At 35.6% G+C, this 133,460-nt stretch overlaps 1 protein-coding gene across 4 annotated transcripts; it reads left to right on the top strand.

The window, feature by feature from the left end:
• Nucleotides 1-16,236: 16,236 nt before the first annotated feature.
• FUT8 (fucosyltransferase 8) lies at nt 16,237-131,010 on the top strand. 4 transcript variants are annotated; one of them, XM_027704639.1, is made up of 13 exons: nt 16,237-16,373; nt 39,994-40,074; nt 62,346-62,440; nt 70,060-70,182; nt 72,554-72,979; nt 83,734-83,849; nt 84,012-84,177; nt 90,396-90,510; nt 99,002-99,239; nt 114,785-115,031; nt 116,259-116,435; nt 122,816-122,966; nt 127,385-131,010. In XM_027704639.1, exons 5-13 carry the CDS (start codon nt 72,777-72,779, stop codon nt 127,700-127,702), a joined length of 1,731 nt encoding a protein of 576 aa, XP_027560440.1. In that variant the 5' UTR covers nt 16,237-16,373; nt 39,994-40,074; nt 62,346-62,440; nt 70,060-70,182; nt 72,554-72,776; the 3' UTR covers nt 127,703-131,010. The 4 variants fall into 4 exon arrangements, with proteins under 4 accessions (XP_027560440.1, XP_027560433.1, XP_027560425.1 ...); XM_027704632.1 differs by lacking the exon at nt 70,060-70,182 and adding an exon at nt 36,101-36,214; XM_027704624.1 differs by lacking the exon at nt 70,060-70,182.
• The last annotated feature ends 2,450 nt before the right edge of the window (nt 131,011-133,460 follow it).

Below are 133,460 nucleotides of genomic sequence, written 5' to 3'. Positions count from 1 at the left end.
TAATGTATTAATGTATTAATGTATTAATGTATTAATGTATTAATGTAATATGATACATTAAGACACTATAGGAAACATAAACTCTGTCTAATAACTATTGCTACAAACTGCAGTGTAACTCGTTTTGAAAGATGTTGCCAAATGAGGTGAATTCAATGGCACCTAACAATATTTAAGGCAGTATTCTGCCCTCGCTCCTTGGCATGCCATATACTACTTTCAAGACAAAGGTTCTCTGCACCATAATCCTACAAAGAGCCATAATAAGATGAAGTGTCTATACATAATTTAGCACTAAAACTTTCTAAAAGGATATATAAACCCCTCAAATTTACAGCACTGCATCCCCGTCAGCTCCTGTTTTACCTTACAGTCCAGGCAAGAGCAAGGTTACCCAAGCCCATTTAAACAGAAAAGATATAGTGCTGGTTTTCACAGAGGCTTTTAACAAAATCTGCTCTGTAAAACTGATTTTACTTTATACCTAAACTGCAAATGGACACTGAATGGAAGGTGAAATTTCTGAAATGGCTTTAATTATTTTATAACTATAAATAAAATTATGGTCTATATCAGCTTGTACCAGAAGAAAGGCAAAAATTTTAATCCACAGTTCATTTTATTCTTGTTTGAGTCTGGATTGTTCAGGAACACATGACTGTGTGTGGTCCAGGCAGACCACTGAACCTACTTCAGTGTTATCACAACATCTCTTTAAGTAATCTCCATTTTGAGCTGATCAGTTGATTTTGATGATACCTGCAAGAGATATTGTAGAGACTGTGGGAGGTCTGTTTATTCAGAGTGCATATGTGTCCGAGCACACATGCTGAATGGAAATTGTTCACCTCATAAAGCTGTCAAAAGTCAGAGTCTGCAGCTCCCCTGAAAACTCACCCAGAGTTACAGGGGTAAGTTCACCTACAAAGACTGACTTCATGGATCTGGTCTTTCTACCTACTCCTAGTGATGTAAATTCAGTGTGGTGCTGTTGCTAGATGTTCTTGTTATTCTTCCCTCCCAGTTTACTAACCAAGGAACCACTGCATTAGTGCATGGATATGCTACTTGTGGATTAGTGCATGAATATGCTACTTGTGGATGAGCGGTCTATGGAAGACAAGCTCAATGGCTTTTGAAGACCTGTGCATTCTTCCTCTTGAACTCAGCACAGTCTTCTCAACTTTACGACTAATAATTGCATATATATTTCAAAGAAAAATTTTTCTTCTTTAAATGCAAAATTTTCTCTTAACCTCTGCCCAGTGCCTCATATAGCCAGTGACGATCTCTTCTGTGCATGAAAATAGAAAGACTTCAGGTTTTTAGGCAAAAGCAGTAAGAAAGGAGAGACCATGAGATACCATGTTTCTCATAGAGTCTGTAATTTACTTACAACTTTGGAAAAGTGTAAGTTGTCAGGTGTAAGATGAGACACTAGTTTGTTCCTGCATGTGGAAATAGACTAAAATATTATTGCAAGCTGTCTAGGATGCTTTGAATTTATCTCCTGCTTTATTGTGCACTGATTATCCCTTGTGGACAAGCTCATTAGTCTCTGTTAATGTTTTTATGGTTTCCCTAGAACACTCTGCAGCAAGACTTGTGATGATGGAGTCATCACTTTACAAGTAAAGCAATTTGAACAAAAATCAAATTTGAATGGAATTTGAATCAAATTTGAAAAATCAGTTCCAGTGCATTTACAAAAAATAAACCAAAGCTTTCCTAGAATAACTATTTGTCTCTCTTCACTCTTTCTCCTGTCAGTGAATGGACACAATTTTATACTGTATCACCATGTAAGTTCTTTGTCAGTGTTTGTGTAATTGCTTAACTCCATCATGAAAAATGTAACCGTGATAAACTCAAGTTGATGACACCTTTTAATACTGACAGTTATGTATTCTGTATATCATATAAAGTATGATTAACCTTTGGGGTTGATTACATAGAAATCAGTTTAACCAGACTGTAAAGGTGTCAGACTACCAGGCTAGGTATTTGCTGGTGTTTCAAATTGGCAACTGAAGGTAATTTATTTGATTAAAAATTAGCATATCCAAGTTTTGCCATTCTGCAATTGTGAGGGCTGATTTAGCAACAAACTGAAAACCAGGTTTATTTGGTACTGTGCTGCTCTGGAATAGGCAGGGAGAGATGGTTAAGCTTAATATTACACCGAGTGGAGAAGGTGTAAAGAAGGTGTAAATAGAAGACTCTATTTACTCTGAAATGCATCACTGATGTTTTCACCTAAGAGCCTGTATCATCTCAGAACTTGTGCTATGTGTACTGGATCAGATGAAAGGCTCAGCTAGCCCAGTGTCCCATGTACAGCACTGGCCACACAGAGATGCCCAGGAAAGAAGAGCAAGGCAGGCAGGAATGACACTTTCTCCAAATACATTCCTGCACTCCATCTGTTTTCGGCTCTGTCACTTTTGGGGCTGAATGTGGTTTTGCAGTGTTTAATAAACCTTAGAAGGCCTCTCCTTGAGCTCACATGAACTTTATTATCTACAATTGTGGTGAGAAGTTGCACAGGTTCACTATCTGTCACATGAAAAATCACCTTTCTTGTTTGCTTTGGACCTGGCTGCTGCCAGCCTCTGTTCTAGATGATCTTCAGGTCACCTCCAACCCAGGCCATTCTATTCCAGATCTAAGAGACCTAATTAAATCATTCTCCAAATGGAAATATTTCCTTTCAGCTTTCAGTATTACTGCTAAATTAGACCCTTTTGCCCTTTGATAATAGAAATTGTCTAGTATCTTTTAGAACAGTTAATTACACATATTCAATTGCATGGAAATAATTAATTTATGTATATTTCTGTATATATGTGTGTCAGATTCTGAAATGGTGCAAATCTGTAAATTTACTGATTGATCTCTTTAGACCAAATGAAGCTGTCATCCGAGATTTGCCTTTGTGTTTATTGCTTATGATGTAAGTTTAATAGGCACTTGAAGGTATTTACAACCTTTGTAGCCTACCTAAAAATAATCAATGGCCTAAATGTTCATAAAACAAAGTAGAACTGTGTATTCTCCTTTTTGGACTTAGGTGTACTTCCCAAATGAATTGCTCTGATATTACTGCTTTGGTGAGAATTTGGATTATATAGCTTATTTGCCTTATATATTTTATTCCACATGTAGTATGAGAACACAGAATATTTCGATAGTGAATACTTCAATGTGAGTATGACAGCAGTGACTGGGGTAGGGAAGTAACCTCTATAAATGAAAAGTCCTTTAAATTGTTCACATTTAGGAGGAATATTCAGTAACATTCAAAGTCAGTGTTAACTTTAATGAACTGAAAAAAAGAAAGACTGTAAAATAAGTGACGTGAAGCTGACTAACTGCTTTATACAAGGAGTCTGTGGAAGAAACAGGAAAAGGTGTAGTCACAGTCTGCCTTTTTAACTACCATGTAAAAAATCAACATGCAAATTGTTTATGCAGAAGCCAAAGCCAAACCAAAAAAACTACCTCAGAGCTGGGCAGCATTCCACCCACTAAAGATTTGTTACATCATGCCTTAAAACTGCCAGTGCAAGCTTCAGGGAATATTAGGATTGCAATGTTGAAATAGTCCAAGCACCACCCGATGAACCGACACACAGAGCACAGAGCTGGGCTATGCCTTGTAGATCTGGTCACAATTTTATTGAACACATTTGGTATATATATATTAACTTTGATCTGCGCATGTTCACTTTTTCAATAGTTTAATGAGTCATCTGAGGATCATGCAATCATGCAATAAAGAACTCGTTTACAATTTCTGATCAAGATAGCATTTAACAGGAAGCAAGTCAGATAACTAACTTTATGCTCAAACCTGCCAGCTGACGAACTATATTTACACTGAAGATAGTAAGCAACTCTGTCATTCCCAGTTGCCTCTTGACACAAATTTTATGCCTTATGAGGGTAGATTTTTGCTGCTTTTTGGCCTAGTAAACTTCGGATAGGAGGTAACAGCCTGAAGAATTTGCTGTCATACTGTAGTTTCAACTTCTTTGGAGATACAGACGTCCAGATTCAAACAGGTGATTTTGTTAAAACAATGAAATTAAGGGTTTATCAGGGATATAGACTCTCACACTTAACTAATCAAATGCCTTCAATTACTGAATAATGAATGGAGATACTTGCTGTGGCAGGTTATTTGCCAACTGCTAGTTGCAGATCCTTCTTACGCTTTTCTATAAAATATCTAGTGTAAAATTCCTGTGGTCCTTAGAAATATGAAATATATTTCTGTGTTCCAGAAGTGGAATAAGTATGTTTCTTTGCTATAGCTCTATTAGACTCAGCTTACAGGGAACTTTCAGCACTGTTTTCAGCAGACACAAGGAATGCCTAGAGCTATGGCAAGTCACTGTACAGGCAGAGCCCTGGATGCTGGATGCCATGCTTCCAGAATAGTTGCATTATTCTGTGCTATTTCATAGTGCCAGCTTTGGATGTCAGTATCTATGCTACTGTCCAGTAGTTAGTTATACAATCAGATGATTTATGAAAAAATAATAATATTTTCTACCAGTTTCCCTAAATTCTGCATGGCACAGTGTATAAACCTTTTTGAACTACTTGTCACTAACACCCTTTAGTGTGAACTCTGGGCTATATGTCCCTCTTACATCAAGAAAAAGGACCAATTCTTTACTGCTAAAACCATACCATTAGCTGGAATTAAGCTAGTTAGCCTCCTGCAATGAACTGCCGTCTGTGCTAAATGATCTTTAAATTTGTGAAACCTTATTTTAAAATGCACATGGTGTGCCAGGTGAAAAAAAGGTGCTTGGAGTTCAGTGTCTTTCACACTTATATGAACACTGGGGTTATACTTACATTGTTGTTTGTCAACATTTCCTACATTTTCCTTAAGAAAGCTGGTAGCCATGGAGTGTTCCTTTGGTGTGCACACAGCAGCATTTTGGGAAGTGTAGCCTTATATTCTCTTTCAACTTCTAAACTGGCTCTGTAGTACCTGAGGTCTCTTATGCAATGCCATCTGTGTAACAGCTATTATTTTCATCTGTTCACCCTGCAGGATCTCAGAGCATTCTCCAAAATATTATACAAGTATCATTTACTGAACACTGTATGAGGCTTATTACAGCTAAGTAAATATTTCACCCATTCAATAAATTCTAAATTCACAGCCTGCATAGGGTGGGTCTCTGTAAGAGTTGAAGAGAGTTGGCAATACCAGAGAATATAAAATCTACTGAAATAAAATTTGAACCAAAAGGACTGTTAACAGCCAGAAAAAGCCCCGAGGAATAGGGCGTATGATGAAATCTTATGATAAGAAAGCAGCTCACCTGCATTCACTGAAGGTTTGAACTTTAAAAAATCCACTTCAATGCAATTAACCTCTCCAAGATACCAATGAAAGAACATCTTTGTCATACCAACAGAGAAATAAAACTTTGCAATAGCTTCTGACAAAAATCCAGTGTCCAATATTATTTAAAAAGGAACTATAGCATCAGATACATCTCATTGCTGTCCTCTGAGAGCCACTGTCTGTCTATCTGTTGATCTGAGAGCTCTTCTGCACATGTTGGCTCACTGCCTTTGAGATAGTTGTTATCTCACTGTTCTGCAGATGAGAGCAGGAAAGGTAATGATGAATAGACTAATAAAGTGATCAAACTTCACACAACAAATCAACAGCAGAGCTGATAGGAGAAACATTTTAATTCTAGTTCATCTACTGTAGCAATATTCATCTATACTTGTAAGGTGTATCTAACACTGAGTTTATCCTGCCACGTTAATATATACAAAATGTGTCATGTTTTGTGCAGCTGCCCTGCCAGAGGTAAGGGTTAATCTAGCACTGATACACTAAAGCTATACACTATAGCGTACCATTCTGCACTTGTTCATCAGAGTAATGAAGTTGAATTTTACCAATTACTTGCACAAAATTTCAACAGTAGACATAAAAAGAATTTAAAATCTGGGCAGAAAAAGTTGGAGAAGAGTGAATTGAAAAAAAAGATTCAAGTCAGGAAATCTAGATCAGTTTTACAATGCTGGTGAAGCTGATAGGCACTTGAGCCCAAGGGAGCAGTTGGTCTCACTGAAAGACAGATTGCATGAATTGCGTGATTATCCAACAAAACTAGCAAAAGCCACTTCACATGTTTATCTTTCAGACACTTCACATATTTCTTGTTCTTGTCAGAAGGAGACTACAGACACTTATAGTAACAGAATAGCATGAAAGTTTCTCTCCACTGGTGACCAATAATCATTTCTGGCAATAGTAGCTATTTTGTCCATGTCAGTGGTTGTTTTGAAACATTTCAAACTATTATGGTAGAGATTTAAAATGTTCTTTTATGTGTGCAAATTCTGATTCAAAATAGTTAGAAACTTATTAATGAGAACAGTTCTACCATGTCAAGAGGTGAAATGGTCAAAGGTTTTGTATATATTTTTATAGTTGTATTGATGATGCAAGTGAGGTATGGCTGATTGCCACACAAAACTCAGAGAAGTCACTGGCAGATGAGACATGACCTGCATTATTTGTTTAGGTAGGGACAGAAGTTGCTTTGCTTTCCCTGGATGTGCAGAATATAATGTCTATCCAATACACACATGCATTTCTTTCCAAGAGTTGCTGCACCTTCTAGGACTCTGCCTTTAGAAAATACTCCTTGGTTGCTTATGCATCCAAATCCTTTTTGGGTTTTGACTCGTTGATTTGTTTGCAGTACATGTACATATACATGCATATGAACTTCATAACAATGCAATTTATTATTTAATTCTCTAATTACATTATTTTATCTATGTAAAGTTTTGCGTTACACAAGTGTGAAAACAAAAAGGCTTATAATATTATTACACGTTTGAAGGCATTCTGGATTTAGACTATATGCCCATAGAGGAACCCTGGAATGATTAAAACCTGCTATATAAATCTTGCTGCTCCAAGATCTGTGCTGTCATTAACATGCTTTTGACTTCTTAGTGGTTAAGCTGCATCTACGTATGTCAGTTTTTACCAGTTCTCTCTCATGGCACTCCTATTTCTCTCATCAAATATGAACTTGGCTGTAGGATCAAGAGGAAATAGAAACATCAAAAGGAAATAATAATTTGTGTTAAAATATATTTGTAAAAGATTATGTGAACTTTTCATCCTTGATGTCTCCAATGACAGAGGAGCTAAGCTGTCTTCAACCCTTCCCTGGAGGTAACTCTTAGAGTTCAAACAGATAGCAAGTCTTATTTGAACATGATGTAAATATAGACCATGTAGGCTTTATAGGATTGCTGTGCTGCACTAACCATGATAGAGGGTAGTGTAAAATATGTTGCCACTTATCAGCTGTTCTGTGGCCACCCTGCAAAAGTAAATTCAATTAGCTGGAATCAGAAAAGAATTTTGATTTACCTTTGCTAAGATAAGACTAGATAGATTATACACGTGTTCCTAGTTCAGCCTATCTACAATCTGCAGCATACAAGGGAAGAGAAGAGCACAAAAAGAGGCTCACCCATTTTGAGCCCTCTTGAGGAAGAAAACCTTATTTACCCCCTGCATGCTTTTGGGTATAACTCTCAAATTAGTAAAGAACTTCTCTCTCAATTCCCTGTGCAAATTCAAGTTTTGTGCTACCAATTTAGATAAAATGAATTTTAATCTCACACGTGCCATCTTCATATCCAAATTTTACTTCAGAACTGGAAAATACTTGCATACAGTAGTTAATAGTAGTGCAAATAAACACAACTTCACTAGCCAAACCAGGTCCTAACCTCTGCTGCTTTTCATGTTGCTGAAAGGCATTGCAGCAAGTCAGCTTAAACTGGCAGGAGAGAAGGCCACCTTAAACAATGGTTAAATACTTAATCTAAGAATTATCAGACTTTTCAGAAAGACTAACTGTATATTACCCGTGTCTAACACCCCCAGCTGATTGTTAGAGATGCTCTGATGTCATCACTTGAATTCAAGAAAGGTAAAGGTTAGCAATGAAAATCAATTCCTCATATTACACAACATAACAGTTTTCAAAATTGCTAGAGAAGTCTTAACAATTTTATTTTTCTAAATATATTTTTCTTTGTCAAAGTTAGAAGTAATTGATTATCAAAAGAATCCAGAGAAAACTAAGAAAGGAGATAGCCAGTTCTGAAACCTGCTAGCAGTGCAGTGGCTCTGAGCATTACTGACACAAGCTTTGTTTCTCTCCATTAGCTGGCAGCTTTCTGGTTACAGTGGGACACTAAGGGAACTGCCACCATGTGGGAATGCTGGATGTTAGAAGCAAAACCTTAAACAACCTTGGCATTTGGTGGAGAAACAACACAGATGGGCATACTAGAGTAGCTTGCTCACAACAGCCCTTCATTCCCTACAGCCTTTCATTCCCAGCAAAGAGCCTGGTATATTTTTAACCATCTGGAGGATTTTTTTCCCAGGGATAATGCACTTTAATAAGTTAGAAATAAAGCCTTGAGTACATCTATCACTGTAGCAAGACCCTTTTCCAGAGTTGCAAGTAGATGTTTTGCCTCAATTGCAGGAGAAGGGCTGGTAGAAGTGAAGGCTGTATTTCTTTCCTGGTAGATACTTATGACTGTGGGATGTTTATTTTATTTTATGAGATAAAAAGTCATGCTTTATACTTAGTTATTAGCCACAGTCTTTGCTTTGTGCTGATGCTGCTAGAAACAGGAATGAAATTCAACTGAAGGCCCTATATATAACTTCTAAATTTCCAGGTAGGGTACAGTATCTGGTTTATCTGGTACTTGCTGAGAGGTAGATCCTTTTTCTTAATGTACTTGCTAATGGAAGGAAAAACTGGTCGTTCAAGTTACATGTGGGACATGTGACTTGAGAATGGGCTGATAAGTAAATTGCACCGATAAATTGATCTTGCTTGCTTATTAGCTGTTTTTCCATTTGCGCCAAATACCAATAGACACAACAATGAAATGCCCTTGGGACATTTAAGAACTATTTCAATTGCAGCTACTGATGTAATAATTAATTCACATAAATCAGTCAAAAGAAAAATAAAATAATTGAATGTAATAGTTTAATGAAAGCCTAATAGAATAAAATGTGTTTGTCTTTCCTGGTTTCAGTTTACAGAAGTATTTATGTCCAGAACTCAGCAGAGTTTCATGCTGGGCCAGTGCTACAGACTGTCTTTCTCCAGCAGATCTTTTATTGGCTGCTTGTTCTTTGAAAGTGTATGCGTAAACCTCTTGCAAAGGCAACGCTGAGAAAGAGGACAGCTGGGGTTATTATTTGAAAAGGCGATAGTATTTTCTCTATAAACCACAGATAAAATGCTCCACATTTCTATTTCAGACTGTAAAGCAGATCGGGCTGGTTTTGAGTGTGAGTTTACCTTTACAGGAAATCCATTGTTTAGAAAGCTAATGGAGCCACCACACCCCTGTGAGCACACAGATGGGGCTCTCAGATAAGTTCTTGTTCTCAGTGAATACCTAGAAATTATCTGATAATGCTATTGTTAAATTGCAATATTGAAAATCCTACTAGAAATGATAAATTTATTTACACAAATTTGTGGGGTAGGCAACTTCATGTGAGAGGAAGCAAATTAACAAGTAAGAGTTTTAATGCCCAGTCCAATGGAAAGATAAATGATCAATCTGGAATGAATTACTGCAAGTTAGCAAGAATGCCTAATTCAAGGGCCAGGATCTTAAAGCAAGAGAGTGATCTGGTGTACAAAAACACTGGTAACTTAGTAGCTTTATTTATTTCCCACTGGATATATACAAACCAAACACTACTCTGATGAAACATTGTTGCACAGTCAAGTGTTCAGTAAAAATTACCACTTTCCCCTTCCCTCCTGTAGTAGAAACAGGAGCTGAATAAAGCTAGGAAATTCTCGTGTCAAAATGTATTGATGATGAACAAGTGCATCTCCTTCATAGAGGGAAATAGTGTCTAGAAGAAAGAATTAATACAGCTGTAACACGCTATGCAAATAATGTGGATGCCAGCACCCTTCTGGGTGTCATGCATTCAGTTATGATAAAATAAATCTGGGTGAGGAAACCTTGAATATTGGAGCAATTAACATCTTAGCAATAGCACATTAACATATTTAGAGGTTTGTATTCATTAGTCAGCTCTAGAAATGCTGTCTCTTCTAGTATTTTACAGTGGAAAAAGTGATGAGTTTGTCTGTCTGTAAAGATGTCTTAGCTTCTGCAGGAGTAAGAGGACTTCCTTCTGTCTTTTTGTCTCCAATATACAGCTAGACCAGAAATTCAGTTTCTGATTAGGTCCTACTGAAAGAGTAGACCACATCTGATACATCTTTGGGAAATTTGATTAGAAAACATAGTTGCAAAACCCAATTTGTTTATATGGCAGTTCTGAGGGTGTGAAAAATCTGATTTTTAAAGTCATATCCTCCCCTTGCTCCTTATAGAAATATTCTGGCTAAATACAAGTAGATTTTTAGAAGAAAAGCACACTCTCTTCACCAGCATAATCCTGACAAATTTGAAACTCTTACTCTAAAATTTAAAGCACTTGAAGGAAAAGGGATGGAGCTTTGGAAATGCTGGTCCAAATGGCTGACAGTTTGTGAAATCGAGTACTTCTGCTGTCACCAACTGAAATGGGATCTTCATGTGGGAAGTGCTGAGCCAACTTCAGGTGACAGTGTCCACATTGCAGCTCATCCAGCTTGTAATGCAAGTTGCATTGTTGGAGCAACGTTTACTGTGCATAGTTTTGGATAATCCAAATCACAATTTTTGGATAATTTGTTTTTTACTTACTTATCTGCAGGGACAAATGATTATGTTTACACAGCTGTATTACTTGTGGCTCAATTTAAAAAAAAAATATACTTGGAGAATATCCTTTTGTCTTTGCATTTACTTTACTGTCTTTCCAATATTATGAAGGCATCATCTCTCTTCTGTTGAGACGCATAGACTGCTGCTGTGGTAGTAAAGCTGTTCCTGCTTCATTCCCCCAGAAGAGATACCACTGTGCAGCTATATTTTTCACATATCTGCATGCACCTTTGATGTTTAATGAATATCCACAATGTGATTTTTTGATTACATGACCCACCCAGCACATTTTAATAGTGTTTGCACTTCGTTCCTTCTGACCTTTAAGCCTTTGCTTACAACAAAACCAGTGTGGACAGAAAAAAACTGGTATGCCACATAAAATCCTGCCAGAATTCAAAGTGAAACATTGTAAAAGTAGAAGTGTCAAGAGAAAATAAGTTTGCACTGATTTATATAAACACTTTATTCAAATGCTTTGGCTACAGATAAACAGTCCTTGTGCAATATTTGTTATGGTTTCACCTGCTTTAAGGTGGAAACTGAAAGTGTTTTGATAAATGGGACAGAAAAGTGTGTTAAGTTGCTCTGCAGCTGCAACTACTTCTGTACGTTATGCTGAAGCGCTATCTTACATCTTATAACAGCAATACATCCCAGTTACTCAGAAAATTTGTTTTGTTTTGTTTTCCATGGAGGAGAAACCACTACTTTGTACTGCACTTACAATGACTGGCTGTACCTGCTAGCATTTCCTGGAAAATGAGAAATAAATACAGGTTTTCTTGATATCCTTTAATGGACATTATATACATAAGTCTTAGTTAAAATGTTTAAAAAAGTTTCTTATAACATTATTAGCTTGTGTATTTTTCAATTATTTGCAGTTCTATTCTACTTGAAACTGAGACTTAACAAGTACAAGATCAGATTTCAAGTCATTGGAAAAAGCAGGAAAAACACTGAGGGCTAGAAAAGAAACGTTTGATGGACTCTTTAAAACATTCCTTAGAATTTAAGAAATTTGGTTTTGTATTAAATGATTGGTAATATTCTTAGACATTTTAAAAACAAAGTTTATTTAACATTGGTAGTTTCTGTAATCTCCCTGCTGACTGTGTCTTGAATTTTCTTTAACCCTTATGATATGTTTTCTGTAATTCTTATGTTATGGTTGCATTTCTGCAGTTTCCTGAGTGGTACAGTGTCTGAGTACTCATAACATGTTGACTTATATATGGAGGTTAAATTAACTGATTTAGAAGTTTGTATTCTTTCCCAACTCTTCCTCTTCCCCAGTATATACAGTCTATATTTAAGAGGGACAAAGATGTAACACCCTCCCACTCCAATTCCATTTTTTCAAATGTAATTTCTTCATTTGTTTCTTAAATATATGGATCTTGAGCTGTTTCTACCCATGTCTTATTCCTACTTTATATGATAAAATAAAGCTTGGATAAATTATGCTAGAAACTGTATTGTTCTTTGCGGTCAGCACAGAGAAAAATGCCTGTAACCCCCTCCTGTTCTCATTTTAGTTTTAGTGGTACTTGAGTTCTACCATTTTACAGTGGTCTGCAACATATAATATAGAATAGCTGGTGTGAAGTAAAGCCAGCTTGCAGCACCAAGCTGCATATGGAGGGATTCAGATAAGTGTGTGCTTTAACTCTGGCATCACCTGGAGAATTGGGTATCTTTATAAGTGCAGTATTTCCAAGGTACAGTTATACTGCAATAAATAAAAAGTGTTCAGGAAACCTAAGGTAACCATACCCCAAAACTGATGCTTTTTTTAAAGAAGCATTTTTTAACATGCTTTCCAGCTCTGGGGATTCTTCCTTTCAAGCTTACTTTTACTACTATGATAGCTAAATCTGAATTTGCTTTTAAAGTTTTTGAGACCACTATACAACTGGGATAAGGATACATTTCATATAAAGGGATAAGGATTTAAGAAGTCAGGTATTTTTTGGGGGAGTTGTTGGTATCCATTAAGACTGCTTTGTGGCTGTGCATTCAGAGATAGTGAAGAACAGGAGACAGCTAGCACTGCATAGAGAAAGAAAAAATTCACAAAAGTAGAATTTTATTTACAGTGATATTTAAGTGTGGACTCCAGTATGTGTTCATGTATTTGAGGGAAAACTTAAACTACGTTTACATTTCATTTTAACTCAAGTTGCTACTCAGAGAAACTTCTGAGACAGGTGGCAGGATATCTCATCAAATAGAAACTAGAGTTACCCTGTTGAGATTCCACCTGCTTTGTAAAAGTGCTACCACTTTCTTGCCAAATCAGAAAAATTAGCTGACTCCAGCAGATTTGGAGTCTGCATCAGGTAAAGTGATTCATTAGGTTGTGAGATTAAGCATTAGAAAACATACACTGGGCAACCGAAACTAGACTCTTCCACTGTAAAATTCTTTAAGATAATTGATTTCCTAACCATAGTAGTGAAAAAGTGTCCCATATTCTACTGAAAATTTCCCTTCTCAAGGGTTTCAGAGCATCAACAAGACTCTGACCCTTGGTACCGTGATGAAGGAGTTGTTGGAGTCACAAGTGGGGTTCTATACCTAACAATGAGCTTTTTGTGGTGAAAATAAAATTAGCTACTGGTCTTTCAGTCTGATTTGGGAAATGTACTTTTAAATGTATATACCTGCTGCATTTAGCATTTGTAACAACTTAGTGCTCTATAACAGCACTTCCCTCAGTAGCTTTTCATCTTTCTCTCTAGTAATTTAATTTTCTTTCTCCCATTAAGTCATGGCTTAGCACAGCTCAGGTCAACAATTCCCTCAAAATAAAAATGAGGCTGATAGCAGAAGCTGCTATAGCATGCTAAGAACTACAATACAAATAAAAACAACACATAACCGTACAAGTTATGTGCAGATTGATCACATTTCATCCATTGGTATCTCCAGTGCATACTAGGTCTAGTACTGTGTCATTTTCTTTGATTTAAGATAATATGCCCACAGCACAGAATATCACGGGCTTGAAAGCAAGTAAACCAGTGGTAGTTTCCTCATTGCATTAAGCAATCCCTTGAAATGCATTTAATTTCACACCATAGTAATTACAACTGAAACCACCACAATTGTACTAATGAAATAGCCTATTTTTTCCGGCTGATTTTTTTCAGTTTGCAAACATTGTATCTCAGAATTGTTTGCATTGAATGTACCTTAATATTTTGTTAGTAGTCAGACATGTCTATAAAACAGTATTTTCCTACTAAACAGGAAAGACCCATCTGAAGATCTCCAGTGTTCAGATGTCTCTCTAAATGATTTTTTTTTCTTTTAGCATCTTTCTTCAGGTGAGATCCTCCAAGAAAAGGCAACATGCAGTTAAAAGTATAATTTGGAAAGCTGTGCCTTAGCTTCTAGATCATCTTGATGCAGCTTACAATCATAGAAGGATTTGTGTTGGAAGGGGCCTTTAAAGGTCATGTAATCCAATCCCCCTGGACATCTTCAACCACATCTGTTCAATCTAATGTGGAATGTTTCCAGGATGGGGGCTTCCTTCTCTTACCTGCACACAGTTTTGGCTCTTTTGTATATGCCTAGACTTTTAAAATGCTTTTGACTTTTGGAACTGGGTTTATGAAATCCAAATCCTTGGCTAAATTTGTAGGCAATATAATTGCTAGTAGATACAACAACTGTCACAGTAATAGGAGCTAGCAACTGCAACTCAATTCTTGACAATTACTGGCAATCTGCTTATGATCTCAATTTCTAAACTAATCTGCAGTATTGTCAGTTAGGAATTGAAACCTTAGGGAAAAAAGATGTATTAAGTATTTTTGAATTTCCAGATCTCTCTGGAAGGTTGCTATTGGCATAGAATATTATAATTCTTCTTTCTGTCCCCCAGACAATGCTGGCAGCAGTTGTGCCCCAAGCTCCATGTTAGCACACAGCTGACTCCCAACATATGAAGTCAAAAAAGAAAAACCAAGACACACTTGCAGAGACCTTACAAGCATGTTTGTGAATGTTTACTAGTTCTGGGGAAAACAAAACAAAACAAAAAAACAAGAAGAGGGCTTGTGGAACAAACCAGAGACGACAAGCGTGAACAAATACATGACAGAGCACCAAGATGCAGGACAGCTCTTCTGAGCCTAGGAGGGGGTGCAAGAAGGATGTGCTAGTTACAAAACATCCATCCTTACCATCTCTGGCTTTCACAGATACCATAGTATCCTGAAACATATTTCTACTGCAATTCCCACTGCACAGGCTGCCTTCCCATCTCTGCCATTTTATCTCCCAAGCACGCTGAAACATTCCCATTACAAACTTTGGAAATGTATATAGCTTTCCCATGTGAATGTTTAGGAAATGATAGTCACATTAAATGGCCTGAAATTCTGCATCTACCCGAATTTACCTCTTTATGTGCTCTTTCAGGAAGGGTTTTGGTAAGCCACAGAAGCAGAACAAGTATGTGCTCAAGTAGCAGTCAGTCCGGGGCGCTTAGAGCGGGCCTCTCCAAAGTCCCGCTGTCACCCAGCAGACAGAGAGCGTTCCTTTTACTCTCACAATACAATTTTTTGTGAAATTTCTGTCCTTTGTAGGGATCTTCACATTAAGAACACCGAGCCATACTGAGCCCGTTCCCCGGGTACGAGGCACCGGCGCTGCGGGCGGGGACCAGCCTGTTGCGGCAGCAGCGCTGGCGGGGGCTCCGGGCGGCGTCGCCGAGCTCAGGGGGCTGCGGCCGGCCCTGCCCGCCGGCACGGCACCGCCGCCGGGAATAACGCGGCCCCGGGGGGGGACGTCTCCCCGGAGGGCCCAAACGGCAGATCAGGGGAGCCCCGCAACGCCCCTCCCAGCGCCCCATCCCCTCCGCGCTTCCCCGCAGGAGGAAGGACCGCAGCGGCGGTTCAGCCAGGCGCTGCTCCCCACTCACTCGCACCCATCGCCGGGCTGAACGCGGCCGCTCCCGCTCCCCCCTCCCGCCGCCGCCCTGCGGCCCCGCGCCCGACAGGGAAAGCCCGGTGCAAGGATGCAGGGACGCCGCCGCCGTCCCGCCCGGCCGCTCCCGGGGTGGGAGGTTCGCGGGAGGAGGCGGGGGGGGGGGTTGGAGGAGCGGCCGTGGCAGCTCCAGGGCGCGCATGCGCGCTCCTGCGCTCCGTGATGGGGGGCGCTCCCGCAGCAGCGGGGCCCGGCTCGCGCTCCCATAGGCTGCTTCCCGTGGCAGGCGCGCGCGCGCGGCGCTGCTCTCCCCGGCGCGCTCGCGGGGGCGCGCGCTGCCCCAGCCGTGCGCCGCTGTCACCGCGGTGCCCGCGCGCCGCTCCCCGCCCTCGGCGCGCGCCCTGTCCGCGCCTCGTCCCCGCCGCCCGCTCCGCTCCGCGCCGGCGGGTTCCTGCTTCCGTCTCCTCCCCGCCGAGCGCCCCCGCCCTCCACGCCGCTCCCCCCGCCCGCCCCGCCGACTCCCCACGCCCGGCACCCTCGGCAGCGGCAAAGCGGGCTTCGCCAGCGGCGCCGGCACTCGGGTAAGGGGATGCGGGGGCTGAGCGTGAGCCGCGGCGGCGGGGAAGCAGGTACCGAGGCGAGATGGGGCTGCTCCGGGCAGCGCTCCCCATCCCTCCCCCGGGCCTGGCGCCGCCGCTTTTGCGACTCCGGCGCTGCTCAGCAACGGGCGCCGCCGCCGGGGTGATGATGGCGGGGAGGGGGCCGGTCCCTGCCCTGTACCGGGGACCCCGTGGGCTCCCTCACCTGAGGGTCTCTGGTGGGGCCTGGGGCCACCGGAGAGCGCGGCGGAGGAAGGAGAGGCCAGGGCTCGGCGGGCGGCCGTGGCATCACCGTGGGCAGCGGGGCCGGGTTGGGCCCAGGAGGGAGATGCGTGCGAGCCCCGGGCGGCGGCGTTGCCCCGGGGCGGGCGTGGGCAGCGCGGGTCGGGCAGCGCGGCCGCCGCCGTCCCGTGCGCCACGGCCGCAGGGCGCGGGAGGCGGCCTCCAACTTTCCTTGTCCCGGGAACTGCGGCCGCCCGGGGGGACGCCTGGTTTTGGCAGAGAGAAATAAACGGGAAACGTGGGCTTTGTAGACGGACCTCACGCTCTAGGGCCGCCTGGCAGCTCGAGGAAGTGCTTGTGTGACAAGGATGCAGAGCCATCGGTTGTTGCTTTGGGCTTTTCCCTCGGCGACCTTTACCGTATTTCGGCACAATTAACTGCTTTGGTCATGGATTTTGTTACGGATAAGGCTCTGGCGATTTTACCTCTAGGCAGGTTTGTGCTTGATGTATGCTCAGGTCTTTCACTCGCGTGTGCGAGTGTGCACACACTGTGTTCTTCTTGATGCTCTCCAAAGACCAGGCTGTGATCCTCTGCTTTCAGAAGCTTATGGTTGAGGGTACAGGAATGGACAGGAACTATAATGCTGTGGTGCAGGTTGTACCAAGAAGCCTATGGGCAAAGACATCAGCTGCAAAATTGCTTTTTGAAAGATTAACTTCCTCGGGGCAGTACCTGCTGTCCTTGTGTCCTCAATGCACACATGGTACACCGTGATCCACATGCTGTGTGTACGTGGAAAGCAAGCATGTGTTCAGAGCATTCTTCACCTGTGATCTTGCATTAGCGCTTAGTGCTTTTTTATTTTTTTGCCTGTGTTTGCATACTGAAACACACACAGCAGCTGAAAAGTGTATGTTTCCGTGTACATGTTACATATACACACACATACTCTTTCTACCCTGAAATGCAGTATCTTAATGTCTAGGCCTGAAAGCTAATGGAGTAAACACTTCTGGAAGAGTGTTTAAGCATGAAAAGGTTTGATTTTATAGCATTAATCTTGTTTCATTTTCCAAGTAATTCTCCACTGTAAATTGTCAAAAACTTTAGGAAAGTCTGAACTGCAAAAGCAAATAAATGGCCAACATTGCCGTGCTGCTGGTGCTTGGGGTGGTTTTAAAGGTGACTCTGTTATAATTCCTTCCATTATTTAAGAAAACTAGTTATTAGGAGTTGGTGGCTATGCTTTGATGTATTTCCAGTAGTGTCTGTTTCTCCGGTTCTTGCAGGTATGCTTACTGCCAAGTTTTTATTGATACTTGTTAGGGTTTCATATGTATATGTACCTTATACTGGCAGACTAGCATATTGCAAAGTTTGCATACTTGCCCAACAACATGTAATAAGACAACTTTTTTCAGAGTAGAAAGTATAATTAATTATTCATATTTTCTGAGCGAGCAGTTCAACAATGAGGGGAAGACAGCAATCAACTTGGAGTGTTGAATCAGTCAAATTCACTACTTATGTAGCTACCAGGACATTTGACAACTGGGAAATACAGAAGATCAGTTGGAAGTTGTAGCTTTCTTTACCGTTTAGTCTTGTGTTTTCATTCGTTTAAAATTTTGGCAGTCTTATTGGCTGAACAACTGAAAAAGATTGATTCTAGGTAACATGAGAACAAGAAAAATGTTAGCTATACTTGCTGAAGTAGAAATGGAACTGATTCACCTTAAGTGGATTAGTAAAGGTAGTACTAAACCATGTAGGGGCTTCCTTTTGGTTTGGCATTTGTGGTTTGTGATCACTTTATTGGGACTGCAAATAGACACTCAATTGTGTAATTGAATGTTTACGTATTACAAATACTGCACACAATTCATAGTGTAAAAATTGTATTTTTGGTCCATTCCTGTCTTTCTGTGGCTGTATGGAATTGGTGCTTTACCTGTCAGATCTTTTCTAAACCAAATGATTTTCCCAGGCTTGGAATCTGTGTACAGCAAAAAAAATAATAAATGATAATTTTAGATAGAGTTTCTCTGATCAGTCTGTTAATTGACATTTAAGTGGATAAAAATGAAGAAGGTTTGGATTTGAGTATTTATATCTTGTTGCAGAGCCAGAATGAAAATAAGAAGTCATTACTATAATCTTAGGCTGGTCTGGAGGGGGAGCTAGTGTCAAAGCAAAATATGACAGTTTTTTTCTGGACTCATTCAAAAGCTTGTTGTTTGGTCATAGAATATGCTACTAATACCATAAGGAAAACAAATGCATTCATGCTATGTACGATTGCATTAATATAATCTGCAAGTGAAGTGATGTATGTGTTTTTTAGGGAAATAGTGTGTGTTTTGCTATTGTGCAGCATAAACTGTATTCAAAGAACTTTGAAGTTGCAAGGTCGAGCTCTAATAAATCATGAATTGCCAGAATTAGAGATTCTTGTAAGAGCTGTAATTTGGCCTGTAAATGTAGGGTTAAATGTTACTTTTCCCTACAATGTTTCTTATGGTATATAGCTTAGAATGGTATAGATTGTGTTCAGTATTCAATATTGAATCCTTTTTCTTGGTATCAAATAAAGTGTGGCCTTACTATTTGGTTATGTGCCGTTCATGCTATACCTTCTTAATTTCGTCTTCTGCTGTTTCATTACCTTTAGTCTGTAGTGTCTGCATGTTTCACTAGTAATATTTTCACAGAAGTCCCTGGAGATATAGAATATATCCCTTCATGCCGAATGTCCAATTTAGGGCCTTTATGATATGAATTTTCAAAATAATCTATCAGTGTTTTAGTGATTTGTGTGTTCTAATATGTTTTCCCTTACAGGTTTAATTTACTAACAGTAACCTGGCTTTTCTTTGTTGTTTTTAATGGACCCTTCAACAGGGATCCGTGAGTCCATATCTAGAGAAGACCTTGCTGCTTCATTTGTAGTATGGTGTATGTTGATTTAGACTACAAGTATAAATACTTAGATCTGTTGCAACGTTAACCACAAGCTACTAAGGCCATAATTTTGATGAAGAATAGATTGGTCATTAAAAGTTTGTTGATTTTTTTAATAAATTTTTTATCTTTTTCTTTTAAAGATGATTTGTGTGCAAGAAACAAGAAGAAAATACAATTCTCCAGGACAATAGTCATTTCCTCTGTTTTCCTGCAGTACCCGTCTTATTAACAGTGCACATGCCAACATTTGCAGTGCATATGGCACTTCTATCATATAGTGTTGTTATTTCAATTTTTTTTAACATTTTGTTCAGGGTCATAGCAAGAGTATCTTGGGCACAAGGGCACAGAGAACAAGATCAAATAATCTTTAATTTTTTTGGTGTGACTGTATTTTTTTAAAATGAAGGGTTGCGTTTTTGATACTTGTTTTAAAAAAAACTCTTTGCACATAAACAAAATGTTCAGCACACTAGATGAAAAAAAAAAAAAAAGACAGCAACCCTGATGGACAGGGGGAAACCTTCTGTCATGTGGGATTGCATATATAAGACTAATATGCATATAGCGTGTAAGTCTTTAGAGATGCTGAAGTTTGTATATTTTGCCGTGAGACTTTTACCACTTGAACTAGCAGAGAATGTGGTACTAGTAATTTGTAATTCATCTGTGGTCCAAATGATGTCATCTGCGAATGGTTTTCTGAGATTTTTAAGTGTTTCAAAGTAGTGATAAAACTCTGGAATGTTCAGTTCTATTCCAGTGAGCATATTCCGTTGGATGCTGATTTTTCTGCTTATTCCTTGTGTGATATCTTCCTATCCCAATCTTTTTTGTCCTTTTCTGAAATTTTTGTTACAATCCTATTTTCCCAATGTAAACAGTTTGTTTCTTCCTAAAGGGCTTCTTGTTTGAGATCCACAACTGTTGTGTGGGGAGATTTTGCCTAATAAATTGTTTATCCCAGTGTTCTTTGCTTTCCAGCTATTCACACTCCTGTCTGCTGGTCTCAGGTTTCTGTCCACTATACTCAGTTTCACATTCAGTTCTCCATCATAACTAGGATATATACTCTCTTTGTTCTGCATTTCCACTGGCTCCATTTTAATTTGTTTTTTCCTTTCCTACCTGTTTCCTTACCCGTCTCAGACTTGGTCTGTATCCTAAATTCAAGATTGTGTTCACCGTGTCAACTGTACCAGCCTTTTCCCACATTGCAGTTCTTTATTCAGTCAGATTCTATTGGTTCCTCTCTTTTCCACCCTTTTGTTCACATGGATGGCTTACCTTTTCATAGTTGCTGGATCCAGGAGGGATTCACTGAGAATAAATTTAGATGCCATTGATTCATCCTGATAGTCAGGAAAAGAAGCAGGCCTATCAAGAGACGAGCTTGGCTTAACAGGGAATCCATGTCTGAGCTGCAGTGCAAAAGTGGGATATACGAGCAGTGGCAGTGGGGACAGACTACAAAGGAGGAATTTAGAAAAATTGTCCTGCTATGTAGGGATGACATCAAGGGAGCCAATGCTCACCTAGAGATGACACTTGCAAGGGAGGTCAAGGGCAGCAAGAAGAGTTTCTTCTAGTACTTCAGTAGTAAAAAGCAGGACAAGTGAAATATGAGCTTCTTTTGGAGATGTGTCATTTAGTGACAGTGGACACAGAGAAGGCTGAGGTACTCAGTGCCCTCTGTTCCTTAGTGAGTCTTCACCAGCAAGGTCTCCCAGGCCTCTGTGCTTAGTAGCAGGGTTTGAGGAGACCAGCTACCAGCAGCTGAAAGTTCGGTCGGGAATTACTGAGAGAACTCAAATCATAGAAACGCATGTGGCCAGATGGACTGTGACTGAGGATGTTGATAGAGCTGGCCAGAGTCACAGTGAGGTCCTTCCCTGTCATCTTTGAAACGTCTTGGATACCAGAAGAACCTCCTAATGGCTGAACAGAGGCATATGTTGCACCCTTCAAAAAAGGCCAAAATACAGTCCAAAGAGCTACAAAGCTAGCTAGCTTCCTTTTTGTCCCTGGGAAAATAAGGGCATGGGTGTTTTTGGAACACCCTTCTTCTGGGCACAAGAAGGAAGTGAATAGGAACAATAGGCCTGGGCTTATCAAATGTAAATCATGAATGACTAGGCTGATTGCCTTCTACGGTAAAATGTTTGAATGTTTGTATGAGGGAAAAACGGTGGATTTCATTTACCTTGACTTTAGCAAGACTTTCAGCTGTGTCTCCAACAATATTCTTTAACTCAGATTTGGACATTACAGGTTGAGTGGATGGAGAACTAGATGAGTAAAAGACTGGTTGGATGGATGGACTCATAAATAGATACCCTTTAGGCATTTGTTTGGTAACAAGGAGGTTGGTAACAAGTGGGGTCCTGAGAAGGTGATACAGTGTACTCTTGTGCTTGCAGATGACATCAAATTGGGGGGAATGGTTGATATGCATGAGGATGCACTGAGGGACTTTGTCACTGTGAACACAAGGCCCATCTGGAGCTTTATTCAAGAACAAATGCAGAGTCCTACACCTGGGAAAGAAGAGCACCTTGCAGCGATACAGGCTGGCAAGCAGCTCTGCTCGAGAAACTTGGAGTCCTGGTAGACAGCACTCTGAGCATGGGTCAGCAGCAGCGTGCTGCTGCAGAATTATGGAGTGGTTTGAGTTGGAAGGGGTGTTAAAGATCATTTAGTTCCAACCCCCCTGCCATGGGCAGGGACACCTTTCACTAGACCAGGTTGCTCAAAGCCCCATCCAACCTGGCCTTGAAGACTTCCAGGGATGGGGCATCTACAACCTCTTTGGGCAACCTGCTGCAGTGTCTCACCACTCTCACAGTAAAAAGTGTTTTCGTAATATCTTTTCTAAACCTTCCCTCTTTCAGCTGAAGGTCATTCCTCCTTGTCCTATCACTACATGCATTTGTCATAAGTCCCTCTCTAGTTCTCCTTTAGATCCTGGAGGGTGCTGTAAGATTTCACAGGAGTCTTCTCTTCTCTTGTCTTCCTCAAGCTGAACAACCCTGACTCACAGCCTAAAGAAAAGAAGGGCAACAACATCCTGGACTCTGGGAAGGACTGTAGCCAGTAGATGGAGGGAAGTGGTTATCCCTCTCTATTTGGTGCTCATTAGACTGCATCTAGAGTACTGTGCCCAGTTTTGTGACTCTCAATACAGGAAAGACATTGATAGAAAGAAGTGAAGGTGGTGGAGGGCTACCAAGATAATTAGAGAGCTGGAACACTTGCCCTGTGAGGAGAGGCTGAGAGAGAGAGCTGAAGAAGAGGTGGCTTCAGTGAGATCTAACAGCAACCTGCTGGTGTTTTTGACGACATCACTGAGAAGATGGAGTCAGGCTCTTTACTGAGATGTGTGGTGTGAGGACACGAAGCAGTGTTCATAAATTGAAATAAAGAAGGTTCAGACTGGATATAAGGAAAAACTTTCTCTTCGTGAGTGTAGTCAAGCTGTGTAAGAGGTTGCCCTGAGGAGCTGTGAGATTTTCAAGACCCAAATGGGTAAAGCTCAGCAACCTGTTCAGATCTCATAGCTGACTTTGAGCAGGAGGTTAGACTAGGGAACATGTGGAGGTGCCTTCCAACCTGTATTATCCAGTGATAATACAGCTATAGATGTTTAGCTTCTAGAAGCTTACATTGGAATGGAATCAGTACAGACAGAATATGTAGGTGGTTCAGCTGCAACATATCAAAACAAAATCAGTGACACTGACATTACAGTGAGCTTGACAAAAGCGTCATTTGTATGTCAGGATAAGCATTTTGCTGTCTCTTAGAAAGATGCATGTGGAACTTAAAGCATGCAAGTGATTAATGTTTTTAAAGAAAAAATAGCCTTTTGTAATGAGGCAAAAGTGTAGTTTTATGTAGCTTTCCTTAGAAAGGGGAAAAATATGTTTTGCGTACAATGGAAACTTTGAAGTAGCTCAGCTTTGACATGGACATCTGGCACAGAAGGGGTCATCTTGAAAAGCCTTTGGCAAGTTAAAAGAAACAGAAATGAAGCTTCTACAAGGAAGTATCTGTCAGCCTTAAAAATAGGTGGTCTCTCTTGGTCATTTGTCATGATAAGTATGTAAATTCATATTATGTAGCTTATAATGCATCATTTTAATGTGGTGATTTTCTGACAGTATGTTAAATCAGTTGCAATAAATTCTGATTATTCCCCCACCCCCAAACATTATACACTAGTTCCCTCACATGATTATTGTTTCTTCCTGTTCTTTTCTCTTCTCGCTCCCTCTGTCCCCTACCACATTTTCAGGGTGAGGTTGGGGAATAAATAAAGGAAGAGAAGCAGTCCTAAGATGCAAGGAGCTCAGTAACTGTTTTGGAAAGCTTTTGGCTAAAAGTCTTCAAATCAGAAGAGTTGTGTGTAGCAAACAACTACTGTTAAATAACAGGCTGGGTGCATATATATATGCACACACACGTAGATATGTATATACATACTCACGTATATATTTTTAAAATTTTTTTTTTCATGGTGATTTCTGTAGCAAAGCATAGTTTCCAGTGAATCAACCATTTAACTTAGCTCCTTCAAATATTAGATATTAATAAAACATAATTTACATAACTTATTTTCAGAATATATAATACATAAAAAATAAAATGAAACACTTTAGCTGTTGGTAATTCTAGAATTTGATGAAGTTTGTGCTGCTACAATTGCTTTGTGGTAGCAATATTAATTCTGAATGTAAATGCTTTTTAGGAGTCTGCTTTCATTATATGTTTGCTTCATAACTTTGTAGTAGTAAGATGAAATAATTTTCTGTAATGTTAGGGAATTTTTTTTGTGAGACAGTTAATAGCAATGAGTATCACCATGACATTATTAATTCTGCAAGCTAAAGACTCTTTTTAGAAGCTTGTGGAACATTGCTGTGAATATCTTCTGGACATTAATTTTGGGTTGCTGTGAGTTAAGCTCTTTCTTCAAAGCATTGCTATTACAAAAGATTTTCTAAAAGAACAGTAGGAATTCTGTTCCAATAACCTCCCAATGTTCATCTCTAGTTTATTATATTATTTATGTTAAACTTCACTGTAATTTGTTTAGAACCTGCACAGTGACATAGTAACTTTTTAAGTTAAGTCTGTATGGGTACCAATAAACTTGTTAAGCCTTTTGGAGTTTATTTTTTTTTTGGAGGTATCTATGTGCATGTATGTAATAAATATTTAAGTATTTGTCCAATATGCTGTTTATTGAACAGTTCATAAAACTTTTTATTTTTAATTTCTTTAAATTATTAGTTTATTCAATTACAAACATTTCTTCCTTAAACACTTTGCCTCTAGGGAGATTTCTGTTGACCAAGTGTCAAAATATGAGCTTTCAGATTGCCTGTGATTTTTGTTTTTAGCTCTGTGCCTCTATTTATGATAAAATATATAATATACCTGAAATATGTATACAGGTTTCTGATATGCTGTACTTAGCTGACATCTGGTCTCTTTTTGGGTGTTTGCTAAATAACTTCCTGTGTTTGACAATCAGTATGGATATTCATACTGCAACAGCAAAAACTATTCCATCTCAAGTGTACAGTCATCTAATATATGTGATGTGTTGATGGACTCTTTTTATCTCTCTCTCTCTTCTGTTTTTCTCCCACCCCAGTGGTATAAGACCATTCATGGCAGGGCATGTTATGTCTTTCGTTTCTCTCGTCTGCCTAGGCAAGCATTTATTCCTTATTTTAGGGCAATGTTTGAGTTCACAGGAGAAAAACTAAAAGAAACAAACAAAAAAAATTAATTGTTTCCCCTACTTTTGGGGTTTCACTGAGACACCTTCATGGTGTTGTGCCATGCTTTGGTATGCTTAGATAGTCTCTGCCCTTCCTTTTTCTGTAATCTGGGGTTTACAATGAGTTAGGGTTTACAATCTTCTGGATGCGTGTCTTCACATTTCTGTTCAATAACTAAATCTGTTTCACAGTTCTGTTGGGATTTTTCTTTAAACAGTACAGCATCTGACTTTTTGATCTGTCTACTACTTGGGGCGTTTTTAATTTATAGTAGTTAGGACAGTATGAATTACACCTTTTTCCTTTACTCACTGGAGGCATCCATTGTCATTGAAGGATGTTCTCCTTGAGTTATTCTTCATTGCAGATGCCTATTCAGCAGTCTGGATTTTGGATTGAACTGCTAGACATTCTCTCTGCAACCAGTTTTGTCTTTTAATTTCAATGAGGTAGCGCTGGACTAGGTATCAGTACTCAGAACTTTGCCATGTCAGGCTGTAAAGATGGGTGGCAATTTGGCTAATGTGGCAGCTTCCACCCTATAACAGCATCTTCAAAGTCTACAGATGTGTGCTTTGTGTACTTTCTAGGGAGCAAGGGGTGTTCCTTAGCAGGTTGTTGATGATTTCTTCTGATGTAATTTTTTTCCTTCAGTGGCAGCAGGATCCTTGTAATGCATATGAGAAAGCCCTTTTATCCTTCTTCACTTGATTACAATGGATAGTGCTCTTACAGGATGAGGGATTCAGTGTAACTAAAGCACAGAAATATTGGTCTCTCAAGGAGTTGGGCATACATATGAGATACAGAGAAATCAGCATAATTTAAAATGCTTATTTAATTTTCCTGTACAACATATTGCAGTGTCATGCATAGGTAATGTTAAGAATTCTGCGTCTACAGAAGAGCTGAGAGAACACGATCTCTATTCAGTTGCTAGCTCTTAAGACCTCTCTGTAAGTGTGTAAAAAATCACTTGCAGTTTATCCTCAGACACATTGAACATGTCTAGTTGCTTCAAGCTATTGGGCCAAGAATAGGAAATACCCCAAGTACTGAAATCTGACAGAAAGGTCATAAAACTATGTGTTGAGATATAGCAGGATATACTGGTATCTCTTCGCCAGAGATGTTTTGATCCTAGAGTCTCCACAGAATGAGTTCGAAATACTGTTCTACAGAACATTGATTTTTTGTTTACTTCCAAATCCACTGTTTTCTAAAGTCCTAAGGAGATAAGATCCTACTGTCCCTGCTTTGCAGAGACAGTTACAGTTTTGTGAGCAACTATATTTTCAGTTAGGCCTTCTAGGACTGTGCTTTTTGTGCCACATTTTCTTAAGAAGATTGTGAATATATCTACTAGTCCAAGTTTATTAATCTCAGGTTCGCTATTTGAATGCAGTGACTGCTTGGGCTGGGCTTTTTCTTTCTTCACAAGTATTGAAGGGAACCGTCACATTTGTATGCCAACTAAGTGGATTAGTTAGCTGCATGCCGGTCTCCAGTGTTGGTTTGATCACAGTTACAGGTTTCACCTGTGGTTAAGCTATCTTTTTATTCAACTTTTTATATCAGCATCAGTTGTCCTTGGGAAAAGATTAAATATGAGTCTTTTTTATCTGCAGTTTTTGTTAACATGACATGTATTCACTTCCCTGCCCCTCCTCCAACCCCCCTACTCCCCACCAACTGGTCTTTGATTGGAACTTTAATACAATGTAAATTTTACCAGTTTGTTAATTTTGGGGATCCCTTGTGCAGTACTTTGGCCTGTCTGATTCTGGGTTTGCTCTTGATTAAATAATATCCTGCTTTCTCAGGCGGAGAGCCCTCTCCTTAAAGTGGAGATTTATGAAAAAAATTATGTATTTTGGAAGACAAACATAAAAGTCACTGTGGTACAATATAGTAAAAATTTTCATATATATTCAAGTTTATGTCATGTTGGTTAAGGCATCTATATGATATTCTGAATGTCATGAAATTATGGAATGGTTCGGGTTGGAAGGGACTTTAAAGATCATGTAGTTTCAACCTCCCTGCCATGGACAGGGACACCTTTCACTAGACCAGGTTGTTCAGAGCTCCATCCAACCTGGCCTTGAACACTTCCAGGGTTGGGGCACGCACACCTTCTCTGGGCAACCTGTTCCAGTGTCTCACCACCCTCATGGTAAAAAATTTCTTCCTAATATCTAATCTAAACCTACTCACTTTCAGTTTGAAGGCATTCCCCCTTGTCCTATCACTAAATGCTCTTGTAAAAAGTCCCTCTCCATCTTTCTTGTAGGCTTCCTTCAGGTATGGGAAAACCACCGTTAGATCACCCCAAAGCCTTCTCTTTTCCAGGCTGAACAATCCCAAATCTCTCTGCCTTTCTCATAAGAGAGGTGCTCCATCTCTCTAATCATTTTATGGCCTCATCTGGACTGACTCCAACAGGTCGATGTCCTTCCTGTGCTGGGGACCCAAGAGTTGGACACAGTATTCCAAGTGAGATCTCACTACAGCAGAGCAGAGGGGCAGAATCCCCTCCCTTATCCTGCTGGCCACACTGCTTTTGATGCAGCCCAGGATACGTTTGGCTTTCTGGGCTTCGAGTGCACATTGCCAGCTCACGTCCAGTTTCTCATCCACCAGCATCTCCAAGTCCTTCTCAGCAGGGCTGCTCTTGATCTGTTCATCCCCAGCCTCTACTGATACCAGGGTGTTTTGGTTTAGGAAGGGTACTCCTTGATTCGGTGCCCCCACCAAGACTCTCCAAACCACATGGAGCTCCCCCTCCTCCCTCCAATTGGAGGCTCAAAAGGCAAAGATCATGGGTTGGGATAAGAACAATTTACTGGAAACAGCATGGAGATAAGAAAAGGAACAGTAACAGCAACAATATTAATAACAAAAGGTATGAGAAAAGAAATGATTCACATGGACAAACAGTCCCAATAATAGACAATACTGAACCACTTCATCAACCACGTTTTCTTGACTGGAAGGAATCCCTTCTCCTTAGAAGTGACAGTCCCCTTTTCCTGGCCTGGGCAAGACAGGAGGTGATACAGAATAACCTTGGTGTCCTAGCAGTGCTCCCTTTGGGTTACTGCAAAACATTAACCCTGTCCTGGCCAGAACCAGGAAAGGGGGTTGCCCTGATTCAGGTGCAACACCTTGCACTTGGCCTTATTAAATCTCATCAGATTGCCACAGGCCCACTTCTCAAGCTTGTCCAGGTCCCTCTCCACACAAAATGTGTTTTGCTACAGATTGTTTAGGAAAATAAATGATTAATCTTGATGTCCTTTTGTTTTTATAGATTTAAATGACTAATTTTTTATATTTTCAAAAATCTGAGCTAGTAAATGGAAATATGGTTTAGTGTCCCATCAGAAATGTTTACCAAGGTATCAATTACATGATTATGTTTTAAAATAAGTGTGAAAAATAGTAAGCAGAATTGTATCTTGTTTATTTCAGAGTGCTACCTCAAAGGTGTGTACAGATACTGAACAGCTTTCATTGCAGTCAGGCCTTTTGACTTTCTTCATGTTTATATGGCTAATATAAACATGTAAGCGCTTTTCCACAGTCATTAAATTTTCATTTAAATATATTTCCTTATGACACTGATGTGAAATGTTGCAATATGCTTACACTGTGTTAGACAGCAAAGGTGCATCCTGGATGATCATGAAGATTATTGGTTCCTGCTGAGAAATTTGTAAATAGTGGATATAACTCAGTGACACCTGCAAGTCAGACATTTAGCCAGTACAGTTTTTTGTTTCTTACAGGAGTGTCCACTGATCTGACTTCTAGGACAGTAAAGAACTGCTTGTATAGTTAATGTTTCTTTGCCATACTAGGCTCCTTGAAGTCATAAAAAACAGGGAATCTTTAGATTGATAACCTTTTGGTAGTGGCTTTTCTCCTGAAGTCTCCTACAATTGTGCAGTATTTAATTTAAACTTCTTACCTTCCCTGGCAGAAGCAACCACAATGAGATTGATTATTTCTTTATCTGGCTTAGCCATATCTTATCAAAAAGGGTGTTAGCTTTAACTGTTCTTTTTGAAATCATAAGTGCTGTGAAATGGAAGCATATGGAATGCTCCTTTGGACAGTTCTTTTCCTGGTTGTTGCTTGAAAATGTTTTTAATATGGTGTTTGACTGTCATCATCTGGTGTTGAAGTGTATCTAGAGCTCAGGGCCCTTAGGTTGTGGCATTTTAAAAATTTTTATGTTAGGTCAGATGTGATTATAGATGAAAAAACTGTGTATTCCCATCTGAGAATCCTTCATCTGTGTTTGGATGTGTTGTGTGAAGACTTATTTTGAAGGTGGATAGTCCAGTTGTGCAGTTAGTATGTACTGACATAAAAACCCCCAAATACCATATGATGGTCTTTAAGAATAATCAGTGTAAATACTTTTTGTGGTGTATTAGTAGCACATATATCAGTGTGAAAAGTTTCTACTGGAGTGTGATAAACCAAAACAAAATATTTTGTTTTGAACTGTGATTTCTAATGATATTTATACTATTACAGGGGTCTGTCTTCCCTAACCTGCACTTATTATGTATATGTAATTGGTGGTAGCATGTACAGTGTGTAGAGAAAAGATCTTTGGAAGGCAGAGTCATCAGTTCTTGAGGGTGCAGTTTGAACCTCAACATCTTCTCTCTCATCTGTCTTTTATCTTTTATCTTGTGCTTTATCATCTTTAGACTTTCTATTTCTTGTCAGAAATGTATGAAGTGTAGTGACAAGTTTCTCCTTCTTTGTCCAGTAAACAGTCTAATGAGTTCAGTGATGGACAACACTGATGTCAAACTGTATCTCATTAAAACTATGTGTATAGTGAAAACTGCTATAAAATTTGCTTTTATATCATTACATATCAATTTTGGTTTTTTTTTAGCATTGTCTCGGTGTCTTTTCTTTCATGCTTCCCAGAGTTCTTCCATATATTACTTTTTGCTTTCCTACTGTCCTCTTACTGAAATAAAGATTTAGCAGAAAACCCGTTTTCATGATTCTGTATCTCTGAGTGTTTGAGTTCTGCTTTGTTTTCTTTGCTTGGTATCTGGCAGCAACTTGACTGCAGTGCGAAAGGGTGATCTGTGGTTAATTGAAGCTGCTGTTATAAAAGAAAACAGAAGTGATGCTTGGTGCAATTTATAAAGTTCTTTCCTGCTAGAAAACTAGATTATACATGTAGACTATCCATATCCCTATAATACATGTATAGACATAAGTATATACAAAACTATGTAATTATAATGGTTTATACCTTATACTGGTCATGTAGGTGTATTGGATCTGGCTGAGATGGAGTTCATTTTTCCCATAGCAGCCCTCACAGTGCTGTGCTTTGCATTGGTAGCTGGAAAGGTGGTGATAACACACTGGTGTTTACCTCCTGTTAAGTGGTGCTGGCCCAGCATCAGCTCTGTTTCTCCAACATTCTGCCCCCTAACAATAGGCTGGCGGTGGGAAAGATCCTGAGTGGGGACACAACTAGGACAGCTGAGCCAATTAACCAAAGGGATGTTCCATACCATGTGATGTCAGCTTAAATGAAAAAGCTAAGAAAAGGAGGAGGAAGGTGGGCCATTTGTTATTTACAGTGTTTGCCCTCTGGAGCAACCATGACATATGCTGAAAGCCTGCTTCCTGGGAAGTGGCTGGACAGCACTTGCTGATGGGAAGGAGAGAATAAAAGTTATTTTTTTTCCTCTTTGCTCATGCATGCACAAACTTTCAATTTGGCTTTGGTAAACTGCCTTCTTTCAACCTAGGAGTTGTTTTCCATCTTATTTTCTCTCCTCTGTCCAGCTGAGAAGGGGGAGTAATAGATCGTCTTGGTGGGCACTGGTTATCTAGCCAAGGTCAACTCAACACAATAGGGTAGCTTGTATTGTGGTCATTGTACAGTGTAGGGAAAGATGGCTTACTATCAATATTTACTTGTTTTGGGAACGAATGGAGCACTCATTTGTGGACCCTTTAACACACAGTAAAGTCATTGAAGTGTCTGTTTGCTTTCTTTCATAAAATATAGACTGAAAGAGATAAAAAAATGAAATTTAGCTTGATTAAACTCAACATGTAACTTTAAAAATTTTATTTGCTCTTTATCACCAATTAGGAAAGACACATGTCTAATTTTCAAAAAATTTCCTTCATAGATTAGGAGTCAGAGGAGTAAGAGGGAAATACAAGATTGCCTAACGGATAGTGAAAGTGGGAGATAGAAAAATAGCAATCACTTCAGGAGGAAGCTTGAAGCATACATTTAGCAACAGTCTCTTAATATCACACTATTTTAGTCTGTTTGTGGTGAAGCGTGCTCAAGGAAAAGATGTGTCAGAATTTATGCAAATATGAGAAACTTAAAACACCTGAAACCTTTCTGAAATGAAATGTACTCTAGTATTAGTGCATGTTTTTTTCCCTAACATTTAGGCTCTATTAAACTTGATGTGTAGTATCAAGGAATAGATTCAAAGGCATTTTCTGGTGTATTGAATGATATAAATTTCATGGGGTTTTGTATAATATTCATGCTGATGGAATTAATTCAATACAAATTTTCAGCTTCCTTCATTATCAGGCACCATCAGCTGCCTAACAGGCAAATTTCAGAAAGGTCTTTTAGATTTTACCTATTGAAAATCCCTGACCAATTCTTTGATCTTAATTGCCAGGATCTCAGATTTGATAGTCTTTGTGACATTTGTTTGAAGATCTGCCTTTATTAGTCTGTCTGATAAATACGAACATTTATCATGTCTGATATGAACATGAAGCTGCACTGCTGTCTCAAGGGAAGCAGCGTTGTCTAACCTTTTTTTCAGCTTCCTGGATGCTGAACGCTGCTTGCATCCGTTCATAGCCTTCCCACAGAGGAGCAGTGGCAGCAGTACGAAACTGATACTGTCTTTTAAATCTGCACAGCTGCTGGTATGGCTCTGAGTCACAGCCATGAGGTTGACCACAATCTTGTTAATGCACTGTTATTTGACCAGTCAGTTAGTAAAAGCAGAGTCACTCAGCTGATCAATGATAGACTTTGGAATAAAGTGCTATGGTTTTTATTTGGTTCTTGCTTGAAAAACTTAAAAGGAAAGATGAAATAATATATGAATTCCTACTATAATTTCCATAGCAAAATCAAACCGTGTGCTCACTGTGGGCAGGTTTGAAGAACTTACCTTTTTAAGAAGGAAGGAAAAAAGAGGAAGAAAAAGGGTGGGGGCATCTAAGGCACAGTACAAAATGAGGTTTCTTTCTTTTAATCTACTAAATGAGTTGTTTCAATTCATACATAAAGGGTTTTTAGTAGTTCTGTTGGTGTTGGTATTTCTCTTGTGTGTTCCCATCTTTTTCAATATAAATTTCTCTGACTGTAAAAGATTTGGGTAATGTTATTTGTAGGCATAGATGGTATTTGTAGTGGATAGTAAAGTGTATCTTTTTTAATTTTTAAAAAACTTTACCTCCATTATGTCAGAAGTTTGATAAGCTGAATTAAACCCCAGAGTTTAAAATGATCCTTCCTAATTAATAGCAAGGCCCCCTTGCTTTTTTATATAAATGAACTAGATGCAAGTTAGATTTTTTATTAGCTTACAGCCATGTTCCTTTGTGTTGTGTTTTCAACATCACAATTGTCTTTCAGTGACATGTACGGTACCGTCTTCCTTCTTCTGTGAAGCTTGCTGATCTTTTTTTTTTTTTCTGTGACTGTCCTACATTGCTCATGGCCTTGTCTTTTGGTAGGATAGACTTTCTCTTTTGGACTAATTACTGCAATTTGTAACAAATAATCATGAGCTGTACTGCACAAACTATTTCCTTCCTCAAATTCAAACCCAGGTTTGTTTTTCTTATTTTATTTCTTAACCTTATTTCAAGAGAGAGGTTTTGCCAGCATTTCAGCTTTTATTTCGTTTTTATGTTGACCGTATTTTCACTTAACAATATTCTTAATTGGGCTTTCCTGACAGCTTTTTTTCAGTCATTTCATTCATTAGCCTGTGTCTACAGAGAGTGTTCTTTCTGTGTGGTTTTCTTGCCTCTAAATTTTCTCATTCTTTTAGTTAAATTCTAAAGATGGTTACTACTTTTCCCCCTTCTTTTATGTACTTTTCCGGACTTTATCTGCACTTAATTTTAGTTCCCTTAAGCTGGTTTGATTTCAAATCCCTTTTGACTGCATCAGCACTAATAAAGTGGACCATTGTCTGGTTATTGAGGACAGCTGGCACAGATTGAGATTTGTCCTTTCTGTTAATCTTTCAGCCTTCAAAACAGGTAGCTATGTGCAGTACCATTTGGAAGTTTTCCCAGCCATGTGATAACCCTCAGATTGTTCCCAGAGGTTGGAAGAGTGCAGTTGGCCTTTATCAAAAGTATTTCAGGACTTGTTCTGACATGATTTGCATTTTAGTGTCTGGGAAAGTTTTAGTCATTAATATATTGATGTAACCTTTAAGGTTAACTTTTGTAAAGGCAATAGTCAAGCCAGTTACCAACTAGGTTAACTCAGTTTTATCTGTGATCTGCTTCCTAAAAGGCCTACTCTGTGAATCATTATTATTCAATTTTGTGCTTTGAATGATTCTGCTAGCTGTCTAGAATAAAAAAAAAAAAAAGAAACCCAAAAAAAAAAAAAGAAAGAAACAATCTCTCTCAACAGTCCCTCCAAATCCTCATCCACTTAAATTTTCTGATTTGGTAATTTATAGGAGGTCTGCACTTTCCTTCTCACTGTACCTTTCTCATTCTAATGTTATGTGGAGTGTTTGGCTTCTGTTGCATTCTGGATCTCAGAACAAGTATACAAATCTTAAGATATTCAAGACAAGATTTCCTGCTCTACCATATATATCCGTCCTTTCTAAGCCAAGTATGCTCTCTAACGCTATGGAGTATCCCACTAAATGTGTTGTATCAGTTGAGTTATATTTTTGTTTACTTTCTGAGATTTCCAGCAACCCTTATTTTTATTCCCCATAGTTCTTGTGTTAGTTTACTGAGAATCAGAAGTTCACAGGGAAGCTCTGAAGATAGTCTGCTGTTTACCACCTTCTCTTCCCTGTGACCCTTTAACTGCCCACGCTTGCCACTCATTACTTTGGAGCTGTGATCTAGGTTGCCATTTGTAAATCTTGTTATTTTATCAAAGAGGACACTCTTTGCCTTTAATTTGCTCACTGGTGATTTGAATGACAGCAAATTTTTAGCCTGCCAGGCTGGGAAGCACAGATGGCACTTCATATGGCTGGGAAAAAGTGGAACTCTGGGGAAAAGAAACATATGTTTTCCTGGATTTTAGAGAACTAAGAGAGGTCCAGTGCTTGAAGTGTTTTTCCAAATTTTCCCCAAATTTGTGCTACACATGCAATAGTGTAATGTGTGAGCAATGTCACTCTAGCATACATGAACCTTTATAAAGTGAAAAATATAGGGCTGCAGACACTGAACAACAGTGACCTGTCTTCCAGGAATAATAAGATGTATCAGCTAGGGACATGTAAATAAAAGGGAAAAATAAGTGAAGTGGTTGGGCCAGTCAGTGTGTCTTGAAGGAGGGGAATAGGAAAGAACTTGAGAACTGCATTGTGTCACGTTGATTAAAAATACGCTTATATTTGGGATGTTATTTAATAACTTAATTGTTTGTGCCTTTAATACGTCCATAAAAGAAATCAGTGGATTTTGTACTGTTCTGTGTACTGTATCAGTTTTGTAGACAGTGCTGAGTTTATGCCTTGAGAAATGATTATGTGTGAAAATTTCAATATCATGAAGGGACTTTATACCTTATAGCAACTATTTTATATTTTCTTCTGTAAAGGATAAGCACTAAATGATACTGAATTTTGCTCCTGACTGTTATTTGTGCTATTAAAAATGGTGTACTCTTAGAACAAGGTCAAAGTGTCAAAGTCATATCTGATAAAGAAAAACAAGTGTGAGGTGATCTTTGTCTTTTAGGCTTGTTTTGAGGAATAGTGAGGAATAATGCTCCCAGATCTTGTTTAATTGAAGTGGAATTTTATTGAACAACTGTATGTCCTTCTCAAACCAGTGGTAATCAAAGCTTGTTTGAAGGGGAACCTCCTTTACAGAGTTGAACTGCAGAAAGAATCCTTTGCACTTCTCTGCAAAACAACTAATACCTGAGAGCTTTCTTCTGCGTGCAGTAGAAGTTAGATGATTTGGCTTTGATCCTTGCATATTATGGATTGAATATATTCCACCTTTTTTAGCTCTAGCAGTAAGGAATCATAAGGAAAAAAACACCCAACCAAGCCCCAAGCCATTATATAATATATATTGATAACCTTATATTTTTTTTTATATAATCATTAAAAAGATGATCTGTCCCTTTGTTTCCCTGGGATATTAGTTCTTTCCATATTTATTTAAATAAATTTGCTTAGTATCAGCAACTAATAATGCTACCAGACAGATGGATTGAGTATAAGAGATGGATTCTCTTATTGGTATAAGAGAAACAAAGTTCAGTTTTTCAGTTAAATAACTACTTTTCTATTAGAATACAGCAGTATATCTTAAAACTGGAAGAATCATGTTCTGAGCCTCACTTGGCTTACAGATGGAATAATTTTTTTTCTTCACTAATTTACTGATTTTGTTGTTTAAATGGTTTTATTGTTTAAAATTGATTCTTTTCATATAATGTTTTCCCTAATACAGGTTCAGTGAGTTCTCTGCCAGCTACTTGAAACTGTAGAGCCAGCACTAAAATATGCAAGTGACTTCACTAAAAAGCTGGTCTGTGTGCTTCAGAAATTGCTTGTACTGGAGAAGGTAGGATTTTCACACTTAGTAGTAGATTTGCGTGTTTGGAGTAATAGAAAATGATTTAAGTTTAATAAAAAAAAATAGATTGCAAATTCACATACTTGAGCACTGATGAGAACTGGTACCAGAAAGGTGGATTGTTTTTGTATGACCCAGATCCTGATCTGTTTCTTTCTCAGATCATGTGACTTTGTGAGTGTAACTTGATTCTAAACCACACCTCCTGGTTTCTAGCTTTTAAAAAAGATTGCTAGGACCAGCTAGTAAAGGTTGATTTACATTTAGAATGGCTATAGCTCTGATCACAGTCACACCCAGAAAAGACTGAGTCCTTGGGATAAGAAAGAACTGTTAGTGTGATTAAGCTGAGGTTGCCTTCTTAAAGGAGAATGAAAGAATTTGGCAAGTAAGACCTAGGAAGAATAACAAAAGTTTCTTTTGGGTTTGAGGGCATATATGGGAGAGAAACATCTGAAAATAAATATATCTGAGGGATAAACTTAATAAAAAATCTTGTTTGAAAATGAGAGGATGAGGTCTAGTCTCAGTAATGGGGACAAAGAAACTCAGTGGTTCAAGATGATGTTTTATATATTTATATAAGAAGACTGTGTAAGATTATGAGGTTGGTCCTCGAGTCAGAAATTAAGAATAAACATATGAGATTTTGTAGTCATAGAATAACAGAAATCTCTGAGAAAGAGGATAGAGCAGACAAGAAAATATTTGATTGTTATTTGTCATAAAACTTCCAAGTTTACAAATTCTGTTCCTTAGGGCTACCACTGATATCCTGTTCAGATCAGAAGGGAATATTTTTTATTTTTATTTTTTCTCTTCTTGGTGCATAGTTTATCTTTTTTGAAGCAGAGACAATTTGCCATTCACTAAAGGTGGGATTTCGAGTGATGTCTCATTCTTTCTGTGGTATTAGGCAAGTAGTCCTGGCCTGGCATAAGGATCTAGTGTCTGTGTTTAAAGTTAAATCAGTTTACCCCAGACAAATGGGAAGGGAAGGGAGAAGTGTTTCCCTTTTCTTCCCACTGCTGCACCCTTCTGTATTCCTGAGGTAATGTAGGTCTTTTCATCTAACATGTAGTTGCAGGCACTTAAAATGTGGCATCCTGGAACTCTCTTATCTTGCTGTTGTACATTCAAGTTTTGTGTCTTTTTCAAATTTAATTTCAAATTACATGAAAAATACTGATGAAATGTTTTGGACTTGGTTTTGAATGGGTTCTTGCAATACAGGAGACTAGATTAAACACTGCAGATGGTATTGAACCCTTTATAAGGATTTTTTTTTAAATAAATAGATTAATTTTTCTAAAAAATAATTGTATTGACTAGTCCATGTTCACCCAACAATTCAGTCAGAACTGGGCATATAACCAAAATTTCTCATCTGCAAGGTCACTTCATGACCTTTATTTCCATAAAGATCTCTGCAAGAGGAGCAGATTTATCTGGAAGAAACCACTGTCTAATTAGTGATATTTGTAAATATTGTTGAGGTGATTGAACAACAAATGCAAAGATTTTTTTAAAATAGTTTTATCTTTTACATTATAAATAAAATTCCATTTTCAGGGATTTATTAGCAATACTAAGCTGGAAACTTGCAAACTCTTTGATAGTTTTGAAGTTTTGAATGTCTCAGAGTAGGCTGTTTTAAGATAATCACAACTTATGCAAAATTACTGTCTATTCTTTTTGTGGAACTGTGGAAAAAAGCCCCAAAGAGCTATATTTCTTTTCTCTTAGTTATAGATTTGTGGATTGACAGGAAAATTTGCTGTTTTCATGCATCCTGATTACAGTACAGTATTTGTTACTTCTTTGTGAGTTAGTCTGAGCAGACTACGGGCTACAAGAAAATACTCTAAAATAAGTGCATCGTTGGTTGCAAAACAAAGCTTGTAACTCACATTAAAATTTAACTGTCATACAGGGAGCATGAAGTAGAGCTACCAATGTCTTGTCCAGCCTAGGCTGGGTTGTTTTGTGTCAAATCAACTCCACATATTTCACTGTTTTGTAATTTTTTTTTTTTTAATTTATCATTGACAGTATGTGGACAAATTTTCCTGCAGCAGAGGTATAAACTACATTGGAACTTTTTGGGTTTTTTTCTCCTCTGCTTTGTCAACAGCTATTGAATAGTTACTTCACGCCAATGGTAGATTAGTGTGGAAAAAACCGACCCAGATATTCTTGCTTTCTTTTTATTGTTCTATGTGTTTTTATGTATTTTAGGTTATCACAGTTTAAAATTTTGGGAAGTTTTTGTAGAGCATGGTGATTTTCTGAGCCTGGTAGGACTGGAAGGTCTTTTGGTACTGCTTGCAATTTTATTACTTACAAATAAATCAGCTTGTAAATTTAATAATAGTTCTTTTCATTATATGAAATGTAAATGTTTCCACTTCATGTTTACCATGAGCCAATCTGTCTAAATCTATTTTTCCATACTCACATAATGTACTACCTTTTACTTGTTAATGAGGTTGCAAATATGAACTTGTAAGAAGATACATCATAATGCTTCATACAAAAGTAAAAGTAACTATCGTTCTAGACCATACTCTAATGGGTTCACTGTAGGGGTAACTCTTGGAACAGATGGGCTCTGTATTTCATTCTGCCTGGCTTCTTGACTTACTTTCAGCTGAAAGTTTCACCTTTCCATTTTTGTGAAGCAGGCAGTGTAACTGATTTGATGAGAGGTACAATAAAAGAAATAGTTTATTTTTTCTGGAAAGGTAAAACCCTGATTTTACTTTTTATACATGGAATAACAATGTTGTAATTTTTTTTATTTGAATGCCTGAGATACTTCATCACAAGAAAAGTTATAATTTTCATTGAGTGCTGCCTTAGCTAAAGTATACGAAAACTGTCAATCTCAAATGGAAATGAAAATAGGCTATCTCCCTCTTTTCCACAGGCGTTCCATTTTTGGAAGTTCATGGGCTCTGACTTTGTAGGTGCTGATTATTTTAAATAATTTATTACACGAAGAAGAAAACACAAAATTCAGGGTTTTGGGGTTTTTTTGTTTTGTTTTTTTTAATCACTGTTGCTGCTTTTGAGAGATTTAGAGTTGCCTGTTCACCTTCTTCATTTAACGCTACAGCTGTTGAAGCTTATTTTTGAAATATTAAATCACTTAATTATCATTCAAAAATAAGACTTATTTGGCAGAATTCTCATTGCAGTAAAAGTCAGTTATCTAAAGCATTTATGATTTTCTCTTCTTCTCTCCTGTTCCTGGTACTATTGTTGCTTGAATTGGTTTCCTATTTATTTTTCTTTCCTGCTTTTATTCCTTCCCTTGAAATCAGGTTCACAAATAAGCTTTTTCAACAGCCAATTTATTGCTGTTTCACAGTCTGATATGTGCAGCTTTTGATTGCTTTTCTCTTAAATGGCTGGGAATCAACATTTGGTTCAGTAGTGTGCTGCCATTCTGAATTAGACAACTGTCATGAAATTATGTAGTAACTCTCTGCCTTGATAACCCAAAAGTAAGGTTTTGTTTAAAACAATTGTTTCTTCACTAAAAGGGTTGTCAAGCACTGTAACAGACTGCACAGGGAAGTTGTTGAGCCTCCATCCCTGGGAATATTTAAAAGTTGTATAGATGTAGCTCTTAAGGACATGGTTTAGTGGTGGACTTGGCAGTGGTAGGTTTATGGCTGGACTGGCTGATCTTAAAGGTCTTTTCAAAACTAAATGATTCTGTGATAAAAACTAATGATCTTCTTTTCCTTTTCTACTTTCAGAGAACTACCTATGCTTCAAAATGGAAGTGAGGAAGAAGAGTCCCCAAAAGTATTAATTTGAATAAAAATTATTGTTCTTAAGTAAGTACTTCTTGTTCTTTGTGATGTTGCGTCCACAACTGAAAACTGCTCTTCTGTTGATAAATCCTTGTCAGCTGAAAAAAGCAAACTTTGCAAAAGAGAGGTCAGCTCCTTCACTTTTGTGTCAGATTACTGACTAAATTGGGTCAGTCACCTGTTTCACCTTTTGTTTTTCCTTACACCTATTTTTCTCCCTTCTCCTCCTTGCATCTCATCTCTAAAAAAAAATGAATCTATCAAAATATTTTTAATGTATTCTTCATCTTAGGTACAAAGCCCTTATTTCTTTGACAGTATTTTTGGGCCCTTTCACCTGTATTGCAGGTATTACATGTATTATTCAAAGGTATGCCATACTTCTGTAGAAACTGGGCACAGGCCCTGTTCCATGAAGTTTCTATGAGAGTTATAAGTAACTAACCAACAATACTTGGCTGGAAAGTGTTGTGTGCTCTTGGATATCCTAGATCCAGTGCTAGATTTTTCTCATATAGTGACAAGTATTAAAAAGTTAATACTTGATATTCTTACAGTTTTGAAGGTCTGTGCAAGTATGATAATACTCATCTTTTAGGATACAATTTTTTATTTAAATAAAACTCTCTTCATTTTGAGAAGTTGCTTGATGAAATGAACTTCACTGAAAGATGGATTCAGGTGTGAACTTGGAAACCAAGAGCGTTATGACATTATTCTTTTTTTGATGCAATTGTAGAAAAGACTGTTATGATCATTATTCTTAATTATGATAAGGATAAAAAAGTTGTGAAAATGTCTTGAACTTTCACAACTGAACAAGAAGTTCAAGCAAATTTGTTGCAGATGAGATGCTTTTACAGTTCACCCAACTTCAGTACTGATTGTCAGGTTGATGACATCTAAAGTACTCTCAATTATTATGATTTATTTATACAGTTATAACTCTAGAAGTACTATGTTAGTGTAAGAGTGTAATGAATAGTTTAAAAAAAAAAGAAAATATGGGATTTCAAATGATGTTCTAAGGACCTTGGGGTCAGGACAGAACAAAGAATATGGTGGTAGTTTTCCAAGCATCTAGTGTCTGGTTAGGTGCCTTGAAACTGTGTTAGCTGTTGTAACTGTTTCCTGTTGCTGAAAGGAGTTGTTTCCATTTCTGAACCCAGCTTTCTTCCCTATTCTGATGAAACTGGTTAACTGAATTATTTTACAAACGCAGAAAAGAGGTGGCTAATTTTGTTTCTGGGTTTGTGGATTGGATCAGCTCAGAAAAGTGTTCCAGAAGTGTTCCAGTGGTGCAGAGGAAGAAACAAGACTCTGCAGGCAGGAGTAAATAGTATGGGAGCATAACCTGTCCCTCCAGGCAGCAGCCAGTAGTCAGTGGATCTGTCCAGCAGGTTCCAGTAATGGTGTCTTAAAGTTGTTAGACTGGGAATTGATAATTTGATCTTGGAGAGGAACAGGCATGGCTTCTATGAAAACTTTAGACTAGAATTGGCTAATTTTGGTAGATCCCTTCCAGGCATTGCTGTTGGTGGGAATGACCTGTTGATACAGAATAGAAACAATGATTCAGAGGGAAAAAATCATAACAGATAACTAGAAAATCTGTAATAATCTTCCCCCCTCCACCTGCTGCCCTCCAACTCTCCAGCCCCATGTGTAGTATCTGTGTAGTATCACATGTATTATCTCCAAGTCCTGAAAATGAATGAAAGGTACACGTGAAGAATTGCATGACTTGTCAAAACTCACTTCTAATCAGAATTGGCTGGTCCCTTGTATATGATGTTACATAATACAGTAATCTGTCTGTGTCTTGGTTTACAATTTTGAAAACTAAAATTTGTTTGTTTGTTGGAGCCTGCATGAATGCGTATGTACTTAACTTATAGTTTTATACTTCATGTTGTGTTCACACTACCTTGATTTGTCTGTAAGCTGTGATGATGGTTGTACCTTCTGTAGAGATGCATTCCTTCCTTTGGCAAGAACAAGGCACAGTGGTTGAAAACTGCATGAAACCTCTTCTTGCCTTTTCTGTTCCATCTGTATGGGAGGTTAATTAAAAGGATTTGTTCAGGTCTATAAATTGTAGTGCCCCGAGCACTAGTTAAGCCAGTGGTTTTGTACGCCTTGCTCAACTACTAAAGGGAGATTGAGCAGTGGAGCAAAGCTGAATTAAGCTTAGTGTCTAGGTAAGATATAGGTAGTGCTGGTAGGTTGAGACAAGTAACTGAGTACTAGAGTGAAGGTGATACCTTCCCCATATTACTTGATTATGCAATCTATGGATTGTGTTGGATTCCTGCTTCCTGTCAGATTGCATAACAAGCTGCATTTGGAATTACTTTTTGCTATCACAGTCTGACTTGGAAAAACTGTATTTAATCCATCTACTAATTTAATATTTTTTTTGTGATTCTTTGCACATGTACAAACATTTCCATGGTAGCCTTTCCCTTTTTTTTCCAAATCATATTTCACACTTGGTCTAATCCATTTCAGTTGTGAACTGCAATTTTGTAGTTTATTAAAAAAGAAAGATCAACTGGACATTTTTTATTACATTCTAAAATACTTTCTTATCCTTTCTTGGGCATTATGTAAGTTAGATTAATCTGTGATAGGCTTTTGAAGATAAAACTAATCTCCACGAAAGGCCCATATATCTTGAGTTTTATTTATTGTAAGGGCACCTAAAATCTTGGATAGATATTCACTGTTTCTACATATCTAAATAGATCAGTGTATGACTCCTGATGGAAAAGGAAAATATGTTTTCAGAAGGGTATGTTGCTGAATTAGCCCTGCCCTTTTATCAAGACCATTTATCTGTGGTTCTGGAGTATCTACTACCTTTCTTGCTTGCTACAGATTTCCCCCTTGCCTGAGGATCAGCAAAGTCTGCTTCTTGTTCTGAAACATTTTGTCTCAGTTCACTCTTCTATTCTGGTAGTAATTTAGCTTGGATTCCTGCTTGAAAGATGGCTTATTGCTTCTCTGACTCTCTGAAATATATTCTCTATTAAAAGTGCTTTCTGTATAAGTCAGTTCTAATGCAACAGCACAAACAACAGTCTTTCACGTTTTTCTTTTCAAGAAAAGAGGTTGCTAATGTATCCATTGACTTGCACATTTACTGCAGTGAAAAATGATACCAGACTGAGACACTGCGGAGAGGTTGGAAAACTAGAGTAGAATTTTACATGAAGCAACACATTAGAATGGTCAGGGGAAAATGGGATACAAGCCATTAAGGGCAAACTTAAAATACTGCTTTTAAATTAAGGAAAAAGAAAATAGGCAAGTACAGGATAAGAAATGGCTGAGAGTTCTGAAAAAAAAGATTGAGGGTTAAGCACTGACCTTAAATCAACAGTATTGTGCACAAAAAATAGTTCTGAAAATGTAACATCACATCAGGATGAATAAATGGAAGTGCTGTCATAAAACACCGTGTAAATCTCTCTGCATAGCTTAGGAATGGAATCACCAAGGTCATTGTGTCCAGTTTGGAACCAGGCACTTGGTACATGCAAACAAATCAAAATTATCTTGCCAAATTGGAGAGTCCAGAAGAAAATATTATCCAAGATCATAACGCTGGATCCAAGACCAAGAGAGGCTGAAATAATATGAGGCTGATTTAATGCAGAGAGTAAGTGTTGCTATTCTAGGTCTTTTGGAAGACCATAAAACCTAATAAGCTTACATTTTTACCAGTGGAGATTAATGCATTGTGGCTTATGAAGCACTGCAATAGGCTGGGAAGAGCACATGTCTGTCTTTGGAAGTTCATAAAAGGTATTCAGACGCAAGAGCTTGTGTGATATCCTGTTAGAGGAGAGGAGTGATCTAGTAACCTTCTGATAATCTTACTACATTTTATGATTTAATGTCTAATTTGTAGATGTTTTGTTTTTGGGGGTGTTCTGGTGTTGTTTTTTTTTCCCCTCTTAATTGTCTATCTCTTTTGTGAGTGGAGCATAGGGAGAGCAGCTTTTTGCAAAAGATGCCGAGAAGCAGCATAGAATTCTTTATACAGATAGCAATCTTTTTATTTTAAAATTTTTTTAGCCTAAATATTTTCTTCCAATGGACCAGGTAGCAGGTAACTTTTTATCTTGAATGGATATAATTTTAAACTTAAATAGTCCAAATCTAAAACACTGACTGAAAATTTGAAAAAACTAGACATGGTAACCCGGTGGATATTATTTGGCTCTAAGTTAGTATTATTTTTATAGTGCCTGAGACATCAAATTTCAAACAACTGTTGAAATAAACCAAATCTAAAGGGAATGAGAAAAATTAGATGCTTGCTAGTATGTATAAAAACCCAATCAAGACAGAGGTTAATTATAGGATGATTCACTTGAAATTGATCCTAATGATACAGTCTTTTAATAAGATTGATTTTTCCTAAGCATATTTGTTGTAACTCATGTTAACTGTATTAAAATTCATTAATGAATGCAAAACCTGTCAGTAAGCAGGGAACTTTCAAACCCTAAGGAAGGTTCCTGTATAGCTAAATGGCAGGAGGTTCTTGGTCATTGCCTCTTAGGAAGAATACATGGCTCCTAATAAATCTCTGAATTTGATAGAAAGAGATCACTAACTGTTAAATTGCCTTGCAATTAAATGAGCCAAATGTGTGATCCCAGGTCTGGAGACTAATATTGTAGATTCCACTTATAAGTTGCAGACAGTATTTTTGAATAACACAACCAGTAGAAGGGATGTAGGGGAGGTATAACTGCTGTATACAGTATTATTGGACTGTGGTGTGTACATTATGGCTAGGTTGAAGTTCCTAAGACTATTCAGAATTAGTCTTAAGAAGAAGTTTAGAAAAGCTATAAGAATTCAGGGTCTGTGAGGGTGTATCTCATTTTAGAGATTTAAGAAGCTTGTTCTATTGAGGTGTTACTTGAGAAGTTATGAAGATTTGTGCTTTAATCCATATGAAAGGGAATTGGTGAGAGCTGAAAACAGACATGTTTTCAGACTTGTTTGGTAACCAACGAGTTGAGCAATTTATTTGGGATTTATTCATTCTTGCTAATTCTCTCATTTAATGTGGTTGAATCTCATGGATGGTTTTAGTAGAAGATGTGCATTACCTGGAGGAACATGTGTGATTCTGATGCAAAAAAAGTAGGAAAAAGTTTCAGTGATCTTTAGATTTCAGTGATCAATTCAATAAAAATTTCAGAAAGCATTGTAACTACTGCAGTTAGCCTTCATTCATACTGCATAAATGTAGACTTGTAAGTGGCAGAACTTATATGGTCTTTTTATTAAAAAACTTCTTGTGATTTGGCTATAATTCAAATCTATTTTTTTGAAATAGGAAGAATGTAGATTTGTGGTGAAGCTCACAATTCAACATTTTGCTAGTAGGAATAACATTTATGTTAGCTTTGCATGTCTTAGTTTCAAAATGCACTTTTGCTGATAAAGCTAAATCTAATATTTAAACAAAATTATTTCGTAAATGAATAAAAGTCTCTTTCTAATGTTGGTTCACACTGTAGATGTCATATTCCTTGTCTTGTGAAATAATCTTTCACTGATGTTCCTCACAATTTCAATTGCCTAATGGTTGCTATGGTAGGAATCAAGCTGCTGTCTTAAAAATTAACCAGTGTGTTTTGGAAAACTTTTTTCATGCTGCAGTCTGTGTAACGTAAACGACACAGATTTATTTTCAGCAAGTGTGAATTGTAGGATCTTACTGGAGAGGATTTCCATTTAGTTCAGCCCCTTAGTAGCAGCTCGAGTCAGAGCACCTTGCTCAACTCTCCTTTTATGTATCTTCCAGGAATGGAGATTCCATATCATCTGAGACCTACTCCAGTGTTTGACAATTATTATAATTAAATTTTATTTTTTTTTGTTATTGAGCTGGAATTTGCTGTGTTCCACATTGTATCTATTGCCTCTTGTTCTTCCATTGGGCAGAAGAAAGTGCACCCCCACCTGCCAGAAATACCTCTGTGTATATAATAGTTATACAAGAAGAGAACCAAGAAAAGAATGAAAAGTTGGGTGATAGGTGACTTTTACCAGAAGAGGAAAATATATTAATTGAAACGTGGATGCTGCTGTCCATGGTTTTGACTTTCTGATGCAGTTTCATTCCATCCCTGTGTGGAATACATTAGGATCATTATTACGTGAAAGTGGATTTCTTTCAAGACTCAAAAGAGGGTACGATAGTAACATCCATAAAAATTATTTCATGAAAAGGTGGTGTACAAGCAGATACAGACTCTTAGAGAAAGCAAGAATCCTTTGGATACCTGTATGAGGATTGACGAATGGGTTAAGTAAGTTCAGGGGTGTAGCTTGTATTTATTGTTTTTATGTCACGCTGCCACAAGAATATTCTCCTTCCCTCCCTGGCAACATTTTCTCATTGTAGCTCTGAGTATGTGGTAAGAAAAAGAAAGAAAAGAACTAGCTCTCAAAGCATCTTAAATACCTAGTAGGCGATAAAAATTCCATGAAGTTGGATAAGCTATTGTGTTCTGGCAACCAGGTAGAAATTCTGGTTATGTACTATAAAAGCGATTAATTGCAATCAAAAACATGTCACAACCAAAGCCATAAAAATAAAATATGTTGGAGATCTGAAATACTCTTTGAAAGTAAGGTACTAATTAGCTGACCAAACTATCTGATTTTTAAGCCAGATTTAGGTGGTAAACTGGAAATATGAATGGTACAATAAGGCATTTCTTGATTTCCTTTTTTTTTCCTTTACGTGTTGTTTTGGTAAAGTTTTGAGCAGATGCCTTTTCCATGCTGTCGAATCATAGAATTATTTAGGTTGGAAAAGACCCTTAAGGTTGTAGAGCCCAACCGTTTACCTAACACTGCCAGGTCTGCCACTAAACCTGTCCCTAACATGTCTTTCAAATACCTTTGGGGATAGAGACTCAGCCACTTACTTGAACATGTTCCAATGCATGACAACCCTTTCATTGAAGAAATTTTTCCTAATATCCAATTTAAGCCTCCCCACACACAACTTGAAGCTGTTTCCTCTTGTTCTACCAACTGTTACTTAGGAGAAGAGGCTGACCTCCACCTTGCTCCTTTCAGGTAGTGGTAGAGCCTGATAAGGTCTCCTCTGAACCTCCTTTTCTCCAGGCTAAACAGCCCCAACTCCTTCAGCCTTTCCTCATAGGGTTTGTTCCCTGGACAGTTCACCAGCTTTGTTGCCCTTCTGTGGACACACTCCAGCACTTCAATGTCTGTCTTGTAGCGGGCCCAAAACTGAACACAGTATTCCAGGTGTGATCATACTGGTGCCGAGTTATAATTCTTGCCACAATTGACTTCAGTATCATACAGCAGCCATAATTGCCACTGCCTCCAAAATTTTGGCTATTTTAATGCACTGTGTCTACATTTGTATCTCCAGCTACTCAACAGTTCAGCCAGCAGCCTTTTAGTATCTGTAAGCAAGCTATGATGAATGGTGTACAGTTCTCTGGAGGGTGGTGACAAACCACTCCTGAAACGAACTGATCTAATTTGGCTTCTCCTGGGAAAAATGTATTTGTGTTCTCCCCCACACTCCTCCTTGTTTAATGTGAACAAAATAAATCCATGCTTTCCATCAGTAGCCTTTGGTTGAGGTATCAGACACCTGAAAATCTCATTTTGATTAGAAGAAGGGAAGACATAGCTTAGATAATAATTTTCTGAGCTTCTCTGTTGATAAAAAGGCTACTTGTCAAGCAAAGATGGTAGTCATGACATATTAGAGTCAGGGCAACAAGACAATATAGTAGAACTTTCAAATGAGATGGAAAGAAAGGAAGGATTGCCATTGGTCTTGCAGATGGAACTGAGACCTCGTTTTCTGGCTCAGGGAACAAGCATGTTACAGACTATTATAGAGGAATCCCAGTTCAGTTCTCGGTACCATACTCCCCTCTGCCAACAGGCTATTAATATACCCTTACCAAAGTCAGTGTATTACTGGTAACATTTTTGTCACAAATACCATGTAAAATACAATATGCACAGTAACATTGAATCTGTGAAATCCATTCTTGTCTCAAGGCATTACTATCTGCTTTTCAGCCAGCCGAATGCATATTCAAGCATCATGTTGCATCTTCTTATGCAGTAGTTGTATTACTCCTTTCTACTCTCTAGACAGTATGTAGAATTTCACCTGTAGGGCTAATGGTAGAATGCTTCTGAATGAATGCTGGCATTGCAATTCTGCCACTGAATATGTGCCTGTCCAGGAAATATGTTAATGTTTTCACAAAGTTCTGTTTTTAAAAGACCGCTTTTTGCACCTTCCTTCCTAGCCATATTAGTATTCATGGTATTCTTTTTTTAACTGTTGAAAAGTACTTCTTACACCTCTATGCTTAAGATTGGCTTAGGAAGGCAGAACTGCCATAGGTCTCTCTTGTCTTGATTCATCACAGTTTAGAAATTCCATTGTCTTAAAATATTTTTCCTGCATGTTACAGTTGCAGTGCTGGGCAGGTGGTCATGTTTTCAGTGGCTCTTAATATGTGATAATAGCTATTTACTTTATGTTTTCCTTGAAGCAGATGATCTGGTGACTGATAGTAGTCTGAGATTGCAAATTTCTGGAGGGCAATCCTTCCATTTTGAGCCATTGTCAAATTACTTTGATTTTGTTTTCAGTGTAATGTGCAGTCGTGTTTGGCATGAACATAATCTGAAAGATTACTGATTGTCCTATAACTGGAAGAGTGAATGAACTTATAACTTGTTGCTTTTTTTCACAGACCCAAAAGCACCACTCAGCACTGTGCAGGTGGTCAGTGAATACTTGCAGCAGTTTGTGGTTTTTGTGCATCATCTGTGCCATGCATCCTTTCTTTTTGATTATCTTGTCTTCATTTCAATGTGGTTTGGTAGTTGCTGAAGTCAAACAAATATGGAAAAATTATGTATGCTATTGTTATATGTACATAACACTCATCTGAGAAGAATTAATGTTTCTTCTGGAGAGTGGCAGAATGAAAACTGGTGTGATAAGCCACAGGTATTTTATAAAAGGGACAGTAAAAAGCCACTAATGAAGTTGTGGGAAGTGGACTCTTGAGTTTTCATAATTTCCAGAATGCTGTGATTGGCATCTCACAGAGCATTGTAAAACAGTTCGTATAAATCGTATCTTAGTGATAAAAAAGGCTCTGGAAAGTCAACTGTATTGTACACCTTTCTGTGGTTACAGGATTTTGTGAACAGGAGCCAGAATGTTTACAAAAACAAGTGATGTGCCACTGTTAGCAGTAGTATGATAATTAATGCTTTCCGGGAATAAAACTTTTCCGGTGTAGCAGTACTATTAGAATAGGTTCTTAAGTTATTTTGCTAAACATATTTTATGATCTTTGTATTTCTCTGTTACTAAACCGCTTCTATGTTAAATTAATATTCAGATTAAAGATGCTTATGCTAATTTTGTCCCACTAGTTCCATTAAAACAATTCATCTAATTGTTTTCAGTCTGCTGATCTCCATGTTTTCTTACTGTTTTATAATGTTGTATCCTGTTTTTCCTGGGATATTCCAGAAAACTAGTTTGCATGTAGCTGGAATCTCTGTTTTTCAGTTAATAATTGTTGCTGTTAACTAATATATTCTTGAAATGTATTCTGATATAAAATGATTTGTATGATGAATCTGAATAACTAAGCTCTGTTGGATGGGAAAAGTTAATGCTGATACTTTGGAAATTACTTTGCAAAAGCTGAAAATTGAACATTCATTCTACATCAGTGCTTCATAATATATTTGAAATGGCATATTTCTGAAAATGTTTTGACTTTAGGTCAAAAGTAATAGCATGTACGTGTACTCTGAACATGCTACAAAATCACTAAGAACTATTCCACCAATCCTAGATTTTTCAGCTACCATCTTATATTTAGTTTTGGCCGTTGAGTACAACAGCACTATTCCAGAGAGTGTTGTTAGGATGTGGCCATTGTAAAATAATCTCTGAGTTTGGGAGCATTTTATAGCAACATATATTTAAGTGGATTAATATTTTGATGCCTCACCAGAGCAGGGATCATAGCATGAAGCAAGGTCAAGAAAAAGGAAAACTCCGTCTCTGCTCAGAAAATTAGTGGAATATAGTTCCTGAATTCTAATGGCTTCAGAGAGTATCTTGATAGAATAAGCTCTCCACCTGTCATTCTGTGTTTTTTTCTTCCACATACCTTTTTGGAACACTGATCTTTCAGTCTTGAACTCTGCAAATCCCTCAAATTTGGCAGTACTTGGGGGTTTTCCTGTTTTGCCTTATATCAAAGGATTGCTTATTGCCTGCTTTTCATTTATTTCTTTGCATCAACTTTTTCATAACTTAGTAACTGTAACTGTTGTAAACATATCATCTAGAGATGGAGTTTGTGGCAGAGGGGATGAGATCTTTTCCAAGTGCACATCAAATGTAATGAGTAGGTTTTGTGTAATTTCCTAAAATCTATGCTCCAGGTCTGTATATAACGAGACTCAAAACAGGCTGTAAAGAAGCATCAGAAGAAATAACTTGTAGCTTGATGCAGAAAATAATCAGGACTTTGATGCAATTTAGTACGTCCATACATGTATGTGCAATTTCCACACAGACACTAAGTTGTTGCCAGATACTTGTTAGTATCTTGTATTCCAAGTATCTTAACCTGTGCCATTTCTTTAGAGACGTTAGGAGCATGTTATACGCACGCAGGAAAGGATTCTTTTTTTATTTTTGGTTTATTTTCTTTTTAGCAGTCATGGTATGAACAAATGTGTTTTTCCGGTTTTCTCTTTTGTTCACAGCTACATTATTTTTCCTGAAATGTGATTTATTCTGGTACGCAGCTTAATGCTGCAAGTATTTTTATGTTTCGAATTCCTGGCCTGTTATGATGACTAATCAAGTGTTTCTTTCATCTAGTAAGATTGTTGTGTTTATGAATTGATTATCTTTGTTCAGCTGCTGGATTTCTCAGTGTGACTGTTCAGTGTTCTTCAAGGCAAGAACAATTTTACCATTTGTTTCCCTCTATTCCTCTGGACCAGTTCATGCAGTCAAATTGTGGAGAGGGTTCTAGGTTTTTCTGCTGTGTGGGAGTATTTTTATCTTTCTCCACATCATTTAGTTAGACAAGATTAAGGCATGAAAGATAAAAATATCTTTTCCTAAGCAAACAGGGAAGACAAGTTATTTTATAACAATTTAAGAACCATATAATCAGTAAAATTTTATTTTTTAATATCAAATGGAACAATTATTTTGGGATCATTTTGTTAGAGGTGATTAAAAAATGTTTGGAGGAACCTAATGTTTTTCTTTATTCATTGTCAGAATAAGTTGATTTCCCTTCCCCCATTGTCTTCTTGATAAGTCTCTTCAGTGTTTTAAATTAATGATCCTCATTTCTAAAATCATCAGAACTATATGTAAAGAATGTTTTGATGGTGTATGATTGTAATGATTTATTTTGTTTCATGCCTTTTTATTTATATCCTAACATTAAGTTTGGTCTATAATACACTTTTTTTTTTCATCAAGCAAAGAAAATCTGAGAGAATTGGGCAGGAGAGAAGAGTAAGCTTAACACTTAAAACATTAAAATGTCCCAAACCATCTAACAATCAAGCTAACAGAAAAACCCCAAACTCAAACCAAACCAAATGCCCAACAACAAAAAAGCCCTTATGCCAAACTGTTCCAAAAGTTTGTATTCTATGTGGGAAACCTTTCTCAACAGCACTGTGAAATGTTGGCCCTCACTCCTCCCTGAAAACAGAATTCTTTCATAGGTTATACCTTCATCTTAATTGACTATACTTTGGTACTAGGACCAAATCCTATTCATTTGTATACATAGAACTGACTTCCTTGTGTAACTATTGCTTATATAAGGGTCTGTACCAGAAAACCAGAAGGTGTCATATTTAATAGAACCTTATTTTAAAAGAATTTTGAAGATGGTCTTTGAAGTAAAAGATATGTAAGTTTAACTCCTGAGCCAAGTAAATCTGGAGCAACTGTAAAAAAAGTTATTTGATATGTATTTAAGTATGGTACATTGAAGAAGAGCCAATGTAGAGGTGAGCTGATCAATAAACTTTAAATAAGTTGCCTGGTTTTGGCAAGGCTTTTCAACAATCACTTTTAGAAAACCGAAATTATTCTGGGAAAAGAGAAACAGTCTTTTTGTGAATTTTTAACCTCATAAGGGAATAGAAAAAACAGAATATATGGTTAATTTTCATAATAAAAACAGTGTAATGCAAGGTTTCATCTTATCCTGCTATGCTGGGTCATGTGTATTTCATCATAAGAATAAATTATCTGGAAAAAAGGGTCTCTTGAGTTTTTCTGAGTAGAATCTGTATAGGAAACTTTAACATTATATTTGGTTCTAAATAATCTTGGCATAATGTTTACGTTTTAATTGCGCATTTTTTGTGCATTTCTCTGACATAGATAGGGAGTGAAGTAAGTTAGAAATGAGTACATATTGCGATTTGGGAAAAGGTCTTCCTGTGGTTGGGTAGTGGATAATAAAAAAATCTGAATGGTACTAAATGAACCTGTGCATGTAGCATTGTGTTACTCAGTACAGTGTGTGGCAGCATTTTGGAATACTATGTGCAAAGATTAAAAAAATTATTTTACGTTCCATGAACATAAAGCTGAAATTGGTAATAATGAAGTTTTTGCACAACACCTGCCATCTTCACACCAGTCCCACCCTCTGTCTTGTTCTGTATTTGACAGGTACTGTTGTCTGTACACTTAAAGAGCAACCAGCACTTTTTTCAGTTTGGTTCAATTTGTTATGGTTTAGGTTTAACAAGTGTCAAAGTACAGCTTTAGGTTCATTTCTAGTTCAAGGAAAACTAAGACTTTGGGTGAGTTTGTAGATGGTGTTTAATAAACTCACTGTGTTAAAGTCATTCAAAACAGTGGCCTTGAATGTTGCCATTTTCTTGGTTATGATCTTAATATGCATTGCCAAAAAAAAGAATAGAAAAGCACAGTATTGTCTGACAGTTGTTGCTGTTTATCGCAAATAATTTCTTTTTGTGTGTTGCAATACAAATATTCTAATAATATTTTTAAAACTGTCCAGCTTTTGACAACACAGAAGTGTTTTTATACTTATGCATAACCAAGTTTCTTTAAAAAGTTATTATTATTTAGTAATGTGAGACAAATGAAAACATTCTGTTTTCTTGTAGATATGGCTATCAATACACCATTATTTTTGCTAGCATCAGGAATCCCTTTTACAGTTTGGAAAACGTTAATAGATCCATTTTTTAAAAAAAACCACCAGTGTTGAATTTTTGATCACCCAATGCTGTCTTAGACTTCCATCTACCATGATTGCTATAAAATGCAAGGGTATACTGATATACTTAAAATATGTATTCCACTGCATGCATGTTTTTAAAAAGTTCAACTACTTGCGTGTTACTGAAATGTATAAAGATTCCCAGGCTCAAATTTGAATCAGAAATAATTTATTTTTCTCTAGAACCACTTATGTAAATCACAGTGAGATAAACTCAGTGTATGTAATTTCTCTTCCATCAATTATTTCATAGAGAGTTATTCCTAGAGGAATCTTATGAAATATATTAATAAATACTTAGAGTGATACTGTATAAAAGTAGGAAGTACTGGTTCTTGTTATATGTAATTAAGGAATGTTTTTTGTAATGTTATATATATTTCTGTGAAATAACAAGTAACAGTTTGTAATCATAAATTACATGCCCATCTCTCCATTTTTTTCTGAAAGAAAACAAAAATATTTTGCTAAATATCTGTATTTGAAAATAAGTTTCTGAAAATCATTAGGTAATTAAAACACCCTAATTTATTACAGTAGTAGGATGTTGTGATATTGCATGTTTACATTTCTCTTTACTTTCTTTCCCTTAATATTTCTATCTTTAATATCGATTTGAAATGTATTTAGTAAATAGATAGCAAAATTCATCTGGCTGTCATATTCTGGTACCTTCTTTTTTTTTTTAGTTTCTTTTATTTAAGAAGGCTTACGTGAGTTTTGATCTCCTGATGTGTGAAAACTGATCACTATGCACTGACCACAGCAAAAGCCTTAACATTCACTTGTATTGAATAAACACTGTGGTAGTGACAGGTAAGATAGCAATTACAGAAGTAATTAGTAGTGGTGCTCTAGGTAAAAGTAAAAAAGTACAGCATTCTCATTTAACCTTTGTGTTATAATTTAATGAAGGAATTTAACACTTCTGTATTTTATTCTGAATTTAAAAAGAAAAAATGTTATGGCAAAATTTTTACACATTTTCTGAAAGAAATTCAGTGTGAACATTCCTTCTGTCATACAAGCTGTTTAAGTGCATAAAGAAGGCTAAGACTTTACACCAAATAAATGTAGTGGCAGCTACTAACAGTCTTGAAGTCATTTATGTGGAATTAATCAACACCTGAAAAGGTGGCTTAACAGACCATAAAACTGTTTTTAGAGGAACCAATTGTCATAGGATTTTCAATCAGATGATATTATTATTATTGCTGGATCCAGTCTGCAGTGTGTTCATATTAGTATTACATTTTGTTTCAAGTTGGTGCCTTTATGAAAAATCTGAAAACAGCAGATGTATGTGGTCCAAGATTATTTAGATTTATATCAAGTTTGAATTAACTATGAGCAGAAGAGAGTTAGAATTGCATCTGAGACACTGTAGTGATATGATGAGATATTTTGATGTCTTTACAAGACAATGTTTGCAAGTTATGCAGGTTGAGAAAAAGAAGATTATAAAATACAAGTTGTATGTCACAGATTTACAATTTACAATTGTGTACAGATTGTAAAATGCAGTCGGAGTTTTGGTGGCTGTTTGATTCAGTCTCTATAAAAGCATATGTATATGCAGCAGGCAAAAGCTGTTGAAGAACTGGTATATCTGAAAAGTTGAGCATAAGAAATCTTTTCTAAAGAAAGAATTCCAGTGCTTGTTATGTTGGTAGTATTGTGTGGTGATGGATAGAGCATGGGGAGAAAATCAGTTACCACTTTATCAGTGTTATTTGTCTCATTTTCAGATTATGTTTTTCCATGCACTACACTTTTGGGATATTTGAATAGCAGACATTAAGAATTTTTAAAATTTAAGGCAGGTAGTGTTCCCTGACCTTTGAAAACAAGGTTTAGTACATTAATGTGCTTTTTTTTAGTCTCTGACAGACTTGAAATGTAATTCTTTATGATTATTTATATTTTAAATGAAGCCTCTGGTGTTTTGGCAGTCTCAATCTTCTACTCTACATAATGTGATTAGAAAATAGGTTGGGCACTATTGCACTGAGAATGCAGTGTTGGTACTCTGTGGGTTTTTTCACTCGAATAATTGTATTTAGTAAATAATTTTTTATTTGACATCACTTACACAAATGCATGTAAATAAAAAAAAGGAAACATGAATAGTTCTTCAAATTGATGACTGAATATAATTTTGAAAAGATTAAAAATAATTCAGACCAGTTTTTTAAAAATTAAAATGTGTGAAATCTGCTAGGTAGTGTGGGGTTCTGTTTTGTTTCTGAGAATTCTCCTGTATTGGTTGCAGCTGAGATTTTGGATATGTATGGGTGCTAGTGGGAATGCCAGTTGCAGGATCAGGATCTAAGTTAGGGGTGTAAAGCAGGAACAGTAAGTCCTTTGAATACAGAAGGACTGAATTATACTAGCAGCAGCATGTGACACCCTGTGAGCCCTTTTATTTATTACACTGTTTTGAAAAGTGCAGTCTGCTTGTGCTTTAAATAGTACATGTACACATGAAATGTTGTATATTTGTAAATTAAAACATGAACATCGAGTGTTGATATGCTCAGATTTCATTAGGTTATAAAAATCACAGACAATTACAAAATTTCTTTGATCTTGTTTTCTGAATAGACTGCTTTTTGGAGCCCTTAAGTATGTTTGTGCTAGGAATGCCTTATTATTTCATAGAAGAGCATAGTAATTACTGCGTTTACTAAAACTATTATTGGGATTTTTTAGTCAATTTGTTATGAGAAATGGCTAGCTCTCTGATTAGAGCAGTTACAGACAAAATATGTCCTGTAACAGGTTTGTTTCCTCTAAGCTCTGATACTGATCATTTTATAAACTACAGGTAAGAAGTTATGTTTCATGTTTTAGTTTACCATCCAAATATCTTTTATAGCATTTCTTCTGTAGAAATGTCTGTGTTGTGTGATAGCCTCTCATCTTTCTCTGATTTCACATGATTGGGCACACGTTGCGACTTCTGTCTTTCTATGGTTTGCTGCTGCTCTTCAGAAAGAGTGTCTTAAGTAAAATTTATTTGCTTTAGTATATATTTAATCTGTATTAACGTTGATATCGTAAGACTTAGTTTTGCAAAGGTTGTCCCTAAATTCTCCAGCAGAGAATTTAGATGTTGTGCATCTGCAGAATTCAACTCTTGCTACTTACTTCCAAATGCAAGAGTGTAAACTTAATACTTGACATAAAAGGAGTTAAACAAGAAACTAATACCTTCAGAGGTGTTTTAAACTCAGTAAGTTTTAAACTCATCTGTCATTTCTCCTTAATGATATGTCACACCAATTTTGAGAGGAAAAGGCTTTGGCAGCATTATGTGAAGTTTTGACTTGCAACTTTCACAGTCCTGTTTTATTCATAGCCTTATTATTGTACAAAATACTTTGAGTTTTTCAGTTCCTTCACTTTTAAATAAATGAATAGATCTCAGGTCAGTGGTACTCATGGGCTATGGTCACAGTGAGAATCACATGCAGAAAGCAATCAAGTTTTGGTGGCAAGGAGCTCTATGAAAGCTGTAAACCATTGTAAATTAGACAGCACGAACCTGTATGCTAATGCAAATAAACTGCTTCCCATACTTGAATTAGCTTATTAGATGCGTTTGGATTTTTTTGTGCTTTGTAGCATGTAAAGTTCCGTGTCCCAAACTAAAACTTTTCTATCTATGAAGAAGAAAACTGGATTCCCAAGGGGAATTTTTACAGTTTAAGATCCATATATAGTGGCACAGTGGAATTAAAGTTAAGGCAAATACTTCTTTATCATATTGGCAATATTAGTATTTGTAATCCTTGGTAAAATTTGTCTTGTTCTAATAGAAGCACTGCATAAAACACAGTCAATTTAAACTAGAAAATGGTGATACAAAGCAAGTGATTATTTAGATAATGATCACATTTGACATTCTTTCCGTGATGTGGCCCACTCAGAACTGTATTCTGACATTTTTGTTACTGGGTTGTCAAATCACCCAGTCTCCAAGCCTACCATGTGTAAGAAGAAAGGCTTTTAGCTCAGTTCTATGACTCTTTTTTTCAGCATCTGAATACCGTATAGTCTTGACTATGCTTTGATTTTGCAAAACCTCCTAGTTGCAAATAGCACTTCAGTTTTCTTATGGCTGCCAAGTGTCATACATTTTTGCATAACTCTTACAAACTCAGCAGCTCTCTCATCTGCCTGTTTTTCATCTTGATTTATAAACATGCAGCTGAGTTGTGAACAGACTGATGTTAAGTTTCTTGGTTATTAGATTTTTGCATGTTGCTTTGATGCCAGCCAAAAGAGGAAAGATCTTACCTCTGATCTTGCTTCTGATGTTTGCAGCCATTAAGGAATGACATGGGGAAGCTAGTGGAAAAGATATAGTGGAAAGCTTCAATGCCAATGAGAATGGAAACATCAAATATTAGCTTAAGGTTGTCCATTACTTTTTGTCCCACTCTGTTCCTTTCCCAAGGCATCTAGATTATTCTGCTGACGATAAGCTGCATTTTCCCCAAGCAGAAGAGGCAGCTGTACTTCGGTCTGAGAAGAGCACTGAAACAGAAAGCAGACACTGTATGTCTGATATTGATAAATTTGGGTTCTAATGCAAAATTGTGAAAGAAAGTAACATCTTGAGTGTAAGGGAATATCTGATTACTTTGTGAATTTCTTAATTATGGAACCACATCACATGCAGGATGAAAGACCTTACCTTACTGCTCTATTCTAAAAGCAGACACTGTATGTCTGATATTGATAAATTTGGGTTCTAATGCAAAATTGTGGAAGAAAGTAACATCTTGAGTGTAAGGGAGTATCTGATTACTTTGTGAATTTCTTAATTATGGAACCACATCACATGTAGGATGAAAGACCTTACCTTACTGCTCTATATTCTAAATGGTAGAAAAGCAGCAATGTTCTTCTTTTAGCTTCTAATGAGAAGTTCAGCTTAATTCAAGAGGAATTTGGAAAGCAATAGTTTTTTTTTTTTTTTAATTGGGCTTTTTGTGGCTTTTGGAGAAAAAAATCAAAAGTCTGTCTGTTGTGGCAGAAAAGTAGTCTGAAAGATTAATGAGTGTGTTTGCATACATTTTGACAAGGTCATGCTAGGATGCCTTGGGGTTCATTTTTCTAGAGAAGTGTTGGCAAATCTGTAGCTTACATGTGGTGTAAATGCAGCTCACAATTTAGAATTACATCATGTGACCCGTAGTGGGGACATGCCGACACAGGAGCTCTTGGTTAATGGAAATCCCCAGCTACTGAAGCAGCAGTGATATTCAGCAGGATGTTCCATCAAGTCTTGTTCGGGGAAGCTTCTGAACACTTTATCTTTTCAGGATGTGTGCTGTGTACTATGTGGTTATTGTCAAAATTTTGTCATGCAGCTGGATTGAATCCAGGTTGAACTTCTAATCCCCAGATTTTGCTATGACTTGGTTTGCAAGTGTAAGAAGCAGTTTGATGTCACAAATTCTTTCTTCTTTAACACAAATTATGTCCTTGTAACTTCCATTGCCTTTTATTTCATTACTTCCAAAGATTCTCACTCTTTGTATTTTCTTTTGGAATGAGGTTTCTGCAAGGCCTATCGGTAGTTTATTAACTTATTACTGTGGAGGAAGATCATGCTTGATGTTTGAATTTTTATTATTCATCATTGACTGTGGCTGTATTAGATTAGAGTTGTATGATGTCAATATAATAAGTAAATAAGAAAAAAAAAACTTTTACTGTAATGTAATTGTTCTATTCTTTTTCCAAGACAATTTTTATCTTACAAAGACATTTCATTAGTTTGGATAAGACAGAAGATAACTTCTCACTTTACTGTGTTTCTGGTTAATGTATTATCTTTGTAGTTAAAACGGGCTGTAAAACTGAAGACTGCTTTATCCAGTGCTTATTAAAATGAGTCCACATACATAGATATATATAATTTCCTTGGAAGAGTGTATTGTTTCTGCAGTTGACTCTTTTATCTTTCTAAAAGAAAAATCACCAATTACTTTTTATCTGTTTGACAGACAATCTTGCATATATTTGACAAATAAGCTGCTCTTTTTCTTTCAAGGTACAATTCCCTCTTTTGTTCAAAATTGCATCAATTGTAAAAAAAATTAGAAATTACTGTATCTTTTTTCAAGCTTTCAAATGTAATATGTTACAAAAATTGTGAGCACTTGTATTTATTACTGTATCTAAAACAAAGGAGTGCTTAGTATTTTCAAACTGTATTTGTTGTAATTGTCGATGTAATTATTTTATCTAATTTAGAAAAGTTATTACTTCAAATTAGTTCTTAACTCCTGTTAAAATCTTTTGAGGTCAGTGTTCTGTGTATATCTTTAGCTTAAAAAAACCCAAGTGCTGTGGGTACAGACTTCTCTGAACCACTGCTGTTGTGATAACTGAACCTCTAGGTGTTCATATAGCAGAATTTTGAGAATGTTTGGTCTGGGATACTAAAATTACCTAAATTGGTGGGTTTGATTGTTTTTTACCTCTGAGCAGGAGCTATATAGTTGAAGTAGGATTAGTAATAATACTTAACTCCATTGTGTTTTTGTTGGTTTTGTTTGTTTGTTTGTTTTGTTGTTGTTGGTTTGGGTTTTTTTTGGTAGAAATAAATTTAGTAACTGCATGGGCATGGGACCTTTCTCCTTATAATTATCTCCTCAAAGGAAACCAAATGTTTTTTTATTTGAAAAAATGCCAAGTTTTATTAGAATAACAGTTAGGATAATTAACATTTTAAGTATTGCAAACTCAGTGAATAAGGAAGAAAGAAGAAAAGGAAATTTTTTTGTTTTACCAAATTCTTCCCTGCCTGCATTGTCACTGTGAGTCTGCTGTTGCTTCTACTTAGTTGCAGTTAATTCAGTGACTTTAAGCTGTGAACTGCCCTCTGATCTACTGGAAGATTTTCCTATCATGTCAAAGGTCAAACAACCTGTTCCCTGCTCCTTGGTGCAATTTCTTTATTGGGTTGCAAGCTCCTGTAATGGAATTTTCTCGACTGTCATACTGCACAGTTTCTTGAGTCCTGGATCTGAGCATAGTTGTGGTATCTCCAAGGAGTGCGAGTTGTCTCTCTTTCTCTAGGAGGTTGTACCTGATGTGGTCATCTTAGAGAAGCATTAAATTGATTGGGAACAAGCAAGCAGAATGCCTTCTGCCCCCCTAATGCTGTCTGTCAAAAAGAATGTAGGGCACATTTGATGAAAAACTCAACATGAGGTGGCAGTGTGTACTCACAGCCCAGACAGCCAACCGAATCCTGGGACACATCAAAAGGAGCGTGACCAGCAGGTCGAGGGAACTGATTGTCCCCCTCTACTCTGCCCTTGTGATACTCCACTTGGAGTACTGTGTACAGTTGTGGTGTCCCCAACATGAGAAGGACATGAACTGTTGGAGCAAGTCCAGAGGAGGACCACAAAGTTGATAAGAGGATTGGAGCACCTCCGCTATGAGGACAGGCTGAGAAAGTTGGGGCTGTCCAGCCTGGAGAAGAGAAGGTTGCGTGGAAACCGTATCACAGTCTTCCAGTACCTGAAGGGGCCTACCAGGAAGCCAGAGAGGGACTCTTCACCAGGAACTGTAGTGATAGGGCAAGGAGTAATAGATACAAATTGAAAGAGGGGAAACTTAGATATTAGGAAGAAATTTTTTGCTGTGAGTGAGGTTAGCCACTGGAACAGCTTGCTCAGGGGGTGTTTCGGATGCCCCAACACTGGCAGTCTTCAAAGACAGGGTGGATAAGGCCTTGAGCAACCTGGTGCAGCTGGAGGTGTTCCTGCACTTGGCAGGGGGAGTTGGGACTAGTTGATCTGTAAGGTCCATTCCAACCACTTAACATTCTGTGATTCTGAAGGTCTTACTACAGTTCACAAAAGGCAGAGCTTGGAGCAATATGTGTGTTGTCTCTAATAAATGCTAAAATGAGCAAAGAAGAATTTTGTTTTGAGAGATAATTTGTGGTTTTGGGTTAAGAAGTTATGACGAGAGCTTATGTTTTTTTTGCAAGATAGCAGGAACTTTCTTGAAACTTTGGGAGTTGTAATCTTCTCCTATGGAATACTTTTAAAGAACTATTCAATTTATCTGTATTTTGTTTTCTCCAAGTCTCCGAATTTGTAATTTCTCCAGTCACATTAGGTGATTATTCTAGTGACTTTTAATATTTTGATTGCAAGAAAATTAATTTTCTTTACAAGGTTTCCTTAACATATTTATATTTTTTAACAAATGATAACATATATGAAAGAATATACATTAATACACTTATATTCATTTTATAAAAATTAAGGTTAAAAATAAACATTCTGTCCTGGATTTTTGGTTTTTATTTTTTTTCAATCTGAAAGTTAGATTGGTATTTTGAACAGGGAGTAATGCTTAGAGATGGGGAAACAATTATTTGACAAAACTGCTAAATGGCTGAATTGCTTTAATCGATTATGCAGATTTATATCTTGTGTTCAAAATGTATAACAGCTTTCAACTGCAAATCTGTAAATATTAATGAATCAACTTCAAACGTAGGTTTGAAGTTGGCAAATATTAACAAGGGAAATTGGGGCCTGGTGAGACTCACTTGTACAAGTTACTCATTAATTCAGTACAGACCCTAAAATATTCTTTGATTTAATTCTTTGATTGCTAGATAACATTGTATCTAAGCTAGATACAATGCAAGATGGTAGTTAAAAATATTCTGATTGAATGATTTATCTTTGTGGATAATCCATGATTAATTAAATAACAAGCAGAAAATATGATACTTTAAAATTAAACATTAGATTCTTTCTCGCTGTTATGATACAAGAGTAAATCAAAAGGAAGATTTTTTTTTTAAATGTGAAATACTTTTGTTTGAATGTGAAATTAAAAGGACTTTCTTTTTTTTCCTTCAAACAGTTACTAATTTCACTGACTGCTGGAATAGTGGAATTGCATGTTAACCTCCAACCTCCATGATGCAGTTGTGTTTATTTCCTGCTGTCGTGGAGAGGGTAAGCTGTTCTTCATATGTTACGAGGTTATGATTTAAAAAAAATTACTGCTATTTATGTGAAAGATAAAGTATGTTGTACCATTTGCATGCTGTGCATTTTAAAATATTTTTTTTCACATCAAAATCTATAAAAGTGCCTTTATTTCATGGAATCACTTTATAGCTGACTTTGGAAAGTATCTCTGGAGATCTTCTAGTCCAACGCCACTGATCAAGTAGGATCAATTTGAGTGGGTTGCTCAGGTCTTTGCCCAGCCTCCAGGGATGGAGACTTCACTAACTCTGTTTACTGGACTTGCACCAGTATGACCATGTGATGTACTAAATACAAAGAATTTAGTACTTGTGGTCAGTGCAGGACAGGAGAAATATTTTGGAGTATGTCCTTGTCAATGTTATTAAATTCTTAAAGAAGCCAGATAATAAGTAATTTAGTGAAGAACCTTAAATATCCCAAAATTATTTTATCTGTGGCATTGTCAGCTAGGGAGTCTACAAAAGTGTGCAAAGAGCTGAGGTTATAAAGATATGATATAAAGCCAGGAGTATATATTTATTGGTGTCTGTTGAGTGTAAATGAGAGAAGCGTGAGGAGATATCAGTACCAAAGTGAAAAATACATGTAACTAGATGCAGTTGGATGAAGACCTGGGTAATATTTACCAATTTGAACATCAACAAGATAATGTGAAGGAATATAATAAAATACAAAGTAATATTAGAAATTCTTTTGAGATGAAAGAGTTAAGACCTTGTTCATTAATGGTACCAATAGTATTATTCTGGATAAAAACTCAGCTATTTGTGGTAGTTAGGGATCACTGATGGAGGAGGAGACCTATAGAAAATAAGTGCGTACATTCCTTAATTACTTTCCTACATGGTTCTGATTGAACTTAGACTTGTAAGGAAAATTACATTTACTATTCTCTCTTCAATTTGTCTGCTACACACCTTCTTAAAAACTTGAAAAAAGCAGTAGCAACCTTGGTTTGCTGTCATGTCTTCTCTGGTCGTCAGTCATTTTAGGGAATTTATTGCTGCTACTCGGGTTACAAATACAGCAACTCTGAAACTGTTAATAAGCTCTCTGTTTATATTCTGCATGTGTTCATCCTGTTGACTTTATTTTGGTTGCATCAGTAAATATTAACTTCCTAAACGAAGAAGAAATTTGCCACAATATTACTAATTGATCATTCTGAATATTTGTCTATTTATTCCCTTGTGTTCTGAAGGTGTTTTCATTGCAAAATTCCGCAAAGGTGTTTTCAGCTATAAATTTTTTTGCAGTTAAACTGAAAATAGTCTCTGTGTTGCTGAGCATTTTAGAATACGCTTTGGAGAATAGCTCCAAAGTAATACCAGAATCTTCCCCTACATTCTTCTACTTTGAATGTTTTTTCTGTACTATAATATATATTCTGCTAATGCTTCTAAATGAATCTTAAGATGACTCTTCTCAAGCTGATAATCTTGCTTTTAGACTCTAGCTTTTTAATTGCTCAACGTATAGTAATTTACTTTCTTCATAATCTCTGTAAGTCTGAAAAGTCATCAAGCTTCCACACTCAGTGACAGAACCTCTCCAGCCAAATTTCAGGAAGGATAAATCACACTGCATCTTTCTCCAAAGGTTGTTCTTGTTGGTTATGATTTGTTTTCTAACCAAATTAAATGACTGGGCCTGTAGCTTTCACATAGTTAAGGAAGTCCCTCAGTACCATCTCTTCCTACCAGGGAGTTTTCTGTGATGAAGATCCAAAATTGTAGTATTTGAAGACTTCAGTATTGAATAAATCTCCACTTGCAATGAAATTGAAAAGGGTGGTGAATTCCATTAACAGAATTTTAATTTGATAATAATCTGCAGATTGTGTCAGATGAGCAGGCCATATTTATTTATGTAAAATTATAAGGGAGCATATGAAGAGAAAATCACTCAAATTGCTCAGAGTAATCCATACAGATATCAAATTAGGCTTTACAGAAAGAAACAGTAGTAAAGAGGAAGTTGTGGATGTAGGAGTAAATACTAAGCAAGGCTCATGATTTTATTTACTTATGTCCTGTACATGTGAATAGAAGTTAAGAAGAAAAAAAGAAGTAATTTTATACACCAATTATACATATGTAATACTACAAATTTTATGTCCTCCAGAAAAAAAGAGGAAATGGATAGTTTTTACGGGTAGAAAAAATATACCTGCAACAGTGAGTTTGAACAGGAAACTAAAGGAACTTCATTTTGGGTATTTTTAGAACACAAAACATTAATACATGCTCTGTGAATGGGTTTCTGTTCTCCAGTTGAAGAAAATAATAGATACAATTTGTATGTTAATAAAGGTAATTAAAAAGTTATAGATGAATGAAATACTTTCCAAATTGTTTCCAGTCAATAGTCTAAAAATGTTTGGAACTAAGTAGGATAAAGTCTCTTGGGATTGATGTATATGAATGCTAGAATTAGAAATAATTCTAGCTACTGGCTTGATCACAGTAGTCTGCAAAGCATGAAGACAAATTTTGAAGAAATGAGAATTAACAAAGTAGAGGTAGATAAAAACGGAAAATTAGATAAATGCAACACAGATCTGTTGTCAAAGATTTTTTTATCTGTATTATTCTGGATTTGCTTACTGTTTCAATGAGGTAAATTTCCTAATGTAACGGAGTTTGGGAGAAACCGTGTATGTAAACTCCCTTTCAGCATTTCTTGGCACATAGAAAGTTTTGAGTATTGAGGGAGAGAAAAGGTAGATAAAAAGTGAAATCATTCATTGGCAAAGGAAGTAGCTGAAGGGATGAAGTGACAGGGACTTGTGCTAAAAGGAAGAGTATTAGCCTGGAGGAGACACCCTATTAGTGCGGTGGATTACTTGTGTTATTCATTTTGACTGTTTTCAGTAGTGACAATGTCACAAAAATATAATAGATTATAATGAAATTTAGGTCACAAAGGAGAAGAGTGGGGGTCAGAAAAATGTACAATAATTTTTTATTTGGGATACTGGAGTGGTAGAATGGGATAAAATGTGATAACAAAGTTAAAAGGATGAAGAATAAGAATTTCTGTTTATAAGATAGGACCTTATAAATTTGAAGAGAGACAGATGCAAAAAGATTTGGTGGTATTATGTCCTTGTAAAATGGTTGCTGACTGCCAGAGTAAGGCCAGGAAAGACAAATCCTGTTCTAGGATATATTACAGGAGGCATGTTCGAGAGAGAAAAGCAAGTATTTGTTTCATATGAGACACCAGCAACACCTTGTGTAAACGTATAGAATTCTGCTTCAAATACTCTCTTAAGTCTTCATGAAGGATGCATTGCATACACCGTGAATAATATTTGTAATGTTTGCTTATTTTTATCAAACACTACAGAGGCTTGTTACCTGTTACTTTTGTCCTTTGATCCTTAGTTTTATTTTAATATCGTAAAAAGATTATTTCCTTAGGTTCTAAACCTTTGTCAGAGACTGTACCATCACATCATCATTACATGGAATTGGAAAGTTGTTTTAATTTTCGTTTTTATTAGAGCACAACAGTACGGTAGCATGCTTTCCTAAGAAGGCAATTTTTATGAGTGGAGTCTTATAAATACTAACTTTACTTATTTAAATTTCCTTTTAAGTGAAACTAACAAGGTTGGGAAGATTCAATCTAAGTTGTATGTACAGTGTAACATGCTTTTTGAGTGTTTCAGATTTAGTGATAAGTCATTGTGATAGCTCTTCAGTGGAGTGAATTTCATGTTTCATATATCATACAATTGTAGGTGATGAACTTGCCTTTAAATATAGAGCTGTATATGTTAGCTATAGTGATGTGTGAGTATTACTTAATGAGTAATTTTTTTTCTTTTCAACTTACATAAGATATGCTTTTTTGATTGAATTTAAGTCAGTAGGTATTTGAACCAGAAGGAGACTTGCTTAGTTTGTTTTCAATTTAATCTAAAGTAACTTGAAACTGTACATTATTGAGAAAAATCGTACTGCTATTCTGGGGCCATAATTCTGAAGAGCAAGCAAACAGAAAGAGCATACAAAAGGAGAAGATCTCCACCACATCACTGAATTTGTTACTGAAAGCATGTTTGGAATAGTAAGTTAATAAGGACCTTATTTAAGTCATGAAATATGTCCTCTTGTTTGAAATTATGTATTGGGCTATTCAAGTTTCTAATTCGTAAGTACCTTTTAAAGCTTTAAAATAACTAGAAGGCTTTATGGAAGAAAGATGTGGAAAGGTAGTATGTATTTTTTATTGATGAATCATTTATTTTATGGCAAAATAGCTTTGACATTTCTCGTTAAGATATTGGTGCTACACTTCAGTCTCTTTTTAGTTATAATTTTAATGAAGTTAATGTTCTCTTTACGGTTTCCTTTAATCATTTTGTAAACACTTGCATTGAAGGAATGTTTTTAACCAAATTTTCCCTGATAATTTGGTAACAAAACATTTTCATGTTCTTGCAATCAATTCTGGCTTATGTGTATAGTATGCACAATTTGATTTACCAATTAAGACTTGAAGCAGATCCTTATTTTTATGTAAATATTCTGTCTTCTCTTAATGGAGTCTAAATAAATTTGTGACACTAACCACATTTTCTGGGCTATGTATTTGGCAATAAATAAATTTTGAGTTCTTTTCTCACAATATTTTTTTCCATTCAACTGATGCATAGAATATTATGTATTCCTAATGATTTATAATAGCCAATACTTATCAAAACTATTTTGTTTCATTAGATAATACTACATATTGTGCATTGACTTTTTATAATAGAGCTACAAGATTAAATTAAATCTGAAAAATAGATTACTGTATGTGATACTTTACTTTCAATTTAGCATTTGCTTTAATGTTACTTTGTTTTCATTCTACAGTTGATGTCTTTAGTAGATGAAACAGGATTTTGAATGACGAAATAATTTTAAAAGGAGTGATATAAAACTCCCACATTTAAAAACAAAAATTCTTCATTTTATTTGCCATCAATATATTATGTGTTTCTCATCATGTTGAGGAAAATTTTATAGATGTCTGTAGTCTCTTCATCTTGTCTCTATGGAACCAGGAGACCCTCAACATTTACATGTGGCAGATTTTTCACTGTTTCTGTAAGATGAAACTGCTTTATTTCATGACAGCTAAAAGCTGTGCCTTTACAAGCATGCATTCAAGAATCTCTGAAGGTTACCAATTTCACTGTGACATCTCCAGGCTCACACAGATACTGGCATTAAGGCTGCTTTTGCCACTATGCTGATGTAAGCTGCTTCTCCTACTGAGCTTTGTCTTTCCATCCATACCTATCACCTGCATCAGTTCTGATTGGGATTTTTGTGGGTGGTAGCTGGGCTCTTATAAATGGGAGATGATTTCCCTGAGAGATCAGATTGAAACCCTCTTAACTGGGCATAGTGATGAATTTTAAAAGAAAATTAACATAAAAGATTGCTCTAGAGCAGTTGGGGAGAATAGAGGAATACATTCTTTTTCACTCTGTATATCCAGCGTAAGCCCTTTGAAAGAGATAAAGGAGATACTTTATTACATTATTTTAGAAAGTGACATTATACAAATGTAGTCAGCTATTCTCAAGATCCCCTAGAAGCGAAAATAATCTAAAATTGCAGGGAAGAAAATGTAAATTAGCTAATTGTCAATATACTATGTTTTGACATGCTTATGCACTGGAAAATGCAAGGGTATGGGTAAATCCAATCAAATGTAAGACAAGAAATCATGGTAAATCTCAGGGGATAACTAGTAAATTAAAATACATGGCTTCCTCTGGTAAAATAAAAGTAACATAGTATTCTTAGAATAAGGATTCGTCACTATATAATAACATAAATTTATAATCATTGCTATTTAAATATTATTCTGTCTTTCACTTAATAAAATATACTGATTGGTACTACTCTCCTACATCTTTTAGGTTTGGTGGGTTGTTATTTATATGCTCAGTGTCAGATGATGTTCATGTTTGGTATGATTCATGTCAGGTTTGAATCACTGCATTTGTTGGCTGCTGCTACGATTTTTTCTAACTTGAGGCTCATGTGTTCGGTCTTGGCAGTCCTCAGCTTAGTTTACAGTATGAAAACTCATAAGCAGCTGTAGAAAATTAGGGAAGTGTAAATATTGACATAACATCTTGACTTTCTGTCAGGAAGATGTCTGTGGTATACATTTACATGTGGAGATCTTTCAGAAATCTGACACAAGCTATAAATTGAAGAGTTTTAAAAATGTGATAATTTTTCCTTTTTGTTTCCCTATTTCAGCTCTTATTTCTGCTAGTCTTTCGTGTAGTATAATTTGATTTATGGACTGAAATAATGAGTGGCAGAATCATAGAATGGTTTGGGCTGGAAGGGACCTTAAAGATCATCTTGTTCCAACCCTCTTACCACAGGCAGGGTTGCCACTCACTAGATCAGGCTGTTCAAAGTCCCATCCAACCTGGCTTTCAACTCTTCTAGGGATGGGGCATCCAGAGTTACTGGATGCCCCATCCCTGGAATGTCAAATACTTTGACATTTTGCATTCCCAGAACAGTATGAAATAGAAGAAATAATGTGAAAGCCACATTACAGTACAAAGTCAGTTGTTGAGATTTGTTAGAACTCATGTATAATTAGATACACTACATTTGATGTACAGGCTGACTGTTTAATGTTAGTTCAGAATGTTCTTCCTATTTATTCAGCTAGTTTGGGATCTTTATTTTATATTTAACCATGACCTAACTTATAAAAAGATCAATGACATCAGCAGAGATTGATAGAAATCAGATAAAACCTGTGAGGACTTGGTTGCATTTAGCCCAATGATGAATTGATGTTTTATAGAACTACCAATCACAACTAAGTCCATTGCCGATAGCCTTCAAAGTTCATCTATGCACAACTCTACATGCTGATTAATTGATTTTTTCTAATTTTAATTTTTTCTTCATCAAACAACATCTTGATGACCTTATGCTCATTGCTATCAGACTTTTTTACCTCTTGTTTCACCTTGCTTTCCAGATATATATGAATATATCAAACTGTATGAACTCTACCATGGGTCCAGAGAGGTCCCTGATCATTCTTTCAACTTAAACACAGTCTTACTGTACATTTCTTCTCTTTTAACGGGGTGGTGACTCGTGATGAACTTTCTTCTTCCATGCAGCTTAGGTTTTTTGAAACATTTTGGGGACTTTGTTGAATGTCATTTGAAAATCCATGTTGACTAGATCAACAATTAGGACTGGTTCTCTCTTGCCGATGTGTTTGTTTATGCCTTCAAAAGAACTTCAATAAAGTTATGAGGCACAATTTCTTTTTAAAAGCCATTTAGTACTTTTTTATTTTGATTACATTCATCCTAATGTCTGCAGATTTATTTCACCTTATAATAATTTCTGCCAGTTTGCCTGACGTGAATATAATTTTTTTCTGCCCTGTAGCTGCAGGGATTCCTCCTGTAGCCCTAACAAATAATTCAGTAATTTTCCATTGCTTTGCTGCATGGTGATTGTAAGTAAGACGTTGCACACTATTGTTAATAATTAAACTACTGCATTCTTTAACTTCTTTAGAACTGTTGGAAGAGTACCATCTCTTCCTGATGACTTGTTATGTTAATTTTATGGATTTATTTGATAGTCTGATCTACTAGCAGTGTTGTTTGAGACAGACCAACACTTCCTCTGGTAAAGAAGGTACCTGATTTGTGAGCCTACTTAAGCTCATGTTTCATAAAAAACAGATAAAAAAAAGAAAGTCAATATTTTCCTTGCAAAGTATTCTATAAACAGTTCTTATATACTCTTGTCATTTGTGGACCCTCAAGTCTCTAGTAAGCTATCTACTTTGGATGAAAGGTTTAGTATTAATTTTTATGTGGTTTATATACCAGAATTTAGTCTTATCTACCTAATCACTTGACCATGCTTATAACTTTTTATTAGGACGCTTTCTTTACTAACTATAACAATCACCTTTACTTCTTGTTTTAATTAAAAACATGATATCTTTCTCCATGGTGTGATGTCCATATCTCTTTTAAAACAGTTCCCTTTCTTGAATTTAATCACAGCTGTAGTGCAGTTTTTTTACTTTGTTTCTCCTAGGAGGCAGTCGTATCTGAGTATATTATGCAGACTGTTATAAAGTGGTTCTCCAGCAGAAACTTTCTGATCGAAGTTCTGCAAACTGCTTATGATTAAGTAAAGAATTTTTAACAGTAGTTTTTCTCCTAAGCAGTAACTTTATGGTGTAGCATCTGTTTAGTCTCTATCACAATTCCCAGTATAATATTTACCCAATCAGTAGAGGAATATTTAAAATCTCCTATTATTTTTTTCTTTCCACTGCTGTCACAGACTTTGTGATTTCATTTACCATGTTGCAACCACAGTCAAACATTTTCTGGGTGATTGTTAGTATAGATATAAGAATGCACTTTCCCACTTAAACCTGAAATGTCAATCCATCAGGTTTTTATATTTATCATTCTGGCAAGTAACTAGGCTTGCCTTGCTTATAGCCACAATCCTCTGTGGCTTGGGAATGGCTTATTCTGTTACATCCAATGTGGGTTCTATTTACTTATGCAATGATCCGTGAAGATTATTGGAAAAACCACTGTTTTCCTGAAGGCAGTCCCATGCTTTTGCCAAGCTAAAACAAAAGCTATATACAGCTTTCTTAGACATCTTTAGAAAATGATGTGCCCTTAAAGTGGGCTTCTGACATTACTTTCAAAGAAAACTGATCTGCTTATAACTCCCCTTGTCACAGATACATTAGGTGGAAAAACCTGAGAGGTACTGCAAATATTTTCCATTTCATTATTAACTTTCAATTTTCAAATAATTGGTCTTGTGTACCATCTTGTAAGTCATAAGTGAATTTTTTTGCCTCTTTCAAACATATACAAACAACCCCCCTTCTAAAGGATAACTAGAGAAATTTTTGAGCATTTTCAATACTACGTGCATGCTCCAGGCATATCTCTATAAGTGGGTCAGTTTGGAAGTTACTGCAGTTTGGGAAGACTTTTCTCTAAACTTGAAATGAATTGGAACAGGATAACTAAATGAAATTAAAAAGAAGCTAAGGTTAAAGCTTAAACAGAAAAGAGTAATTTGAGAGAAGGTAGGTATGGATAGCATCTCAAAGGAAATACTGTGGATTTACAGATCTGAGACTTCAAAATATGGGTTATTTTGGAAATTGAATATGAATGACATATATATATATATGCCTTTTAAAAAAGGTAGGAATTTTACATTGCTGAGAAAGGAAGTGAGGGGAGAAGTACTTAAGAAGATTTTAGATGTGCTGTCAGTTAAAATCTGTTCTAGATAGAATGAGGAGATTCTTACACTCGTTAAATGATGTTTTGCCAAGTAGAAAACGAGTTGAGGTGATTTTTCATTTTTTAAAATGCTGCAGTGTTTTTATATGAGAGATGATATTACCTTTTGATAATTTTTTTGCATTTTTATAGTTTAATAATAACTTATCAAAATGGGTTTGATAGTTTTAAAACAGTAGAGAAGTGTTTCTAAAACCTGGGTTTCTAAAGCCATGCCTGGTTTTCAAATACTTGCAAATAGCAGAATATGTTGTTACAATGGCTATAACTCCTTTGTTACAAAGTGGAAGTCATGGTAAAAATGGAGAAGAAAGTAAATAAAAGTGAAAAAAGTGAATATGTATTTGTAATTAAATAAAAACTATTTGTTGATAGTAAAGGCAACTGTTGAATTTACCACAGAATGATTTTTGAACTATTTTAATGTATAAAATGACACATAAATTAGTAAATATTTCTCTTATAAAAAGCAGCATTTCTTCTGGCCATGTCAAACCCGGGATTAATTGCATATTCTTTGTCATTCATTCGTGAACTCAGCTTTCTATGGAAAGTTAAAAGCTTATTTCTTTGTCTCTGTGACAGAAAGTAGTAACATTGTCTATTATCATTCCTGAATGTTAATGACAGTACATTTAGCTTAATTGCAATCCAATATATTTTTACATATCAGAATTATAATTTCAGATTTTTTTATTTTTTTCCCACAGAATATAAATGAAGAATGATGCAATATTAATGATTTCTGTGTACAGCCTTATGAGAATCTTCTTTAAGGAGTTGCAGTAAGATAAACACTGAAAATAATTTTTCTCCGGTACAATGTGGTGAAGCAGAGGAAGTGAAATTGTCCACCTTTGTACAAGCTAAGGACTTAAAATGTTTGTTATTTTGTGAGCAGAAGCAGTTCTGGAGTGAATTGAACTTCTGAAAATGCGGCCATGGACTGGTTCCTGGCGTTGGATTATGCTTATCCTCTTTGCTTGGGGAACTTTACTTTTTTATATTGGTGGACACCTGGTACGAGACAGTGAGCACCCAGATCACTCTAGTCGTGAGTTATCCAAGATCCTCGCTAAACTTGAACGGTTAAAGCAGCAAAATGAAGACTTAAGGCGGATGGCAGAATCTCTCAGGTAGGATCTAAAAGTAATTAAAACTCTTCAGAAAATGGTTAAAAATGAAATATCAGAAATTAAATTGTAAGGGTTGTATGTGGGATTTTTTGTAAAATCATTTTTAACATTTAAAAGTATAGATGAGTGTTTTAATCTGTGCTATAGTAGCTGAAAATATATCGCAAAGCCTTTAAACAAATAATGTACATTTAGTTCTGGTCTAGTGTAGTTATTATTTAACAGTCATTATTTAATGGTGTGCAAGTGTTACTGTCACAATAACAGGTTCTATAGGTGATTCACCCCTCAATGCCAAGTTCAAACAAATGCAATTATTATGATATTTCTACAACTTAGAACAACTAGTTCTTTACACTCTGCATGCAGTATCTGGAAGAGCTAATTTTAAAAATGCTGAAAACATTTGTACAGCTTGAAGATAAATGGTGACTTGCTGAAGATGAGCTGCAATAGATTGCTGTATTATATGAATTTTTTTATCTAAGTTTTCTTCCTTGCCTTACTGCTAAACTTGTAGAAATACTTGTAAAGTAGTAGGATCATCTCGCTTTTTATGATTATTTATTAGATTGTAGATGGGTACATTTACAATTTACAGTGTTTTCTTTCACCTTTTCAGACAGACAGCTTTTAACATAGACTTATGATATCTCCTTTCTTAAGAACTTGAAAGGGAAAGCTGCTTAGGCAGATTGGACCTAAGTATGTGGACATCACCATGTGCAACGTAAAAATCCTGGTGGATCATGGGGACAAGAGCAGGTAGAGAAGGTAGGAAGGTAGAGAAGAGTAAAGCTCAGTACAAAATTTTTCAGAATGGGAGGGTAATATTTATTTTTAAAATCTATAAATGAGCTGAATTCACTTACTGTCTCTTTTACAACTGTGTACTCACAAGCACCAGGAGATGTGTGTAGCACTGGTGTGGCCAGGATCACCTGCGTAGTACATGGAGAGCAAGGGGCACTGAAAGTTGAGTCTTCATCATGTCCCTTGGTTGCTCCTTGCTTGGCAGGGAGAGACTGATTTTGGACTTGCCTTTTAACGCTCTCTAGCAGCAGATGACATTTTGGATCTTCTGCCTTGATATTTTGCTTCATATTTCACAGGGAAAATTACAGAATTGCACAAATATGTTTTCTTTACTAGGGTGTTGTAGGGTTCTAATCCCGTTTTTGTTACCTTAAGTCAGTTTGTTTCAACTGTTCGTTTAATGAAATCACACATATGGACTTCAGCAGTGAATTGAATACCTTTCCTCTTAACCCTGTCCTGATGTTTCTTCTGGTGCATTCTCTTTTTCATGAATAGCCAGGGCTATTTGATCTGGTAGGCTGGATAGGCTTCCCTGCCTTGCTGAAGTGTTTTCTCATTGCACTCTGTTCCTGGTTTCTGGAGTGCGCTGTAGATGTGGCTGTGTGCTGATGAGGCTTCTTAGCGTAGGAAAATGTCTTAGTTTTGAACATGTCATCATCACTGAAAAAATACCTCAGCATTCATGTGGTGCTCCACAGAGGTGGAGAAATGCTGCTGACCCAAGTGCTCTCTACAGTAAGAACAGATAATCTTCACCTGGAGTATTGTGACCATAAATGGCTGAGTGGGCTGTAGTTTTCTATGATCAATTTATTAATAAATGATAACAACAGCATTGGCAAAACCTGTAATATATTTTTTGACAAAATGGTGTAATGTAGAGTATGCTGATATGATGAAACTTAAGCAAGATCCTGTATTTGAATAAATGCAGTATCTTTAGTTTTCTTAACTATTAGACAGTAATAGTGAACCTTAGGGTTTCTTGCCTCAGAGGGGGTAATATTTGGCTTTGAATGTAAAGATTACTACCCTCCAGGCTTTCAGCCCCCCATGTTTGTCTGACTTGAATAAATGATAATGTGTTGTATTGCACAGTCATTGAAATATAACCCGTTCAAATTACACAGTGACTAGAAGAGAGTACATGATTTTACGGATGAGCACAGGGTGCTCTTTTCCTCTCAAGAAGAACGCAGTAGAGACAGGAGATGCTAAGTAGAGGCTAAACTATACTTTAGGCAGTGATGGTTTTTCTAGATACCTTTCTGTAGTTCCCTAACTTTATCTATATTCAAATAAATGTTACGTTTTTGGTGGGCAAGTTTTATATAATAGGTTATCCTGTTGATAATGATTTCTAAAAATAGAAACATTAGTTTATTTCTAATCTAACCATGTTAGAATAGAACATTTCAACATTCCTTCTCTATGCTTCAGTTAGTTGCTTCAAGTTTCTAGAATTAGATTAGGTGATCCAAAACTGTGTTAACAGGACTTTGTTCAGCTTCTTTTTGTGAATATGTTGTTTAAAAATATTTGAGACCTTTGCTCAAAGTGATTGTATGTAACCCCAGATGAATCTGAAATTCTTGCATGAGAAATCCTAAATGACTTTGAATACCAGTTTGAACAGCCACACATTTCCAGCTTCAGTAGATAGGGCTCTCCAGGAATAGCCAGTTTAAGACTGGAAGATTATCAGGCATATTTTTATACTGGAAGTAATCAGAGATTGATGAAGTAGTAGACTTTGAGGGAAGTGATCTATGACAATATAGAGCCAAATTTATTATTTTTATTGTGCCAAATTCATGATATTGTTTTCATAGAAATGTCACAAATAGGTTTGAGAAATATTCTGGTCAACCTCCATTATGAAAGTATTGAATCATAAATGTGATACAGAATTTCATTGTCTCATTTCTTCATTTGCCAGATAGAACAAGTTGTGTTGAAAATAGCTATTAGCTTTAAAATTGTCTGACTTACCGTTTTATAGCAGTATGTCTGTTTAAAATGGGGCATTAACCAACAGTCCATGGATTCAGTATCTGTGTCCTGGAAAAGGTCACTGCTCCTATGAGCATACCTTATAGAAACAAAACACCTATTAACTTCAGAAATTGAATTAGACAGAAAAGATTACTTTTGCTCTGGTTTACATCTTAAAGTGAAGACAAATTTGGTTTAGGCTTTACTGATCAGAAACAGAAAGGCTGGAACTATTACTTGAATATGATTTAATTGCCAGAATTTTTGGTTTTGTACTGAAAACTCTATTTACTGATATTGGCTGTGAACTCTGAGTAGTTAAAGAGAGTCTCTACACCAGGGTAGCTCATAAAGGTAAACCCTCTTGCAAAGTTGGATTTTGTTATACTGAGGTAAAATCTTGGTTTTGCTGCCCTGCTCCACAAAGATTTTACATTTAGAGAACAAAACAGCGCACCCTTTGTGGTTAAAATATACAATATATTATGGTATCCAACATGCTGATGCATGAAATTAAGCGTATTTCAATTAAGAATCTAACTTAATGTTATTTGTGGAGGAGTTTATACAAGATGAGAGTGCCTACCTGTAAAATTGTAACAATAAACAAACATCTGAATAACTACACTAGTTTTGACACTATTAGATAAAACTTTTGAATGATAAAAAGCTCCAAGTTAACAGATTTTATCTTAGTGGGAAAAGAAGTTTTGTGAATGGTAGAAAATTATTATAATATCTAGCTGTGCCAATAATAATAGCTAGTTAGGATAGGGAGGAAGGGATAGAAGGCAGGTATGGTTACAAGAATTAGTAGTTTAATGAAAGTATAAGTTGTTTTTTCATTTCCATTTTGAAGTTAGAGGAAATTGCTATTTCATCTTTAATTACATTGGAATGTTATTTATATGGTAAAGTGCATGTAAATACAATACCTTTCAATTGCTTGGAATTTCCCATTATTTTGGGTTCCTGTGACTTCTCTGACATCCTTCTGATAAAAGTGTCAGTCCTCTGGGATGGTTGAAAACAGGAGCTGGGCTGTGCTTGTTTTCATTCAGCCATCTATGAATGCCAACATACAACAACAAGAAGTGATCTATCCACCTCGAGATTTGAATCCTCTTTTACTGCCAATTTATGTAGCAGCTCCCCAAAGACAACAACAGCAAAAAAAGAAAACCAAAAATGTGCCTTATGAAACACACCTTATGTGCATGCAAACCTAACATTCAAAAGTTTAGAAATTTCATATATGCAAGAAAATTTTAAAAAATATTACTTAGTCCTTTTTTACTCTATGATACTACTTAAATCATGTCTGATTTTTTAATTTTTCCCCTGGTTTCTTCTTTGAACACAGGATGCATGAGGAGTAGAATTTTAGGACAGGGAGAGGTATTTTTTTGGGTTATTTTGGTTTGTATTTCCCTCCCACCCCAAGCATTTTTATGCTTGATTTCACAAAATACGTCATGTTCTTTTGATTTTATGATTTTTTAAAAATTATTTCTAGTTTATTACCAGTATTGGTTAAAAATAGTTCATATTTTTGTACAGATTTTTGGGGAGCATATTTTGAGATACTTATTTTCTAATATGTACCTTTGCAATAGCGCAAGTTGGAACAATCAATCACATCTTTTTGAAAAGTGCCTGAAATATAAAAAAAAATCCTTTAGGAACTGAGTACACTTTTGTGGTGCACTCCTGATTACTCGTAATGACTTCAGGCACCACTTAGTTTTTATGGTGTATTTAAAAAGCCTTACATGAGAAGATACTGTAGTTTTTCTTTTGCTGATATGATGCTTTGTAAAACCTTTACCTTTGGGCTGTAAAGAGGCACAGATGTATATTAGTGATGCAGAAGATAAATGGAATTAAAAGTGTTTTGTATTGTCTGAGTTTTTTAAATTATGTGCATGAATATTGTGGTATAATGAGATTTGGAGGTTACCATAGTCCTTGTATGATCATAAACAATATTGTGTGAGCAAAGCTGGGTTGATTTTAGAAGCAGTCTAGATTTCATTAGTACAAATAGTAATAAAACTGAGGCTTTTAGAGATTGTTGTTTTATTATTCTATGTCCAGTAGAACTGAATGAGCCCCTTCAAGAATGCTTAATACAGACATAGTAGATCTCGCAGCAAAAAGGGAAATCTTTAGTACAATTTTTGTAGTTATTTAAGAGAAACTCCATAAGAGAGTAAGAATCAAATCGAAGTATTACATTAAGTTTTTTCAAGCTGTAACACAGCTTGTAATGTAGTTTTACCTAAAATTTTTATTTACTATTAGGATTATGTTATGAAAGCTGAAGACTGCCTCTGTTGCACATTGGTGATATAAGGCTTTTAGAAGGAGGAGGGCTTAAAATGTCAGCTTTTGTAATGTCCTGTTTTCTTAGATGGAAACTGTGAAACTGTGTGTGCCTTCATCCCTGTCCTAAGCTTCATCCCTGTCCTGGGCTTCCTTTGTATATTACTGGATGGTAGTCAAATTTTTATATTTTATGGTACATTTGTGGAAGATAAGCCTGGCAGTATAGGAACCAGTAATTTCAAAGTTCTCTTCAGGGAAATAGTGAATCTTGTTAAATGTATTCATATTGTGTACATATTACCAATACATCTCATTCAGACTATATTTGCTTCCTAGAGCCTATTAAATATTGCCTGCAACAGAACCTGCAATTCTTTTAATAAATCTGATAACCTGTTTCTTAATCTGAATAGGACTATGTGTTATAAAGCAGAACAGGAGTGGAAAAGGGCAAAATGTAATCAAACAAATAAAACCAAACAGAGTTATCTCTAGACATTGTTCTCATAGTTCTGAGTGTAACTTGAGAGATCAGAGTTTAATTTTGAAGGAGCACTATAGTTGCTTTAAAGTAGCAAGTGCTGGGACTGGTATAGGGTCCAAACTCCAGATCAATTGATCTTTACCAATTCTATTAAAATATATAATTCAGGGCAGTTATTTGGCCTGGTAAGCCTGTGGAAAACACTGAAAGGGTTTTGGATAGATGAATAGCTTTAGGTTGATAAAAACTTAAATATTCTTTTAAAATGCGGTTTCTTATTACATGTATTTAAAGTATCTCAGGTTTGAAGCTGAGGCTATTGCAATGGATGAAGATAGCTGAACTATATGGTGTACACCTCTGCTCTTTTTACTGTTTTTTGTACGATTCTGAATTAAGGGAAGGGACACATCTTCAATGGATATAAATCAGCACTAATTAGGACTGTGCTCATTTAATTTGATAATGGATGCTGCTTGCTTTTTATTTGCAGATAACATTGAGTGTTTTCTTTAAGTTATAGTTACTGAGGAGGTTTTATCTTAGGAGGGTGAAGTGACAACCTGTATTCTTTTTGCTTGTGTCAGTGGTCATTAATAATTGAACGTAATTTTCATCTTGGGAAAGAAAAAAAAGTGAAAGAAGAAAAGGCAATTATAACATGGCTTTACTTAGTTATAAACCTTCTAGCTTCATACAGAGATCTTGGGTATAAACAAAAGGAGAAAATAGTTGAGTGTGAACTTGTGAAATCTTACATTTTTCCTTTTACTGATAAATTAGGGTAAATATCTTGGAAACAGAAAAAGGTTAAAATGGTTTTTATAATTTGTGTTTTGTTTTAAATTATTTTTACAATTCTTTTACACAGTATGGCAGTTCTTCTAGCTAAATTGAATGTCACTATGATTAATTTTTAAGAGGTTCTTTTTGCCTTCAGAGATCCAGACTAGAGATCGCAACTTTGTCATTGTCCCTCTATGTTACCTGAAGGTGAAGAGAAAGTGACCTCAGTGATATGGATGATGTACACAGAATTATTTTTCATGTCTTAAAATGTAGCTGGATTACTAAAGAAGGGACAAAGCAGAAACAGGGTTCTCTACAATATAATTTTTTTAATGTTTAAAGTTATACAGTAATATCTTCATTTGATGAATTGATTATGGAAAAGATAATTTGTATTTACTATAAAATGGTAGGAAACAACGTGCATTGTCACACCTTGTAAGTATTGAGAATTCAAATAAACCCACTACTTGGTGTATTAACTTGATTGCCCATTTAAGTGAATTATAATTGTGTTTATTTTCTGTTTATAACTGAATTTACAGTGTTGTCATAGCAATAAGTGAAGGCTATTCTGTGCTAGATGCTTACTGACATGTTTTTTATTGCTGATTAGGATCATCATAGTTTAGATGAACTTACTTTAAACTGACTTCTTATATTCTAAGGAGCAAATCAGTCGTCAGAAATTATTCCAGTAAGAATTGTTTTGGTAAGAATTCCTGTTTTTCAACAGGAATTTTTATTAATAAGTACACATAATTGCTAGGATATTGTGCTCTAAAAGTTATCGGCATTGATGATGCCAGGAGAATAGATAAGGATTTTAATTCAAATGCTTTTCCTTCAAATGTTGTCTTATCTCCAACTCAGTTGAAGTACTTGTAGAGGGCAATAACAGGCAAGCTGTGCTGGTTGCAGAGAAGAATCTTTTCCTTAATTTTGAGACTGGATGAAAGTGAGGAAGACAGTAATTCTGAGTCTGATGAGGTAACAGATGTAGAGACAAAACTGCAAAAAGCATAAGATATCTTAGTTTTATCCTAAAACGATGTAATTATTGAAAGTCCAAACAACTAGCTTGAAGAATGTCCCCCTCATCCTAGCTCCTTTTATCTAACAGCCTAAGTATAATAAACATTTTTATTGAAGTATGCCAAAGCAAGTTGATTGTTAAATGGAATGTACTTTTCTAAGATCTTAATTATATCAAATGAGCAGAATTATTGTGCTTCTTTCATATCATCTGCAACCATCCTTCTGTAGGATTCTCTTATTACTACTTTAACAGACTTTCCTTATGTTAAGAGGATATGTGTGCTGTCTTAAGAATTCTTATGGTAATGATTTTGTATCCTCTTACCCTATTGTTCTTCACAGATTCTACCTTTAGGGTATGTGACTTGTACAAGATAAGCCATTTTTTTCTGGTAATTTTGTAGTTATTTGTTCTCTCACAATACAAATTGTGGAACCAAGTCAGCAGATACATTTTAATCTGGTGTTTTTAAACTATTGTAAGAGCTTAAATGTCTTTCAATATACTTTTTAAAAGTTTGTATACCGTAAATTTGTTGTAGAAAGAAATTCACAAATGGATTGTTGATACAGTATATTTAGGCAGTGCCCATGTTTAAGATTAGAATATTTTACTCAGTTTTTACATGCTTGTTCTCTCAGTGCATAAAAAAGCAGACATATGAGCAGTTAATGATAATTGCATTTTATTTATCATGGTGCCTTTTAGTGGGTTGATCCTGGCTGGATGCCAGGTATTCACTAAAGCCACTTTCTCACTCCCCTCTGCAACTGGACAGAGGAGAGAAAATATAATGAGGGATTCATGGGTAGATAAGGGCTGTGAGAGATCACTCACTGATCACCATCATGGGCAAAACAGACTCAGAGTCGGAATATTAATTAGATTTATTACTAACAGAATCAGAGCAGGAGAGTGAGAAGTAAAATAAATCTTAAAAACACCTTCCCTCCACCCCTCCCTCCTTCCAAGCTCTATTTCCTCCCGCCCAGCAGTGCAGGGGGACAGGGAATGGGAGTTGTGGTCAGTTGTTGTTTCTGCTGCTTCTCAGGGAGAGGAGTCCTTTCCCTGCTCCCCTGGGGTCCCTCCCATGTGAGACAGTCCTTCACGAACCTCTCTGGTGTGAGTCCATCCCACAGGCAACAGTTCTTCACAAACTGCTGCAATGTGGGTCACTTTTCCACAGGGTGCAGTCCTTCAGGCATAGGCTGCTCCAACATGAGTCCCCCAGAGGGCCACAAGTCCTACCAGGAAAACCTGCTCCAGTGTGGGCTTCTTTCTCCATGGCTCAGCAGGTCCCTGCCAGGACCTTGCTCCATCTGGGGCCTCCCATGGCATCACAGCCTCCTTTGGGCACCCACCTGCACCAGTGTGGGTCTCCTCCGTGGGCTGGAGGTGGATCTCTGCATCCCCGTGGCCCTCCATGGGCTGCAGGGGCACAGCTGCTCCACCATGGTCTGCACCACGGGCTGTGGGGGAACCTCAGCTTTGGTCCTGGAGCACCTCCTCCTTCTCCACTTATCTTGGTGTCTGCATTGTTGTTCATATGTTCTCATTCTGCTCTTCTCTGGCTGGAATTTTCATCTACCCAATAACTTTTTTCTCCTTCTTTTTTCTCTTGTTGTCACAGAGGCATTACTATCTTTCCTGGTTGGCTTGGCCTTGGCCAGTATTGGGTCCATCCTGGAGCCGACTGGCATTGACTCTACCGGACATGGGGGAAGCTTCTGGCATCTTCTCACAGAAACCACCCCTGTAGCCCCCCCACTACCAAAACCTGGCCACAGAAACACAATATGTAGCTTTAAAACACAAATCTGCTTTCACCAGGAAGCTTTAACAGCTTTAATAAAATTTTTACTAAATTTCTGTCAAGCTACGTAGCTTCCTCTTCCACCTCTCTCACCCCCTTCTGATAAAAGAGCTTAAATGCTATGCTTTATGTGATACAACTTTCTGATGCCCACATCAGTTCTTTATTCCCTTCAGCTGTTCCAGTGGAAAGGAACTTTTCATCAGTTCCTGAAATCTTATTGATGTTTAGTTATCTAGATCTGGGAGACCTTAATGACATCTCAACTGGATATTTAAAATGCTGTCATTTCTTTTTTACAGTGAAGATGTTCCCTCAAACCACTGTTTTCTCTGTGCTAAAGGGATCTTTTGCCTGTCAAGGGGTCTTCCTGTATCGTGCCTTGAAACTGTGTGTTTGTGGGTAGAGAGAATATCTGTTTCTTTTTATGCTCATATTCCCTTACGAATGAAGAATCGTCTTCATGTTCTGCAAGAATTCTGTATTCTTTGCAGTTCTCAAGACTTTTCATTGCACATCTGCTTCCTCTAATCCTTTTCAGGGTCAGCTCTTACAAAAGCTAATAAAAGGTGGAATAATTTTTAACCAGAAGTGTCATTTCTCTTGAAATGGAAAGGATTTTTACTTTCCCTACATTAAATTTGTGAGGCAAATAGAAGTTTGCATCTGATTAATAAACTTTAATAATTTCAGTTTATTAATATAAGGATTCAAGTTTGGAAGATGAACAAACCTTAGTAATACCCTCAGGGCTGATTTATGGCTCATAGGTTTCAGGATATGTATTTCCATACTTTTCCTATGCTCACATACCAGAGATTTCATAACTGGATGTTACAATTGCTGTTGTTTGGTGTTGTTTTTGGTGACCAACAATTTAAAATACTAGAGTTGTCATAAAAAAAATCATCATGATGGTAAATTTAAGAAGGTTGGATCTTGTTCTGAGTACAGAAAATACATTGAAATAATCTTGTGCAAATATGTAGGAAGACTTAAAAGTGCAGTTGAAGTGCTGGAGCTCTGGTCCTCTAAGAATATATGGCCAGCATTCAAGAGCAGAAAGTACTTTATGTGTGAATATAAAAAGTAGTCAGAACTTGAGTCTTGTGAAGGTACATCTGTCGATTAGGCTTTGTTTGCATGCCAGTCAGTTCAACAAATGGTTGTTAAGCTGCCACAAATACTATTTTCACAAGCAGAACCTAGAATTGTTTTTGTCAGTGAGTGGAAATCTTGTAAACAACATAGTTTAGCATCAGGTTGAATCTGTATGCTGCAGCTGTGTTATGCACTGTTTTTCTTCTATGGGATCGAGGTTTTAAAAGCTTTAATATGTTTAATTTCTTCTTGGTTTTAAGAAAATATGACCAAGGTTTATCAGTAAATCAGTATGGCATAAAAATGAGAGGAGAGTTGAATTGTTAATGCAAATAATTTATCAAATAATTATAAGTGATATGACTTTTTTATTTTCTATATCCTAGGATACCAGATGGTCCCATTGATCAGGGACCAGCTGCGGGAAAGGTACATGCTTTAGAGGAGCAACTTCTAAAGGCCAAAGAACAGATAGAAAACTATAAGAAGCGGACAGGAGATGGTGTGTAGATAAGTTTTCTTTTACTTCTGAAACAAGTTTTGGTGTTTTGGTATTTCATATCACAAAGGTATTGGCTTCTTAACAAGTAAACCCTTAACCCTAATTCAGCTACAATTACTGATGCTTTTATGCCTTTTTGATTTTTATTTTTATTTTAAATAGAAGGCCTTGGAAAAGACCATGAAATACTGAGGAGGAGGATTGAAAATGGGGCTAAGGAACTTTGGTTTTTCCTCCAGAGTGAACTGAAGAAATTGAAAAATCTAGAAGGAAGTGAACTGCAAACACGCATTGATGAATTTCTGTCTGATTTGGGTCATCAGGAAAGGTACTTCTGTTAGTTGATTTTGACCTTTAATTAAACTGTTGTTATGTTGTTCAAAGGTGCATTGGAACCTATATTTTTAGTTGTTGTCAATCTTTTGGCCTCCGCATTGTTGGAGTACCTTTTGTATTATATTAAAATATTCTGTACGGGTTTTGTTCATGCTGAATAAAATTAATCCAGAAACTGTTAAAAATTCAATGAAATCTGTCTTTAAGCATATTATGTTTATAACTCTGTTCCCAACAGGATTGCTGTGACAGTTTGTGTCTTATCAGTAAATAGTTATAAGAAAATAGTTGAATTAACTAGATATATCACCTTAAACAAGTATCAATTTCCAAAATAAAGCTGCAATCTGCATGTGTAAACATCAGTAATAAAGCATGAGCCTTTGAAAATAATACTGTATTAAAGGGAAAAAATGATAAGAATTTTCAATTCTTTAGAAATAATTTAAATGCTATTTAAAACATAGTTTAAAGATAATATGAATTTATTTCTATTTATGATTATTAATGGGGGCAAACAATATAGTCCATTAAGTTTTGTAATTTAATATTCCACAGTCCCAAAATCCAGTTTGTCACAGTTTGATTAAGTTGAAAGTGAGAAGGGACTATTCAATTGTTGAGAGTTATTATTTATATAAAAGATGTGATTAAATTTCATCCAATTATTTCTCAGTCAAGTGCAGTTATGTACGTTTGACGGAAATAAAAGTAGTGCTTGGCTGAAGCAGAATTTTCCTAAAGACTTGAGATCTTCAGTTGAACCCTGAACTGACAGAGAATCTGCCGCTTCTGTGGACAGTTTTTTTCAACAGTTATCTCCCCTCAGAAATATTTGTTCTTCATAGAAGTTGTTTCTGTTTGTGTTTCTTGGACTACAGGTCATTGATTCTTATGAAGCTTTTAAACTATCTCTGCCAAAAACTAGAGCAAGTAGTCTAATGCCAGACTTTCTGATGTTCATCATGGTAATAAAATCACTTGCGTACACATTTTTGCTCTGTTTATAAAGCCAGGATGAGGCAGTCATCACAGTGAAACCTCGAATAATGTGTGTTTGATGCCAGAAGGTTTTTATGTCCCTGCCTCCCAGGATGAGTCCTTTTCCTTATTCCTTTCCTTTCTACACCAATGACTATTAATTCAAATAAGCCCAATTTACAAGTATCTGCATTTCTGACAGCCTTATGTTCACATCTCTCTGTACTTAGGGATGAGGTGAAACCCATTCTAGAAATGCATAGCTCCCTTGCATTGAATTTTAAAAGTTATGAGATGTATCCCAGTGTGGAAGTCTGAAACCACTGTGGTACTGGAAGAAGTCTGTATATGATACAAGCAATCGCATCTGCTCTTTTTTTTTTAATTTGTATTCAACACAAAAATTGTCAAATTTTCTTTTGACTGTCACAGTGGTTATCAAAAGCAGAATATCCTGGAGTCTGTTGAGTCTTAGTAGTAGATCTATGTAGACCTTACTGTATGGTGAGGTCCTCAAAGAAAACTAAAGTTATTTAAGCTAAAGCCAAACAACCAGAAACTAGGTTTCATTAAACTAAAATGTAGACCATCTATTTACAATATGGAAATTCAAAGGAATTGGATACAAGAAAACAGATACAAAAGTGTTCCTACAATATTCAGCCTGTGTTCTTGGTGTACTTACAGTAATGCCTTCAAGCAATAATACTACCTTGTCTCCTTGATTGCCTCTAGTCCCAAGGAATTTTTTTCTTTCACCTTTAAGGTCAAGCTGTTTGCTTCTTTTCCTTTAATCTTTCAGTCTTGCCCTGTGAGTTGCAGAAAACTCCCAGTTCCTTGTGGGCACATCCTTTGGCATGTGATGCACTGCTGTTTCTGGAATGTTCTTTGCCCCTACAGTGCACAGGAGCTCCCCAGGGAAGGAGCGGTCTCATCTTCCCTCCACACAGTCCATCTGGTCTCTCTCCTGAAAGGAACATAGCATAAGTTTGGAATGAGCAAATCAGATGCTCTCATTCACTCCGAGAATAACAGGTTTTTAATGTTTGGGGTTTTTTGTTATTACTGGGGGTTTTTTGTTCTTTTGGTTAATTTTTTTAAGTATATGTGCACTTGAATTTTTTTAAAGGCATTAAACAAGTTGCCAAATGCCCCTTTGTTGACAGTGCTGTCTTAAAAAGTGCTGTCTTACTTGAATGGAACACTGCAAGTGAAGCTGGTATTACTTATTTATATATTTATATATTTATACATGAATATACATAAATAGATATCTTAGAAATTTTAATACATATTTTAATATTTGGATTAGAAAGATTAGTGTTATATATAAGTCCTTAAAGCAGTCTGTCATGCTGTCCTTATGTGGGAAAGCAAATAAAAGAGGTGGGTAGTGATCAAATGATGAGATAGTTTTGTAAGGAAAGAGATAAGTAAGGTAGTGCTTCTTATTGGATGCCTTAAACACTGTTTGTTGGCTATGTCCTAGGGGCTGTGTAGATTTTTCCCTCAGAGAGTGCCAATCTTGCATATGTTTTTGTGAAGTATTTCACTACCGATTCTGTTTGAAAAACAGCGTTGCCCAACACAGAGAATTGCATTGGGAATTACATAATTGTGTTCTTGTCGTTGCTATAGGGAAGAGAGCTGTTGAGAGTAACTTCATCTTACCATTGGAAAGACTACTTGATACAGAGTTAATAAAAAAGAGCAAATTAATGCTCTAGTTGTCATGGTTGTTTCCTTTGTTGACAAGGTGGCTGTTACTGAGTTAGTTTCATTCCTTCTCCTCCTGGGGAACAGCTGTCAGCAGGGTATCTGGCCAACATTTGATGCATAACGTTTGGACAAATTTTCACATTATTTCCACTGAATCACAGATTTTTCTTTTAGTTTTTATTTGTTGGTGTAAAATTCCTAGGAGATTTAAGTGTAATTTTGCCTTATGACTGGAATAATTGTCTAGTCTGATTATTAAAAATGCCCGCTCTCCCTCCCTTTATTTTGGCAATCAAATGCATATGAAATATATAGACAGATTTTTTCCTTCATTATACTTGGCAGGAGAAAAATGCTTTTAAGAGCAGCTCCAAGATTTATTTTGTGATATGAAACAACAATAACAGTGAATTGATATTGTTGGTTAGTAGCATGAAAGACCAAGTGTGATACTAAATATCTGCAATGCCACTGTCTGAAGTTTTCTGCATTTTACCACCTGCAGTAGCCTCTAATAATGCTTTGCAGGCTAATCTTTTGTCTGCACTTGCCTATCCTGGGCTCATGAATCACTGGTCCATCTACTTTTAACTCTCTACGTGACCCCTGACCCTGGTCTTTGCTATTTGTGTCTTTTCTAAATCTGCATTAATAAGCCTTCATGGTGGTCACTCTCAAAAAACCCTAGCACATGTAAACTTAAAAATACACATTTCTCAGCAGTAACAATCAAAGAAAGAAGGTCTCTGTGACTGTCCTAAAATAGAACTACCTTATAATCATTTCTGTGTGACAACACCTATTAATTTTTCAGTTCCTGGTTTACTTCAGAGTTTTATAATTTTTTTAAAGACTGTGGGTACTATCTGAAAACTCTTTCATGAATTCATAAAAATTTCCTGCAAATTATTTGATACTTTTTATGGTTTGTAGTGAGCAAAGCTACCTTTACCTGAAGTGTCAAGCCACTGAGGCTGTGTAACGGCTCTCTCATCATTTATCTTACCTGAGCAGTGATGGAAAATAATTATATTTCATCTGTAAGGCTGATTATTAAAACTTACCTACTGCCTTTCCTTTGCTATGGACACCATGGCCAATAATATAAAATTTGGACAACACTTTTTTTCTGTAGAAATAGTAAAAATTACTTAAGATCTGAGAGAGAATGTTTTTTAATTGGTAAGCTTTATATTTTCAGTTATTTTATGTCAATATTTAATAGAAGTATATTTCTATAAAGTAAAAGGAGGCTATACTTGTTACTTACATCAGAAGTAAACAAAAGACTCTTTTTAAGATTTGTGGAAGAGCATTTGAAAATTGTTTAAAATATGGCTGTGTGCTTACACAGCTGCTTTTAATGATAGAAGATTTTTTTTTTTAGTGTTTAGACCTTAACTTTATATTTTGTCTTTAAACATCCAACATGGTTGCATCCCATTCGGGAAGAAAAATATATTTAAACTCCCAAGAAAGTACATGGATTTCCCTTTCTAATATGTCTACTAGCCTAAATGCTTTCTCTAAGTTGGAAAACACTGTCTTAAGAGCAGCAGACTCTTTATCTGTTATTTGTGTATAATCTATTATATGAGGTTTACTCCATCATTAATTCTGTTCTAATTTTCCCTAAACTGTGTTTGCACATTACTTTGAGTATTATGTGGTTTAATACTAGTTACCTGATGATACTTTAAATTGTTTATTTGTTTGCAAAGCTGCAAATTACCATGTTTCAAGCTCAATTACCATGCAAAAGAAAATCCAGTTTATATTGTTTGAGATTAGAATGTAGATAAAGTTCTTCCAATTGATTGACAGAAGGTGAAGATTACTGCTGCTGAACAATTTGGGTATAATATGTAATACAACAACATTAGATGCTATATAGGTCAGTGTCACTGCTACCCTGTGTAGAAGCGTGGGTGTAAAGGCCAGAATGAGTGTATGAGAGAGAAAAGCTACAGATCCATGAATACGGTTATTAGCAGGAGAAGTCTGTGTGATAACTCTGCTGATAAAGATAGGCCTGTTCCAATTTGATTTATCTCAGTGTTTACTGCTCATATACTGTGTCACTGGAAATAGTTACCTTAATAGGGATACACAGTCTGCTCCTCTCTCACTTGCTAAGCTTGTTTGCCTTAGCTAACTTACCTCCATGCTTCCAGTACTAACAGGTGCTGCCAACAACGGGACCTTCACACATTGTTATGAAATATACTTCTCTTATCCTCATACTCCTTTTTTGTTACTTCCCAAATTTCTCTGCCTTTGTTCTGTTGCATCTCTTCCTCACAAGTGATTAAACTTGTGGTTTATCAAGAATTTCAGGCAGTAAATTGCAACATCTAAAGTTCAGATGAAAATATTAAGAAATGTGGTGCAAAGTTAAAACTTTAGCATTGTTATGGAGAAGTGTTTAGCAATTTTAAATATTCTCAGTATGTGAAACCAACTCCGAAATTATTAGTTCTGAATTGGGTTACCTTTTACTTTTAGAATAACCATTAACGTTTTAACAAACACTATAAATAATTTGCCTCTAGTTTAGTATTTCCTCCCAAAAGCCACAGAGATAAAAAAAAAATCTTTTCCTAGATGGTACTGTTTGAACTCTTTTTCACAAAATCAGTAATTTTAAATAATCTGCCTAATTTTAACAAATAAATGCCAGATATTATTTGTCTTCTCATGACAAGATATTCTTTGTCCTCTTATTTGGCAAATGAAATGTTATAACCCTGAGAAGAGAATCTCTAGTGTATTACATAACCTCAATTTAGTATTTGATAGTTCATCAAAATTCAATTTTTGTAGTATGGACTTGTGTGGCCATGAGTCTGTTTAGAATTTTTAATTTTTTTATTTATTTTCTATTTGAATATTAGCAACATGAAGTCATTGTAAGCAGGCGGAACACTGCTGTCTTCTTCCAGAATCAGAAGGAGCTCCATATTATAGAACATACTGCTTACTAAACCTTGTAATAATATCCTATGGTTACTTTTCATTAACAGAAATAGAAGAAATGTTGTACCTGTGCTAAAGACACTTGTAATAATATATTCTATACAAGCATGGTAAGCTGATTGCAAGAGGAAAAGTAACAATGCATTATAATAGAAGGTATTGTAGCAATCACTACTGCGTTTCCATGTGGTGCCACTGGATAATGTATCTAGCATGGAACTGTGCTTTCCTTTTAGTTTGCTTTGGCACATACCAAACCCAAATGCTTTGTATCAAGCAAGTCTTATGCCTAAGATTTTTTTCTAACCCATCTCCTGTTTAATACATGGGTATGGAACATATGTTAGATGAAGGACACAGTCAATCTTTCTTGGCTGCTGTTTGAATTGTGGAGTAGGAGGTGGCATGAAGAAACTGTTTTTGAGGCTACAATTGAAATATCACTTTAGTTTATCTTTAGTTTAATCCTCCAATTTAGTAATGCCAAGATTGTTTCCCATTTTTTTAAAGATTGTTTTCCATTGTTGTTTATAGGTCAATAATGACCGACTTGTACTACCTCAGTCAAACAGATGGAGCAGGAGATTGGCGAGAAAAAGAGGCCAAAGATCTAACAGATTTGGTACAGAGGAGAATAACTTATTTACAGGTAAGAGAATAGTGCTTTTGAATCGAGGTAATTCAGTCAAGCTATGAGAGAGTGACCAAAGGAGGGCAACGAAGATGGAGAAGGGCCTTGAGGGGAAGCAGCTGAGGTCACTTGGTCTGTTCAGCCTGCAGAAGAGGAGACTGAGGGGAGACCTCATTGCGGTTACAACTTCCTTGTGAGGGGGAGAGGAGGGGCAGACACTGATCTCTTCTCTATGGTGCCCAGTGACAGGAGCTGAGGGAATGGCCTGAAGTTGTGTCAGGGGAGGTTTAGGTTGGATATTAGAAAAAGGTTCTTCACCCAGAGTGTGGTTGGGCACTGGAACAGGCTCCCCAGGGAAGTGGTCACAGCACTAAGCCTGACAGAGTTCAAGGAATGTTTGGATGATATTCTCAGGCACACAGTGTGACTCTTGGGGATGGTCCTGTGCAGGGCCAGGAATTAGACTCAATGATCCTTGTGGGTCCCTTCCAACTCAGCATATTCTGTGATTCTGTAAATGTTTTTTATTATTATACATATAGCACTTAGCTATGCCCTTGTAATAGAGTAATTTCACAATGTTTTAAAATAAATGTTGTTATATGAATAAATTACATAGAAAAGAAATTATAACATTTGTTTCAAACATTATTTTATATGTATATGGAAGATAGTATTTCAAGGAAATCTTTAGAGTTTGGACTTTTGTTTTTGGTTATTTCTTTCTTTATGTGTGTGGTTATTTTTTTGATTCTGTGGTTTTCAATTGGCTGTATTTAGCTATTTGAATTCCTTGTTTTATTATAAAAGATAAGTCTGGTTTATTTTTTTAATCCTTAGAGTGTCAGAATGCATAAATATGTTTGCACGCTGTTTAAAATAAAAATATAAAAGTCCTTGTATCAAACTTCTGAACAAGCCCATTTTTAAAAACATGAGTATGCAAATTTGAAGTGCTTGTATAGTATATTGTCTAGACTGTTTCAACAGATGTGTGAGATTTCTCATAGATGCTCATATTTTGAGTGCATAAGGCCTTTTTAATACGTGTGCTTGTGTGTGTGTATAAATTTAAATGAAACTTGTTCTGAAGGTTTTAGGACTTTTTTCATGTCTGAATGCATGCAGCTATTTGTGTAGTGATCAAAAAATATTTAATGTAATCTGTTTTATTTGTACTTGGTTTATTTTTTGTGGCATGTGTGCACCTGTATTGTATGGTCACTCCTAATGCCTGATCTTTTCTCTTGTGTAAATAGCTGAATTTGTTTCTGAGATGTTCATTATTTCACAGTTCAGCTGTTGGAACCTTCTGTGACCAAGATATGTATTTGTTGCTTGTTAAATAAAAAAAGGCACCCCTCTGAGGAAAAAACATCCCTGTAAATTATGCAGGAGTCATCACTTTATTGTATTCCTTCAACTCTTTCCTGAGAACCGTTCCTCATTCTTTCATTTTTGATGTCACTGTTTAGAAGTGGTATACTGTAACTACTTTTCATGCTGATAAATACAGTCTTTCTCTACCTTTTCCTCTTCTTGCACGGTATCCATTTGTTGTCTTATTTAGACATATATATATATTTCTGAAGGGTGATTGTCTTCCTATTGTATGTTTTACAATGGTGAGGATATAGTTCAAGATTAGGACCTCCAAGTATGTATAATGAATAAAAGTTGCTTAGGAGAGCAGAAGCTCAATTTTGAAGCATTAGATAAATGTGTACATTGTTTTCTGGTGAAGTTGAAATAAATTTACTTACTGACTGAAGAGCTGGAAGACCAGTTAGGTGCTCCTAAAATTTATTTAGATGCATATAATCTATGATAATGGACTTTCCTCTTTATTAAGCTAATTTATTCTCATAAAAAAAAAAAGTAGAAACAATATTAAGAATGAAACTAATGCCAAGTCACATACAGAATCCTAACATTTCAAGTAGTACAAGTAGTTAAGTCTTTCAGGAAGTTTATTATATCCTCAGGCACTTCCAAGAGAGGTAGCTATCTTTATCCTCATTATCTTCAGAAGGAAACATGTTGATGAGCATGGTGGTTTACAAAAAGCTGTGGTATTAGATTCAGAATTAGAAATAGGTCTGACACACTTGGATCAATTTACTTCATACAGGCCATTTTGTTTCTGTTTTATTTATAAATTCATTAAAAAGCAGTCAATTGTAAAAGTTCGGTCATGGAAAAAACCATGTTTTTTCATATTTGTGCATTTAAAATATGAATTTAATCATTATGGGTCCATCTCATGACATTGAGAAACACAAAAATTACTATTTCCCTGTTTTCTCTATTACAGAGGAAATTACATTGTTTTGTATTTTTAATCATCACTGGTGAAGTTGGAAACATGCAGAGGTATTACTGCTGCACATGAAATTCCATGTGACTGTTTCGTATGAAAGGGTCTAGAAACCATAAAGAAGGGACATGTGTTTCCTTGTAATTGTCTTTGTGGTTTAAGTTGAGGAAGGGCAGTACATGTTTTCCAAAAAATGTAATTCTAGCTTTGATAAATGTTGATATTTTTATTATAGTGACTGTGCAAGTCATCAAAAAGAGTACTAAGTTCTTGGGTTTAGCAAATAAGCAGCAATGTAAAGCAGTCCATGGTTTGAAATTACACATATATACCCCTTTATTAATAATATACCTGTATTAAAAAATAAAATAGAATTAAAAATTCAAAAACCCTTGCCCCTCAACTCAATGCCAAAACGAATTATATGGAACATATTTGTAATTTTTTATTTTAGTTAAGTAGGAAAGGACTGTATAGCTTTTTTCTGGTACATGTTGAACAGTGACAGCTGCATTATTTTGGGACATCTCCCTGGGAAGTCATTTAGCTGAATGATTGTGAATAGCAATGACTGCTACTTCATTTGGATAACATTACCATAAATTTGATTTAATGAGGCTACATGTAACTAGTTCCCTGTAGTTAGAGCAACATTTAAAAAGCAAGGAGCTTACATTTAAGCAAAAGAACTTATTTTCAGAGATGTTTATTATCAAACAGTTGAAGAGAAAGTGCAAGAGACAAGGGCACCTGTAGTACTGTAATCAAGTGAGTAAATGATTATGAGGGCAGCAGTTTTGTGTCCCTTCCCTTTTGTGTTTATTTTTGTTCTATTTATTTTAGGAAGTTTCTGATTCAGCGTGCAGTCTCCCAGTAGCAGAATATTTTTGTCTTTGTTTAAAAAAAAATCAGAACTTTCTGTTCAGCTTTGAAGGTTAAAAATATAAGCAGGTGAGAAAGGTTACTAAGTACTCAACACCACATCAGTTATATTAGTCATAGTTTGCCATATTTATGCTATTTATTTGGAGGTTCGTATGTATGCAAAGAAAAGCAAGTGGCTTACAAGATTTTATTCTGAGGTTTCTAGATTTCTCTGTATTTTTGGTGATTTAATGTGTCACTTAGATTTTTCTGTCTTAAAGTATATTAAATCCTTTCTCCCTTACATTAAAATTACTGATACATATTCTTAATAAAAGTGCTTATGCTAAGATGACAATAACAATAAAAAAGGCTCTGTGCGCTTTGCATACATGCAAAAGGTGCTCTCACAACTGTAAGTCTTGAAAAGTGTAAACATGTATCCTTTAATCAAGCAAATCAAATGTATTATATATTTTCCCAGTTATTCCACTTCACTCATGAGAAACAACTTGTAGTGTAGTTATAGTATGTTGTTGATGTTGATATATTCATACTAATTTGAAACACAAAGTAGAAAAATTCTCATAGAAAATTCTCCATCAGCTTTTACTACTTTTATGGTGAAGGAGGAGAGTTGTAGCCGTGCAGGAGTTCTGTGAACAGTCTGTATTGCATTTCTGAGACCTTTACCTTAGCACAGCTGGGTGCAGATAATAAAAAATACTGCGCCACTAATATGGCTACAGGCCTGGTGCCAAGGTGAAGGAGGAGTTTTCTTGGAAGGTGAACAAGTTTTATGGACACCTGCTGTGGACCAATTAGTCCTGGACAATGCAGTATGTTTTCCTTATGTATCCAATGTATCCTGAGAAAGAATCACATGTCTGTGTGTGTAAATAGCAGTATATAAGCTGTCCTTTCTTCTAATAAAGCGGACATTTTGCTGACCATAATGGTTTAGGGCACTTTGTCCATGCCTCTCCGTCGATAGAGAGTAGCTGAAGAATTTCAGCCATCTGTCGGTATGGGCACTGTTCTGGGAGAAGAGATGATTTCTTTAGTAGGCAGACCATATAGTGGTTCAGTTTCGCTGTGATAGACTCAGCATCCTTAAAAGTTTTCTGCTATGTACTCCAAATATAGAGAATCCTGATAATTCACTTTGATATTGTAAGCTCATTCATATCTTGCAGTTCTTTTCCCATTTTTGCTAGATTGTTGAATTCATTACACAGCACTGGAAGAGTTCCTTCCCTGTAACATTAGTAAAGATAATTTAGGCATATGAATGAATCTAAGCATTTTTAAAGTTAACATTTTAGACAAAATAGATATGAAAGTGAAACGAAAGAGTTAAAAAGAGCCAATTTTTCTGACTTTTTATGCGTATTTAGAAAGGTACTGAATTGTTTCTATCGCATGTGAAAATGAAAAATTATTTGATTTTTTAACATCTTGAAACATGTCTTGGGTTTTCCTCATAAGGTTACTTAGTAAATTCAGTATCTGATATTATAGCATTAGGATAATAACCACGTAAGAAAGTGTGATCACTGCTAATATTTATATGAGGTTTTCTCTACAATTTCTACTTAGTGGATTGAGGAGTATAGTGTGGTTAGTCCATCTGCATACTGGAATGTTTTACTCCAGCTGAAGCTTGTGTGTTGTAGGAGGGTAGGTGCAAACTAGAGGAATTAACATTAGAGACAGATAAGAATCTCTGTCTCTCAAATCAAATACATAATATTTCTGACTAGGGAAAGAAGAACATTTTCTTCCAGCAGCTCAAGGAAACTTCTGGTCGTTTGTTTAGTTTTTTGTTTGTTTGGATTTTTTTCATCACCAAAGTCTTAAGGGGAGCTGATATGAAAAAGAACCTTTACAAGTGGCATCATAAAGAAAGGGTAATAGAAGATGGCGTGAACTACATTTGTGATAACTAGGATAAGAAACACCCTTCCTTGACATCATTCTCTCAAAAAAACCCAATTTTTCACAGATTTTGGGTGGGACTGTCTCTTCCAGCAGACTGGGTAGCATCAAGGAATAAAATACTTATTGAAAATATAAAAAAGAACAGCTTTGTTAATGAACATCATACTGTGTTTATGAGGTTACTTAGTAATTTGTAGCAGACTGCTTGCCTACTCCACTCTATCCTGTTGTGATTCATTGGATCAAGTACACTTCTCTGAACTGTTTTAAATTTACAAAAACCACAGTCATTTTTCATACAGTAAAATGTATGTTAAGGAGAAGAGTTTACTTTTGCCAGTTTGTCATGTGTTTTGGTGGCTAACTGCACACTTAAAAACCCTGGAAGGTGGTGAGGCATTGAGGCACTTCTGACATCATTCCCATCTGATCCTACTTTCTGTGAGCAGGCCAACCAAAAGCCCTGGAGAAGAATACAGTGGAAACCCTGAATTTTGTAAGAGCAACAGTGTGTGCCCATGTTATTTGTGATGAAAGACCATCAAATCCATTTTGCCAGTTATACAAATCCGTTTTAATTTTAGGTGACATTCTCTTGCAAAGAAATTTATAATTTTAACTGTTTTACTATTCTGAAAACATTACCATTTTCAGTTGCACTGTTCATAGAAGTAATTCTGAGAAAAATAAAAGGTGTAAACTCTGGCATGGCTTGGTAATCCAATCTTCTACATATTGAAGTATGTTTTGTGTGATTGGTCAGTTGCAGGGTTTTTGTTTGTTTAGGATTTTGTGTGGGTTTGGGTTTTTTTGTATGTGTGTGTTTGTTTTTAATGCAGTTGTATGGCTTTAATGTTACAGGGCTTGACATTCCTAGAGGTCCCTTCCACCCCTCTCTTGATTATGTAGACCGTTTAATTGGATATTGGAGTCTGTCATCAGCTGTGTTGTTACGGTTGAGAACAGAGTGCACTGCTCATTCAAGTCAAAAATAACATAATCCTTTTCTGTGACTTTGGGCCAGGAGGAAAAATCTTCTGTCAGTCTTTGCTGGTTTTGAAATTGACTGTTACGCTTTATCAGCTCAGTACCTTTATGGGTTGCTTTAGTTGGCAGTTTTGGCTAATGAACACACAAGCTGTTCTGATGCAATGTAATTTTTCTTCCTTATCGATGGTTAATAATTCCACCTTTTCCAAGAAATACCAATTGAAACTGCAATATATATAAGTATCTCTACTTCCCTTTCTTTTTAAATTCTCAATAGGTAATTGAAGCCCAAATACTGCCTTGTTTTTTTGCTATTTGAGTATAACAATTTGAAAAAACCCACAGTCATAAAGAAATTAGCTTAACTAGCTTCCTGTTTGTCACAAACTAATATTTATATATAGTTTTTAGTTAAGTCTTCAAGTAATGTTAAAACCCAAGCAAGTGCATTATGTTAACATTGATAAGCAGTCACGCTATTAAATTGTTTCATTATGTGATTCCTACTTGATTTCTGTAATATTGTTCATAATTATTATATAACTCTTACATTTTCCTGAAATAAAGTTAGAAGGGCACTCCTTATAAAAGACAAAACTTCAAATATGCCATCAATTAAATGCTTTAATTTTCAGGAGGACACAGGTATTTGAAGGTAATTGCAAGTGTAGAAAATGTTATCTACTGATATTTTCTAAAAATTCTCAGAGATTATCCCTTTCAAATTAGTGTTGTGGCTTTACTCCACCTGGCAACAAAGTACCATGCAGAGGCTCCCTCACTCTGCCTCGACCCTGGTGAGACACGGGTGAGAATCGGGGTGGGGAGGAAACCCCGAAAAACCATACACAAAAATCCCACAAAGAAACTCCATTGTGAGTTGAGATAAGAACAATTTAATAACTGAAACCAAGTAAAATATTATAATACTGATGATAATTATAATAATGAAAATATACTACTACTACTAATGGTATGACCAGGTATTGTTTCATGGAATTCTTTCTATGAGGACCTGCACAGAATACTAGAAAGCCCCACTTTCTCTCCAGAAAGACTGTGAGAAGTACATTTGTTGTAGTTTCAAAGATAGATTTAGTCTCAAGTTATCCCTTAAATTTGTGATAGCAGAAGTACTGGTCTGAGGAACAAAAATAAGGAATGGAAATTTTCTTTAATTTATTATTTTCATACCTAGTTAGGCTTTGAATCAGATGTATTTTCCTTAAAATGAAAAAAATAAAATACTGAATTTATAGCACATGTTGTAGGGTTTGGAGTTTGGTTTGGTTTTTTTTATTTATTTCCCAGATCTGAATTATTCTCCCTTCCTTTACACAACTGAATTCACAATTTTAAAATTTTTTTAAAAATATTTTAGTACTCAGAATATTCAGATTATCTTTAGGATCACTTGAAGGAGGAATCTCCGTTCTCCATGCAGAGATCTTTTTTTTTGGAAAGACTTGGTTTGATTTATTGCAAATTTACTGAAAATTTTATTTAAAGTTAGTTAGATGTGAGAGAAGCAGAATTTATATTGATGCTCAAATATCCGTATTCTTGCATCTTATCTGAAACTAACTTTCATTCTAGAAATTCTATGGAAAACCTTTTTGGAATTTAGAAGTATGTCTGGAGGCACGCAAGCATGAATACATACAGTGAAGCACTATATTTTACAGCAAGAAAAACTTCTGTTGATTATGTTGTTGTGTTGTCCACATATATAAAAATATTTATTAGTTTGTACTTTTAAACATAGCATTCATGTAATGTAGGCATTTGCCTCCTGTGTTATGGTTTCTTGATTTGTGGAAGTGAAGTATATAATTTTATACAGAGTACATGCAGATTAAAATTCTCTCTTTTATTAATCTGCTCAGGTATGTGTTTTGTTTTCTGTATTTGGTATGTGGTCAGCTAGTCTGGGAAGTAGTCCATTAATAAGCTTTTATTTTATTCTGTACCATGTAGGCAGGTGGAAATTTTCTTTTGTTGGATGACATCCATGCTTATTGTAAGAGAACTAACAAACTTGGAAAAATGCCAAAGGAAAATACATTCCAACACTGAAAATCATGTTGATGAAATGTGAACTCTGAGTCCAAATGTTGGCTTATTCTGACAGATTCACAAATGAGAAAGTAATTTAAAATCTTGAAGGTATTCTATTCTACATTAGGATAGTGAAGTATGTTCAATAACTGTTCACGTTCACAGTGAAAAATTCACATAAAATTTTCATGGAGCTGAAGCTTACTCATCCATTTTAATATGAGATGTATTATAGCAGGATGGCTCGTGTGATTTATGACATTTGTCAGTTTTTCAGGAAAAAAGTATGCCTTTGTGCGTATCTTGTCATCAGCTTCACTTTTTCATCCATGCTTACAGAACCCGAAGGATTGCAGCAAAGCTAAGAAACTTGTGTGTAATATCAACAAAGGCTGTGGCTATGGTTGTCAACTTCATCATGTAGTTTACTGCTTCATGATTGCTTACGGCACTCAGCGAACGCTTATTTTGGAGTCCCAGAATTGGCGCTATGCTACCGGTGGCTGGGAGACTGTATTTAGGCCTGTGAGCGAGACATGTACTGACAGATCAGGTTCCACCACTGGACACTGGTCAGGTAAGACTTAATAACTCAAATAATTTCTCCTTGTTTTTTGCAGGTTCAGTCACGAAGAATTGTTTTGTTATTTCTTTAGTCTTATGTGGAGCATAATAACTGTGAGTGCAGTTGTATATGTAAACATCTTTTACATCTTATTTGTACATTTCATTGAAAAAACCATTTTCTTTATTAAGATATCTCTACTTTGGCAGAGTATTTTTAATTCAAAAGTTTTGTATTTCGGATTTAAATTATAATCCTTCAGCAGTCTGACACTGTGTTGTGTGCCAGATATTAATCCAATTTTATGGGAAGAGAGTATTAAATAGAGGCTGTTGTTGATAAACTTTTAACAAAATAAAACATGTTTCAAATATCAAGCAAAATAGATATAAAGAAAATAATATCTAGTATTCATTCACATACCAACAAAGTAATGAAATAGTTGAAATAATTCTTAATGTAAACTGAACAGATGCAGAATTCAGGTTATAAAAACAGCGGCAATGTTAAAAATGCATTTTATTTGTAGGTCAGGAAATTGATCCATTTTCATACCAGGTTGAACAATTTGCCTAGAATAAGTAGATGGGCATTGATGTTTGGAGGATCAGATATCTTTGTTTCTCTCAAAGTAAGCAGTGTTCATTTTAAATTACATCTTTTCCATGTGGTTGATAGTCAAAACATATCAACATCAGTCTTTTCAGTAGTACACTACATATCCAGTGCATATGGAATCTTAAAGAATGTAACTATTAAGATTTTACAGATCCGAAATTAAGTTACTCAGATTTAGAAAATCCAATTTACAGATTGTGTGTAAACTTACTTGTGTGTTTACACATTGAAACAATATTTGCACATTGAAATAACATTTGTTCCTCAAAGCTTCAAGATGCTACCAAACTTTGCTTTGAGAGTTCTAGTGGATTTTGTGAATGAGGTTTTTTTCCAAAAGATATTTCTTAGAAATGGTTGAATGTTTTATAAAAACAACTAGAGATGGAAAACTGATATTGAGATTTCCAGATGAAGTTTTATTCATGTTTGGCAAAGTTAGCAAGTGAAACTACCATCTGGGCATGGTTCTCGGCAGACTATGTGACTCCAGAATTTAGATGCAGGCAGTTTTGTGAGCAACTATTTAGCATAATAAGCTGGAAAACAGTGTTCTGGAGCACTGATGCACATGTGGCTTTAAAAGACTAGATATTTTTATGAAAATCTGTTAAAATAGATCATGATTTGCTGCAATATGGACTCTTGCTGATAAAAGTACAAATAATGTTTCATTTTAGCTCCCTACAGTTTTGTTTTGTTGTTTTGGTTTTTTTCCAATGAGTTTTTCTAGGAGGATGAATAGTTTGAAGGCTGAATGCGTGAAATATCTTGATGTGATCAATTTTTTTTTCTAATAATGAATGCCACTAATCTGAGTTTTGATATTCTAGAGCTAGAAGACATTCAGCTATGAAAGAAGATCTTTCTAGAGTTAGCCTACTGACTAGCCACACACACTACAAACTGTGTTAAATTCTAATCTTCTGTAATGGCATGATCATTGAGGAAGAATGATACTGACAATTGATCTCTTTTACTAGTTTCCATGTGGCTTCAGTAGGAATCTACACTGGATACTTAATTGCTGGTAAATTTGAAAGACATTTCATCTTGCTGAAGATTTCTGTATGTTTTTTATGTCTCCCTAAATTTATATAGATTTTCGTCTACTTATATATTTATTTATTTTATTCCCTGTATCTTTACAGGGACAAAATAAGTCTGAAATTCTTGACTTTAGTTAGCAGCAGCTTTTCTGCAAAACCACACCTTTAATTTTTTTTTTCTCCACAAATTCTCAAATCAGTGTCAGATTTTTTAGATTTTCAAAATAAATGTATAAAAATGCATTGACATGTATGAATTTCCATTTCAGTGTTTCTCCTATGTAGTGTACTTACTGTGCTGTGTATAGGGATTTTTAATAAAAATTGTTTTTTAATTATGTTTCAAAAGTATTCAGAAGATTTCAATCTAAATTATAGAAATAGGCAAAAAGTCAGAAAAGTATATAATCTAAAAGAGTTGCTTTCATGTAATTTCCAGACTTGCATAGATAATAGTTCAGTAAAATGTGCTTCATGACAAAATTGTTTAAATCTGTACATTTATCTTTCTTCTTTTTAATTAAATTGCCTCTGCTTGACACTTTTATTTTAGTTTTATTAGCAGCACAAAATTCAGAAGTTTCTGAAGTTTATCTTCAGAGAAACAATTTAGATATTACTATCTTCTACAAAGAATTAAGAAGCTTATATAAGCTGAGAATACATATATTTCTGGAATTTTGTTTGTCCAGTCCTCTCCTAAATAGTCATAAAAGCTAAGCTTGGTTTTGGAATTTGGGAAGTAGGGTGAATTTTAATAAGCAAGCTGATATTAATCTGATATCAGAAGATTAGTAAAGCATATTCTCATCTGTACGGAGAATTAGGGATCATCTCAGCTCGTGTCTTGTCTGACAGGAATTGTTCTTTGTGTTTGACATGGCATTCCTATAATCAAGTTCAGCGTTTCTAGCTTAAGCATATTAAAAGATTGAGAATTCTATCACAGGTTTTTGTAAATAGAGCAGTTATTTCACACCATGGCATAATTTCTCATTTTCCTTTGTTTCAGTCATACAGTCATTCTAGAGAAAAAAAAATCTTAATAAGAGATGATGGTATGCATGCTCTTTTTAATTTTAAAATTTTGTCTTGCCTGTAATTGCATCTTGTAGTTAATTTTTCCTTTGATATCAATGGTCAAACTGTTCATTAATAATTTAGGTAGGAATTTTTATAAGAAGCATGAGTGATTTCTTAGTAATAAGAGCCAAAATATAGAGAACTTGTGAAGACATATTTATAATGAAATTTTTGATTAATGTTCTTTAAAATAATTATTTAGTCAGGTCATAACGTTCTGTTGTCATTGCAACACACTAAAACAGAGGAGGCCTCTTCTTATAATTTTTTAGTTGCTGATTTATGATGTTATAGTGGCATTCCCCAATAATACATTGAAAGAGGACTATAAATAACTAGATCAAAAAATGGAATTATACAATAAATGGGAAAAGAAAACAGATTAGGAGAAAGGACAGATTAATCTACAGTTAGAAGTTATATCTGCATTTCTTGGGATGTGCAAATAAAGAAGCCATCTACATGCTTTAAATGACAGTATGTACTCCTTCCCATTAGGCCTAGAAGCCACTAAGATGAAAGATAACTTGAAAAAGGAAACCTGAAACAAAGTTTCCTGCAGTTATCCTTGAATATTGATTTTGCTGCCTCTAGCTATGGTTTGATGAATTAATGCTTTTAAGGAAGGGATACCCAGAGGGGAAAAAAATGGCAGAGCTCTTCATTTGTTGGTAGTGCCAGCTTTTAAGTATTAATTGAACTATAATCTTAAAATATGAATTAACTAATATGTTTATATGTATAATTCAAGAAAGAGGATGCTGTGGGTACACAAAATGAATTTTTAATTTATTAAAGCCTATCAGGCAACAGTATCAAAAGGACTAAATAAAAATTGCAAAATCAAAGCATAAAAAGTTGTGCAGAATTAATTGCAATAAATAAAACTTTCATTCCATGAACTAGATATTCCTTGAGAGTAGTTTTTCTTTTATGCAAATCAGATGAATATTTAGTATTGACCTAAAAAAATCCTTTAACTTGCATACAATTGTATGAGTTGGGGACCCCTGGTGGCCTAGTGGTTAGCATGCAGGACTCTCACCTCTGCGACCCAGGTTCGAATCCCAGCCAGTCCCCCGGGCAGATGGAGCCCGTTAGCCCTGTGAGGCCATCCATCTATGAGAAGGTCACTCTAAACAAACCTACGTCCTGAGGACTTCACTGCCATTGTCCAAGCTTGCTTGGCCCTGGCAGATGAACCTTAGGATTAAAGGGTGGGCTCAGTTCAGTGCAGGCTGTGTCTCACTTAAAAAAAATCCATTGCGCAGGCTGGAAAGGTAAAAAGACCTTTCCCCAAATCTTCGTTCACGAAGACTGGCCATTATTTATTATTAATTGTATGAGTTATGTTTTGCTCCCATGTTTCAATCTTTTTTATAAAATCCTGCAGAATAAATGGATCCATTTCTATTTCTGTTTCTTAATATAATTTTTATACATAGACTTTCATTATTTACATTTTAATTCAAGCAAATTCTGTTTCTGTGAAGCATACTGGAGAATGGTGATTTGAGAGAACAGAGCGTAACAGCAATGTCTGTATTTTCCCTTTTTTTCAGTTGTGTTAATCTTGAAATTAAGCTACTGATACTGTGTATATGTTTTTGTCCTCAAGGCGCCTTGTGAGATACTCTGTAGAAAGACATTTGTATGTGTAAAGATATAAATATGTTTAGGAAGTGGTAACTCTTAGAAGAACCTTGGAATTTTAATGAGATAGGTCTAAGTTTTCAGAGCAATGCAGTAGCCTAAGGGAGCAAAATGTGATCCTTATTCATGTCTAAGTGGAGGGTTATTGAATAATAGCAAGAAGTTGGTTTTGCCTTGCAGAGCAATGACAGGCTGCAGGAACTGTCTAGTTCTGTTATCTGGCCTTCATAATGGATATTGATAAATATGAAAGGATTCTGAGGAAGACCCGCACTGATTCAAGGCCACAAAAATCTGCTTCACAGTAGGAGATTAAAGAATATAATTCAATTCTAAAATGAAGCAAGTTTTAAAAACTGGTCCTGCCACTTCTAGATGGGAAATATTTCTACTTTTAGACAAGGATGTAGCTGGACAGTTGGAAATGAGGTCTGTTTTTTAACAACAACTTGCTCCTGCTGTTGGCCCTTGTTGGCAACCTGTCCAGAGGCAGAAAAGCTTGCATGATCTGAAATTAGAATTACAGGAGATGCAGTCATTTCTTGAAACTAGTTTTATTTATTTTGGGGTTTTTTTACATAGATGAATGTTTGCCTTTGTTTTTTCAGTGGATCTGGGGTTTTTTTTGTTTGTTTGTTTTGTAGCAATACTTTTAATATTGTCTTACAATTTGTGACGTGAAGTTCCTTTGTGCAATCCCAAATCTGCCATATTAAACTAAATTAATTTGTATTTCAATAACTTCTTCATAAAATACATCTGTGTGCTCTTTCATGCTATAATCAATCAAGCCCACTCATTGAATGGTGATTCTAATTAAACCATTTACATAGGCTAAGTGTACTATTGGTTCTCATTTAATTGTATGAGGAATTATAGCAAGTCTATTCTTGATGAAGGAATGGTGTTCTTGGAGGTTGTTTTCCATGTCAGCAGCATTTTTAGCAGGATTGGAGAAAAATGGGGAATACTTTCCTTTAAATACAGCCATTGTTAAGTAAATTTTCTGGTGGCAGAAGTGAGAACGTATGTATTTCTTTAATGTTTGGTGTATATAATTGTATTATTTATCCAATCATGTTCAAGAAGCAAATATGTGGGGATTTTATACAGTGAGTTCTCCTTATGTCATTGTTAATTTAGATTAACATTTGATGTCTGTATAGAAGGCAATTGACTGTTTGATAATAGTTCAGTGCATGGGCAGGACCATAAAGAGACTAGCAAACACGTTGTTCAATGAAAATTGTTTAAGTGTGTTGAAGTGAATGAGGGTAATCTAAATGTGACCACTGAAATAAATATTTTCCAAATAGCAGGGGCTTACTTCTCTACATTTCTTGATAAGGAGAAGCTGAAGCACTGCTGGTACTTTGTAGACTTAGAAATCTATGGAGAGCATGGAGTGGGAGAAAAGGATTCTTGGCTTTGTTCTATGCAGTGGTACTAGTAATTGTTCACATATTTGATCACAGATTTTATGCTGTTCGTATGAAATATTACCTTTGAAGCATGACTTTGCCATTTACCTAGAAGATTGATGTTGCCCCCAGTGTAGCAGCAAAACTGATACTAGTAGGTTAGTGGTTAAGGGCAAACTTTTCTCCTGAGCATTAAATCATAGATGATAAATTACAGATTGGTAAACAAAGTTTCCATTATAAACTGTAAAAAAGGTTTTTTGCTTAACTGTCAACCTTCTTGTAAGCAAAAGAGCTACAAATTGGACTAATAATTGTTTTTTAAATCAAATAAACTCTAACTTGTAAAGTTGTACTGCAGCATGCACAGTAGGGAAGAATGTTAGTATGCTTTGTGTTTAAATGAAAAAAAATCCTTTTTTTTGAATATAAAAAGACAGCATGAGGTAAATTGAGAGTAAAATTACCTTAGAAGTATGTTAGGTCTCAAGCAATCTTTACGAAGTTTCAAATGTTAATCTGAGTTCTTTGGCTGCATAAATTTCAATCCAAACTGAAGCATTCTTAGATTTTTGGGGAATTATAACTTGCATTCAAGTTTCGAATTACTTTCTCATGTGTTACACTGGTCATTACAGCGTTCTGGCTAAATAATATTACCTATTTTTAAGTAATCTTTAAGCAGGGGTACTCTGAACTGCCAGCTGGGGAGTTGAATTCCAGTCTTGCAAATATTTCATCCAAACCTTTCCTATGTCTTGAAAATGGCTAGCACCATTTCCAGGTAGAAGACATCCCAGAGCACCTCCAGCACTATGAGTTGTCACCCTGATACTTGGGAACGTATTGTTTATTATGACGGGTTGTTCTTTCTATTAATGCAGAGGCTGTAGTGCAAGGCTGGACATTTCATTTGTTTCAGTATAACTTCACCAAGTCCTAAAAAGTTTTTGTCTTTTTGCATTTGAGTAATGAATTAAAAAAACTACCTAAAAATGTCAGCTAATTCTCAAGATATATTTTTTGAATAGATTCAGAATGTCACAAAGAAAAGATGCTTGTAGGCAAATGGTTCTGAAACAGTTTTTCCACCATGTGAAATAGCTGAAAGCTGTACTAAGGCTTTTAAGGCAGAAGTAATTTCTTGCATTTTATGTTTCTGTTTCTCAATCTTTAGGCCGTCAGCCCACTGATTTCTTTCTAGTGTTGTGAAAGGATAAAAAATTTGAAAAGCTGCATTTTATTGCATTGGTTTCCTACCCATATGGGAAGACACACATTTATTTTGTTAACATTTCATATGAAGCAATAAATATGTAATATTCAAAGAAAAATATTTACTATAATATCATATTTTTGGCATTGCATGTCCATAAAAGCCACTGTGTTAATGTTCCTTTTTCTGCTATTTACTATTACATAAATACTTGACAAACCTCAACACCACAGGTATTTTGTTTGCAAGTACCCTTAATTCCTGTAAGAAATGGTAGTGGGTTTAAATTTCCAGTAGTATGCAAATTAATAATAGTTCATTACTGTAATAGTTAGGAAGAAAACATTATATGTGATTTATCTTGGGTTTTTTATTAATACTTCCATTACATTTTCCCCTATGACTGAAGATAGAAAACCTTCCTTTTCCATTATTGCAGAATTACACTCTTGATTTTTCTCCTTTCGTGTTGGTAGACCATATGATAGAATGCATCCCTGTTTCTTTCAGATGCATTGTTAAGGTGACGTGTGCCTCAGTGCTATGAATTTCAAACAACATAATAGTTTTATTGTCTCCTGTTTGATTTATGGCTAATTAAAATGTCCTTCTGTCTTCTACTCATACCTTGAGAGTTTTGTGCCATTTAGACTTGCATATGGAGGTACTTTTACTAATTCATTGAAAGATGAGTCTTCCAAGTGTTCATATTAGGACAATAAAAGATTGGGATTTATAAACCGCTAGCTCAAAAACACAGTAAATGTCTTATCTAAACTGGGAGCACTCCTCCAATAGATGCGTGGACAACCAAGTGCAAATATTAACTCCATTCTCATGACCTGTTGCAAACTTCTAGGTCATGAGATATGAAATATTGTCTGCATGATGTCTTGTTTTTTACATGCTTATACATGCTTGTTACAGGCTCAAATATATGTCTAATGAGCATATGCATGCAAGAGATAAGTCCCTGAAGATGCTGAAGGATTATTATAAAAGTAGTCTATCTTGTGTTCCAGAAAAGATAACCTAATATACAAAAGTATTTGGAAGTATTTTCAAGGATATAGTAATTAACAGTAGACTGAAATAGAGAATAAGCTTCAGCAGAATTATTTGAAATCAAATCCAAAATTAGTCTTTTTTCAATATTGCTGTAAAGGTCCTTTTTATATGTTTTCCTAAGTTATTTCAGCTATCCTTATGTAAGATCTTACCTTTAAATCATCAGCTGTGGTTACTGTTTACTTGAATGACTAAACTTGGATAACATGGCAAAACCCCTTTTCATTTATAAAAGTGTATTTCCCTCTGCAAATACATTTTATGATATTTTCTGGTAGCTGGGGAATTGGAACTCCTCTTAGGCAGGTACCCCTTTTGATATAGGCTTTTTAGATGAAATAAGGCACTGTTCAAAAGCAGTTTGAATATATAAAGATAAAAGGAAAAATAAATTACTAGTAAGCTTCTTGATTTTTTCTTAGTTTAATAGTCTGCTGACTGTTATATGAAGTCAATTTGTGCAGTCACTTCATCTGCAAACTTTCCAGCTGTCATGCTGCGTATCTAAACAATTGAGGAAGGGAAAAATCTTTACTTTTTGATGTTTTCTCAAAGTGATGTGGCAATTGCCACAAAAAACTTCTAATAAGTGATAAGAAGTTTTCAACAGAGTGAAACAGAAATATAGGTCTTTATAATACAGCTCTCCTGAGCTTGCTAAAAATGGAATGGAGGCTCTAAAGGCTTCAGTAGTTGCTACTGCTTTAGTTCTGTTAGAGACAGAGCTATTTCAAATGCAGAAATTGTTACACTCAGTTCAGGCTTCTGTTAGGTCCAAAAGGGAAAATATTTACTGAAATCTCATAATGTGTTAAGGCAGTAAGAGCACTGTCTATCTTTACATTGTGGTTTTGATTATGGGTAGGATTTTCAAAGAACCAGAATGACATGGGAAGATAAATACTATTGAAAGCCACGTGTGTTACAAAGACGTGTTGGTAGTTCAGGAACTCTGGAAGTTAGTGGTTTCTGGAGGAGCAGAAAGACTATTGTTACACTTTTACTTTTTAGGAGGGAACTGATAAAATAGTATCTTTGGCAGAGAAGTATTTTAGGCAAGTTTCTGGTGAGAGCGAAAGTTTTGTTGTCATACTTTACCTTTCTATCTGCTCTTTTTCTTTTTAATCCTAACTTAGTACAAGTTCTGAATGTGGGATGAATTTTGGCCAAATTTGACCAAAAGAAATAGGTCTTGGTAAGGTCGCTCAGAAGTCCTCAAAATGGATAGACTGTGTGCTAAAGTCAACATTCAGGCCTGCGAGCAAGTGAGAAGCAGTGACAGACCACAGATATCACTTTTCAACAGGTAAATAGTACAGAGAGTGGTAAGAGACATGAGAGTGAGTATAGTAGCAAGAGTTGTGCAAGAGAGGAGAGGAAGGATTCAGGAAAAAAGCCTTGGGAGTGCTGGATTGAAAAAAGTAATAAAAGGCACGTTGGCATCTTAGAAAACATTTTTGTGTATTCATTCCTGAAGCTATTGAGAATCAACCTCTTGGGATGATAAATGGAACAACACTCTTCATATGGCATATGAAACCTGGGGAAAAAAGGACTGTATTTTCAGTTTCTTTAAATCAGAATTGCACCAAATTTATTCAACACCTTCCTGCCTTAAAAGGTTTGGTTATGTAAAGGATGATTAAAAGTTAGTAAGTGAGAAAGTAATCAGAAACTAAGCTCAAAAATTTTGTATTAAAAATTGTACAAAGCAAAACCTTAGAGGAAAAAACATTTAGATATAGGAGTGATATTTTACACTGAGTACTTTAGAAGAAAAATAGGATTTTTATCTCATGTCAATTCCATTTTATAATTCAACTATAGCATAAAGTTCTTGTGAGGTAACTTTATTAAGTTTGGAAATCCCCAAGAGATAGTTGTAGGAGATGTAGTCTGCATCACAGAACAGATAAAAGCCTACTTTTTCTTTCTTCTGAACTAGTTGACCATTCATAAGTAGCATAACACACCATAACTTTGTATAGTTTTCATTTTTTACCTTATTTGATTTGTGAGAAAAGCATTAAAATATCATTGATGAACCCTGAACCTGCTGTCTTTGCATTAAGTAACAGTAGCCAGCAAGACAATGAGGAGCCTTGTGAGAATTCAGTATAGTCTCTCTCACCATATCCTGTGCTAATCAAATAGCGTTCTTAGCACTCTGACATAGCTCATGTGGTTGAATTAAGAATTGTTCACTTGGGTAAGGTTTCAAATTGGCAGTCTGTCTTTCAAGATGTAGAGCTTAGTTAAGTAGATCTGTGATTAGTCTATGCAAGTTTAAATCAGCTTGAATAAGTATATTATAGAAACAGAAAAGCAGTGAAGCAATTCCATTTTTATATGAGTTTACTCAGTTGTGTTTCTAGCAACAGAATCAGAAATTAAATTGCAGTTCTCATTTACAAGACAGGAATGTCCTTAGCATGGTATTCCTTGGCATGCTTTTAAGGACAACTTCTTAAAAAAATACTTTTAAATCAGCTGGTGAATTTTTAAATAATAGGAGAATAAATGATCAAGCAGGTTTTCAGTTAACATTAACTAATAGTAGTGATTGCGTGGCAAAATTTCAGCCTCCTTTCAAGTAAGAAAGTAATGAACACCCAACAAAAATGCCCATCCAAGTGCAGGTATGAGCCAATGTTCAGAAAGCAGGAAGTAAGGTTAGCTAAAATGACAAAATTCCAAAGGTTTTTGTTTTTTTTTTTTTTTTTTTGAGCCAAACCAACATTTTTCAGGTATCAAAAAATTCATATAAAAGATACAAATAGCAAAAGGTTCTAAATGGGCTTTAAACTAGAAGGACACAGATTAAATTTGAAAACCAGACAGATAGTAAGGTTATGAGACCCCTGGTGGCCTAGTGGTTAGCGTGCAGGACTTTCACTGCTGCGACCACGGGTTCGAGTCCCCGGTCTCCTGGCCTGATGGAGGTTGTTAGCCCTGTGTGGCCATCCATCTATGAGAAGGACACTCTAAACAAACCTACGTCCTGAGGACCTCACTGCCATTGTACAAGCTTGCTTGGCCCCGGCAGATGAACCTTAGGATTAAAGGGTGGGCTCAGTTCAGCGCAGGCTGTGTCTCACCTAAAAAATCCATTGCGCAGGCTGGAAAGGTAAAAAGACCTTTCCCCAAATCTTCGTTCGCGAAGATGGGCCATTATTATTAGTAAGGTTATGCCAGATCATGAAAAATCATGTAAGTCCCGAGGGCTATAAAGCGATTAAGGCACATTGGGATACTCCAGAGAAGCAAAGTTATGCTTTTTATAACACACAGAGCTCATTTCAGTATTTAAAAAGTAATCAGTGGGACTCTTGGAAATTGAAACTGTATTACTGATGTATTAGTGATGAACATATCCAAAAAATTGTAATAAATAAGAACTAGATGGTGCAACTGGCATGGGTCATTTGAATAAAAATCGATTTCTATACAGTCCATGATCTTTGTCCAGAACATGTTGTTGGGGTAAGAGTGAGCGTTCTTAATATTGCGGTACTTTATGACTATTGCAAACACATTCAATCTTTTGGTTACTCAGTGAAGCAAAAATGAATTAAGTTGCAGAACTTTAGAGGACAATTATTTAGGTTAATCCAAACTGAAAAATAGCACCTGGAATCATGAAAGTTAAACAAGCTATAAATAGAATTATTGTGACAAACTTTGGCAACTGTAAAAGCAAAATAAATCACAAAAGAATAAGTAATTTATAATATTACTGACATGTAAATGACGTGTAACAACTCCAGAGTTATCTCCCACCTTAAATAATTCTACGGTTCTGTATTCAAATGTCAAAGTTGGACCAACAGTGAGCAGGGAATTGGACCTGACTGACATGATAATGCTGTGATTTGAACTACCAACGTGAGAAAAAGATACAAGCATTAGTATGGATTATTACCTTTTATGCCTTATCTATTAACAAAATACAGCTGAGAAGTTGAAAAACTCAAATATTTTACAAATAAGAGAGTATTTAGCTAAAAACTGAAGAAATGTGTGGATAAAAAGTTCATTCTGTATTTTTAGCTCTGCTTCACTATATTCAATTGAACAGATACAGTTCGTATGAATCAGGAACATGACTTAATTGTTTTCTAATGTATCTGCTTGCCTATTGATCTGACTGAGTTTTGGTTATCTCCTCTATCATTGATTTTGATTGCAGCTTGCTTTCGAGTCAACTAAAACAGTATCCTGCTATCCAAAAAAGGATAACAGTTTTTTAAACTATGTCTGTTGAAAATAGGACAGTATTAGGAATCTTTCTACAAACACTGCACAAAAAAAAAAAGTAATCGGTAGGAAAAGAAAGCTGTCACTTGCCTATATGGCTGTTGCAGAGAGTTGTTTACTTCTTAGGGTTACTAAAGAGTTACTTGTAACAGGTTTTGTCCAAGAGAAAGTTGCTGTAGGTTTTCCTTTTACTGCATCTGCTCTCCCATACTTTTAAAAGTAAGTGAAGACTAACAGGAAGTTTTTTCTTCATTGTTCAAAATGATGATAAAGGTAATAAAATTTAGAGAGTTATCATAAAGTTTTCCTGAATTGTACACATATCTGTGTGTTTGATTATGGAGATGTTAATTTTATGTAAAGCATTAAGAAAATAGAACATCATTGCAAGTAGCCATACTATATTTACCATTTGATTTTTTTTTTTTTAAAGACCGTTATATGCATTGTTTCAACACACTACTGTGTCATGATTATTTTGTCATCAGTAACTGTTAACAGCAATCCTGAAGCATGAGGGGCTTTTGTAACCATTTCAAAATGTCTAATTGTAATATCAACACATCCCTTGATTTGTAGTTGTGAATATTTCATTTTATGACTTTCCATTTGTTACCCATACTTTCAGTAATAGTTCCCTTATTGGGTTCCATATTGTATAGTTTTACAAAGTAAGGAACTCTTAATCTCTGTGAAATAACCATGTGATATTTTCAGTTCCTTCTCAAAAAGGAGTTATTCCTACCTCAAAGAGCACTTGCTAACACTCAACCTAGTAGTTATTTTGAACAATCAAATTGTTTGTTTTTCCTTAATGAAATACGTTTCTGTTGTTTCTGACTTTGGTTCGCAACAAATCTTGCAGTTTCATTACTATCAAGCATCCTATCACATACAGTTGAAAGCTGAAATCTGATTCTTTTTTTTAACAATCTTCTTTGATATTCTTGTGATTTTGTGATATTTTAATGTAGTTTGCTATATATGCTCAGAGCTTTCCTAGTTATTTCTGGCAAATCTCGTTTTCTTCAAAACCTTAAGACAGCCTGTGGAAATTTTTAGAAGCACACTCTTATCCTTTAAATAGGATGAAAAGATGTATTGGGTTGAAATTGGGTCAGAATTGGTCTTCTAGGGTCAGAATGTCACAGTAAATTAGATTGCTCAATCAGCTTTATCACTAGCAAGATTTTCCAAATGACTGTCTTTACACATCAGTGTATTTTTTCAGTGATAGAATAAAGTTTAAAAGCTTGTCAGTGATACTGTACTTAACAAAAATCCACCTTTTTATATGCACTTTGCATCTGTGCTTTTTCCCCTTGAAAGGTTGCAGTGAATTTCCTTCTCTAACTTAAGACTGGAGTCCTTTCTTCTCTTGGCTAAGATTGCTGTTGCTTATTTTGCCACCCTCTTCCTTCCCACACTGTCAGTTGAAGGGGAAAGGGTAAAAAGAATGGAACCTCTAACATTCTTTCATACCATTCCCAAGCTAAATATTTCTTGTCTAAACTTCTGCCTGACAGTTCACATCTGCACTTGCACTTCCATGGCTTCATGATGCTTTTCTTTATTGCAGCTTTCTGAAGTCATACTAATAAAATATTATCCATCATATTATAAGAAGACTTAAAGCTCAGTATTTTTACTAAATTTATGAACTTTTATTTAATCTTTTCCTGTATGTGTGATATAATAGATGATAAAAATACGATTTGGCTTCTTGAATTAAAAAGGATCATCTATACCTGTAGTACATATTCAATGGGAAATTCTTCTAAAAAATTCCCCTTACAGTGATGTTATACAGTGCAGTGATGAAATATTGAATAGGAATCTAGATTTTTGAAATCTAGTAAAAATTAATTGAAAATATACCTAAGAATAACAAACATTCCTTATTTACATAGCCATATCTCAGAGAGTTACTGCTGAATTTTGACTAGTCTTGGTAGGCTCATGGATGTTAATGTAACATTCTGGCAATGTATGACTTAATCATGCAATTATCATACTTCTAGGACTTTGTCCCAAGTATGCTGACATAAGTGCATGTGAAAGTGTTCTAACCTTTGGGATTTTTAACTGTTCTTAAACTCTTAAACTCATTATTACTGCCTTGAATTGATTTTTTCTGCCATAAGATTTACTTGGTCATCAACAGTTATATGAGTTTGATTTGCTTGTATTTAAAGCAGTTTTCTTTCCTGGCTGGTGAGCACTAAAGGGAAAACTAACCATCTTTGCCAGTAAACACTGCAAACAACAGAAACATTATTTTGGAGCAAATGAGCACAGTGGAAATATTACCTGAAATGTTCAGTGCTTCAAAAATGTAATGTTTTGTTTTATGTTGTCATGTATTATAATTTATTTCACTATATGAACATAGCTTTGAATTATCAATTATGTAGATGCTTGTGTTCATGTAATTTGTAAAAACTCTTAAAAAAATGTTTAGTAGCTCTTAAGCCCTTCTAAAGCATCCATCCCATACTATAGTTAGTATTGAAAAGATAACAAATTCTTACCTGAATGTACATTACATGCTTATACATTGCTTGTGCTTGTGTTTTTCTTGATCTATTTAATTTGCTACTTATCTTCATAGTTTAAGTTCTTGAAGCCAGGAATTGTCTTTCTCTTCTTCTATCAACAGAATAGCTAATTCAGTGGTTGTAATGATGTCTGAAATGCTGAGATCTACTCCAATAAAATGTATTCAAAAGAGCAGCAGAGCCGTAGTTATTTTTTTAACAATTTCTCATGCCTCAAAATATTTCTTTGTTTAATTTTTAACAATTAATTGAATTTTAGACATTTTAAATAACAAGTCTGTCCAAGTGAGCCTTACCAGACAGTAATGGTGTAGTTGTATATTAAAAGGTATGAATATATAAAGAGGAACACATTTTGTATTTTATTAACTACCAGCTGCTAAGAATTCAAGGACCTTCAATTTTGTTCTACTTAAGTGCATTGTTAGATACAGTTCATATATAAGTCCAGTCTAGAACTATGATTTTTATTAGATTTTTTAATGCTATTTTGAAAAAGCGGAACAAGGGTTAGGTAGTCTTTTTGAAGTTGAAGATACAGATTAGCTGATATGTTTGGGATATTGTTTGCCAATGGTAAAGTTTATTAATAAAGTAAACTACTTGACTCATCCTAGTATGTATTTTAAAACAGGTGAGGCTAATGATAAGGATGTTCAGGTGGTGGAACTTCCCATTGTTGACAGCTTACACCCACGGCCACCTTATTTACCCTTGGCTGTCCCTGAAGACTTGGCTGATAGACTAATTCGTGTACATGGGGATCCTGCAGTGTGGTGGGTTTCACAGTTTGTGAAATACTTGATTCGTCCACAGCCTTGGCTAGAAAAAGAAATAGAGGAAGCCACAAGGAAACTTGGTTTCAAACATCCAGTGATCGGGTGGGTATTTAGTTTTCTTTTTAACTCTCTGTGCTTTAATATGTGTATGTAGTGGTTTCTGTTCAGGAAAAACTGTTTTATAATGATTATCCAAGAGCCTCAAGTATTTTCTAGGGAGAGAGGGTGATTTCTAGGTGAAGCTATTATTTTTTAACTGTGCATAATACAACTTGATTACAAGTACTCCTTCAGCATACTTGTCTACCTGCAGTTGGACTGATATATAAAAGGCATCTCAATAAAAGATTTTTTAACATGTCATTTCACGTCTAGTAATACAGAATTTTGTTAATTTAATTGCCTTACAGCAATTAAAGACCCAGACACTTTACTATCTGGGTCTTCTTTTTAAGTGCCTATAGCTTTTTCATTTGAGGAAAAGAGGCTAAGCCTACATTTTACATGCCACAATCCACAACTAATTTTATCACTGGCTATATATGGACATGGTATGTGCCTTTTGCTTCCCTACTGATTTTTTCATGGTTGTTGTTTCTCAGTGGTAACTATGAATTGGAACGGTCTGTATGGGGAGATATGGGGAGAAGGAAGGAAAGCACCTGTGGGCAATAAAGAGCAGCTTGTGTAAGAAAGGTTTTGCTGTCATATAACATGAAAAATGTTGCTGCTGCTGTACTAGAGTTGCAACTACTACTTCCTTTGCCACAATTTTCCTTCAAACCTTAAACTTTCTTTTTGAGGAGTACACAATAGGTTTGTCCAAATGTTAGTTGGCTTTTGACCGTTGAGTTGGTAGGCCCCTTCACCGCTGGTGTATATGAAGACTTGTTAGGTTTCAAGAAGGTTGAAAAGATGCATTTATAACAACTTTCATTCAAACCATGCATTGTAGTTGGTGTTGCAATATATCCATGATGGAAATATTCCTGGTTTCATTTTGAGCTGTATTGATCAAGCATTATCTAGCTACAACAGATAACTTAACCTTCTGCACAAAAGAAACACCTCGTATACTGTAATTCAATGTCCTTCATTCTTTTTCTTCAGTTACCTTGTGCCTTCTGTTCAAGATTACTATATTGCTTTCAAGAACAGACTGACAGCTAACTTCATGTTGTCACTGTGTCTTGATGGACATGGATGACTTTTAATCCTTCCTTATTTTATGTAGGAATTCAATTAATGTGCATTCTAAAAGCACAGGCATGAAACTTAGAGTAAAAATTTCATTTGCTAAAGCGTGTATTGTATTCTACCTTTTCCCAGTGTTCACGTTCGAAGGACAGACAAAGTAGGAACAGAGGCAGCATTTCATCCGATTGAAGAATACATGGTACATGTTGAAGAACGGTTTGAACTTCTCGCTCGCAGAATGCAAGTTGATAAAAAGAGAGTGTATTTGGCTACAGATGACCCTTCCTTGTTGCAAGAGGCAAAGTCTAAGTAAGATGAATTATGTTTATATTACAGTTTGTTCCTTCTGGTTAGCTTTACAATTTCTGACTATTGTGCACACCCAAGTTTTAGTATAATTTTTTTCATCCTTTTTTCAGTTCAGATTGCATTTCATTTTCCAGTGATTTTGATTTTCCTCTAAGATATGCTTTTTTTGGTTTTTTTCCCCAAAGTAAGCTTTTCAGAGCTTAATGTTAAAAATCTAGAAGAGTTGAGCAAGATACCTCTGACTATTTAAAAACAAAGCAATGCTGCAAAAGGGAGGTAGAAATATAAATAATAAACACGCCAAACCTGTTTTAAAACATACATATTAAAAATAAACTATTTAGGAATATTGTAAAAACTGGCAAATATATTAAGAAGTTTCACCTGTCCAAAAAATACCTTTCTGTGAATAGCTGCCAGACGAAAAGGTTGAAAAGCTTCTGATGACTTTCAGATAGACTTCTATATTGACAACTTAGAAGACTTTCACCCTACATGATGAATAGTTTTAAAGTTTGTCCTTAACTATATCTGGGATTCTTGACCTGTAGCAGTGTCTCTGTCCCTTTTTATCCCCTTTGTCCACTTCTAGCTCTCTTGAATGAGGATATCCAGTTTGCATTCATTAACTCCTAATATGGCCTGTATTTACATGTAAATTAGTACTTTTAATTAATGAATACTTCTTAAAATCAAGATTACTCAATAGTGGCAAGTTTTTGAACTGTTTTATCCTTGGTAGACATTCTTGGAAAAATATATAAGATAACAAATTTTCTTTGGCATATACAAGGTAAGCAGAAAATGTTATTTTCTATTAGAGGAATTTTCTACAGCACTGAAAATCTCTGTATTTCAACTGTGCTATTTCTATTTTTCTTTCATATCTATAAAGGGCTGCTGTTTAAAATTATGGTGTTTTATAAAAACTAAATGAACATACAGAACTCCAGATGATGGCAACCTAATCCTTTCATTTTTGTATGTGTAGAAGCAAGAACAGTATCAGAAACAATTATAAAATAACAATTAAAGTGCAAATCTAAACAATGAAAAGACAGGTAATACAAAATTGAGGTTATAATACTTAATTCATTGTACTGTCCTACGTAACTTTAATTAGTTTGTAACATAACAGAATTCACTGTTTCTGTAACGATCTTAGTTATGCATTTTTCTTTATTTTTGTTTACCTTTCAGTTCTTAGCACTCTTTGTGAATAATAATGAGATGCTCTACCTATGTAAACATATCATCCCAAGTTTTCAATAGCAACAAAAACTAATTGTAGAAGTGTAATGTGTTCAGTAAAACAGTACTGAATTATGTTAAGCGTTACAGTTCAGGTCCATTCCATATCACAGTCTTACTGCAATATGGTAAGATACAGCTCAATAGTACAGCATTGATTTTGTATGTTTTCTTAATGAAAGGCGTAGAATCTCTAAGTAGTGGAGAATTTTTTTATGTGTTTCTGCTGAGTTTTCAGGTCAAAGCTTACACTGAAACATAATTTCCTAAGTTGCTCACACCCTACTGTTGCTTGCAATTGATCAGAAGGCATTTGAAACTTACAGTGATTTTACAGGAGGCAGGATTTGGTGTTTTGGCATTTAAGGGCATCTGAAGGCAGGTTAAGGTCATTTTTTGGCAGTAAAGAAAATTTTCTTCTTCTTGTGAAATCAACTACAAATTAGTTTACACTTCTGACAAAAAAGTCATATTGAACTACCAAGCTTTGATAGAAACAGCTGTCACATTGCAGTAGCTTATGTTGCATTCTTTATTTAGTGCAATAATATTAGTAAAGTACTAGATATTATATCTCTCTACATGAGAGTGATTGGCTGTCAAACAGTGTTGGCATTTAAATAATGAAAAATTAGCCAACATTCACATGAATAGGCATCTTGTTTCTGTTAAGAGAAGTATTTTAAACTGTTCATAGTCATGAAAACAGAAATGTTTTCGGGAACTTCCCTTGCAGTCAGATGTCTGCTAACTGCAACTACAGTAGTAAAAATAGTGGAGTCACTACTGTCAGTTTGTAGAGTGTTTTTGTTTGTTTAATTTCCAAAAGAAGGAAAGAAGTGATATATTTTCAGAATTAGGATGATGTAGAACACCTTCAGTAGAGAAGCGTGGTTGAGAGTTCAACAGCTGTAATGATGATGGGATAAAGCATCTGACAGCTTCTGGTAAGTAGAGGTCATGGTATTTGTCCTATATAGGTGATATGTTAGGGATGGTCTAAATTGCTTTTTCTTTGACTGATTTAATAGTTTTCAAGTGCAAATTTTTGATTGTCTAGTATTTGTATTTCTAGTCTATAATACTACTTTACAGTATCTATAGAATACTCTTTAAGGTATTCAAAATAATACAGCTGAATATGTACATAAATTCTTAAGAAACCATATTTAATATATTTCTGCTTTATATATGAATCTATTTAGGTCTCTTTCTCATGTCTATGAGGATAAAAATTAAACAAATCACATTCTTCCTTCCAGAATGTTTACCTGTAAAGTAATCTGTATTTTTTTTTCTTTTTCACTTTTTATCTACTTCCACAATAACAGGTTAATGTCTGTGCACTATCTGTAGTTGAGCTATCCCCCCCTGCCCCGAGTCATAGTATGTCTGGTATATAGAATTCAGCAATCCTTCAGATGTGAGAAAACACATTATTTGTTACTCTGTCTGTTTACAGATATGCTCACAATCTTCTTTCAGAGGAAAGAAACTTTGTAGTGCCTTTTCTGGACACTTCCACAGGCCTAGCAAACTGAGAACAGGAGCTTGGGACTTGCCTCGGTTTGCATCTGCAGTGATAAGCTGTAGTTACATAACTAGTTGATCAGCTTCTCAAACCAATTGAAACTTGAAATAGTCCCATAGTGCTTGATTTGTATTCTTATCTGAGGCTGGTAGGTGCAGGAAGAAAAGGTTTTTAACTATCTCTTCCCTACCTTCTTCTGATTTCGTGTTTTCCCCTTCTCCTATGAGGAAAAAAAAATCCTTCCTGGCCTGTACATAGATTTCAAGAATCTGTTAGATAGCTTTCGAAGAATTGGGTATTATTTTTTGACATGTGGAGGAGATATACTACATGTATGTAGTCCGATACAAAGAAAACAGAGTTATACTGGTTTCCATTCTTTGGATTTATCTTAAAACAGGTTGCCCAGGGAAGGCGAATACCTCTATCCCTCGAGGTATTTAAAAGTATTGGAGGTGTGGGACTTAGAGATATCATTTACTGGAGGACTTGACTGGGTTTATGATTGTACTCAATGATCTTAAAGGTCTTTTCCAATTTAAATGATTCTATGATTCATAGTCTTGTCCTTTCCTGTTTTAGAGAAGAGAATGTGTGAGTATAGCTAGAAGGCATCCTGCCAAATGTTGTGTTTAGGTGATTTTGTCAGTAAAAATATGACATATTATTAATAATTTGCCAAACATTCAGGAATCCTAGTAATAGGATTGTGCTTAAGTTTTACTTCAATAGAAAAAACATTTCCCAAAAGCTTACACTGTATTACATTCGTCATAATATAAATACAGAAGGAAAAGGGAATGGAAGGAAGCACGAGCTAACTATAGAACTTTTGAATTTCCACTTTCTTTGCAGCCATTTTTGCAGGAATCGGATCTAAATAGAATCTAAAGCACTATAGTGAATGGGAAGGAGAATTAAACATCACTTGATGCAGGAAGTCAGTGGGCCACATACGGCTTGAGAGGAGTATACGCTTGCCCTTTTTCTTGGTATTTTTCTTTATGTGCTGCTTTCAGCCTATGTTGGAGACAGGATAGTGGATAAGAAGATTCTTTGGTCACACTGAATATGGCTGCTATTTTACTAACATTTTAAAAGAAACCTCTTTTTCAAGCATGAACATTGTGTGTGTGGGAAAACATAAAAGTGCTTGTTTGAAAACTTAAATGTGTGAGTGGATAAATTATAAGCTTTGATCACTGGTTTGAAGAAATGGGCTCTGAAACTGTTGGTTAGATGAATTTGGATCAATTTTACAAACTGGATTGAAGACTAGATTTAAAAGCATCTCAAAGACTGTTTCCAGAATAAAGGAAAGAAGGAGAAAATTTTAAATTTATGCATAAAAAGATGTGTAAATAATTCTGACTACTTTTTTAATCAGATCCAATATGATACTTTTTTCCTTGTGCTTCATTCCTTAAAGTTGACTGATCTTTTGCTAGTAAGGAATCAGATTCTTCAAGGAAAGATCTTTTGTCTCTACACAGCATGTGGATTCTGGCTTTTGAAGTCTGAAGAAAGTGATTAATTTTAGCGGTATTCTCGATGCCAAGAACTTGCAAGGAGTAGTGCAAATATCTTTACCATGTTCACTGTCCCTAGAAATGCCACCTTCTGTTAAATGTTCTTCATGTTGCTCTGTTCAGAGTTCTTTCACTGAAATAAGATTGATGCTTATCTCTGTTTCTCAGCTAGTTTTCAGAGTAGGACATATTTCCATTTGGTCTGTACTTTTTTCTTTTTAAAAACATGAGTATGATTAACACAATGGAAACTGGAATAGAATGTATTGCAAATATTATGGTGCCATCATTTTGATAGGTGGTTAACAAAAAAATGTTAGACATGAAAGGATGAGAAGGAAAATTGTGGAAGAGTTCTTATTGAAAAAACTATTGTTTCATATGCTCCTGTAATTTCTCAGAAGAGGTCTTATAGTAAATGAATACTATTTCCACCTTCTCTTCCTTTTTTGTTTTGTCTTGTTTTTAATATAGTAGGAACTTTCCCTGACATACATGATCAAATACAGCCTTTAAAGTTGTCCTGCTATTAATGTGAAATTTACCATACATTCCACATCAAATGTGGGAGACTTGCATACACTTTTTTGATTTGCTCTTAAGCAAATCAAATTATTTCCTGATTTGGTAGTCACAAAAGCCAGCCTCTGCTTGTCCATTTCACTTCTGAAAACAGTTTGTCCATATTTTTAACATTACAATGGAATAAATTGGGCATATTCTAAGAAGAGATTGTCATAATCATGTCTGATGTGTGTCCGGAGTGTATGCATATGCTGCATTGTTGTATACAAGTACATGTTAACTTCTTTACCTTTACAAGACCTTATGAGTTTAAACCTTGTTTTGAGCAATGTTTATCACAGAGCTGTCAAACTTTGAAACATCTAGTTATGGGTTTAATTTATTGTTGTTCCAGCATTACAGGCAGCTCTAGATTTTTATTTTTCTTTATTAAACAGTATCAGAATGTTTAATTCTTACAAATGTAATATTAGCTGCCTTACTCTCTTATGTAATGTATTGATTTATATTTGCTATGAAGTTGTAAATTTGAAAAAAAGTTGTTATATTTATATATATAATTATATATATGTATGTATGTATTTGTTTTATAATTAGCCCTGCAGTTGAAATTTTGTAGTTGAGTGGTTAGCCATTTGAGTTGCACTTCATGATTTAAATATAATTAATGTGTAACATCAATGTAATTACCACCTTTGTTATGTCTCTAAAAATGTGATAGGGGGCTGATTGAAAATTTAATTAATTCATTCTTCTTTTCACAGTTTCTTTCAGATTTAGTTCCCCAGTACAGGGGCATAAATATTTTGAGAAAGACCATTACTTTTTAATATTTTTAAGTAGTTGTTGTTACATGATAAAATCTTTTATTTTAAAAATAATATAAAACAAGATTTTATATTTCAAATAAAATATTTTGACTTAAAGTAGTACTGCTTTTTTTTATAATAAGAAAAGTGCATTGGCACGAAATTTTACATTTATTTCCTTTTGACCAGTAAATTGCAAAATTTGTTCTCCATGTGACTTTAAGAACAATAAAAGACTTTTTATTGGTTTTGTTAATTTAGATTAATTTATTAAATATGTCCCTTTTACAGGTGACTGGGGTTTTTTGCGCAGTGTCATAATCAGTATCTAACAAACAGTGTGGTAGTAAATGTAGTATAGTAAAGTTAGAATCCCATGTCCTATTTAGCAGTAGAGAAAACTAAGTGATTGGATTATATTTCATCTAAAATCAGCATATCACCATCATTAGCAGAATGTGACATATAATTCCTGATATTTTTTCGCTTCCTCTACAGTGTTACATATCAGACAGACTTACAGCATCTTTTTATTTCTTTTCTTTTCTAGATAGAGGGCATGATTGGAGGCAGCAGTAACATTCTACAGGGTTCAGCAAAATTTTAATTCACTTCCTATAAGGCAGAGACTCACTTAACACAAACTGTCAACCTTAACTTGCAGCGGAAATAATGCTTCTTAAAAAAATTTAAAATAAATTTTTTTGCTGTTAACAGTGTGTTGTATTTTCACAGGTATCCAAATTATGAATTTATCAGCGATAACTCCATATCCTGGTCAGCAGGACTTCATAACCGATATACTGAAAACTCCCTAAGAGGTGTTATTTTGGATATTCACTTTTTGTCTCAGGCAGACTTCCTGGTCTGTACATTTTCATCCCAGGTAAACTGCAATGCAAATACAATGTGGATTATATGTACCAGTTTTAAATCTTAGTTTTCTTCATGCTCCTGTTATCTTGTTCTCAGTGACCTCTCATGAAAATTTCAGGCCAGAATCAAAGGCTTGGTATTTTATGTGAACATTTAGAGGACTGTAAGCATTGGTTACTTCTCTTTAATTGAAGTTACTGCCTTAATTAAGACATTCAAAATAAGCAAGAAAAAATATTAAACATGTTTGAGTTTCTTGTTTTGCATAAAGTTAATGTATAACTTGTATCCATCCATCTCTATGCAGCTTGGTAAGGCATTTGAAATAGATAAAAATAATTGTAAACATGTTTAACACCTTAATTTTGCATGAAGAAAATATACCGCTTGTTTCCATCCATTTCTACACATCCTTGCATTCTACTACAGTTCAAACATATCTGCTGTTGCCTTAGTTGATGGTGGGAGTGGAAAAGATAAAGAGCACTGACATTTAGTTTCTCTTCAGTCTATTCCATTTCTAGCAATCCAGTGGCAGCATAATAAACGTGAATTCTGACCCCTGTAATCTGTAGAGACTTCTTTTTGCACATAATTATATGCTACAAGCTTCCTTTCTTGAGTGATATGATGAAGGAAATTGGAGACCAGTAGGAAACTGAACCATATAATTGTCATTGTTGGTATTTGGTTCTTTATTGCATTATATTGTACATTAATTTCATATATCATGAAAAGCTTTTATAAAAAGCTGTTTTAAGATTAAAAGCATAGCAAAAAGTCACCAAGCAGTATTTTGTGAGTGATATGCTGATCCACCTGATTCAAATATGGCAACATACGATTGAAATCAGACTGAATGTTTTTGACGTGTTATTGTCATATATTCTCTTAGGTGACACAATCACACATGATTGCACTGTTAGATGGAAGTGGACACAAAATTCAAAAGTCAAAATTCACTTAAAAAGAAATAATTTTTCCACAGCCTCAAATGTAAATTGTCTGCTGCACTGTAATTACAAATAAGTAACAAGCATAATATTAACACTAATTTATGGTCAATACAGTGATATGTTGATCTTGGCAAGCAGAATTCTTAATAACATTGCCATAGCAAGAAGACAGCAAAACCACAAAAAGTATAGAAAAGCCTCTTATCCTTCAATCATCCTTGTACATACACTTTATTTACTGTTCGCCACACCCTGTAAGGAGACCTTTTATAGCATATTTAGAAGGTTATTAATATAGGCTATTTCAAACCAAGACATGAGTAAACTCCAAAGTAAAAATCCTCACTAGGAAAAGCTTGTGAGGAGCCATTCACTTTAATAATAATGTTTGATTTAGCTGAAGTATATCCACTGAATGCATATCTCAGTGAAAGAACTAAGACCTAAGGCTGTATGACTTAAATGCCACACGTGCATTTGTGTAGAGACAGTTGATATTCTGAAGGAAGAATCATATGGTCTTGGATAAAAACTTAATGAAATATCTATAACGTTTTCTGCTATTATTGTTTTTATATAGCTGTGTTAAAAGTGATAAATGTTTGCTTTAAATAAATTCCTGGGAATAAACATAGTTTAAATATAGGTGCAAATGGCTTGGATAGAATATACTGTAATTTAGTTTGGAGTAATTTTGAAAGAAGAGTTTATATTAAAATACATCAACAGAGTTAAGGCGAAGAAGCTTGATCAGAACCTCTGTAGGTCATCTGATACAAACCCCTTTGAGAGTACCTTTGTGGTACATGATATCTTTGAGCTTAAGTCTCATTCTGCATCACTATGCATTTGACAATTGACATGTTTATTGGATAACATATTTGGTTTTCCAGAGTTGCAGAAAATTCTACTTAAGTATAGGAAATCCAATATTGGACTGATACTCTCAGTAGGTGGACTATGAATTTGGTCCAATGATTTACTTAATTTATTCTGGGCAATTTTTTGTGCTTTAATAATTCAAACTCCTCAAAAATAATTTAACACCAGTTTTTCTGTGCATGCAACAATGTGATTCTTTACAGAATCTTCATGTATTGGGCTTTTCTAAGGTCTGTTGCAAGTTTTCCCACTGTTCATAAAGTTTTCTCTTTTATGGATTTAAAATTTGATTCTTTGATTTCTAACATTTGAATTGCTGTCTCTGTCTTTTCATCAATGAAATAAACCATTTGATAGTTATTTTGGTGTTAAAGGTAGGCAAAATCAGGCTGTCAATGACCATCTTTTGTCCAATATGTATGATGAGAAAGTAAGGTTGAGAGTGTTTTCTAATTTGTTTCCATTGTGATTTTGGACTTTCTCATTAATGAGACTTTATAAATAAAAGACATGCTGACTTTTTTTTCCATTTTCCTTTCCTTGCCAGAAAGAGCCAAAACTTCATTGCAGAGGTATTAATAGAAAATGACACTGTATGTGAATAGAATCAGGAATTCTCCTGTATTGAGTTTATGCTACCAAAACTAAATGAACACTAATATAAAGCTGAAGAATAGATATTTCCTTAAAATGCTGTTATTAAGAAATTAGTCCCATCAAGTGATGGGGTGTCAAGGGAAACAACCTATTTTGCCACTGTATTTCAGCAACATCGCATTAATTGAGAAGTATAGAAGAGTTACATGGTAGTTACACAAATCATAACACAATAGCAAAATTAGGATTACACATTAAAACAATTTTTTTTTGCTCTTCAGTGTTCATTTAGATGAAATCATAGCTCCCATTGACTGACATATTTTTCTTCATAATCTGGGTTCCTTCCAGAATTTATTAGTATTTGTATTTTGCATTGTACATGTAAGTATACAGGCTGCAAAACAAGTGGATCTGTGAATAAAAAATGGGAGGCTGGCTTTAGCTATATTTCTGCATGTGGACATTTTGCTTACTGTCCTCAACAGCTTACAGTTTAGTTATCCACATTTGGTGCTACAAAGGAAACAATTGCTGAGAGAGATGTTGAATGTTTTATGTCAGATATGCAGGATGCACTTGCTAAAAAGCATTTCTACTGAAAAGATGTAAAATCTTTAGTAATACGTGTGTGTGTATCCTCTTCCTGGGGTACACACACATGCAGAGAACAAAACATCAAAAGCAGTCAGAGAAGCTATAAAAAAAATAAGCTTTTACAAATGTATGGGTAATCAAATTGGTTTCTACGTTATGGTGTGTAACAGGTACTTCAAATAATTAACTTCAGCCTGATCTTCTGAAAGCTACTTCTCAAAAGTTAGTTTAAAGTTCAGATAGAGAGGGATAAAAGGAAATCTATTGCATTTTTAAAGCAAATGCCTCTCTCAAAGAAGCTAGGAATGTACAAATACCTTTGGTTTGACTGATCAAAGTTCTATTCACTGTATCTTCAAAGGGAGAAAAGTAAAATCAAGCTTTGCTGTATTAACATAGACTAAAAATTATGAAAAAGCTCAAATGCTTCTTCATATTGAAGAAATCTGGTGTATTGTTAGTTATTAACCTTTATCAAACTTACGCAAAATCAGGGAAAGTTACAATAATGCAGATCAGAAATCAGAAAGCTCGCAGTGGCCAAGTCGGACACCTGACAGAGAAGAGCTTTCTAGCCAATTGTTAACAAGACCTTCCTTTAATATAGTGGTAGCCTTTTGTGTTTCTGGCAACTCTAAGAAGTACAACACAATTCTGATATGGGGACCTGTGTTCAGTTTGAAGAAAATTCCCTTCATAGAATGGAATATAATGACAAGTAAAAATACATCTTTCCTCTCACCAACATCATTGTCTTGCTGAAATTCAGTTTCGTTTACTTGTCTTCTAAGTTGCCAACAGTCATAATTCTATCACTGTTCTAATATTATAACAGCATTTTAAAGCCTTGGACTTCTGGAATTGCTTGGTTGTGAAATTTGGAACTTCCTGTAGAAAAGTAAACATAAAGCCTCATTATTGCAGGATAAACTTAGAAAATGTAAGTTCTAAAGGTTCAAAGGGAAGTAAATACAGTTTTTAGTAGTAGAAAAAAACTTAATTCGTGCTTACATTTGATTGGCTAGAGATCATTCATTTTTAAAAGCAGGATTGCTAGTGTTCATATAGATATTTTCAATTTTTACTGAAGAGTTGACTGTTCTAATTATTTATCAATTTGTTTATTTGTTTACCAAATCCGATCACCAGAGGATTAATTAAAAAGCAATTTCATGCATCTTGTCAGTAAATATCCAGTTTTGGGGAGTGAGTGGTTTGAGGTTTGTTTGTTTGTTTGTCAGGTTTTTTGGTTCGTTGATCAGGGGTTATTTTTTAAACTTGGGCATTCCAAAACTTGATCCTCCCAGGAAACTTACAATACATTGATTTCTGACTTCTGGGGTATATTGCAGGCACACACAATGTTAATGACTTTTCTTCTATTTTTATTTCTAAGGTTTGTCGAGTTGCCTATGAAATTATGCAGACATTGCATCCAGATGCTTCAGCATATTTCCATTCTTTGGATGATATCTACTATTTTGGGGGACAGAATGCTCACAACCAGATTGCTATTTATGCTCATCATCCACGAACTGCTGATGAAATTCCCATGGAACCTGGAGATATAATTGGAGTAGCTGGAAATCACTGGGATGGTTATTCAAAAGGCATCAATAGGAAATTAGGAAGAACAGGCCTGTACCCATCCTATAAAGTTAAGGAGAAAATTGAGACAGTCAAGTATCCTACATATCCAGAGGCTGACAAGTAGATTAAAAGGAAGACATTCAGCAGTAATTCTCAATTTTGATTGGTTCGAACCAGCCAACAACACACTAACTAATGGTTTATATGGGATTTGAATTTGCATTTTAACATGGAGTTAAAATCAAAGCCTTTGCAATGAAACTGGATAAGAAGCTGAGAACAAATGGATGGGCTATTATCTGAACTTACTCTTAAACATTTTTGTTATATGCACTCTCACACATGCACACACAAACCCACATATAACAGGAAAACTGTTGTTTTATACTTTTTGTCTCTTTTCAGGATTTATCCCAGTCATTAGTCTTACGTGAGCTTTAGGCTCTTCTCTCTGCCATTAATTTACAATAACGTTCAGACTTATAACACTGCCACATTGTGTAATATGAGTGACATGAACATATTTTGTATGTGCAAAACTTAAAACATGGTGCCTATATTTGAAAAGTTTGTGACCTTTTTAGAAGAGCCATGCCTATTTCACAATGGGCAAGAGTCAACTGTCATCTGGTGTTACCGTGACCACTGAACTTGCTTCAAACAAGATTCAGATTTCAGACTAGATTTCTTTACAAGTTTGGGGGTTTTTTTTAGCATTCCATTGATTACTTCTCATCATTAATAAAATAAAGGATAAATTCGACAATAAAATAGTCACTGTCTCTTAGGAACTTTTGTAAACAATGCCATGAACAGATTCTTTAATAGTGATAATGTTTCTGGAGATTGCTTTTGATTGAGAAAAAAACCAAAAACAACAACCCACAAAACCCACAAAAAAGGGAAAAAGTAGCCAGAGTTTCATTGAATTTTAAAATACTTGTGTAGTACAACAATTGTGTAGTGGCACAGTGCTGCTCAATTTTGTGGACAGTAGGTAACAGCAGGATGATTTCAGTGACTAAATTTCCTACATTTATTCTCTAGCACTATTTTTTTACCTTCTGTGTTTCTCTTCTGAAATTAATTCAGGTTTTAGGGTATTATAGGTGGCCACTTATCTTTTTGGCATTGAATGTAGTTACTTTGAAGTAAAATACTTCAGGTTATCCCATCTATAGAACCCGTCAATCTGGACTGCTTTAAAAAAATCTAACAATTTACCCCCAAGTAGTAGGTTTGAGAAAAATATACACAAGGATGAATTTTTATGCATGTCATGAGGTTGTTAGTAATTCTTAATGTTTTGAAATCTTTTGCTAGTCAGCTCTCTATTAAGAAAAGAGAATTCACAAAACAATTTTACAAACAAATTCGTAGATTTGGGGGTTGTATATGTATATATATATATACACATAGACAAATATATATATATATATATAAAAATGCAAGATAACAAGAGATTGTTTCAAAATAAGAAGAATATTAATAACATTTTATAGACTCTAGTGCAATTCAGACTGGATTACTGGAAGTGCAGAAAATGTTTACTGTTCAGGGACTGAGAAAATGCCACGTGAGTAAAGATTAAAAAAGCATAGTTGGTTGACTGTAACAAAGCAAAAGTATATTTAATTATATTTATGAGTAGATGAAGGGTAGTGTAAACATAATGAATGGAGGCACTTGACCATGAATAAATGTTAGGCTAAAAAATAAAAGGTAATCTCTGGCAGTGTGAAGTTCAACAGCAGGCTTCCAATTGAAATAGTGGTGAAATGGAACTGTATTGGTATGGAAAGGAAGTACGAAGTGGTACTCTGACATTACTTGCAGGACTGATCCTGTAGATCCGTTCCAGTAATGTGTTCCTTAACTGGAAAACTGTTTTGTGTCTTGAAAAAGAGTAACAAAATCTAAGCTGAAAACTTCTGTTGGAAAAAAGATACATTGATCGTAGTATTAAATAGACATATCCGTGAAAATGAGCATGAGATTTAAAGACTAATTAAAGGATAATGGCAAATCAGTAAGAGTGACCAAGAAATGTTAAAGATGATGAATATTTGTGATGAAAGATGCCTAGGGTTAACTGGTGTTTCTGTATCTTGGAACTAGAAGCGGCTTGATGTTATTTTCCTGTCTAAGTGATTCTGATAAATTTTCCACTAACTTAGGCAAACATGATATTTCAGAGGTACAAAGGTAGGGTAAATTATAATTTTTTTTAATTTTATTTTGAATTGTACAGATAAAGCTATTGCTACTTTCTTTTTCAATTTGAAAAAAAATAATCCAAACTGGTGCACATTTCTTCCTCAACAATTAAATCAATTCATTTTATCTTTGGGAAAACTAATTTAATTGTTTCTCCACAAATACTACATTATCTATTTGATATTTATAGATTTTGAAAATATTTTATTTTTTAAGCTCTTTACTTATGACTTCAGAGCTCATAATTTCTTGCTCATTTCTTAGAGTGTGATTCACAAATAAGATTCATAAATAAATGAACATATGAAAATTCCTCCAGAGTCAGGTAACTCAGTTGAAAATACCACTAAAGAAGATAAATAACAGAACATCTAGGATGAGCCCAAAGGCAAGAGCAGATCTTCTGAGATGGCAATAAGAGAACTGAAAACACTGATATTATAGAATATGTACCTATACAGTGTGGCAATTCCTCTGCAGACTATATCTGACAAAGTACTGGCAAGGTACACATGCCTCCTTACATATTCTGAGTACCTAATGAATAATTAGGTCATCATCTTTGAGAAAATGATCATGAAATGATACAAAATTATAGAATTACTGTTAATAATTCAGAAATGTACTAATGTAGATGCTATGATCTTATTCCCCTGGGTCGTATGATCCTCTAGTGCATATAATTCAGTACTTCTCAGAGGAAGAAATCTAGCAATACACTGCTTGCTAGATGCATCTGTTTCTAGAGATTTCTTTCAGTTAAGACTACCAGTTAATTATGTCTTGGAATCCTGGGACATTGGTACACTAAAAGTGAATTTGTTTTATATTAAACAAAATGAATATTTGAGACTTTGTTCTTGGTTACAATGGAGTCCAGGTAACATGTAACATCCATGGGTAAGTGGAAGAGAGAACCCCAGATTTTTATTGTAGCTCACGGAAAAGTGAAATAACAGGAAATAAAAATTTTGTCTTTAATACCTGAAAGAAAGCTGAATCTTTTGAAGGTTGTGAACTCATTAAGATACTAGCCAGAATGCTTGCAAGGAAGCAAGTGTATATCATGTTTCTTCTGTTCGCCTTGTAGCTGTGCAACAGTCCAGTCATGTAATTTTTGCCTCATACCAAACCACCTTCTCAGACATCCATAAAACAAAGAGCTTTCATACTCTCTTAACTACTGTTTAATTAAACTTTCCTCTTTAAGAAACATTTGTATGTGTGTGTGCATGTTGTGTACATAAAAACGATATGAACAGCACTCTTTTGTTCTTTGCTATTTTACACTATCGCTGTCGCATTCTCTGTAAAAACTTACTTGCCAGGTAAATGTAGTCTCTGGAAGCTCTCATGCTGCTTACCAGTCAAGAAATTTATTCTGAGTTGTTCAGTTAACTAGTCTTCTGTGACAGTGGTGCCCCTGGGGTCATCATCTGCGGTTTGCTGCTACCACCAGCCTGAGTTCTGTCCTTGATTTGGCCTGTGGTCAAATGCGTGGGATTTACAAACCTTCTCTACCAACATCCTGCCCATGTGAACTGTTGAGTATTATGGATTTGTTTATGAAGGATTATATTTTATTTCAAAATTTTAAAATATTTTTAAATGTTTATCTTCAGATAAGTCTTTTGTTTATCCCTTCTATCACTGAATTTTAAGGAAATTTTAAGGAAAGCATTATTTCTTTGGTATGCAATTATAAAATAAGGATCTTGTCTTCTGAGCTAGGAACATAATAGAAAATAAGTAGAACATTTTCATGAAAAATTGTTGATAAGGGGAGGGAGATTTTCTTTCATGCAAGTGGAGTAGCACCTTTTGAAACTTTTTCCAAACAATGAATTGAACTTGGTTTTTCCTGGTCATAAGTTTCTTCACAGTACAATCTCTAATGTGTCTGAGGAATGCAGGTAAAAATAATTTGCTTAGTCTGGGAGATGGAGAGGAAATAATCTAATAAGAAGACACGAATAAACATTTCAGTACTGGGTTAAGGACCTCTGCCAGTGAAATCATTTTGCTCTTTGCCAGAAATACTTAGAATTTGCAACCTTCATTTTGATTTTGCTTAATACCAGTCTCAGTCACATATATAAAAGTCATGCTGGTCATATTCTGATCGTCGGTTGTTACTATGTATATTACAGTTTTATTCCTATTTTGGTGGCTTGGGAGCAGGTTGTCAAAGGGCACAAAAGGCTGTTTGGCTTTCTTATTGTATTGAACTAAAATTGCATTTTAAACTCACAAAAATTCCATTTCCCTAAGGTGCCACTAGAATTATTATTGTAGCCTACAGATTTTTTTCAAGGTCCTCTATATGTGCCTGCAAGCATATCTGGAGCAAGACTGAAGCAAAGAAAGTTACATATGAATATCAACCTATACAGGTTGTGTTAGACTTCATAGTATCCTGTTCATTTCTGAAAAGCATGAAATGTGGCACTGCATGATACAAATAAGAGGATAGTAAAAAATTCCCAGATTGCAAAAAAAAGTTGCTAGTCTGTTTGAATGCATCACTGTGTACAAGATTATTCCAGAATCTAAATATGTAAGACAGAAATCTTTCAGCATTACTCAAGAATCCCATCCACTGATGTGTTTGCTGGTCTTAACCCCTTTTACAACCATGTTTGCTGTTCAGTGGAGTTCCTCTATTTTGTGTACTTGTTTCCTTTGACATATCTTGTCAGCAGAATCCTATTGCCACTGCAAGTCAAGCAAGTTTGGATTAATGCAAAGTCATGACAACTTTTGCGCAAAAATGTCTTCACTATTGCTCAAAATTAACTTCACGCTCTTAGGCTGACTCCTTAAGAGATGCTGTTTAGGGAAGGAGCTATCTCCACTGGACTATACATGTTTTATAACTGCTGGCACACACATGTACTGGTTTTACTTTCAGTTTTGCATTATTTTCCCACTTCATACAGACTTGAGATTTTGCTTTCATTTTGATATATTTATGAAGGTTTTCCTGGAGCATGGTGAGATAAAGTCCCAACTATCCTACATTTTCTTCAAGAAGTATAACAGACCTTACCCTCTTTGCTCTAGCTGCCTTAAAAACATCCTTCAGTCGCACCATTTTAATATAATCAACTAGATCTATGCTTCTTGAAGGCTATGGAATTTTTTTGCTCTTCCAATAGCCTTACTGCCTACTTGCATCTGATCCTGACCTACCATGGTTGTAGGAACCTTTGTCAAACCTTTCTGCTTTGCATATTTTGATTTCCTTGTCTAGTGGTCATTACTTGACTGAAGAGTCGAAGGGACAAATGTCTGTATTTGGTTTCTCATAATAACATGTGAAATTGTATTACTGACAGATTATTTTTTTTTTGAATTGCATTTTTTTGTTTTGTCCCCAGTTGGTATAGTCAAGGATTCAAAGAGTAAACATCAGTAAAATCTGATGTGCCTGAGAAGTGTTTAGGGGGGCTTACAAGGCATAGAAATTCCTTTTGTAATCAGGTTTACAGCTCATAGCATGACAATTATCTTGACTAGATGAAAGATGTATTCCTATAGCATTCCCTGTTCATTTTTGCCTAGTGCTTATTATACACTTATGCCTGCAGCTTAGTTTGCAAGAGACACAATATGAATGCAGTCTTTTTACAGGACTATACAGATAATTTTCTTCTCTTCAACCT

Source organism: Neopelma chrysocephalum, unplaced genomic scaffold, assembly GCF_003984885.1.
Source record: "Neopelma chrysocephalum unplaced genomic scaffold, ASM398488v2 Primary Assembly neopelma1_24, whole genome shotgun sequence".
Classification (NCBI taxonomy): domain Eukaryota; kingdom Metazoa; phylum Chordata; class Aves; order Passeriformes; family Pipridae; genus Neopelma; species Neopelma chrysocephalum.
The sequence above is the reverse complement of the archived record's forward strand: the minus strand, read 5'-3'. Positions and strand labels throughout refer to the sequence as shown.

What these genes read in the sequence shown, in the direction of transcription:
- FUT8 (XM_027704624.1), top strand. Translation starts at nt 72,777, where the DNA reads ATGCGGCCATGGACTGGTTCCTGGCGTTGGATTATGCTTATCCTCTTT. An exon ending in TAAGAAGCGGACAGGAGATG is followed by an intron (nt 83,850 to 84,011) that starts GTGTGTAGATAA and finishes TATTTTAAATAG; the next exon opens with AAGGCCTTGGAAAAGACCAT. An exon ending in GGAGAATAACTTATTTACAG is followed by an intron (nt 90,511 to 99,001) that starts GTAAGAGAATAG and finishes CCATGCTTACAG; the next exon opens with AACCCGAAGGATTGCAGCAA.